Raw genomic sequence first — 142,574 nt, 5'->3', positions numbered from 1 at the left:
GCCCCAGTGGCCTAAAAAACTGGCCTCCCATGCCAGGGATTGTGAGTTTAAGTCTTGTCAGGGGCGGCTGCAGAGTTTCCCAGCGGAAGCGTGCTGGGCCCCTAACCCAGAGGTCGATGGATGGAAACCATCCTCTGCTGTCCAGTTATATTTTTAGCAATGAAGTGCAAACATAAATGAAAAAAAGCATAATTTCATGGGCATTTCTCGTTGCCTTCCATTATATATTTTCCTTACTGCTTCTATCAGTTTGTATAGGTGAAGCTATCTTCACAGTGCCCCAGTGGCCTAATGGATAAGGCACTGGCCTCCTAAGCCAGGGATTGAGGGTTCGAGTCCCTTCTGGGGTGGGTTGAAGCAGTGCGGTGCTGTAGAAACGTGCTGGGCCCAGAGGTCGATGAACTGAAGCCATCCTCAGCTCGCAAATTTTTATTTTTACAAATTAATTGCAACCAGCGATCAAAAAAAGCAAAATATCATGGGCTTGTCTCAGTGCCCTACGTGATTCTTTTTTTTACTGTTTCTATAAGATCGTATAGGTCATGCTATAACACCATGCCCCAGATGCCTAAAAAAATGGCCTCCCATGCCAGGGATTGTGAGTTTAAGTCTTCTCAGGGGTGGCTGAAAACAGAGTGTCCCAGCGGAAGCGTGCTGGGCCCATAACCCAGAGGCCTATAGATCGAAACCATTCTCTGCGATCCATTTTAATTTTCAGAAATTAAACTGCAACCAGGGATTAAAAAAAGCATAATATAAATGGCATGTCTCAATGCCCTATGCGGGTTGAAGCAGAGTGGCGCTGCGTCAACGTGCTGGGCCCGTAACCCAGAGGTCTATGAATGAAACCATCCTCTGCTAAAAATCTTTATTTTTAGAAATTAATTGCAACCAGCGATCAAAAAAAGCTAAATATCATGGGCATGTCTCAGTGCCCTTCCTCATTCAAATGTTTTACTGTTTCTATCAGTTCGTATAGGTCATGCTGATTACACCATGCCCCAGTGGCCTAAGAAACTGGCCTCCTAATCCATGTATTGTGAGTTCAAGTATTATTTTGGGGTGCCTTAAAGTGGAGTGATGAAGTGGAAGTATGCTGGGCAGTTAACCCAGTGATTTATGGATTGAAACCATCCTCTTCTATCCAGTTTGTTTTCAGCAAACAGAAATATAAAAACTGCCATAACCCAGAGGTCGATGGATGCCTAAAAAACTGACCTACCAAGCCAGAGATTGTGAGTTTAAGTCTTCTCAGGGGTGGCTGAAAACAGAGTGTCCCAGCGGAAGCATGCTGGGCCCATAACCCAGAGGTCTATGGATGGAAACCATCCTCTGCTAACAATATTTATTTTTACATATTAATTGCAACCAGCAATCAAAAAAATCTAAATATCATGAGCATGTCTCAGTGCCCTTTGTCATTCAATTTTTTTTACTGTTTCTATCAGTTCGTATAGGTCATGCTGATTACACCATGCCCCAGTGGCCTAAAAAACTGGCCTCCCAAGCCAGGGATTGTGAGTGTAAGGCTTATCAGTGGCGGATGAAAGCAGAGTGTCCCAGCGGAAGCGTGCTGGGCCCCTAACCCAGAGGTCTATGGATCGAAACCATCCTCTGCAATCCATTTTTATTTTTAGAAATTAATTGCAAACATAAATGAAAAATAGCATAATTTCATGGGCATGTCTCAGTTCCCTCTGTGATTCTTTGTTTGACTGCTTCTGTCAGTTTGTATAGGTCACACCGATTACAGAGGCGCAGCGGAAGCGTGATGGCCCCGTAACCCAGATGTCGATGGATCGAAATCACTCTCTGCTATCAAGGTAGGTTTTGGCAAGTACCCCAGTGGCCTAATGGATAAGGCACTGGCCTTCTAAGCAAGGGATTGTGGGTTCGAGTCCCATCTGGGGTGGATGAAGGCAGTTTGGGAAAGAAGAAGAGAGTTCATGTAACAAAGATGTTGAAGCCATTGTATTTTTAGAAATGAAGTGCAAATAGGGATTAAAAAAAGGATACTTTCATGGGCATCTCTCTGTGCCCTTCGTGATTCTTTTTTTTTATCTGCTTCTATCAGTTCGTATAGGTCATGCTGATCACACAGTGCCACAGTGGCCTAAGAAACTGGCCTCCTAATCCATGTATTGTGAGTTCAAGTATTATTTTGGGGTGCCTTAAAGTGGAGTGATGAAGTGGAAGTATGCTGGGCAGTTAACCCAGTGATTTATGGATCGAAACCATCCTCTTCTATCCAGTTTGTTTTCAGCAAACAGAAAAATAAAAACTGCCATAACCCAGAGTTCGATGGATGCCTAAAAAACTGACCTCCCAAGCCAGAGATTGTGAGTTTAAGTCTTCTCAGGGGTGGCTGAAAACAGAGTGTCCCAGCGGAAGCATGCTGGGCCCATAACCTAGAGGTCTATGGATGGAAACCATCCTCTGCTAACAATCTTTGTTTTTAGAAATGAATTGCAACCAGCGATCAAAAAAAGCTAAATATCATGGGCATGTCTCAGTGTCCTTCGTCATTCTAATTTTTTACTGTTTCTATCAGTTCGTATAGGTCATGCTGATTACACCATGCCCCAGTGGCCTAAAAAACTGGCCTCCCAAGCCAGGGATTGTGAGTGTAAGTCTTATCAGTGGCGGATGAAAGCACAGTGTCCCAGCGGAAGCGTGCTGGGCCCGTAACCCAGAGGTCTATGCATCGAAACCATCCTCTGCAATCCATTTTTATTTTTAGAAATGAATTGCAACCATAAATAAAAAATAGCATAATTTCATGGGCATGTCTCAGTTCCCTCTGTGATTCTTTGTTTGACTGCTTCTGTCAGTTTGTTTAGGTCACACTGATTACAGAGGCGCAGCAGAAGCGTGATGGCCCCGTAACCCAGATGTCGATGGATCGAAATCACTCTCTGCTATCAAGGTAGGTTTTGGCAAGTACCCCAGTGGCCTAATGGATAAGGCACTGGCCTTCTAAGCCAGGGATTGTGGGTTCGAGTCCCATCTGGGGTGGATGAAGGCAGTTTGTGAAAGAAGAAGAGAGTTCATGTAACAAAGATGTTGAAGCTAATGTTTTTTTAGAAATGAAGTGCAAATAGGGATTAAAAAAAGGATACTTTCATGGGCATCTCTCTGGGCCCTTCGTGAATCTTTTTTTTTATCTGCTTCTATCAGTTCGTATAGGTCATGCTGATCACACAGTGCCACAGTGGCCTAAGAAACTGGCCTCCTAATCCATGTATTGTGAGTTCAAGTATTATTTTGGGGTGCCTTTAAGTGGAGTGATGAAGTGGAAGTATGCTGGGCAGTTAACCCAGTGATTTATGGATCGAAACCATCCTCTTCTATCCAGTTTGTTTTCAGCTAACAGAAATATAAAAACTGCCATAACCCAGAGGTCGATGGATGCCTAAAAAACTGACCTCCAAGCCAGAGATTGTGAGTTTAAGTCTTCTCAGGGGTGGCTGAAAACAGAGTGTCCCAGCCGAAGCATGCTGGGCCCATAACCTAGAGGTCTATGGATGGAAACCATCCTCTGCTAACAATTTTTATTTTTAGAAATTAATTGCAACCAGCGATCAAAAAAAGCTAAATATCATGGACGTGTCTCAGTGCCCTACGTGATTCTTTTTTTTACTGTTTCTATCAGTTCGTATAGGTCATGCTATAACACCATGCCCCAGATGCCTAAAAAACTGGCCTCCCATGCCAGGGATTGTGAGTGGAAGTCTTATCAGTGGCGGATGAAAGCAGAGTGTCCCAGCGGAAGCGTGCTGGGCCCATAACCCAGAGGTCTATGGATCGAAACCATCCTCTGCAATCCATTTTTATTTTCAGAAATTAACTGCAACCAGGGATAAAAAAAAGCATAATATCAATGGCATGTCTCAGTTCCCTCCGTGGGTTGAAGCAGAGTGGCGCTGCGGAAACGTGATGGGCCCAGAGGTTGATGGATGAAACCATCCTCTGCTAACAATCTTAATTTTTAGAAATGAATTGCAACCAGCGATCAAAAAAAGCTAAATATCATGGGCATGTCTCAGTGCCCTCCGTGGGTTGAAGCAGAGTGGCGCTGCGGAAACGTGATGGGCCCAGAGGTTGATGGATGAAACCATCCTCTGCTAACAATCTTTATTTTTAGAAATGAATTGCAACCAGCGATCAAAAAAAGCTAAATATCATGGGCATGTCTCAGTGCCCTACGTGATTCTTTTTTTTACTGTTTCTATCAGTTCGTATAGGTCATGCTATAACACCGTGCCCCAGATGCCTAAAAAACTGGCCTCCCATGCCAGGGATTGTGAGTTTAAGTCTTGTCAGGGGTGGCTGAAAACAGAGTTTCCCAGCGGAAGCGTGCTGGGCCCATAACCCAGAGGTCGATGGATGGAAACCATCCTCTGCTATCCAGATTTATTTTTAGCAATGAAGTGCAAACATAAATGAAAAAAAGCATAATTTCATGGGCATTTCTCATTGCCTTCCATTATATATTTTCCTTAGTGCTTCTATCAGTTTGTATAGGTCATGCTAACTTCACAGTGCCCCAGTGGCCTAATGGATAAGGCACTGGCCTCCTAAGCCAGGGATTGAGGGTTCGAGTCCCTTCTGGGGTGGGTTCAAGCAGAGTGGCGCTGTGGAAACGTGCTGGGCCCAGAGGTCGATGAACTGAAGCCATCCTCAGCTTGCAATTTTTATTTTTAGAAATTAATTGCAACCAGCGATCAAAAAAAGCTAAATATCATGGGCGTGTCTCAGTGCCCTACGTGATTCTTTTTTTTACTGTTTCTATCAGTTCGTATAGGTCATGCTATAACACCATGCCCCAGATGCCTAAAAAACTGGCCTCCCATGCCAGGGATTGTGAGTGGAAGTCTTATCAGTGGCGGATGAAAGCAGAGTGTCCCAGCGGAAGCGTGCTGGGCCCATAACCCAGAGGTCTATGGATCGAAACCATCCTCTGCAATCCATTTTTATTTTCAGAAATTAACTGCAACCAGGGATAAAAAAAAGCATAATATCAATGGCATGTCTCAGTTCCCTCCGTGGGTTGAAGCAGAGTGGCGCTGCGGAAACGTGATGGGCACAGAGGTTGATGGATGAAACCATCATCTGCTAACAATCTTAATTTTTAGAAATGAATTGCAACCAGCGATCAAAAAAATCTAAATATCATGGGCATGTCTCAGTGCCCTCCGTGGGTTGAAGCAGAGTGGCGCTGCGGAAACGTGATGGGCCCAGAGGTTGATGGATGAAACCATCCTCTGCTAACAATCTTTATTTTTAGAAATTAATTGCAACCAGCGATCAAAAAAAGCTAAATATCATGGGCATGTCTCAGTGCCCTACGTGATTCTTTTTTTTACTGTTTCTATCAGTTCGTATAGGTCATGCTATAACACCATGCCCCAGATGCCTAAAAAACTGGCCTCCCATGCCAGGGATTGTGAGTGGAAGTCTTATCTGTGGCGGATGAAAGCAGAGTGTCCCAGCGGAAGCGTGCTGGGCCCATAACCCAGAGGTCTATGGATTGAAACCATCCTCTGCAATCCATTTTTATTTTCAGAAATTAACTGCAACCAGGGATAAAAAAAAGCATAATATCAATGGCATGTCTCAGTGCCCTCCGTGGGTTGAAGCAGAGTGGCGCTGCGGAAACGTGATGGGCACAGAGGTTGATGGATGAAACCATCATCTGCTAACAATCTTAATTTTTAGAAATGAATTGCAACCAGCGATCAAAAAAATCTAAATATCATGGGCATGTCTCAGTGCCCTCCGTGGGTTGAAGCAGAGTGGCGCTGCGGAAACGTGATGGGCCCAGAGGTTGATGGATGAAACCATCCTCTGCTAACAATCTTTATTTTTAGAAATTAATTGCAACCAGCGATCAAAAAAAGCTAAATATCATGGGCATGTCTCAGTGCCCTACGTGATTCTTTTTTTTACTGTTTCTATCAGTTCGTATAGGTCATGCTATAACACCATGCCCCAGATGCCTAAAAAACTGGCCTCCCATGCCAGGGATTGTGAGTGGAAGTCTTATCTGTGGCGGATGAAAGCAGAGTGTCCCAGCGGAAGCGTGCTGGGCCCATAACCCAGAGGTCTATGGATTGAAACCATCCTCTGCAATCCATTTTTATTTTCAGAAATTAACTGCAACCAGGGATAAAAAAAAGCATAATATCAATGGCATGTCTCAGTGCCCTCCGTGGGTTGAAGCAGAGTGGCGCTGCGGAAACGTGATGGGCCCAGAGGTTGATGGATGAAACCATCCTCTGCTAACAATCTTTGTTTTTAGAAATGAATTGCAACCAGCGATCAAAAAAAGCTAAATATCATGGGCATGTCTCAGTGCCCTTCGTCATTCAAATTTTTTACTGTTTCTATCAGTTTGTATAGGTCATGCTGATTACATCATGCCCCAGTCACCTAAAAAACTGGCCTCCCAAGCCAGGGATTGTGAGTGCAAGTCTTATCAGTGGCGGATGAAAGCAGAGTGTCCCAGCTGAAGGGTGCTGGGCCCATAACCCAGAGGTCTATGGATCGAAACTATCCTCTGCAATCCATTTTTATTTTTAGAAATTAATTGCAAACATAAATAAAAAATACCATAATTTCATGGGCATGTCTCAGTTCCCTCTGTGATTCTTTGTTTGACTGCTTCTGTCAGTTTGTATAGGTCACACTGATTACAGAGGCGCAGCGGAAGCGTGATGGCCCCGTAACCCAGAGGTCGATGGATCGAAATCACTCTCTGCTATCAAGATCAGTTTTGGCAAGTACCCCAGTGGCCTAATGGATAAGGCACTGGCCTTCTAAGCCAGGGATTGTGGGTTCGAGTCCCATCTGGGGTGGATGAAGGCAATTTGGGAAAGAAGAAGAGAGTTCATGTAACAAAGATGTTGAAGCCATTGTATTTTTAGAAATGAAGTGCAAATAGGGATTAAAAAAAGGATACTTTCATGGGCATCTCTCTGTGCCCTTCGTGAATCTTTTTTTTATCTGCTTCTATCAGTTCGTATAGGTCATGCTGATCACACAGTGCCACAGTGGCCTAAGAAACTGGCCTCCTAATCCATGTATTGTGAGTTCAAGTATTATTTTGGGGTGCCTTAAAGTGGAGTGATGAAGTGGAAGTATGCTGGGCAGTTAACCCAGTGATTTATGGATCGAAACCATCCTCTTCTATCCAGTTTGTTTTCAGCAAACAGAAATATAAAAACTGCCATAACCCAGAGGTCGATGGATGCCTAAAAAACTGACCTCCCAAGCCAGAGATTGTGAGTTTAAGTCTTCTCAGGGGTGGCTGAAAACAGAGTGTCCCAGCGGAAGCATGCTGGGCCCATAACCCAAAGGTCTATGGATGGAAACCATCCTCTGCTAACAATCTTTATTTTTAGAAATTAATTGCAACCAGCGATCAAAAAAAGCTAAATATCATGGGCATGTCTCAGTGTCCTTCGTCATTCAATTTTTTTTACTGTTTCTATCAGTTCGTATAGGTCATGCTGATTACACCATGCCCCAGTGGCCTAAAAAACTGGCCTCCCAAGCCAGGGATTGTGAGTGTAAGTCTTATCAGTGGCGGATGAAAGCAGAGTGTCCCAGCGGAAGCGTGCTGGGCCCCTAACCCAGAGGTCTATGGATCGAAATCATCCTCTGCAATCCATTTTTATTTTTAGAAATTAATTGCAAACATAAATAAAAAATAGCATAATTTCATGGGCATGTCTCAGTTCCCTCTGTGATTCTTTGTTTGACTGCTTCTGTCAGTTTGTATAGGTCACACTGATTACAGAGGCGCAGCGGAAGCGTGATGGCCCCGTAACCCAGAGGTCGATGGATCGAAATCACTCTCTGCTATCATGATCAGTTTTAGCAAGTACCCCAGTGGCCTAATGGATAAGGCACTGGCCTTCTAAGCCAGGGATTGTGGGCTCGAGTCCCATCTGGGGTGGATGAAGGCAGTTTGGGAAAGAAGAAGAGAGTTCATGTAACAAAGATGTTGAAGCCATTGTATTTTTAGAAATGAAGTGCAAATAGGGATTAAAAAAAGGATACTTTCATGGGCATCTCTCTGTGCCCTTCGTGATTGTTTTTTTTATCTGCTTCTATCAGTTCGTATAGGTCATGCTGATCACACAGTGCCACAGTGGCCTAAGAAACTGGCCTCCTAATACATGTATTGTGAGTTCAAGTATTATTTTGGGGTGCCTTAAAGTGGAGTGATGAAGTGGAAGTATGCTGGGCAGTTAACCCAGTGATTTATGGATCGAAACCATCCTCTTCTATCCAGTTTGTTTTCAGCAAACAGAAATATAAAAACTGCCATAACCCAGAGGTCGATGGATGCCGAAAAAACTGACCTCCCAAGCCAGAGATTGTGAGTTTAAGTCTTCTCAGGGGTGGCTGAAAACAGAGTGTCCCAGCGGAAGCATGCTGGGCCCATAACCCAGAGGTCTATGGATGGAAACCATCCTCTGCTAACAATCTTTATTTTTAGAAATTAATTGCAACCAGCGATCAAAAAAAGCTAAATATCATGGGCATGTCTCAGTGTCCTTCGTCATTCTAATTTTTTACTGTTTCTATCAGTTCGTATAGGTCATGCTGATTACACCATGCCCCAGTGGCCTAAAAAACTGGCCTCCCAAGCCAGGGATTGTGAGTGTAAGTCTTATCAGTGGCGGATGAAAGCAGAGTGTCCCAGCGGAAGCTTGCTGGGCCCATATCCCAGAGGTCTATGGATCGAAACCATCCTCTGCAATCCATTTTCATTTTTAGAAATGAATTGCAAACATAAATAAAAAATAGCATAATTTCATGGGCATGTCTCAGTTCCCTCTGTGATTCTTTGTTTGACTGCTTCTGTCAGTTTGTATAGGTCACACTGATTACAGAGGCGCAGCGGAAGCGTGATGGCCCCGTAACCCAGAGGTCGATGGATCGAAATCACTCTCTGCTATCAAGGTAAGTTTTGGCAAGTACCCCAGTGGCCTAATGGATAAGGCACTGGCCTTCTAAGCCAGGGATTGTGGGTTCGAGTCCCATCTGGGGTGGATAAAGGCAGTTTGGGAAAGAAGAAGAGAGTTCATGTAACAAAGATGTTGAAGCCATTGTATTTTTAGAAATGAAGTGCAAATAGGGATTAAAAAAAGGAAACTTTCATGGGCATCTCTCTGTGCCCTTCGTGATTCTTTTTTTTTATCTGCTTCTATCAGTTCGTATAGGTCATGCTGATCACACAGTGCCACAGTGGCCTAAGAAACTGGCCTCCTAATCCATGTATTGTGAGTTCAAGTATTATTTTGGGGTGCCTTAAAGTGGAGTGATGAAGTGGAAGTATGCTGGGCAGTTAACCCAGTGATTTATGGATCGAAACCATCCTCTTCTATCCAGTTTGTTTTCAGCAAACAGAAATATAAAAACTGCCATAACCAAGAGGTCGATGGATGCCTAAAAAACTGACCTCCCAAGCCAGAGATTGTGAGTTTAAGTCTTCTCAGGGGTGGCTGAAAACAGAGTGTCCCAGCGGAAGCATGCTGGGCCCATAACCCAGAGGTCTATGGATGGAAACCATCCTCTGCTAAAAATCTTTATTTTTAGAAATTAATTGCAACCAGCGATCAAAAAAAGCTAAATATCATGGGCATGTCTCAGTGCCCTTCGTCATTCTAATTTTTTACTGTTTCTATCAGCTCGTATAGGTCATGCTGATTACACCATGCCCCAGTGGCCTAAAAAACTGGCCTCCCAAGCCAGGGATTGTGAGTGTAAGTCTTATCAGTGGCGGATGAAAGCAGAGTGTCCCAGCGGAAGCGTGCTGGGCCCATAACCCAGAGGTCTATGGATCGAAACCATCCTCTGCAATCCATTTTTATTTTTAGAAATGAATGGCAAACATAAATAAAAAATAGCATAATTTCATGGGCATGTCTCAGTGCCCTCTGTGATTCTTTGTTTGACTGCTTCTGTCAATTTGTATAGGTCACACTGATTACAGAGGCGCAGCGGAATCGTGATGGCCCCGTAACCCAGAGGTCTATGGATCGAAACCATCCTCTGCAATCCATTTTTATTTTTAGAAATGAATTGCAACCATAAATAAAAAATAGCATAATTTCATGGGCATGTCTCAGTTCCCTCTGTGATTCTTTGTTTGACTGCTTCTGTCAGTTTGTATAGGTCACACTGATTACAGAGGCGCAGCGGAAGCGTGATGGCCCCGTAACCCAGAGGTCGATGGATCGAAATCACTCTCTGCTATCATGATCAGTTTTGGCAAGTACCCCAGTGGCCTAATGGATAAGGCACTGGCCTTCTAAGCCAGGGATTGTGGGTTCGAGTCCCATCTGGGGTGGATGAAGGCAGTTTGCGAAAGAAGAAGAGAGTTCATGTAACAAATATGTTGAAGCCATTGTACTTTTAGAAATGAAGTGCAAATAGGGATTAAAAAAAGGATACTTTCATGGGCATCTCTCTGTGCCCTTCGTGATTCTTTTTTTTATCTGCTTCTATCAGTTCGTATAGGTCATGCTGATCACACAGTGCCACAGTGGCCTAAGAAACTGGCCTCCTAATCCATGTATTGTGAGTTCAAGTATTATTTTGGGGTGCCTTAAAGTGGAGTGATGAAGTGGAAGTATGCTGGGCAGTTAACCCAGTGATTTATGGATTGAAACCATCCTCTTCTATCCATTTTTTTTCAGCAAACAGAAATATAAAAACTGCCATAACCCAGAGGTCGATGGATGCCTAAAAAACTGACCTCCTAAGCCAGAGATTGTGAGTTTAAGTCTTCTCAGGGGTGGCTGAAAACCGAGTGTCCCAGCGGAAGCATGCTGGGCCCATAACCCAGAGGTCTATGGATGGAAAACATCCTCTGCTAACAATCTTTATTTTTAGAAATGAATTGCAACCAGCGATCAAAAAAAGCTAAATATCATGGGCATGTGTCAGTGCCCTTCGTCATTCTAATTTTTTACTGTTTCTATCAGTTCGTATAGGTCATGCTGATTACATCATGCCCCAGTGGCCTAAAAAACTGGCCTCCCAAGCCAGGGATTGTGAGTTTAAGTCTTGTCAGGGGCGGCTGCAGAGTTTCCCAGCGGAAGCGTGCTGGGCCCCTAACCCAGAGGTCGATGGATGGAAACCATCCTCTGCTGTCCAGTTATATTTTTAGCAATGAAGTGCAAACATAAATGAAAAAAAGCATAATTTCATGGGCATTTCTCGTTGCCTTCCATTATATATTTTCCTTACTGCTTCTATCAGTTTGTATAGGTGAAGCTATCTTCACAGTGCCCCAGTGGCCTAATGGATAAGGCACTGGCCTCCTAAGCCAGGGATTGAGGGTTCGAGTCCCTTCTGGGGTGGGTTGAAGCAGTGCGGTGCTGTAGAAACGTGCTGGGCCCAGAGGTCGATGAACTGAAGCCATCCTCAGCTCGCAAATTTTTATTTTTACAAATTAATTGCAACCAGCGATCAAAAAAAGCAAAATATCATGGGCTTGTCTCAGTGCCCTACGTGATTCTTTTTTTTACTGTTTCTATAAGATCGTATAGGTCATGCTATAACACCATGCCCCAGATGCCTAAAAAAATGGCCTCCCATGCCAGGGATTGTGAGTTTAAGTCTTCTCAGGGGTGGCTGAAAACAGAGTGTCCCAGCGGAAGCGTGCTGGGCCCATAACCCAGAGGCCTATAGATCGAAACCATTCTCTGCGATCCATTTTAATTTTCAGAAATTAAACTGCAACCAGGGATTAAAAAAAGCATAATATAAATGGCATGTCTCAATGCCCTATGCGGGTTGAAGCAGAGTGGCGCTGCGTCAACGTGCTGGGCCCGTAACCCAGAGGTCTATGAATGAAACCATCCTCTGCTAAAAATCTTTATTTTTAGAAATTAATTGCAACCAGCGATCAAAAAAAGCTAAATATCATGGGCATGTCTCAGTGCCCTTCCTCATTCAAATGTTTTACTGTTTCTATCAGTTCGTATAGGTCATGCTGATTACACCATGCCCCAGTGGCCTAAGAAACTGGCCTCCTAATCCATGTATTGTGAGTTCAAGTATTATTTTGGGGTGCCTTAAAGTGGAGTGATGAAGTGGAAGTATGCTGGGCAGTTAACCCAGTGATTTATGGATCGAAACCATCCTCTTCTATCCAGTTTGTTTTCAGCAAACAGAAATATAAAAACTGCCATAACCCAGAGGTCGATGGATGCCTAAAAAACTGACCTACCAAGCCAGAGATTGTGAGTTTAAGTCTTCTCAGGGGTGGCTGAAAACAGAGTGTCCCAGCGGAAGCATGCTGGGCCCATAACCCAGAGGTCTATGGATGGAAACCATCCTCTGCTAACAATATTTATTTTTACATATTAATTGCAACCAGCAATCAAAAAAATCTAAATATCATGAGCATGTCTCAGTGCCCTTTGTCATTCAATTTTTTTTACTGTTTCTATCAGTTCGTATAGGTCATGCTGATTACACCATGCCCCAGTGGCCTAAAAAACTGGCCTCCCAAGCCAGGGATTGTGAGTGTAAGGCTTATCAGTGGCGGATGAAAGCAGAGTGTCCCAGCGGAAGCGTGCTGGGCCCCTAACCCAGAGGTCTATGGATCGAAACCATCCTCTGCAATCCATTTTTATTTTTAGAAATTAATTGCAAACATAAATGAAAAATAGCATAATTTCATGGGCATGTCTCAGTTCCCTCTGTGATTCTTTGTTTGACTGCTTCTGTCAGTTTGTATAGGTCACACCGATTACAGAGGCGCAGCGGAAGCGTGATGGCCCCGTAACCCAGATGTCGATGGATCGAAATCACTCTCTGCTATCAAGGTAGGTTTTGGCAAGTACACCAGTGGCCTAATGGATAAGGCACTGGCCTTCTAAGCAAGGGATTGTGGGTTCGAGTCCCATCTGGGGTGGATGAAGGCAGTTTGGGAAAGAAGAAGAGAGTTCATGTAACAAAGATGTTGAAGCCATTGTATTTTTAGAAATGAAGTGCAAATAGGGATTAAAAAAAGGATACTTTCATGGGCATCTCTCTGTGCCCTTCGTGATTCTTTTTTTTTATCTGCTTCTATCAGTTCGTATAGGTCATGCTGATCACACAGTGCCACAGTGGCCTAAGAAACTGGCCTCCTAATCCATGTATTGTGAGTTCAAGTATTATTTTGGGGTGCCTTAAAGTGGAGTGATGAAGTGGAAGTATGCTGGGCAGTTAACCCAGTGATTTATGGATTGAAACCATCCTCTTCTATCCAGTTTGTTTTCAGCAAACAGAAATATAAAAACTGCCATAACCCAGAGTTCGATGGATGCCTAAAAAACTGACCTCCCAAGCCAGAGATTGTGAGTTTAAGTCTTCTCAGGGGTGGCTGAAAACAGAGTGTCCCAGCGGAAGCATGCTGGGCCCATAACCTAGAGGTCTATGGATGGAAACCATCCTCTGCTAACAATCTTTGTTTTTAGAAATGAATTGCAACCAGCGATCAAAAAAAGCTAAATATCATGGGCATGTCTCAGTGTCCTTCGTCATTCTAATTTTTTACTGTTTCTATCAGTTCGTATAGGTCATGCTGATTACACCATGCCCCAGTGGCCTAAAAAACTGGCCTCCCAAGCCAGGGATTGTGAGTGTAAGTCTTATCAGTGGCGGATGAAAGCACAGTGTCCCAGCGGAAGCGTGCTGGGCCCGTAACCCAGAGGTCTATGCATCGAAACCATCCTCTGCAATCCATTTTTATTTTTAGAAATGAATTGCAACCATAAATAAAAAATAGCATAATTTCATGGGCATGTCTCAGTTCCCTCTGTGATTCTTTGTTTGACTGCTTCTGTCAGTTTGTTTAGGTCACACTGATTACAGAGGCGCAGCAGAAGCGTGATGGCCCCGTAACCCAGATGTCGATGGATCGAAATCACTCTCTGCTATCAAGGTAGGTTTTGGCAAGTACCCCAGTGGCCTAATGGATAAGGCACTGGCCTTCTAAGCCAGGGATTGTGGGTTCGAGTCCCATCTGGGGTGGATGAAGGCAGTTTGTGAAAGAAGAAGAGAGTTCATGTAACAAAGATGTTGAAGCTAATGTTTTTTTAGAAATGAAGTGCAAATAGGGATTAAAAAAAGGATACTTTCATGGGCATCTCTCTGGGCCCTTCGTGAATCTTTTTTTTTATCTGCTTCTATCAGTTCGTATAGGTCATGCTGATCACACAGTGCCACAGTGGCCTAAGAAACTGGCCTCCTAATCCATGTATTGTGAGTTCAAGTATTATTTTGGGGTGCCTTTAAGTGGAGTGATGAAGTGGAAGTATGCTGGGCAGTTAACCCAGTGATTTATGGATCGAAACCATCCTCTTCTATCCAGTTTGTTTTCAGCTAACAGAAATATAAAAACTGCCATAACCCAGAGGTCGATGGATGCCTAAAAAACTGACCTCCAAGCCAGAGATTGTGAGTTTAAGTCTTCTCAGGGGTGGCTGAAAACAGAGTGTCCCAGCCGAAGCATGCTGGGCCCATAACCTAGAGGTCTATGGATGGAAACCATCCTCTGCTAACAATTTTTATTTTTAGAAATTAATTGCAACCAGCGATCAAAAAAAGCTAAATATCATGGACGTGTCTCAGTGCCCTACGTGATTCTTTTTTTTACTGTTTCTATCAGTTCGTATAGGTCATGCTATAACACCATGCCCCAGATGCCTAAAAAACTGGCCTCCCATGCCAGGGATTGTGAGTGGAAGTCTTATCAGTGGCGGATGAAAGCAGAGTGTCCCAGCGGAAGCGTGCTGGGCCCATAACCCAGAGGTCTATGGATCGAAACCATCCTCTGCAATCCATTTTTATTTTCAGAAATTAACTGCAACCAGGGATAAAAAAAAGCATAATATCAATGGCATGTCTCAGTTCCCTCCGTGGGTTGAAGCAGAGTGGCGCTGCGGAAACGTGATGGGCCCAGAGGTTGATGGATGAAACCATCCTCTGCTAACAATCTTAATTTTTAGAAATGAATTGCAACCAGCGATCAAAAAAAGCTAAATATCATGGGCATGTCTCAGTGCCCTCCGTGGGTTGAAGCAGAGTGGCGCTGCGGAAACGTGATGGGCCCAGAGGTTGATGGATGAAACCATCCTCTGCTAACAATCTTTATTTTTAGAAATGAATTGCAACCAGCGATCAAAAAAAGCTAAATATCATGGGCATGTCTCAGTGCCCTACGTGATTCTTTTTTTTACTGTTTCTATCAGTTCGTATAGGTCATGCTATAACACCGTGCCCCAGATGCCTAAAAAACTGGCCTCCCATGCCAGGGATTGTGAGTTTAAGTCTTGTCAGGGGTGGCTGAAAACAGAGTTTCCCAGCGGAAGCGTGCTGGGCCCATAACCCAGAGGTCGATGGATGGAAACCATCCTCTGCTATCCAGATTTATTTTTAGCAATGAAGTGCAAACATAAATGAAAAAAAGCATAATTTCATGGGCATTTCTCATTGCCTTCCATTATATATTTTCCTTAGTGCTTCTATCAGTTTGTATAGGTCATGCTAACTTCACAGTGCCCCAGTGGCCTAATGGATAAGGCACTGGCCTCCTAAGCCAGGGATTGAGGGTTCGAGTCCCTTCTGGGGTGGGTTCAAGCAGAGTGGCGCTGTGGAAACGTGCTGGGCCCAGAGGTCGATGAACTGAAGCCATCCTCAGCTTGCAATTTTTATTTTTAGAAATTAATTGCAACCAGCGATCAAAAAAAGCTAAATATCATGGGCGTGTCTCAGTGCCCTACGTGATTCTTTTTTTTACTGTTTCTATCAGTTCGTATAGGTCATGCTATAACACCATGCCCCAGATGCCTAAAAAACTGGCCTCCCATGCCAGGGATTGTGAGTGGAAGTCTTATCAGTGGCGGATGAAAGCAGAGTGTCCCAGCGGAAGCGTGCTGGGCCCATAACCCAGAGGTCTATGGATCGAAACCATCCTCTGCAATCCATTTTTATTTTCAGAAATTAACTGCAACCAGGGATAAAAAAAAGCATAATATCAATGGCATGTCTCAGTTCCCTCCGTGGGTTGAAGCAGAGTGGCGCTGCGGAAACGTGATGGGCACAGAGGTTGATGGATGAAACCATCATCTGCTAACAATCTTAATTTTTAGAAATGAATTGCAACCAGCGATCAAAAAAATCTAAATATCATGGGCATGTCTCAGTGCCCTCCGTGGGTTGAAGCAGAGTGGCGCTGCGGAAACGTGATGGGCCCAGAGGTTGATGGATGAAACCATCCTCTGCTAACAATCTTTATTTTTAGAAATTAATTGCAACCAGCGATCAAAAAAAGCTAAATATCATGGGCATGTCTCAGTGCCCTACGTGATTCTTTTTTTTACTGTTTCTATCAGTTCGTATAGGTCATGCTATAACACCATGCCCCAGATGCCTAAAAAACTGGCCTCCCATGCCAGGGATTGTGAGTGGAAGTCTTATCTGTGGCGGATGAAAGCAGAGTGTCCCAGCGGAAGCGTGCTGGGCCCATAACCCAGAGGTCTATGGATTGAAACCATCCTCTGCAATCCATTTTTATTTTCAGAAATTAACTGCAACCAGGGATAAAAAAAAGCATAATATCAATGGCATGTCTCAGTGCCCTCCGTGGGTTGAAGCAGAGTGGCGCTGCGGAAACGTGATGGGCACAGAGGTTGATGGATGAAACCATCATCTGCTAACAATCTTAATTTTTAGAAATGAATTGCAACCAGCGATCAAAAAAATCTAAATATCATGGGCATGTCTCAGTGCCCTCCGTGGGTTGAAGCAGAGTGGCGCTGCGGAAACGTGATGGGCCCAGAGGTTGATGGATGAAACCATCCTCTGCTAACAATCTTTATTTTTAGAAATTAATTGCAACCAGCGATCAAAAAAAGCTAAATATCATGGGCATGTCTCAGTGCCCTACGTGATTCTTTTTTTTACTGTTTCTATCAGTTCGTATAGGTCATGCTATAACACCATGCCCCAGATGCCTAAAAAACTGGCCTCCCATGCCAGGGATTGTGAGTGGAAGTCTTATCTGTGGCGGATGAAAGCAGAGTGTCCCAGCGGAAGCGTGCTGGGCCCATAACCCAGAGGTCTATGGATTGAAACCATCCTCTGCAATCCATTTTTATTTTCAGAAATTAACTGCAACCAGGGATAAAAAAAAGCATAATATCAATGGCATGTCTCAGTGCCCTCCGTGGGTTGAAGCAGAGTGGCGCTGCGGAAACGTGATGGGCCCAGAGGTTGATGGATGAAACCATCCTCTGCTAACAATCTTTGTTTTTAGAAATGAATTGCAACCAGCGATCAAAAAAAGCTAAATATCATGGGCATGTCTCAGTGCCCTTCGTCATTCAAATTTTTTACTGTTTCTATCAGTTTGTATAGGTCATGCTGATTACATCATGCCCCAGTCACCTAAAAAACTGGCCTCCCAAGCCAGGGATTCTGAGTGCAAGTCTTATCAGTGGCGGATGAAAGCAGAGTGTCCCAGCTGAAGGGTGCTGGGCCCATAACCCAGAGGTCTATGGATCGAAACTATCCTCTGCAATCCATTTTTATTTTTAGAAATTAATTGCAAACATAAATAAAAAATACCATAATTTCATGGGCATGTCTCAGTTCCCTCTGTGATTCTTTGTTTGACTGCTTCTGTCAGTTTGTATAGGTCACACTGATTACAGAGGCGCAGCGGAAGCGTGATGGCCCCGTAACCCAGAGGTCGATGGATCGAAATCACTCTCTGCTATCAAGATCAGTTTTGGCAAGTACCCCAGTGGCCTAATGGATAAGGCACTGGCCTTCTAAGCCAGGGATTGTGGGTTCGAGTCCCATCTGGGGTGGATGAAGGCAATTTGGGAAAGAAGAAGAGAGTTCATGTAACAAAGATGTTGAAGCCATTGTATTTTTAGAAATGAAGTGCAAATAGGGATTAAAAAAAGGATACTTTCATGGGCATCTCTCTGTGCCCTTCGTGAATCTTTTTTTTATCTGCTTCTATCAGTTCGTATAGGTCATGCTGATCACACAGTGCCACAGTGGCCTAAGAAACTGGCCTCCTAATCCATGTATTGTGAGTTCAAGTATTATTTTGGGGTGCCTTAAAGTGGAGTGATGAAGTGGAAGTATGCTGGGCAGTTAACCCAGTGATTTATGGATTGAAACCATCCTCTTCTATCCAGTTTGTTTTCAGCAAACAGAAATATAAAAACTGCCATAACCCAGAGGTCGATGAAATGCCTAAAAAACTGACCTCCCAAGCCAGAGATTGTGAGTTTAAGTCTTCTCAGGGGTGGCTGAAAACAGAGTGTCCCAGCGGAAACATGCTGGGCCCATAACCCAGAGGTCTATGGATGGAAACCATCCTCTGCTAACAATATTTATTTTTACATATTAATTGCAACCAGCGATCAAAAAAAGCTAAATATCATGGGCATGTCTCAGTGCCCTTCGTCATTCAATTTTTTTTACTGTTTCTATCAGTTCGTATAGGTCATGCTGATTACACCATGCCCCAGTGGCCTAAAAAACTGGCCTCCCAAGCCAGGGATTGTGAGTGTAAGTCTTATCAGTGGCGGATGAAAGCAGAGTGTCCCAGCGGAAGCGTGCTGGGCCCATATCCCAGAGGTCTATGGATCGAAACCATCCTCTGCAATCCATTTTTATTTTTAGAAATGAATTGCAAACATAAATAAAAAATAGCATAATTTCATGGGCATGTCTCAGTTCCCTCTGTGATTCTTTGTTTGACTGCTTCTGTCAGTTTGTATAGGTCACACTGATTACAGAGGCGCAGCGGAAGCGTGATGGCCCCGTAACCCAGAGGTCGATGGATCGAAATCACTCTCTGCTATCATGATCAGTTTTGGCAAGTACCCCAGTGGCCTAATGGATAAGGCACTGGCCTTCTAAGCCAGGGATTGTGGGCTCGAGTCCCATCTGGGGTGGATGAAGGCAGTTTGGGAAAGAAGAAGAGAGTTCATGTAACAAAGATGTTGAAGCCATTGTATTTTTAGAAATGAAGTGCAAATAGGGATTAAAAAAAGGAAACTTTCATGGGCATCTCTCTGTGCCCTTCGTGATTGTTTTTTTTATCTGCTTCTATCAGTTCGTATAGGTCATGCTGATCACACAGTGCCTCAGTGGCCTAAGAAACTGGCCTCCTAATCCATGTATTGTGAGTTCAAGTATTATTTTGGGGTGCCTTAAAGTGGAGTGATGAAGTGGAAGTATGCTGGGCAGTTAACCCAGTGATTTATGGATCGAAACCATCCTCTTCTATCCAGTTTGTTTTCAGCAAACAGAAATATAAAAACTGCCATAACCCAGAGGTCGATGGATGCCTAAAAAACTGACCTCCCAAGCCAGAGATTGTGAGTTTAAGTCTTCTCAGGGGTGGCTGAAAACAGAGTGTCCCAGCGGAAGCATGCTGGGCCCATAACCCAGAGGTCTATGGATGGAAACCATCCTCTGCTAACAACATTTATTTTTAGATATTAATTTCAACCAGCGATCAAAAAAAGCTAAATATCATGGGCATGTCTCAGTGCCCTTCGTCATTCCATTTTTTTTACTGTTTCTATCAGTTCGTATAGGTCATGCTGATTACACCATGCCCCAGTGGCCTAAAAAACTGGCCTCCCAAGCCAGGGATTGTGAGTGTAAGTCTTATCAGTGGCGGATGAAAGCAGAGTGTCCCAGCGGAAGCGTGCTGGGCCCATAACCCAGAGGCCTATAGATCGAAACCATTCTCTGCGATCCATTTTTATTTTCAGAAATTAACTGCAGCCAGGGATTAAAAAAAGCATAATATCAATGGCATGTCTCAATGCCCTATGTGGGTTGAAAGCAGAGTGGCGCTGCATCAACGTGCTGGGCCCATAACCCAGAGATCTATGAATGAAACCATCCTCTGCTAAGTGAGTGTAAGTCTTATCTGTTGGGGAGGTTCATGACCCCCATAAATACCTTTCCCCTTTTTCCTCTCTCTACTCTAACGATGTAACTATTGAAAATCCCTTTGTTATCATAGAGTCTGGTAACATCAAAAGGTGGGAAACTGATCCAAATTTCGGTACTCCAACCAGTTGAAAAATAGTTTTGGTAGTTAATGAATTTGTTGTCAGATCAGTTGGCGTCTGAGACATTATTACTGATGATAGGATGACATAAACTGTATCTTGGAAAGTCTACACATTCTAGTTATCAGATTCACAAGGAATTGTTGCGCAATTTAAATGTTTAAATTCATTCAGCTTTTTCCCGGGTTCTGAGAGCCTATGGGAGCCGTAGGAAGTGTCACGTTACAGCAAAGATCCTAAATTTTCAATAAAGAAAGTCAAGAAGCCCAAGGAATGGTCAGAGAGGGCACTTCCTGTACAGAATCTTCTCAGGTTTTTCCCTGCCATATGAGTTATGTTATACTCACAGACACCATTCAAACAGTTTTAGAAACTTTAGGGTGTTTTCTACCCAAAGCCAATAATTATATGCATATTCTTGTTTCTGGGCAGTAGTAATAACCAGATTAAATCAGGTACGTTTTCTATCCGGCCGTGTAAATACTGCCCCCTAGCCCTAACAGGTTAAAGTCATAAAACTTCCTCTCTGGTGGGAGAGAGGGTGTGCTCTCTTTGATCCTCACCCAGGAGGGAAAGTCATGACAGCCCATTGAGGTATTTAAAACCTTATTATAACATCCCACCATAATAATAGAGTTGTGTATTGTTCGTAAGCTCAATAAATTATGATATATATTTTTGAAGAAGAATTTCTCATCATTATTTGGACTGTATAGATTAATAAGCCAAATCTGTTTAGGATCCAATAGCATATTTAAAAGGATCCACCTTCCTTGCGGATGTGTTTGGACAGTCTGCACATTAGGATCTAATTATTGTTCATTAATATCAACACCCTTTTGTTCCTTTTTCCACACAACTTCATCTAAAGATGTAGAATGATTTGCCTGTAAACAATAAATATTCCTTCTCTTTTAACCAGGTAAAATGCTGATCGTTTTTTAAAAATCTGCTAGGCCATTACAATTATAACTAGCTATACTTATTTCACCACTTACCATAATGAGATACAAGTTTCAATTATATTTACCATTATATACAGTAACAGTCAAAAGTTTGGACACACCTACTGTCGTGGAATATTGCCTCAAAAATATAACACTCTTACAAGAACTTTTGAATTCAATATAGGCTTTAATACAAAATAGCAAAGCCGAAGTGGTCCGCGGAACATCTACCTTCCCTGAGCATTGGCTCTGCTTTTATGCACATACAGCATATGGGTACATCCCCTTAGCCCTTTTGCCACCATTGTCTTCCAACCCGAATTTCTTGCTTGTTTACGCCTTATGACGCACACATCTGTTCCGGTTTGGATTACAATGGTGGCAGAACCCCCTAGCTTATACAACAAATAATACACTTATTGCATATGGTTCACATGTCAGTCAATTTGCCACCATTGTTCTCCTGTTTCCTCCTGACAATAGTATGTTAGAAGGCGGAAATGTTATTATGTTCTCAGCGAATGCAATCTCTGTCATGACATCCTACTCAGAGATGGTATTTACATTACATGCCCCCACCTTTCTATCCTAGTAGCCCCCTAGCTCTCTATCCGGTCAATGTACTCATTGTCCTTGCTACTTCCTGCTATTCAATTATGTTTCTTCAGCATAGCAGCTGCATCTAGCTTCTTTACATTAACTCCCACACTACTCATTGCACAGTTTTTCTTTATTTCTACTATTTTCTACATTGTAGAATAATAGTGAAGACTTTGAAATAACACATATGGAATCACGTAGTAACCAACAAAGTGTTAAAGAAATCAAATTATATTTTATATTTGAGATTCTTCAAAGTAGCCACCCTTTGCCTTGATGACAGCTTTGCACACTCTTGGCATTCTCTCAACCAGCTTCATGAGGTAGTCAACTGGAATGCATTTCAATTAACAGGTGTGCCTTGTTAAAAGTTAATTTGTGGAATTTCTTTACTTCTTAATGCGTTTGAGCCAGTCAGTTGTGTTGTGACAAGGTAGGGGTGGTATACAGAAGATAGCCCTATTTAGTAAAAAACCAAGTCCATATTATGACAAGAACAGCTGAAATAAGCAAAGAGAAACGACACTCCATCATTACTTTAAGAAAGTTTCTTCAAGTGCAGAAACTTGATCTCATGAGGACCGCCACAGGAAACAGGAAACGAAGACCCAGAGTTACGTCTGCTGCAGAGGATAAGTTCATTAGAGTTAACTGCACTTCAGATTGCAGCCTAAATAAATGCTTCCCAGAGTTCCAGTAACAGACACCTCTCAACATCTACTGTTCAGAGGAGACCGCGTGAATCAAGCCTTCATGGTCGAATTGCTAAATGACAACAATAAGAATAAGATACTTGCTTGGGCCAAGAAACATGAGCAATGGACATTAGACCGGTGGAATTCGTCCTTTGGTCTGATAAGTCCAAATTTGAGATTTTTGGTTCCAACCGCCGTGTCTTTGTGAGACGCAGAGCAGGTGAATGGATGTTCTCCGCATGTGTGGTTCCCACCGTGAAGCATGGAGGAGTGAGGGTGTGGGGGTGCTTTGCTGGAGACACCGTCTATGATATATTTAGAATTCAAGGTACTCTTAACCAGCATGGCTACCACAGCATTCTGCAGAGATACGCCATCCCATCTGGTTTGCGCTTAGTGGGACTATCATTTGTTTTCAACAGTACAACTACCCAAAACACACCTCCTGGCTGTGTAAGGGCTATTTGACCAAGGAGAATGATGGAGTGCTGCATTAGATGACCTGGCCTCCAAAATCACCCAACCTGGGATGGGATGAGTTGGACCGCAGAGTGAAGGAAAGGCAGCCAACAAGTGCTCAGCATATGTGGGAACTCTTTCAAGAATGTTGGAAAAGCATTCCTCATGAAGCTGGTTGAGAGTATGCCAAGAGTGTGCAATTCTGTCATCAAGGCAAAGGGTGGCTACTTTGAATAATATTAAATATATTTGATTTGTTTAACACTTTTATGGCTACTACATGATTCCATATGTGTTATTTCATAGTTTTGATGTCTTGACTATTATTCTACAATGTAGAAATTAGTACAAATAATGAAAAACCCTTGAATGAGTAGGTGTGTCCAAACCTTTGACGGGTACTATATGTGTTTGTATGTGTACCATTAAAAAGTACCATGATGACTGAGTGTCCATATGCAGTAGCTGTATTTGCAACTGAGTAAATCTCCAATTGTCCTCCAATATTCCACCTGCTAAAACCTCTCCCCACCCCACGTTGGGTTGTCGTCCCAGTGACTGATAGACCACCCCTGTAGTCTACTGATCCTAGGTCCTTTAAGAGAATGAGACCCTTTTGAAAAGAGCACATAGTGCCACCTACAGAACAGAAACAGATTAGCAACCTACAGCATGTTTTACTCTTTCGCCTCGGTTGTATTGTATATAGCTATGCCCCCCCCCCCCCCCCACCCACCCACCCACCCACACACACACACACACACACACACACACACACACACACACACACACACACACACACACACACACACACACACACACACACACACACACACACAGTCTTAAAAATCTACCCGGGGACACGAAAAAAAGCCTGTCATTTTCCAATAACAATGACATAATTAAATTGTATTCATCAGAAAGTATTCATTGTTACCACATACGTAGTTAACCCCCTAAAAACAATTAGCATAACAAAAACCTGCATCAACATCCTCTGTATATAGCCTCGTTATTGTTACTTTGTGTTACTTTTTATTTTATTTTTTACTTTAGTTTATATAGTAAATATTTTCTTAACTCTATATCTTGAACTGCATTGCTGGTTAAGGGCTTGTAAGTAAGTATTTCACGGTAAGGTGTATTCTGCACATGTGACAATTAAATTTTAATTGATTTGAAGCTAGAGACACTATCGCTCAGATATAGGACACTTCAGAACAAACTTCCTTTCAATTTTTGTTATTCATTGTGTTTGTATGGACTTTTTTTTCAGCATCAAATATACAGTACCAGTCAAAGTTTGGACACACCTACTCATTCAAGGATTTTTATATATTTTTACTATTTTCTATATTGTAGAATAATAGTGAAGACGTCAAAACTATGAAATAACACATATGGAATTATGTAGAAACCAAAAAAGTGTTAAACAAATCAAAATATATTTTATATTTGAGATTCTTCAAAGTAGCCACCCTTTGCCTTGACGACAGCTTTGCACACTCTTGGCATTCTCTCAACCAGCTTCATGAGGTAGTCACCTGGAAGGCATTTCAATTAACAGATGTGCCTTGTTGAAAGTTAATTTGTGGAATGTCTATCCTTCTTAACGCTTTTGAGTCAATTAGTTGTTTTGTGACACGGTAGGGGTGGTATGTAGAAGATGGCCCTATTTGGTAAAAGACAAGGTCCGTATTATGTCAAGAACAGCTCAAATAAGCAAAGAAACGACACTCCATCATTTCTTTAAGACATGCAGGTCAGTCAATATGGAAAATGTAAAGAACTTTGAAAGCTTCTTCAAGAGCAGTCGCAAAAACCATCAAGTTCTATGATGAAACTGGCTCTCATGAGGACCGCCACAGGAAAGGAAGACCCAGAATTACCTCTGTTGGAGAGGATAAGTTCATTTGAGTTACCAGCCTCAGAAATTGCAGCCCAAATAAATGCTTCACAGAGTTCAAGTAACAGACACAACTCAACATCAACTGTTCAGAGGAGACTGCGTGAATCAAGCCTTCATGGTCGAATTGCTGCAAATAAACCCCTACTAAAAGACACCAATAAGAGACTTGCTTGGGCCAAGAAACATGAGCAACGGGCATTAGACCGGTGGAAATCTGTTCTATGGTCTGAGATTTTTGGTTCCAACCACCGTGTCTTTGTGAGACGCGGAGTAGGTGAACGCATGATTTCCGCATGTGTGGTTCCCAGCGTGAAGCATGGATGACGTGTGATGGTGCTTTTCTGGTAACACTGTGATTTATTAAGAATTCAAGGCACACTTAACCAGCATGGCTACCACAGCATTCTGCAGGGATACACCAAACCATCTGGTTTGCACTTAGTGAGACTATCATTTCATCTTCAATAGGACAATGACCCAACATACCTCCAGGCTGTGTAGGGGCTATATGTCCAAGGAGTGATGGAGTACTGCATCAGATGACCTGGCAGCCAACAAGTGCTCAGCATAAGTAAGAACTCCTTCAAAACATTTGGAAAAGCATTCCAGGTGAAGCTGGTTGAGAGAATGCCAAGAGTGTGCAAAGCTGCCATCAAGGCAAAGAAAGGGTAGGTACTTTGAAGAATATAAAATCTATTTGGATTTAACACTTTTTTTGGCTACTACATAATTCCATCTGTATTATTTCATAGTGTTGATGTCTTCACTATTATTCGACAATGTATAAAAAAGTACAAATAAAGAAAAACCCTAGAATGAGTAGGTGTCCGAACTTTTGACTGGTACTGTATCAAAAAGCTAAATTATCCTTCATATAACCTTAAAACAATTCCATATAGCTTAGTAGAACCCCCCCCAGACTCTTATGGGCTAAAGTGACCTCAAATCGCTTTGTTAAAATTGGTTACCACAAAATGTAGAATCATGCAGTAACTTGATCAACTTCCTCAGTATTCCCTCCTGTGGATGCCAAGCCTGTGCTGCCACCTACTGGTTGACTTGGAGTTCAATACCATTGCTAGTAAGCGCTCTTCCTTCTGCATAGTGACTGTCAAGCTCTTAGCACGGTCAACATCAGTAGGCCATGAAGCACTTTGTTTTCAATGTTATAGGAAAGATAGTATAATCACCTGTCATAAAGACATGTTAATGTCACAAAAGAAATTGCATGAAAACTTTAATATTTAAAAAAATATAAAAAAGTCTGAAAGAAATGACCAAGCGAAATGTAATTTATTGAACCAATTCAACCAAAGATATTACAAAAAAACTTAATTTGAAGGTTACATTTTCACCATAGACAGCAAGGTTTACTGATCAGTACAAAATATTTGAGAAACAAAAAACATTTGAAATTACTACCCACTGGGCACAGATTTCAGTTACATGTCTAGTTTTGATTTACCAGATATTTCCGAAACGTGAAATCAACAAAAAACAAATCACCATGTCATTGAATTTAGAGTGGGAAAAAAAAATAAAAAAAATACAAAAATGCCCTTACTGTGATAACTGATTTTATTGGCATAAAGTTTTCTAAATTGATGCAAATTATTCCATTTATTTTTGGGGGTTGAAATTACATTGAAACTATGATGCAACCAGTTTTTGCCCTATGGGTAAAGATTGCGTCATATAGTTGGGCCATTTTGCACTGATATCACAAAACCGTCACTCTTTGTTAAAATGCTTAATTTGTTGAACTGACTTCCCTATTTTGCGTCAGGGAATCTGTCTGTTCCACACACTATATACCCGGATCATTCTGTAATGCGTCTTCCTAAATAAAACCGCAATTACAGGTTCACGAAAAAAATATAAAGTGTCAGGAATTGATTTGTACCAGTTAATGATTAACGCAGAATTACTTGACTTATTAGCTGTAACACGAACCCAACAGATGTTTATATGGACCAACGTTCATAATTAGCAGGCAACAGAGAATATAATGAGGCAAAGTCATGAGTGACATTTCTCCAATATGATCCATCATATGGGCTTTAGAAAGAGCTAACATTTGGTGTTGACAGGGTAGGGAAAAAGGTGCCGAACAAGATTAACTGTTCCAAAACACCTAAGTTCCTTGACCAATTTACATCTGAAAAATAAACCATAAAACAAAAACATTTTTGGCCTCTAAAAGCATTTTAGTCCCACTAGGAAATAGACTCAATCCAAAATGGTGTGCACTGTTTGGGAATCACCGCTTAAAAGCATAATATGAACCATCTAAAATCCTGAATGAGTTTGACTGTGGGCCAGTTGAAGTTGACGGGTTCACTGGCCTGAGGTCTTGCCCTTGTCAACGCCATTGTGTTCTGGGATGTGCCTGTAGGGGCAGTTTGGCCTCCTGTCGCAGCCCAGGTTCCTCCAGAAGAAGCACTCCTTTCTACAAAGGATATAAAAGTCACAAATATCATCAACTAATAACTGCCAATAAATGTATGCCAGCCCAAAGGAGGGTGTTGCCCAACCACATTGACCTTTTCTAGTCATTTTTTACTGTGCCAACAATTTATGATTTTCAATAGGCTACTCACTGCTAGAAGGAAGAAAATTTCAAGATCAAAAACCAGGGACAGTACTATATATTGCCCTTTTGCTATTTGTCCAATAGATCCTACATACGTGCTATTGGAAGGCAGGTCCTGAGCTTTCTGGGCATCCTTGGCTATGCCCAGGTGCGTTGGGTTCCTGTCGGGGTAGCGCACTAAGATCTTGGACCCATTGAGCTCCATCCCCTTTAAGATGGCAGACAGACAATTATTACCCAAGAGGTCAGAGGCTTGCATGAAACATCCAATTAAGACCAAGACTGCCTGAAAACTATACTAGCAGTCTCAAATCCTTGCCTTTCTCTGTCATCGTTTCCTCAAATCCTCTCTAAGTTCATTGGAGGTGGTCAGAGTCTGACTGACCTTATAGCCCATCCTCCAATAATCATCAAGAGGAATTGAAGTCTGAACACAATGACTTAAGAAACTTATGGGAACATAGTGTGTGAAACTAAACATGTTACTCAAACATACAGAATCAAGTAGAGCACAATGGGCAGACACTAGCGCATAAGACCATGGGCCTTAGTGCACGTCTACATATTGTAAAGACACTTACATGAAAAGTCAAAGCAATCTCACAACAGTCTGGGTCCAAGTAGTTAATAAAAGCACATCGTCTGGAACGCAGAAGTTTAATACTATGGATTTTCCCAGCTCTGCAATGAAAGAGACATTGATTAGAGAGGCAGAAGTCTTAACAAGCAGGGGACTGATTACACAACGATATTTTCAAGAGTGCCTAGTTCATAGCTTAGTTTTATACTCAAGCATAGTTGTCAAACAAAATCTGGAAACCTGGGTAAGGTGATTGGCTGTGGCAGAACACTGTATATATATAATAAATATATATAAAATACCAGGGAACAGTGGGTTAACTGCCTTGTTCAGGGGCAGAACAGATGTTTACCTTGTCAGCTCGAGGATTCGGTCCAGCAACCTTTCGGTTACCGGCCCAACGCTCTAACCACTAGGCTACCTTCCGCCACAATATCTAATGAATGGTGTGTAAAGAAAATCTTTCTTGCTGCCCCACTTCCCTGAGGGTTCAATTAAAATGTATGTGGTGCATTCACTTACCCCTCAAATCTCTCTAGAATCATAGCCTCCGTTGCTGAAGGGACCAAGTTTCCAACCCAAATAGGGTATAATTTACTGTAAGTAAAAGCAAATATTAAATTGCTACACCTACCAAACAACCAGTTGCAATTGACATAAAACAGACACCATCTCTAATACTTCATTTTCATGTCACTGGGAATGGAAAAACATTCAAGTTGATATCAAACTTACGTTTCTACAGGAAAGTTTTCCGGCATGGTCCTTGTGGGGGTGTTGGTCTTGGGTCTGTTCTGAAGGTTTTGTGAATGCTGGGCCTGATGAGGTTTTGGGGCTGAGGGGAACACTGACGTTGTAGAGGTGCTGTAGACACTGTTCACTTTGGCAGGATAGTCAACACTTGCAGTTGGATAACTGCCATTATAGAGGATTCCTAAAACAAGAACAAGTCCCTAAATGTCTGTGAGGTTTCTCAGTTCAAATAACTCTGGACTCCAACAGTATATAATATGTCAAGTAGCCTACGTACACAGAGGAGAAACCTTCAGTTGCTCTTACCAGATATTTTGGACAGTGCCTCAAGTGATTTCTCCACGTTCCCGTGAATTATTAAGGCATTTGAGCTCTGTTCCCGAGAAAAGCCAAACCCCTGCAACAAGACCACAAAACCCAGAATCATTGTATCAGAAATATGTAACAATGTTCAAATGGTATTTGACTACTATTGAGTCCAACCAGTTTTACATCCTTTCTATTACAGTAACCCATAAGAGACTAAATAGTCTCCTTCCATGTTTCTATTTTTTTTGTCCTAATGCAGTTGGTGTGTGATAAATGTTAACTCCGCATCCTCATGTTGCTGACCATTAGCTGTGTTATCTGGACCCTCATAAGTTCCTGGGCAGCATCTGCACAGGAACTGTCCAACTGCAGCACTTCCTTTAAGGCCTGGGCGGCTTCATCGTATCTCTGTGGGGAAATTATTGTAAATTCTCTACGCTAAAATGTAAAATTCTCAGTCTGAATAGTAAACAATAAGATAAAAACGCATTCGCAACATCTGTGCATGAGGCACAAGCTCATGTACCGATTCATGATTGGCGAAATGACAGGAAGTACACAACTTGGCATGGTTACCAAAAAAAAGGGATAGTTGACATTTCTTGTTCTCAATAGAAATTCTACAAAAACATGTAATGAAGTTTGAAAGGCATCCAGTGAGAAGATAATGGTCCAAAGCTCGATAACTGGCATCAGACATTACCTTCAACCCTGCCAGAGCTCTGCCTTTTCTGTAGAGGCCTTTGGCCCAACCAGGACTCATGTTGAGGGCTAACTCAGCATCAGCCAGAGCTTTCTCATAGTCCTGCATCTTCTCATAACAGAAGGACCGGTTGCCAAACAGCCTGAAACACAAAAGTAGTTTGTTTTAGTTGTAAAGCACATTGAAAACCTGAGAAAGTGGTGTCATTTAAACCAAATCAATTATCCCAGTTGATGGCACAGCCTAGGAACCTATCAATACTGCACGGGGGAAAAAAATCATTATGCAAATCATGAGGCCAGGAAACCATTTAAAATCACATTTATTCAAAATAATTGGTGAACAGTTTGACATTTCAAGATGATTGTAGTTTCTCACCTAAACTCTGCAGGGTTGTACTTAATTGCATCCGTAAAATACTTAACAGCCATGTCAAAATGTCCACCGCTGGCAAACTGATTACCAATTACTGTGGAGAAAAAAAAAAATAAGAAAGTTGCCAATTTCTAAATCAGTGTACTCCCTCTAGGTGTTCCTTTCAAGTAACTGGTGTAGAATACTCACTTTTGTAACATTTGGACAAAATGTTCTGAAATAACGAGGGAAGTTCTTTAATAATAATAATAATATTTTGTATAACCACTTCTGAAGAGAAACTTACCAGCCAGCTCTGTACTCCTTTTAACTATGTCATCTGTGTTGGGTACAGGAGAATTCTGTGCAAGGATAAACAAGACAGTTCACACATCCAGAATACTTAAAGTGGGCATGATAAATAGAACGATATTTCTACGATTTCACTCGTCGCAGATAATTTTTCTGGATCGTATTTAAATCTTGAGGCATACAGTGTCACGGGGGGGGGGGGGGGGGCAATGAAGTAGATAAAAAAATGTGTGGGGGGCCAACGATGAAAAGTCTCATATCCAAATGTTTTGTCGGAGCTCCTGCAGTGCGACAGGTGATGCGTTCTGATAGCCAATAGAAAATGCATGATGAGTGAATAAACTGGTTCGCTGTGAAATTGCTCAATCAGTAGAATACATCACACAACGTTTTTCAGTCAGCTCACACTGCACTCAATCCACTTCAACAACATACCCAAATGCCTCAACTAAATATTTTATGCACTGCCATTTCTCCCTGTCAATATTCATAACGGTTTACCCATCTCTCGTTGAAATCGTATGTGTCATTTGGGGTTAAAACATCTAAGTGAGGGGGCGTCCATCGTACACTCTACCGATAGCAACAGCAAGATTTAACAGCTGGTTTATCGTACAGTGTGCCATATATTACGGGGATGTTTAATATCGTACAGTGTATTCCTGGCTTTATGTATACCTTAAGCATTCAATAGGAAAGATTACCACACCTTTTGTATATCTTTCTTTTCTTTATTTGGTTTCTCTTTCTGCTGACTGGTTTTCTTTTTCTCCTTCCATTCTGGCCTAGGCTTCTGTTCAAGTTGACGCTTTGCTATATCAGCAGCCTTGGATACAAAACTGCTGGTCATATCCAGTTCCAGTTCCTGGTGGAAATAAGGGAAAAGAAAAGGGTCAAAATAGACCCCAGTCTATTTTCTCCAAAATAGAAACTTGATAGTGGTTTTTTTTTTGCTTCTGGAGTAGCAGTTAAAAACCAACAATGACAGGCTGCTTCTGTTACGCCAGTGTTACATTTAGTCAGCTATTTTAGATTTAGTTTCAGTCTTAAATGACAAAAATAACTTTTAGTCTTAGTGCCATTTTAGTAAATTTGTTCTTCTTAGTTTTAGTTATTAGTTGACTTCAACTCGGGACAAGGTGTTTAGTTTTAGTCAGTGCATTTCCCCTCCCAGGAAATAATGTGTTTTCCATCATGTGAACATTCAGATAGCCATGTCCAGCCATGTCCAACTGGGCCTACTATCTCTTCGTATAGCTGATACTACAGTATGTTATTTTTTAGTGCTACACTGATATTGATTAGTGCACTGTTGGGTTTTATAGCTTGCAAGAAAAGGCATTTCACTGTACTTGTGCGCATGACATTAAAAACTAGAAATATTGCTATTGTGGCAGATTGTAACCAATGCCAGCCATGATTAACTACAGCCTAGGCTACAGGTTAAACAATTTAGGGATACAGCTCTTTTCATCCCACCATGACCTGACAGTGGAAAAAAAGTGGAGAATCTGAGCTGTCCAACAATGCCAGAAATATTACTGTAATCCTAATACTCAGCAAATAGCATGAATATTTCCCAATCAGGGGGGGAAAAAAACTACACTGACATTTGTGGACAGATGAAAAATCAGTGCACATGGGGAAATAGAGCTTCTGATCAAAGCAAAGATATCTTACATGAAAGTAAGAGAGTAAACATTGTTTCTAGTTTAGGTTAGTTGCAATCGAAGTGTCCTGGCTGCGCTTCAGTGACTTAAGTAACCGTTCGGGAGTTATGTGGGAGAGCCGGTTAGACCTGCTCAATCAGACTGCGCAACTGAAAGATGTTAATACTGCCAATGAGAGGATTGCATTAAATATTCTGCAAAGTAATGCATGCTTATGATTAGACAACACAGATGAAAAGGAGCTTCATGTCAAATTAAAATGTTCTTTAGTCTAACGTGGAATTCTCGTCTCTTCACATTTTTTGTCAACTGAAATGAAAACTAATTTGTTCCAATCAACTTTTTTTTTTTTTTTTAACTGCATCTCATCTCGTTTTATTCATTCGTTTTCACCAAGGATAATACGGTGTACATTTTTTGGGGTATTGTTGATTAAATGAACACTGCATTACGCCAATGCAGGGTATGACACTAACTTCTAAACGACACTTGACCATCAGGCAAGTTATCCTGTTACCTACGATCACTTGCCCCGAAAATGTACCCTATGCATAGGGGAGGAGCCATATGTTTGCTGCCTTTTACCTATACATAAAGGGAGAAAGTAGAAAGATCCATACTGGAATTCTTTGCATTTTGGTTGATATCAAAACATTCTCAGAAAAGGCTCAACTTTCTTGACTGCCATATATTGTCTGTCTTTCACTTAAACAATGGGGAGGAATACGTATATACACACACTTTTTTTTTATCACAAATCCCTGCTAATGTTACGCTCCCAGTGTAGCAGCTCGATGATTCACATGTAACCAAAAATGTAAAGCCACCATTTTAGTTTGGTTACCTCTGAGTTGCTGTGTATGCTCTCCTCGTCACTCCCCTCATCGTCGCTGGACTCTCCGCTGCTGTCTCCGCTATCCGTAATAGACAAGTCCTGCATGCCCTGAGCGAGAGCCCCTTTCGTGCTGGTACTAGTCTTGTTACACATCTCATTTACTTTACTCTCTGCATCAAGCTGTGAACAGTCAACATTCATATGTCAAGAGAGAAAAATCATACATTAAACTATATTGACATACTTAAAACTGATATATAAACCCAGGTGTGCCTGCTTTAGCTTTTATTAAATATAATGAACATTGTTAAATCAGCTGAGTTGATATAGCACTCACCTTGACTTCTGTCACTGGGTTCTGTTTTTCTTTCTCCAATTTCTCAAGCAGTCTTCTTTCTTTTTGTTTCTGTAGGACAGAAATTGAGAAAGTAGAACTTTGTTTAAATTGTCTGAGCTTTCCTAAACCCACTAACCTCCTGACGAGTATGGGTAAGTTGGGGGGGGGGGACGACGACTTAGTTGACCTCAAACCTTTCACCCCCCCAAAAAAACTCACAATTTTCTTAATCCGCTTCTTCTCAGCCTTGACTATGCTTTTTCGGTTGTCTTTTAATAGCTCAAGAGCGCTCACGGCAGGCTGCAGAATGAAGACATATTTATTTAAATAGAATACAAGATTATTCAAAAGGTTTTGTAGCAATCAAAGCCAGACTTTATCCATTAGATTAGGAGATTGTAAAATACTGACATTATCTGGAGATGGTTTAGAGGCTGCTTTAGGTGGTTGATTGTAACGAAGAGAGGTGGGTTGGTACGAAGAGCTGGAGTTGGATAAGAAGTTTCTGGAAAATCCACAGTATGATTTTCTACTATGGTGATCTTCATAATCGCTGTCATAAAAGTCTTCACTCGAGTAATATTCATGGGTTACAAAATCCAAACCTTTGTGAAAAGAATGGGAATTGTTAGTAGCCAAATTCACAGTAAACAATAGAGCTAGACATTGGGAACAGCAAAGATTCAAACATTTTTCCGGAACATCTTGTTTAAATATGACTCATCTTTTCAGGTCCAGTGACATTTATAATTTTTTTTGAATCAAGGCGACTGACGTGATACAAACACGTTATTCATCTAATAGATATTCTGATAAGTCATCTTGGTATAGAAACGATAATAAACCTGTCATCCATGTTATTTGCATTCATACTGTGCTTAGCACTAGGCCAGCGTTTCCCCAACCTCCGTCCTCTGGACCCCCCCCAAGTGGTGCACGTTTAGGTTTTCGCCCTAACTCTACACAGCTGACTCAAATAATCAAAGCTAGATGATTAATTGATTATTTGAATCAGCTGTGTTGTGCTAGGACAAAAAAAAGTGCACCCCTTGGGGTTTGAGAAACCCTGCACTAGGCATTGCTTTTAAGACCAGTTCTTACCAAGATATCCAATGTTTAGCCCATGAGACTTTACTCTTACAAAATCCATTACGGCATGCTGAAAAAGAAAGGAGGCAGGAAAGTATGTACAGAGATGTATTTTATGCATGGTCTTAGGGTTGCACAATTATGGGAAATTTAAATCAATTCCCTGGTTTCCCTGCACTGAGCATATTTCAGGTTTGCTAAGGCAAAGTTCAACTTTGTGCAGCATCCAGCACACGTTTACTGGGAACACTGAGGCTGTACCCGCTTTAAATTAGTTTTATATGGCCAAGTAGGCTGTGATCATAATGTAGGCCTTCCATCAAACGGAGAACTTGCTTAAAAAAAAAAATTGTCATTATTTTGTGAAATTGTTGGAAAATGCATAACTATAAAATAGATATATACAGGTCCTAATCTTAGATCCAGGACATGTGAAAATGACATTTTGTTGTTGACTGTTTCGTGAGAATGACCCTTAGACCCACCCCTCCCCCTCACTTCACACTGGTCTCTCCCCCCACCTTTCCTCTAACAACGCCAGTACACAAATTCAAATGTAATCCCTACAACAGTTGCTAACTAAAACATTCAGCTTGGTACTTACCATCCTATGGATGTCTCCGGGGTCTAAGAATAGCAGGAAAAAATACAAAACGTCAGCAGGACACACACACACACTTGTTAGCTAACGTTACTAGCTAATAATTAGCAGCTAGCTTAGGTTCATAAAATAAGAGAAATCCAAGTTAATTCCTGAGACGGTTTAAAAAGTACTCGCAGCTATACAAAAAAAAAAAACTGAATAGCTAGACTAAATGTTAGCTAGTTAACTTACAGAAAGTCAGAAGCTAGCTAACATTTGATACCTAGCGAGTCAAACATAGGTGTTGTTCGGAGAAAAATAGTACTCTTACCCTGCTCCACTTCTGTAATCTTCGAAAGTCTTCTTTCAGACATGTCGAAGGAGAGATATATATATATTATTTAAAAATTAGCTAGCTTAATGACGCTGGCCTATCCATCGAAATGTTTTGCCTCGTTTTTTCCCCCCACCTTTGTGTCGAATGAACTCCACTTCCCCCCCACCCAAAAAAATAGCGGGTCTCTTCTTCTGTGGTTTTTATCTGCTGTTGGCCTCCAACGTTCAAGCGCATTACCGCCACCTACTGTACTGGAGCGTGGGCCAGAGACAAGGAGGAACTAAATCCTACCCGCCAGCCCCATTTGATAAAAACATATGAGACTGTATCTGATGAGGTTTTACTCAGTTTGCTCTTTAAACTCAATTGCTGTATCCCCGTCTCCCTCGTACTGGATCTCAGTCTCTCTTGCCCTCTCATACTGCCCACACTCGCACTGTATCAGTACATGCTCCACTGTCTCTGTTTCCAGACAGTAATCACACCTTCCTGTTGGATGCTTTCCTATCACATTAAATGTCTCAACCCGTTGTCTCCCACCCTTAGCCTTGTATAGATGACCTCCTCTCTTCTGTCTTTTTCTGCCATCCTCCCCTACATTACTTTGTGTGTGTCGCAGCGGTCGAAATCAAATTTTATTGGTCACATACACACGGTTAGCAGATGTTAATGCGAGTGTAGCGAAATGCTTTTGCTTCTAGTTCCGGCAATGCAGTAATATCTCACAAATTTACAACCACTACCTTATATACACAAATGTAAGGGATGAATAGGTACATATAAATATATGGTTGAGCGATGGCTGTGCGGCATAGGCAAGATGGAATAGAGCAGTATATACGAGATGCGTGATGTAGGATATGTAAACGTTATTTAAAATGACTAATGATAGGCATAGGCAAGATGCTAAGGCACTACATCTCAGTCACTACAGACACCCTGGTTCGAATCCAGGTTGTATCACAAACGGCCTTGATTGGGAGTCTCATAGGGCGGCTCACAATTGGCCCAGCATCATCTGAGTTTGGCCGGTGTAGGCCGTCATTGTAAATACAATTTGTTCTTAATAACTGACGTGCCTTAGTTAAAAAATAAAAATATGCTTGACCTTAGTGTCTGTGATCCACTGCTCCTGTCATCTCTGTACCACCACTGTTCTTATCATTCCCTTAGCCTCTGCCTTGCTCTTTGGCACATCCACCTCCACCTCCTCTCTCCTAAGGACCTGTTTAGCTAGCACATCTACAGGACTTCCACACAGGGACACACTCCTTTCACGCCGCTTTGATACAGCTACAATCGGAAGTGATTTTTGTAGCAGGTTACGGGAGCATTTTCCTAACCTTAACCTAATTCTCCTAACATGCTACGAAAAAGACCATTCAAGTCGTAGTGTGAAGTGTGTTTCTCATTCCACTCCCACATGGGCTGGGATCCAAGCAGAACTTATTTGCATTTGTCTCACCCGGGCATGAATTTGGAGGACCCATATAGAAGGTATTGTCTGCTCATAATCTTGATGTGATTGGCCTGACTGAAACATGGCTTAAGCCTGATGAATTTACTGTGTTAAATGAGGCCTCACCTTCTGGTTACACTAGTGACCAAATCCCCCGTGCATCCAGCAAAGGCGGAGGTGTTGCTAATATTTACGATAGCAAATTTCAATTTACAAAAACAAAATGACTGCGTTTTCGTCTTTTGAGCTACTAGTCATGAAATCTATGCAGCCTACTCAATCACTTTTTATAGCTACTGTTTACAGGCCTCCTGGGCCATATACAGCGTTCCTCACTGAGTTCCCAGAATTCCTATTGGACCTTGTAGTCATGGCAGATAACATTCAAATTTTTAGTGACTTTAATATTCATATGGAAAAGTCCACAGACCCACTCCAAAAGGCTTTCGGAGCCATCATCGACTTAGTGGGTTTTGTCCAACATGTCTCCGGACCTACTCACTGCCACACTCATACTCTGGACCTAGTTTTGTACCGTGGAATAAATATTGTGGATCTTAATGTTGTTCCTCATAATCCTGGACTATCGGACCACCATTTTATTACGTTTGCAATCGCAACAAATAATCTGCTCAGACCCCAACCAAGGATCATCAAAAGCTGTGCTATAGATTCTCGGGAAACCTAAAGATTCCTCGATGCCCTTCGACTCCCTCCACCTACCCAAGGACGTCAGAGTACAACAATCAGTTAACCACCTAACTGAGGAACTCAATTTAACCTTGTGTAATACCCTAGATGAGGTTGCACCCCTAAAAACATTTGTCATAGAAACGAGCTCCCTGGTATACAGAAAATACCCGAGCCCTGAAGCAAGCGTCCATAAAATTGGAACGGAAATGGCGCTACAACAAACTGGAAGTCTTCCGACTAGCTTGGAAAGACAATACCATGCAGTACTGAAGAGCCCTCACTGCTGTTCGATTATCCTATTTTTCCAACTTAATTGAGAAGAATAAGAACAATACATAATTTATTTGATGCTGTTGCAAAGCTAACTAAAAAGCAGCATTCACAAAGAGAGGATGGCTTTCACTTCAGCAGTGATAAATTTATGAACTTCTTTGACGAAAAGATCATGATCATTAGAAGGCAAATTACGGACTCCTCTTTAAACCTGCATATTTCTCCAAAGCTCAGTTATCCTGAATCTGCACAACACAGCCAGGACCTAGGATCAAGGGAGACACTCAAGTTTCTTAATAATATATCTCTTGACAACATTGATGAAAATGGTCATGGCTTCTAAACCTTCAAGCTGCATTCTGGACCCTATTCCAACTAAACTACTGAAAGAGCTGCTTCCTGTGCTTGACCCTCCTATGTTGAATATAATACACGGCTCCCTATGTGTACCAGACTCACTAAAAGTGGCAGTAATAAAGCCTCTCTTGAAAAAGCCAAACCTTGACCAAGAAAATATAAAAAAATATTGGCCTATATCGAATCTCCCATTCCTCTCAAAAATGTTAAGCTGTTGCGCAGCAACTCACTGCCTTCCTGAAGACAAACAACGTATACAAAACTCTTCAGTCTGGTTTCAAACCCAATCATAGCACTGAGACTGCACTCGGGAAGGTGGTAAATTACATTTTAATGGCGTCAGAGCAAGGCTCTGCATCTGTCCTCATGCTCCTAGACCTTTGTGCTGCTTTTGAAACCATCGATCACCACATTCTTTTGGAGAGATTGGAAACCCAAATTGGTCGACACGGACAAGTTCTGGCCTGGTTTAGATCTTATCTGTCGGAAAGATATCAGTTTGTCTCTGGATGGTTTGTCATCTGACAAATCAACTGTAAATGTCATTGTTCCTCAAGGTTCTGTTTTAGGACCACTATTGTTTTCACTATATTTGAAACATAATGTTAACTTTCACTGCTATGCGGATGATACACAGCTGTAAATTTTAATGAAACATGGTGAAGCCACAAAATTGCCATCCCTGGAAGCCTGTGTTTCAGACATAAGGAAGTGGATGGCGGCAAATGTTTTACTTTTAAACTCGGACAAAACAGAGATGCTAGTTGTAGGTCCCAAAAATTAGGAGATCTTCTGTTGGATCTGACAATCTTTATTTTTTTTATTTCACCTTTATTTAACCAGGTAGGCTAGTTGAGAACTAGTTCTCATTTGCAACTGCAACCTGGCCAAGATAAAGCAAAGCAGTTCGACACATACAACAGCACAGTGTTACACATGGAATAAACAAACACACAATCAATAATACAGTAGAAAAAGTCTATATACAGCATGTGCAAATGAGGTAGGATAAGGGAGGTAAAGCAATAAATAGGCTATGGTGGCGAAGTAATTACAATACAGCAATTAAACACTGGAATGTGCAGAAGATGAACGTGCAAGTAGAGATACTGGGGTGCAAAGGAGCAAGATGAATTAATAAATAGAGTATGGGGATTAGGTAGTTGGATGGGCTATTTACAGGTGCAGTGATCTGTGAGCTGCTCTGACAGCTGGTGCTTAAAGCTAGTGAGGGAGGTAAGTCTCCAGCTTTAGTGATTTTTGCAGTTCGTTCCAGTCATTGGCAGCAGAGAACTGGAAGGTGAGGCGGCCAAAGGAAGAATTGGCTTTGGGGGTGACTAGTGAGATATACCTGCTGGAGCGTGTGCTACAGGTGGGTGCTGCTATGGTGACCAGTGAGCTGAGATAAGGCGGAGCTTTACCAAGCAGAGACTTGTAGATGACCTGGAGCCAGTGGGTTTGGCGACGAGTATGAAGCGAGGGCCAGCCAACGATAGCGTGCAGGTCGCAGTGGTGGGTAGTATATGGGGCTTTGGTGACAAAATGGATGGCACTGTGATAGACTGCATCCAATTTGTTGAGTAGAGTGTTGGAGGCTATTTTGTAAATGACATCGTCGAGGATTGGTAGGATGGTCAGTTTTACGAGGGTATGTTTGGCAGCATGAGTGAAGGAAGCTTTGTTGCGAAATAGGAAGCCGATTCTAGATTTAATTTTGGATTGGAGATGTTTAATGTGAGTCTGGAAGGAGAGTTTACAGTCTAACCAGACACCTAGGTATTTGTAGTTGTCCACATATTCTAAGTCAGAAGCGTCCAGAGTAGTGATGCTGGACAGGAGGGCAGGTGCAGGCAGCAATCGGTTGAAGAGCATGCATTTAGTTTTACTTGCAGTTGGAGGCCACGGAAGGAGAGTTGTATGGCATTGAAGCTCATCTGGAGGTTAGTTAACACAGTGCCCAAAGAAGGGCCAGAGGTATACAGAATGGTTTCGTCTGCGTAGAGGTGGATCAAAGAATCACCAGCAGCAAGAGCGACATCATTGATGTATACAGAGAAGAGAGTCGTCCCGAGAATTGAACCCTGTGGCACCCCCATAGAGACTGCCAGAGGTCCGGACAACAGGCCCTCCGATTTGAAACACTGAACTCTATCAGAGAAGATGTTGGTGAACCAGGCGAGGCAATCATTTGAGAAGCCAAGGCTGTTGAGTCTGCCAATAAGAATGTTGTGATTGACAGAGTTGAAAGCCTTAGCCAGGTCGGCGAATACGGCTGCACAGTAATGTCTCTTATCGATGGCGGTTATGATATCAATTAGGACCTGAGGTGCACCCATGACCAGCTCTGAAACCAGATTGCATAGCTGAGAAGGTACGGTGGGATTCGAAATGGTGGGTGATCTGTTTGTTAACTTGGCTTTCGAAGACCTTAGAAAGGCAAGGTAGGATAGATATAGGTCTGTAGCAGTTTGGGTCTAGAGTGTCACCCCCTTTTGAAGAGATTGGAAAGCTGCTGCGGTCATCCCCCTATGGGAATTTCAGACGATACGAAAGAGAGGTTGAATAGGCTAGTAATAGGGGTTGCAACAATTTCGGCAGATCATTTTAGAAAGAGAGGGTCCAGATTGTCTAGCCCGGCTGATTTGTAGGGGTCCAAATTTTGCAGCTCGTTCAGAACATCAGCTATCTGGATTTGGGTGAAGGAGAAATGAGGAGGCTTGGGTGAGTTGCTGTGGGGGGTGGAGGGCTGTTGATCGGGGTAGCCAGATGGAAAGCATGGCCAGCTGTAGAAAAATGCTTATTGAAATTCTCAATTATAGTGGATTTATCGGTGGTGACAGTGTTTCCTAGCCTCAGTGTAGTGGGCAGCTGGGAGGAAGAGGACTTTATAGTGTCCCAGAACTTTTCTGAGTTTGTGCTACAGAATGCAAATTTCTGCTTGAAAAAGCTAGCTTTAGCTTTCCTAACTGCCTGTGTATATTTGTTCCTAACTTCCCTGAAAAGTTGCATATCACGGGGGCTATTTGATGCTAATGCAGAACGCCTCAGGATATTTTTGTGCTTGTCAAGGGCAGTCAGGTCTGGCGAGAACCTAGGGCTGTATCTGTTCCTGGTTCAATTTATTTTTTGAATGGGGCATGCTTATTTAAGATGGTGAGGAAGGCCTTTTTAAAGAATAACCGGCATGGTTGATGGTTGTACATTAATCTCAAATAAAACTGTGAAGGACCTCGGCGTTACTCTGGACGCTGATCTCTTTTGACGAACATATCAAGAATATTTCACGGACCGCTTCTTTCCATCTTCGTAACATTGCAAAAATCTGAAACATTCTGTCCAAAAATTATGCAAAAAATGCATCCATGCTTTTGTCACTTCTAGATTAGATTACTGCAATGCTCTACTTTCCGGCTACCCGGATAAAGTACTAAATAAACTTCAGTTAGTGCTAAACACGGCTGCTAGAATCTTGACTTGAACCCCCAAATTTGATCATATTACTCCAGTGCTAGCCTCTCTAAACTGGCTTCCTATTAAGGCTAGGGCTGTTTAAGGTTTTACTGATAACCTACAAACCATTACATGGGCTTGCTCCTACCTATCTTTCCGATTTGGTCCTGCCATACATACCTACACGTACGCTACGGTCACAAGACGCAGGCCCTCTTACTGTCCCTAGAATTTCTAAGCAAACAGCTGGAGGCAGGGCTTTCTCTAGAGCTCCATTTTTATGGAATGGTCTGCCTCTCCATGTGAGAGACGCAGACTCGTTCTCGACCTTCAAGTCTTTATTGAAGACTCATCTCTTCAGTAGGTCCTTTTGATTGTGTAGTCTGGCCCAAGGGTGTGAAGGTGAACGGAAAGGCACTGGAGAGACGAACCGCCCTTGCCGTCTCTGCCTGGCCGGTTCTCCTCTCCTCACTGGGATTCTCTGCCTCTAACCCTATTACGGGGGCTGAGTCACTGGCTTACTGATGCTCTTCCATGCCGTCCCTAGGAGGGGTGCGTCACTTGAGTGGGTTGGGTCACTGCCATGATCTTCCTGTCTGGGTTGGGGCCGCCCTCTGGTTCGTGCCATAGGGGAGGTCTTTGTGGGCAAAACTCAGCCTGGTCTCAGGATAGTAGGTTGGTGGTTGAAGATACCCCTCTAGTGGTGTGGGGTCTGTGCCTTGGCAAAGTGGGTGGGGTTATATCCTACCTGTTTGGCCCTGTCAGGGGGTATCGTCGGACGGGGCCACAGTGTGTCCCGACCCCCTCCTGTCTCAGCCTCCAGTATTTATGCTGCAGTAGTTTGTGTCGGGGGGCTAGGGTCAGTAAGTCTGCTATATCTGGAGTATTTATCATGTCCTATTCGGTGGCCTGTGTTCATTTTAAATTCTCTCTTTCAGAACCTGAGCCCTAGGACCAGGAGTACTTGGCCTGATGACTCCTTGCTGTCCCCAGTCCACCTGGTCATGCTGCTGCGCCAGTTTCAACTGTTCTGCCTGCGGCTATGGAACCCTGACCTGTTCACCGGACGTGCTACCTTGTCCCAGACCTGCTGTTTTGGACTCTCTACCGCACCTGCTGTCTCTAACTCTGAATGATCAGCTATGAAAAGCCAACTGACATTTACTCCTGAGGTGCTGACCTGTTGCACCCTCTACAACCACTGTGATTATTATTATTTGACCCTGCTGGTCATCTATGAACGTTTGAAGATCTTGGCCATGTTCTGTTATAATCTCCACCCGACACAGCCAGAAGAGGACAGGCCACCCCTCAGAGCCTGGTTCTTCCTAGATTCTGGCCTTTCTATGGAGATTTTCCTCCAAACATCTGCATTGCTTGCTGTTTGGGGTTTTATGCTGGGTTTCTGTACAGCACTTTGTGGCATCGGCTGATGTAAAAAAGGACTTAAATAAATTTGATTGTCTGCAGACTCATTAACACGGCACGAGTCAGAGCATATAACTGCTCTGTTTGGCTTGACCCCAGTGGGTCACTTACAGGTCATGGCTTTCTAATAGGAAATGTCAAAATGAAGGTCCTTATGTCATAATAGAAAAGCGTAAAAAAAAGAAGACATATTTAGCAATAAGGTTTCATATTTTCTCATATAGGGCAACCTGTGACTTGTCGATGCAGGGAGTATGGTTGGGAATTGTAGGTACGTGGGGGAGGGGTGGTCAGTGACTGACACCCAACAACTAAACCGTTACACCAAGAGATCCGATCCATTCATTCCTATGGCGGACTGCTCCTTCTGAGGATTCTGAGTACCAATACGGAAGGTGGTTCAAAGCCTCTCATTGGCCAGTGCATAACATCCGCAATTTAGTGTTTGTATACATCATTGAAGGTCGCTACACTACTCCCCTTCCTTCGGGAGAGTGTGTCCCCACCGTTCTTTATACTAACTCCCTCACACGCCTCTGATGGCCTCACAGGCATCATCCCACCCGGGACTCAAACCCGGGTCCATCGTGTGAATTTGAGTGGTTATATTTCTCCAGCTCAGTTCCTCTTTTTTTTTTATAAACAAAACCAAGTGGGGTAATCATAATTGTTTGAACCTCCAGATTGCCCCTTTAAGTGACATTTGTATTAAAATGTGGTTTTAAAAACATTTCCCATGGTCAAATAAAGAACACATACTGTATTAAAGCACAACATTTGGCTGTAAAGTGTCAAAAGAAAAGTTCCATCTATATATCCCTAGTATCCAAAATGACTGAACTGCTTCATTTGTTATGGTGCTCCAGTTTGACTGGTTAAATGATACAGAACAAAACAATTGATTTATAGAAATTATGTTAACTGTCAATATATACTGTATGTATTTTGAGGATAGAATCGTGAAAATTATACAGGCTGATGAAGACATACGATCATCTCCACGGGTGTCTGAGAAGAGGGAGGGGAAAGCAGCAGAGAAGCTACCAGAGCAAAATAGCACATGAAAGGACAATGTATTTTTTTTTTTTAAATCACAAACGATTTTGGACAAATCTGTCAAGACGCCAACCATGATAAAGGCTTAAACACAGATTTTAAATCAATTTGTGAATTTTGATCACCACCTTTATATCTTAATGTAATGACAATTTTTTTTTTTGCTGATTATTATCAATGACTTAACAGCTATAACAAGTTGTCCAGCTTAGGAAATCCTCACTGGTCCCCTAGTTTATAAAAAAAAGACCCCTGTGCACAAGACACTTTTTATTCGGCCATCGTGAAGAGGCATCCAGAGTCCGGTCACGCTGCCACTCAGAATAATAAATAATAGACCTTTCCTTTTTCAATCAATACAACAGGTCCAATTTGATATGTGACTGCATTTATTCTTATCACATAAAACATGGATTCTTACTGTGGGCATTATCAATGTATAGTAAAAATTACAATCTCATGACAGCAAATAATTATCAGGATGTAAGACTGCTTCAAAGAGCAACAAAGTCAGGATGTGGTAGAAATGTTCCAACCAGTCTGTGATAAAGAGGCAGGACTCTTGTTAGTATTACAAATAATGTTTCTAAATACTCTTTTTTATATTTTTATTATTCAACATTCATTAAGATTCACAAGCAAGAGTTGCACCTCTTCTTATAACATATTTCAATATAAACTCACCCAAAAAAAAAGAAACGTCCTCTCACTGTCAACTGCGTTTATTTTCAGCAAACTCAACGTGCAAATATTTGTATGAACATAAGATTCGGCAACTGAAACATAAACTGAACAAGTTCCACAGACATGTGACTAACAGAAATGGAATAATGTGTCCCTGAACAAAGGATGGTCAAAATCAAAAGTAACTGTCAGTATCTGGTGTGGCCACCAGCTGCATTAAGTACTGCAGTGCATCTCCTCCTCATGGACTGCACCAGATTTGCCAGTTCTTGCTGTGAGATGCTACCCCACTCTTCCATCAAGGCACCTGCAAGTTCCCGGACATTTCTGGGGGGGGAATGGCCCTAGCCCTCACCCTCTGATCCAACAGGTCCCAGACGTACTCAATGGGATTGAGATCTGGGCTCTTCGCTGGCCATGGCAGAACACTGACATTCCTGTCTTGCAGGAAATCACACACAGAAGGAGCAGTATGGCTGGTGGCATTGTCATGCTGGAGGGTCAGGTCAGGATGAGCCTGCAGGAAGGGTACCACATGAGGGAGGAGGATGTCATCCCTGTAATGCACAGCCATTGAGATTGCCTGCAATGACAACAAGCTCAGTCCGATGATGCTGTGACCCACCACCCCAGACCACGACGGACCCTCCACCTCCAAATTGATCCCGCTCCAGACTACAGGCCTCGGTGTTAGTGTCCTAAGTGTTAATAACTGTGACCTTAATTGCCTACCGTCTGTAAGCTGTTAGTGTCTTAACGACCGTTCCACAGGTGCATGCTCATTAATTGTTTATGATTCAATGAACAAGCATGGGAAACAGTTTAAACCCTTTACAATGAAGATCTGTGAAGTTATTTGGATTTTTACGAATTATCTTTGAAAGACAGGGTCCTGAAAAAGGGAAGTTTCTTTTATACCCACACATATCAGATAAAACAGGTTTTCCATTATTTCAATAACAAGTGACTCTGTTGGAATCAGTCACTTCAACTACATGCATGTACATATTTTTCAAAACTAAAAGTTACCATTATTCAAACCAGTTACAACATCAAATGTAACAAATTAACCGATGTTTAAATCAGTGGTCCCTTAAACAAGCCAAGTACACTTTCAAAAAAAGAGAGAGAGCACATTTTGAAATTGCTTTTCCATACAAAATCAGAGAAGTAGCAGTTACTGCAGTACGTTCAGTGGTAGAAGAAGTAGTTCCTTTTCAACTAGAGAAGTGACTCTGAACTCAGCTGAAAATAAATGGCCCTACCGTTTTGTTCTTGACCAAACATCTTCAATATCAAACCTGAGTGACAAACTATAAGGCATTGTGGAACTGTCACCACATCCCCGGCAGCAACTTCATTAGTGAAAGCTTCTCATTTTAGGATGAAAGTCGACAAAAAGTCCCCCCCCCCAGTCTATATTTGTTACTCCAGGATCCTGCCGTGACGCACGGCGAAGGAGATGAGTTTGTGGTAGAGGGCCCCCAGGAGAAGTATGGCCCCCAGCACCATGCTACAGATGAGGCTGAAAGCCCAACGTGGACCCAGGATTGTGTACACCTGGGAGACGAACACGGGCCCCAGGGTCCGGGCCCCGCTACCAGAGGCTGTCAACCACCCCATGTACACACCCTGGGGGACAGGGAAAAAAAAGAGACCCACATGCTGTTTATTCCATTCTGCGCACTTTTACACACACTGTGCCAGTCTAGTCTTTTACACACACTGTACCAGTCCAGTCAGCTGAGAACTTTTTTTTTTTTTAAACGTTACACCTGGCATAGTAGAATAATATGATATACACACTTGAGAATACCGGTGCTGCGTTGAAATAATATGAAGGAATGAGAGACCTGTGGTTGACCTGATGAACATTTCTGGGAAGTCTAAACCAGACCTGGGTTCAAATATTCAATAACTTTACATACAGTAAGTACTAGGATATATATTTTCTTTGAATATTTGGACATTTTATTTGTAAATACTCAAATACAAGTGTATTTTCCAAATACAAATATTTAAACACTCCCACGCATTTGAAGCCAGAGCCCGTCTCCACAAAGCATCTCATAAAAAGGTCCTAAGAATCCTGTTAAAACCTGTTTTTAAGACTAACAAAAACTCCCAGCTCACAGTAGGTTTTAGGATGTTAAGACACTGACCAGACAAACTGAGCTAGGAGTAACATCAACTCCTAAAAAGGTTATCTCAGCTGGTCATCACGACAGTTCGAGGTACCGATGGTGATGACACTCATTGTTGTAAATTATGGGAAATAACCAATCACGAAGAGGCATGGCCAGCTGTGAACTGTATAGCACGTTTCAGACACCCAGATGAATGTGACTGTACATCAAATGTTGTAATGGTAAAAGACTTGATATAATTTGTCTACTCTTAATTATTACCTAATATGTTGGCATGCATAACCTTTTTTTTTTTTAATCAATTCTGATGTTTGTTAAAAAAATAAAATGTTGACAATATTACCGTTATATCAACACACTCATCACTCCTGTTGAACAAATAAATCGCTTTGGCAGTACACAGTAGGCATCAAGTCATTTGCCGACAATGTTGCTGTTGCAAAGGCTCATGGTAGAAACCAGGTTTTTCCCTCTACACTGGCCACGCCCCTCCCTTGCAACTTTCCTGTCTCCACTCTGCTCATTAGCACGACTATTTAAGCAGCAGTTTTTCCCTCCAGTCTTCCTTATTCCTGTTGGTGAATGCATGGGGTGGCCAACTTATGTTTTCTTTTCCTGTGTTGTGCGTGTGACAAAGCACACAACATTATCCTGCAGCCTTTCTACATGCGCAGTAATGCGCAGTAAATCCCCTCTATTTGGATTGTCCTCTGCAGCCTTTCCCCATGTGCAGTAAATCCCCTCTATTTGGATTGTCCTCTAATCATCTGGATTCTTATAAACACGAAATGGTGGCACTGAACTCTGAACCAGTCAAAAACCCTCCTGCAAGAGTCCACCGTTTCTATAGTTGTATACCATGTTGCATACAAATGTTTGAAAGATCTATCATTTTCATTGAACACAGTCAGAGTTAAAGCTAGACTGACATTCCCACCACGAGCAGCACCGGAGAGGATATTGAGATAAGCGAGACGCAACACTTCGCTCTCCCACAGTATGCGCACGGGTTAGCTTCACGCTGTGTACAGCATGGAAGCCACAGGACCAAAAACAGCAGTGAAGTAGAGCCTCTCGCTGAGTCTACCTTTTTACATAAGCCCTAGATGCTTTCCATTTCCCAACTTATAAGCATGACCAAAGGGATAACCTAATATGATCTCTCAGGGGCCTCTAACAGGTCGATTGCGAACTACCAGTAGCTCACAGCCCACCTATGATTAGCTCGCCAAACAATTCTGAAAGAATCAGGACAACGCAAGCTCCCAGTTACTATCTAAATCAACGCAATATCAACGCAACCAATGTGCCCTCTAATTACACCTCTGCTGTTTTCAACCAAGATCTCAGCGATCACTGCCTCATTGCCTGCACCCGTAATGGGTCAGCGGTCAAACGACCTCCACTCATCACTGTCAAACGCTCCCTGAAACATTTCAACGAGCAAGCCTTTCTAATCGACCTGGCCCTGGTATCCTGGAAGGATATTGACCTCATCCCGTCAGTAGAGGATGCCTGGTTATATTTTAAAAATGCCTTCCTCTCCATCTTAAATAAGCATGCCCCTTTCAAGAAATGTAGAACCAGGAACAGATATAGCCCTTGGTTCTCCCCAGACCTGACTGCCCTTAATCAACACAAAAATATCCTGTGGCGTTCTGCATTAGCATCGAACTGCCCCCGCGATATGCAACTTTTTAGGGAAGTTAGAAACCAATACACACAGGCAGTTAGAAACGCCAAGGCTAGCTTTTTCAAACAAAAATTTGCTTCGTGCAACTCCAACTCTAAAAAGTTCTGGGACATTGTAAAGTCCATGGAGAATAAGAACACCTCCTCCCAACTGCCCACTGCACTGAGGATAGGAAACTCTGTCACCACCGATAAGCCCACTATAATTGAGAATTTCAATAAGCATTTTTCTACGGCTGGCCATGCTTTCCACCTAACTACCCCTACTGCATTCAACAGCACTGCACCCCCCACAGCTACTCGCCCAAACCTCCCCCATTTCTCCTTCTCCCAAATCCATTCAGCTGATGTTCTGAAAGAGCTGCAAAATCTGGACCCCTACAAATCAGCTGGGCTTGACAATCTGGACCCTTTCTTTCTAAAATTATCTGCCGAAATTATTCCAACCCCTATTACTAACCTGTTCAACCTCTCTTTCGTGTCGTCTGAGATTCCCATAGATTGGAAAGCAGCTGCTGTCATCCCCCTCTTCAAAGGAGGTGACACTCTTGACCCAAATTGCTACAGACCTATATCCATCCTACCCTGCCTTTCTAAGGTCTTCGAAAGCCAAGACCGCACCCTCTCCGCTATGCAATCTGGTTTCAGAGCTGGTCATGGGTGCACCTCAGCCACGCTCAAGGTCCTAAACGACATCGTAACCGCCATCGATAAGAAACAATACTGTGCTGCCGTATTCATTGACCTGGCCAAAGCTTTTGACTCTGTTAATCACCACATCCTCATCGGCAGACTTAGTAGCCTTGGTTTCTCAAACGATTGCGTCGCCTGGTTCACCAACTACTTCTCTGACAGAGTTCAGTGTGTCAAATCGGAGGGCCTACTGTCTGGACCTCTGGCAGTCTCTATGGGGGTACCACAGGGTTCAATTCTTGGGCCAACTCTTTTCTCTGTATACATAAATGATGTCGCTCTTGCTGCTGGTGAATCTCTGATCCACCTCTACGCAGACGACACCATTCTGTATACTTCTGGCCCTTCTTTGGACACTGTGTTAACAACCCTCCAGACGAGCTTCAATGCCATTCAACTCTCCTTCCGTGGCCTCCAACTGCTCCTAAACACAAGTAAAACTAAATGCATGCTCTTCAACCGATCGCTGCCTGCACCTGCCCGCCCATCCAGCATATCTTCTCTGGACGGTTCAAACTTAGAATTTGTGGACAACTACAAATACCTAGGTGTCTGGTTAGACTGTAAACTCTCCTTCCAGACTCACATCAATCATCTCCAATCCAAAGTGAAATCTAGAATTGGCTTCCTATTTCGCAACAAAGCATCCTTCACTCATGCTGCCAAACATACCCTCGTAAAACTGACCATCCTACCAATCCTCGACTTCGGCGATGTCATTTACAAAATAGCCTCCAATACCCTACTCAACAAGCTGGATGCAGTCTATCACAGTGCCATCCGTTTTGTCACCAAAGCCCCATATACAACCCACCACTGCGATCTGTATGCTCTCGTTGGCTGGCCTTCACTTCATAATCGTCGCCAAACACATTAGCTCCAGGTCATCTACAAGACCCTGCTAGGTAAAGTCCCCCCTTATCTCCGCTCACTGGTCACCATAGCAGCACCCACCTGTAGCACGCGCTCCAGCAGGTATATCTCTCTGGTCACCCCTAAAGCCAACTCCTCCTTTGGTCGTCTCTCCTTCCAGTTCTCTGCTGCCAACGACTGGAACGAACTACAAAAATCTCTGAAATTGGAAACACTTATCTCCCTCACTAGCTTTAAGCACCAGCTGTCAGAGAAGCTCACAGATCACTGCACCTGTACATAGCCCATCTATAATTTAGCCCAAACTACTACCTCTTCCCCTACTGTATTTATTTATTTTATTTATTTTGCTCCTTTGCACCATATTATTTATATTTGAACTTTGAACTTTCTTCAAACTACAAATCTACCATTCCAGTGTTTTTCTTGCTATACTTTATTTACTTTGCCACCATGGCATTTTTTTGCTTTTACCTCCCTTATCTCACATCATTTGCTCACATTGTATATAGTCTTATTTTTTTTTCTACTGTATTATTGACTGTATGTTGTTTACTCCATGTGTAACTCTGTGTTGTTGTATGTTGTCGAACTGCTTTGCTTTATCTTGGCCAGGTCGCAATTGTAAATGAGAACTTGTTCTCAACTTGCCTACCTGGTTAAATAAAGGTGAAAAAAAATAAAAAATAAAAAATATTGACATTATCCCACCCCTGGTTAGCCACTATTGGTTTAAAAAGACAAAACCTAACAATATCTGCCAATACATTTCCAGATATATTGCCCATGTCTGTGTGGTGTGTGCGCATTCATTTATCACTCTGTGTGTAGCCAGATGACGTCTTGTGGGTTGACAGAACCTTTCCCCAAAACCCTCTCAGTTAAATTGCTAGAGGACCAGATGGGCAATTAAAGGGGAATTCGAATTACACTTTTCTTATGATGTGATTTATGCATTGATATGGACTCAAAACATCAACTTTAGTTATTGTTTATGAACCATTATTTTCTATCAGCTTTATTGACAAAAAAAAACACAGTGCACTACTTTCGCTTGCACACTAAGGACCCGGGGAATAGTTTGAGAGGAGAAGAATGTGCCTATTTGAAAGCGAGAAAATAAAAAATAAAGTACCTCTCAACATGTTACATTTTTTAAGGCGTTGTGAGAAATCATTGTCAAAAGAGCAATAGATACTGTTCCATGTAGGTCTGGATTATTTATGGATTGATCATATAGAAATATAAAAATAAATCTTTTAACAACTCCTAAACAAATTCCATGTGGCGCAGGAACCACTGAATCATTGTATTTTTCTATTATCAAGACACCTGCTGGTAACTCTTAACTGGTGAGGACAGCTCATGAGGTCTCCTAAACATCTGTCAACTAGGTTAGGACTCTTATGACTAAAGAGGTTTAAAGCCTAGCTTATTTTTTATCCCTTAACATAAATATTTATATTCTCAGCACTTACGAGCAATTTCCTACTCTGAGACGCTTTGTGGATACGGGTCTGACTGGTCCTAGGGGTATTTTAAATGTATTTGGAAACAAGTATTTAAAAAAAATATATATCTGAAAAAAAAAAAGTATTTATAGGCCATTTTTGAAGACACAGTACTTTCAAAGCTTTTCAAGCATTTATTTGAATCCAGGTCTAAACTTTGCCTACTTATGTTGCATGAATAAAGCTCTCGGCAGCAGCAATATTCTGTGTGCCAGCCTCTCATTCCTTTATGAAAACCTGGCATAGAATATTAAAGCACAAAGCAATAGGAGTCCAGAGAGTCACAATGGAGGTACGGGTACATACAAGCAATAAGATAATAAAAAAATCCGCTCTCATTCCAATGAAAATATAGCCTATGAGAGCCCCATTCATGACAATGGACGTACTATCATTCGGGACACACGGCCACAGTGGATGAATGAGTTGGAATGCTAAAAATGCTAACAGAGGCGTCTTGGATCTCTCAATGCCCCTTTAATTGGTTCAGTATGATAGCGTTAGAATTAGATATGTGTCAACGGTGAAGCTGTGTTCTGAACACGTGAACATACCTGAGGCTTGGACCCTAGGATTTTGGAGTAGAGCGTGTAGGATATCACGTTGCAGGCCGGGTAGCCCGCTCCAATGAGGACGTCGGCGGTAAGGAACTGTGCCAGGTGAATGGCGGGGGTATACTGGCACCATGTCTGTTCAGCAGGGCAGCCTGTCGGCTCGAAGGAGCTGTTGGAGACCGGGGTTGGGGCAAACGTCTCGTGGATGACAGTGTTATTCTTGAGGTCTGTGTTTTTTTGAGAGATAGTGCATTCAGAAAGTATTCACACCCCTTGATTTTTTCCCACATTTTGTTGTGTTACAGCCTGAATTTAAAATGGATTACATTGAGATTGTGTGTGTCTGGCTTACATACAATATCCCATAATGGAATCATGTTTTTATACAAATTCATTAAATATTAAAACGCGGAAATGTCTTGAGTCAATAAGTATTCAACCCCTTTGTTACGGCAAGTCTACATCATTTAGGTGTAAAAATCTGCTTAACAAGTCACATAATAAGTTGCATTGACTCACCCTGTGTGAAATAGTGTTTAACATTCTTTTTTAATGACTACCTCATCTCTGTACCCCACACATACAATTATCTGTAAGGTCCCTCAGTCGAGCAGTGAATTTCAAACACAGATTCAACCACAAAGACCAGGGAGGTTTTCCAATGCCTCGCAATGAAGGGCACCTATTGGTAGATGGGTAAACATTTTAAAAAGACATTGAATATCCCTTTAAGCATGATGAAATTATTAAATTACACTTTGGATGGTGTATTAATATACCAAGTCACTACAAAGATACAGGTGTCCTTCCTAACTCAGTTGCCGGAGAGGAAGGAAACTGCGCAGGGATTTCACTGAGGCCAATGGTGATTTTAAAACAGTCGGAGTACCACTCTTCATATTTTCAAGCATGGTGGTGGCTGCATCATGTTATGGGTATGCTTGTCATCAGCAAGGACTAGGGAGTTTTTTTATGATCAAAAGAAATAGACTAGAGCTAAGCACAAGCAAAATCATAGAGGAAAACCTGGTTCACTCTGCTTTCCAACGGACACTGGGAGACAAATTCACCTTTCAAATATACACTGGAGTTGCTTACCAAGGCGGCATTGAATGTTCCTGAGTGGCCTCTACAGCAAGACTTGAAAATTGCTTTCTATCAATGATCAAACACCAACTTGACAACATTTGGATAATTATTTTAATAATAATGTGCAAATATTGTACAATCCAGGTGTGCAAAGCTCTTAGACTTACCTAGAAAGACTCACAGCTGTAATCGCTGCCAAAGGCAATTCTAACATGTATTGACTCAGGGGTGTGAATACTTATGTAAATGAGATATTTTTGTATTTCATTTTTCAATAAATTAGCAAACATTTCTAAAAACATGTTTTTACTTTGTCATTATGGGGTACTGTGTGTATAGATGTGAGAAAAACAAAACAATTTAATCCACTTTGAATTCAGGCTGTAACAACAAAATGTGGGGGTATGAATACAACAAAAAGTCAAGGGGTATGAGTACTTTCTGAAGGCACTGTAAGTATAACGCAAACTGTCTCAGTACCGGTATCTTCATTCCTGCAGTCCTATAGCTCAGTCTATGGTGCTAAGATACTGTATTTATGTTAGCAGCACCCCCCCCCCCCCCTAAAAAAAACTATAAGAATTGTGAAGATGGCTAAAATGTCACATCACTGACGTTAAACAACCTCTCAGGTAAGGTGACGGGTCAAAAACACATCGATTCCATACCTGCCCACTGGATCGCAGGGTAATGGTTCCCCCATGGGAGCAGGACAAAGAAGCCACAGAATATGATGGCCAAGCCTCCAAGGAGCACAGGACGATCACCAATCCTGGAAGGCAACAGTGCCTTTCATACATTCATTCAATTTCCCCCCCCCGCATCATGAATCCAAGATGGCGTAGCAGTCAGACGTCTGTCTTTGTCCTGTCGTGTCCCGTATATATATATATTTTTCTTCACATATCACTCACTGTATATAGACTTTTTGTTTTCTTTTGTTCTACTGTATTATTGACTGTATGTTTTGTTTATTCCATGTGTAACTCTGTGTTATTGTATGTGACGAATTGCTATGCTTTATCTTGGCCAGGTCGCAGTTGCAAATGAGAACTTGTTCTCAACTAGCCTACCTGGTTAAATAAAGGTGAAATAATAACTAAATAATACTCAATGCACAGTCAATTCAACTCTCAATACTATATCCTGACAGTGGCATTCACAATTAACATTGTTTTTTCCCCCCTCACAGTCAGTACCTGTGTTCATTGTTTTCATTATTATGAAATTAACAGTGAAGTGTTCTACTGTATCTTAGTCTATGCTGCTCCGACATTGCTCGTTCAAATATTTATATATTCTTAATTCCATTATTTTACTTTGGATTTGTGTGTATTGTGGTGAAATTGGTATATAATATATAAATTACTTGTTAGATATTACTGCACTGTTGGAGCTAGAAACACAAGCATTTCGCTACACCCGCAATAACATCTGCTAAACACTTGTGTGACCAATAAAATTTGATTTGAACGGCTTACCTTTGAGAGAGAACCTTCACAAGTAGAAACACCAGGATGGACTCAAAGCCGACGCAGGACAGTATGATACCGTTGTACAGCACTGCATCCTTCCTAGTCCAAGAGAACATGTCCATAGATAGGGGTGTGGCTATGCTGAAAATCAACCATTAAAGCATAAGTGTAGAAACCCTCCACAGATGACACGTGTGAAAAACAAATGGGATGAAATTAGCAAATACAACTTGCACTGGTTTTACTCGTGACTTCCGACAGTCGTGTGTTTCTAAATGAGCTTCAAGTATTCAACAAATACTGATATTATTCTTATGCATTGCCGATGATACTACATTATTGGCACGCGACTATAAACAGTACATACGTCTCAAAGACCGCAAAAATGAACATGATGATGAAAAATAGAACATTGGAGGTCAAAACAGCAACTTGATCAATATCCCCTTCTGTTTCCTGACTGATATCCATTCTTTCTGTAAGAGAAGAGAGAAGATATGGCACTCAACAACTTACAAGCCAAAGCAAACATATCACTTTATCTTGTTTCAGCTACAGAAACAAAAGATGCTTAATCTATCCACAACCATTCAATGTCCAAAACTTGTTTAAAAAGGTATGTCCTATAGGTCTTCATGCAAGCCGTTACTGGTTAAATACAAGGCAATATCAACTACATAACAGACAAAGCTCCAATTTATTCAACCAGTCTTTTGGAAAAGTATTTACCTTCAGACACATAATTGATGGCTCTGATATGTCTTCCATAGTCGTCAACTTGGTGTTCCCTGTTGAACAGAAATTGGTGAGTTTTTATTTGTTTTAAATTATTTATTTAACCTTTATTTAACTAGGCAAGTCAGTTAAGAACAAATTCTTATTTACAATGGCGGCCTGCCAGGGAACAGTGGGTTTAACTGCCTTGTTTAGGAGCAGAACGACAGAATCTTTACCTTGTCAGCTCGGGGATTCAATCTAGCAACCTTTCGGTTACTAGTCCAATGCTCTAACCACTAGGCTACCCTACCGCCCCCAAATCATGAATCATGCCTGCTCCCAGCATGGCAGTAAAGAGACCAGTGGTACTACTCACGTCAACATCATCAGATGAACATAAACTTGAACAGATGGTACATTTACTTGGTGAAATCCCAAGATGTTATTTGGATAAAATCCAAGATGTCAGTAAAAGTTCAAAATGTAACCTCTCACCTTAGTACTATTACCACGAGAAGGATATTGATGAGGCCAAATAGCGCAGCCAGTAGAGCTGGGGCGGTGTACATATTCAGCTGTAGGTCAATGACCTTCACGCTAACACCTTGTTCACCAATAAATGACAAACCGGCCTGGAGAGCTGAAAAAAACAAATTCAAATATATTACACTTTAGCTGCTGTCTAAATGAGCTTTTTCCACTATGACGCCACATTGTAAACAATGATCTGTTTTGGGGGGGGGGAAGCAATACAGTTACATATCAGAATATTGTTTTTAATTATTTATCATATCGACAACGTCGCAATATTATTTTTGTGCTAGTCGGCTTTAGCTGCACCAAAACTCCAGTATTTCTTCTTCATAGCTTGTTCTCCATCTTCTTTTTAAAAAACAGGGAGCTAATTTATTATCAGCACTTTATTTCCCCTGCTTGATCAAAAACGCATTCTCATGGCTCTCTCTCATCTCTCTGCAGCAGATCAAAATCTCAATAAAAAAAAAATCACAGTATCAAATCACAGTACATAGAGTAGAATCGTGAGAATAGCTATACATATCGTATCGGCACCGAAGTATGGTGATAATATCGTATCGTGAGGTCCCTGGCATATTCCCAGCCCTAGTAAACACTGCTGCTAGTACAAAGATTAGCGTTGTCAAAACTGAACAAATTGGTTCCGTTTTTTGTTGTTGTTCCGATTGTTGTATTCTCACTTATGTCATAGTTCAGTTTAACCGTAGATCGTCACACTCGCTAATCAACTGCTGAATCCTTATCTGTTGACTAGTCTTCACACCGCTCTCAACTGACGTAGCCTTTATCTCGAAATAGGCTCATTGTGACTGAACATACTTGTATAGTTAATACCTAATGCTGACAATGTGCACTTGCGCAGCGTACCATGTCAGCATACAGTGCTCCAATGTAGAAAGACGGCCAACGCTCACTATGAGACTGAGTAATGGGGAAAAGGGAGAACAACCATACCTGGACCCAGAATGAACCCCAGAGCCTGACAGGCACTTGTGTTAGCCATAGCACTGTTCCTCTCCTTCAGTGAGGTGGCTCCAGCAACATAGGACCTCACAACAGCTACGTTCCCTATCAAAGCAAAAAAAAACAGGACCAACAACCAAATATTAGACAGGCACGTCCAAATTAGATTTGTTCAACAATACAGGTGGGAGATAAAGGGCAATGTTCCTGGAGTGTCGCAGGTACTGCATGGTCCCGTGGGGCTCAGTTGACAGACCATGGCATTTGCAACGCCAGGGTTGTGGGCTTGATTACCACAGGGGACCAGTTCAGAGAAGAAGAAAAAAGTATGAAAATGTATCCAGTCACTACTGTAAGTTGCTCTGGATAAGAGCGTCTGCTAAATGACTAAAATGTAAATGTAATAATTTTGTTACAACTAGGCACCACACCTGACCAACTGAGCTAATTGATAAGTTCAATGATTGCCAAAATTCAACACACCTTGGTCTTCCACGTCGGTTAAATCAAAAATGTGAAGTGCCTGTGGTACTCTGGGATCAGGGTTGCCTACCCCTGATTTAGCAAATCAACAAAACAAAAGGAAATCTGCAAGCACAGATGTGCAGTGAAAGAGCCCCTTGACTTCAACTGGTGATACTGTATTACATCTGACTAAACCAGAGACATAGCCTACCTGCTCCAAAACCTACTAAAGCTCGAGACATGAGCAAGTGGTATTTGTTCTGTGATGTGGGTAGGTAGATGTAGGAGTAGTAGATGTTGGCTGTGACGTTGATGAAAATAGAGCAGGCCAGCGGTTCTCTCCTGGGTCTGTGATTGGACCAGAGCCCAAAGAGGGGGGATGCCAGCATCTGGCCCAAGCTGTAGGCCGCCACCACCCAGCCCAAGAAGCTAGCATTGGCACTGTCATCAATCTAGACGGGCAGATAGAGTAGATTTGAGATTTGACAGGCGATAACGGTATCAAAACCGCATGACAATGTCTTTGTGGTCAACCACCGTGTCAGTCATGCTGTAGATTGTGGTTTGGACGTGAGCTATGTGCGACATTATCTCTTATTTAACCATTATAATTTCTGTTTTTTTTGTTGTTGTTGCATGCACTATGATATTGTCACAGTTTTGAGGATTATTTCAAGAGCTACACATTTATATTTCAAAAGGGAGAGGGTATAATAGCATACGAACAACTTCAACAAAAACATGGCTTATACAGTCTTCTGACATTTCTAAGAAATAAAAGCAGGGAGGTTCTTCTTTGCTATTTTTTTCTTTCTCACTTCTCCTTTTCAGCTCTAAAATTGGACTTAGGTGAAATTAAAAGTATTGAGTATGAACAAGTTAGTTGGTTCTTATATTCAACCAAAAAGTTATAAGACAAGAGCAGGAAAACAACATCAACCTCACCTTTTGCAGATAAGGCCATACTGACGTGATGACAATAGTGAAACCTAGAGGAAGTCACAAATAATTAAGCCTAGGCTATATATCCATCATTAAACATGTTGCACAGCATAAACACAGACTAATCAATGTCACATACCATTAATAGTTTTGGGCTATGGTTGAAGCTATCACTCACACATTCACGAATAACAACTTTCCCAGGGGCAGATACTGGTAACCTTTCAGTCTGTCCATTTTAAAAAGGTAACGTTAGGCCATGTGACTAGGATAAAATAAATGGTATCAAATTTGCTTACCAACACTGCTTAGAAACATTGTGAAGTACATTACACGAATTGACCGCCATCTACTCTTGTATTCATCATTTTGGGAGTCATCACTAGACGGAAAGGACAAACTACATAAGTTAGACAATGATAGAACAACACGATCGAGGCAAGTGACAAAATGTGAACTTTGGGAGCATAAACAGTAAAGCTTTATGGGGAATAATAACTTAACGTTAGTCTGTGCTTTAACCCACCTGCCAGAATCATCTTTGAGCAGTGGAGTATTCTCCTCGGAATCCATTAGTTGAGACATCGCTGATTTTACGTTGTGCTGTCACCGAATTTGAAGGTGTCCAGACGTGTGGTGGGTCATTTTAAGTCGCCATGTCTCCGGGAGATAACGTTAGATAGCTAGCTAGCTAGTCCTACTTGGATGACAGCTACTGTAGCTAGACGGCTAGATTCACTAATTAAACGACATCACATAATTGAACAATTTGTACGATTAAATAATGATGTTCAATTAAAAGATGAGTCTGACAAATTATGCTATGGTAAAAAATAAATAAATAAAAAGACTACAGTATCATTGATTGCAAACAAGATTTATATTCGCTCTCCGTTGACGTGAAACTGTATTATTTGTCAACACTTCCCACGGCTCTTCTTCTTCTTTTTCCTTCCGGTGGGGTTTATCGGCAGTTGGCCTCCAACGTTATGGTGCATTACCGCCACCTACTGTACTGGAGTGTGAGCTAGAGACAGGGATAAACAAAATCCTACCTGCCATCCCTGTTGCTCTTAAAAAAGATAACAAACTATTTGAGACTATATCTAATGACATACTACTCAATATACTCCTTAAACTAATTTCCTGTATCCCCTTCTCGCTCATACTCGATCTCTGCCTCTCTCTTTCCCTCTGATACTGCCCACACTGTAGCAATACATGCTCCAAGGTCTCTGTTTCCTGGAAATAATCACACTTTCTGTCGGATGCTTTCCTATCACATGTAAGGTCTTATTCAACTGGCTGTGTCCCACCCTTAATCTTGTAAATATAGCCTCCTCTCTTCTGTCCCTTCCTGCCGTCCTCCCCTCCCCGACTTTCCTCTGTACTTGAAATAAATGCCTGCCCATAGTATTTCTATTCCACTGCTCCTGCCATCTCTGCACCATCACTGTCCATATTAGACCTTTTGCCTTTCTCATTAAAACTACAACATCAACATACCCACTACTAAGTGCTTGTTTAGCCAGTACATCAACTGCCTCGTTCCCCTCCACCCCCACATGGGCTAAGACCCAAGTAAATCTTATCTGTATATCCATCTGTCTAACCCTGCCATGGGTTTGTAGCACCTCATAAAGCAGGTACCTACATGTACAAATTACCTCAACTAACCTGTAGCCCCGCACACTAACTTGGTACCGGTACCCCCTGTATGTAGCCTCTTTATTGTTATTTTATTGTGTTACTTTTTAATTATTTTTTACTTTAGTTTATTTGGTAAATATTTTCTTAACTCTTCTTGAACTGCACTGTTGGTGAAGGGCTTGTAAGTAAGCATTTCACGGTAAGGTCTACACTTGTTGTATTCGGCGCAAGTGACAAATAAAGTTTGATTTGTCTGCTACCTGAGCTAAAGCTGGAGACTCATCAACACTGCACATGAATCAGAGCAAATGACTACTCTGTCTGGCTTGACTTCCTCCACCCACTGCAAGGCCAAGAGTATGGCCATCAGCTCCACTATATATTCAACCAAATGAGCTGTTTATTTGTATTTTTTTATTTAACCTTTATTTAACTAGGCAGGTCAGTTAAGAACAAATTCTTATTTACAGTGACGGCCTACCAAAACGCAAAAGGCCTCCTGCAGGGACGGGGGCTGGGATTAAAAATAAAAAAAAAAATAATAATATAGGACAAAACACACATCACGACAAGAGAGACACCACAACACTACATAAAGAGAGACCTAAGACAACAACATAGCATGGTAGCAACACAATGTGACACCAAAATTGTAGCAACACAACATGGCAGCAGCCCGACATGGTAGCAGCACAAACATGGTACAAACATTATTGGGCACAGACAACAGCACAAAGGGCAAGAAGGTAGAGAAAACAATACATCACGCGAAGCAGGTGCAACTGTAAGTAAGAGTATCCATGATTTTTAAATGAAGAGATGGAGATAAAACTGTCCAGTTTGAGTGTTTGTTGAAGCTCGTTCCAGTCGCTAGCAGCAGCAAACTGAAAAGAGGAGCGACCCAGGGATGTGTGTGCTTTTGGGAATTTTAACATTTACATTTTAGTCATTTAGCAGACACTCTTATCCAGAGCAACTTACAGTATTGAATACATACATTTCATTTCATGCATTTTTTTTTGCTGTTGTTTTTTTTGTACTGGGCCCCCCGTGGGAATCAAACCCACAACCCTGGCGTTGCACACACCATGCTGGCGTTGCAAACACCATGCTCTACCAACTGAGACACAGGGAAGACTTTAACAGAATTTTATACAAAAATATCTCATTTACATAAGTATTCACACCCCTAAGCAAATACATGTTAGAATCGCCTTTGGCAGCGATTACAGCTATGAGTCTTTCTAGGTAAGTCTAAGAGCATTGCACACCTGGATTATACAATATTTGCACATTATTATTAAAATATTTATTCAAACGTTGTCAAGTTGGTGTTTGATCATTGATAGAAAGCAATTTTCAAGTCTTGCCATAGAGGCCACTCAGGAACATTCAATGCCGCCTTGGTAAGCAACTCCAGTGTATATTTGAAAGGTGAATTTTTGTTGTTGAGGGTTTTATAAATAAGCATCAATCAGTGGGTTTTGCGACAGGTATTCAGAGATGACCAGTTTACAGAGGAGTATAGAATGCAGTGATGTGTCCTACAAGGAGCATTGGTGGCAAATCTGATGGCCGAATGGTAAAGAACCTCTAGCCGCTCGAGAGCACCCTTACCTGCCGATCTATAAATGACGTCTCCGTAATCTAGCATGGGTAGGATGGTCATCTGAATCAGGGTTAGTTTGGCAGCTGGGGTGGAAGAGGAGTGATTACGATAGAGGAAACCAAGTCTGGATGTAACCTTAGCCAGCAGCTTTGATATGTGCTGAGAGAAGGACAGTGTACCGTCTAGCCATACTCCCAAGTACTTGAATGAGGTGACTACCTCAAGCTCTAAACCCTCAGAGGTAGTAATCACACCTGTGGGGAGAGGGGCATTCTTCTTACCAAACCTCATAACCTTTGTTTTGGAGGTTTTCAGAACAAGGTTAAGGGCAGAGAAGGCTTGTTGGACACTAAGAAAGCTTTGTTGTAGAGTGTTTAACACACATTTCGGGGAGGGGCCAGCTGAGTATAAGACTGTATCATCTGCATATAAATGGATGAGAGAGCTCCCTACTGCCTGAGCTATGTTGTTGATGTAAATTGAGAAGAGCGTGGGACCTAGGATCGAGCCTTGGGGTACTCCCTTGGTGACAGGCAGTGGCTGACACAGCAGATGTTCTGACTTTATACACTGCACTCTTTACCATATCAAAAGCTTTGACCAAGTCAATAAAATAGCAGCACAACATTGCTTAGAATCAAGGGCAATGGTGACATCATTGAGGACCTTTAAGGTTGCAGTGACACATCCATAACCTGAGTGGAAACCAGATTGCATACCAGAAAGAATACTATAGACATCAAGAAAGCCAGTCAGTTGATTATTGACAAGTTTTTCAAACACTTTGTAATACGTTTCCTGACTGCCACATCACATTCCTGCACTACAAATGCTGACCCAGTACGTCCTGTCCTTGGATCTTTTGAACCATCTGTGTAAATGGCAGCAAAATCCTGATACACAGTCGTATCCAGACGTCTCTTAAACAAATCAGCTGGATCAACACCCTCCCTATCTTTCTGTAGTCTGCTCTTCTTCTGTGAGGTTTAACTGCGGTTGGCATCCAATATGTTGCATTACTGCCGCCAACTGAACTATAGTATAAATCTATTACACTTTGTGATACAAAATGGGAACAAATCAATAAAACATACAAATATATGTTTTATTGCCCTACCAACTAACCTTACAACTCACTAAAACCCACCACCTTATTCCACTACTTTAACACGATCTGATCCTGCCCCAGGCCTAACAGCCTGAGAGGACGGAACACTACCACTCAACACACACTGTAACTCTTCTGAAGTCGAATCACGTACCCTCCTAGTACTTCTCTGTAGCTGCCACCACAGCATCTATTTTCTGTGACTTACGTTCCATCTCTGCGGTACAGTTGATAATCATTGCTATGAACGCTATGAAAACAAACCATACGGAAACATGCACTCGTTGGCCTATCCCTCTGTTCTGGCACAGATCTACTATTCACAGGGATCCTCTCAGAATCCCTCACCCTGGATCCACCCTCCTCTACTTTCTTCACTGCCTCAGCATACCACATCTTCTGTACTACTCTGACCCTGGCCACCTTAAAATGCCTCTCTCGCACTGGATACCTGCGATCCCCAGCAACATTGTCTCCCCCAAAGTTGACATACACAACTTCTTCCACTGAAACATTCCTCTGTCCCATGTCCTCATGCACACTTCCCACATCTTGGCTTCCTGACACCTAGAACACCTCAACGTATTCGGCACAAAAGCTCTAACAGTATAACTTATATATCCAAACATTACTTGGTCAGGTAATGACTCTGAATCAAAGCTTAAAAATAACACACTGTCACCTCTGTTTCACCATGCTCCCCACCGGGTCTGCGTCGCGCCAATCGGCAGGCATCACAAACACCAGGAATCTTCAACTTACATGGCTCCACCTTCACACTTAACACTACCCCAGAAATGACTGCTTTCAATGCTGCCCTGTACATAAGCGCAAAGCAAGATACAAGCAGTGGTGTAAAGTACTGAAGTAAAAATACTTGAAAGTACTACTTAAGTAGTTTTTTAGGCTATCTGTACTTTACTATTTATATTTTTGACAACTTTTACTTTTACTTCACTACATTACTAAAGAAAATGATGTACTTTTTACTCTATACATTTTTCCTGACACCTAAAAGTACTGGTTACATTTTGAATGTTTAGCAGGACAATAAAATGGTCTAATTCACACACTTATCAAGAGAACATCCCTGGTCATCCCTACTGCCTCTGATCTGGCGGACTCACTAAACACATGCTTCGTTTGTAAATTATATCTGAGGGTTTGAGCCGTAAGTAAAAAAGAAAAGAAAAAGAAAATGATGCCGCCTGGTTTGCTTAATAATATAAGGAATTTGAAATTATTTATATAGTTTTGCATTTGATACGTAAGCATATTTTAGCGACAACATTTACTTTTGATACTTAAGTATATTTAAAACTAAACACCTTTAGACTTTTACTCAAGTAGCATTTTACTGGGTGACTTTCCTTTTTACTTGAGTCATTTTCTAATCCAGTATCTTTACATTAACTCAAGTATGACAATCAGGTACTTTTTCAACCACTGTGTATCATGCGTTGAATTTCACTCTGATTTTTTTTTAAATAACTCAAATTGAAATAAAGGTGGTAATTCACACCAGAGTTTGTCTTTCAGCTTGATCCCTCCGACTGTAAAATAGAAGTTCTTCATTTAATACAAAGATAGAAATGGTCTATACCTCACCATTCAACTGTACAACAATATGTACACTGTGTTACAATAAAAAGTTTTTTGTTTTCAGATTATTTGAGTGAATGTGTTTTTTTTAAGATACCATCTATTATATTATTGCTATTCTTAACATAATGGCTTGGAAAGATGTTGGAGAAGTAGAAAGGTAAAAGGGGCAATCTGCAATTGTTAAAGATATATAAATTAAAGATCTATAGGTCACCCGTTGATTCTTGAAGAATATAACTTAACCCATTAGAACCGAAAATTAAAGCTAGTAATTGTAAACAAACACTGTATAGCCTCAACATAGTTAACATTTGTTATTATGGATTCATAGCTCTGTCTATGAATTTAAGAGTGGTTACATTTTTCCAGCCCAATCCCTCAGATGTTTACCAAAAACTGTCGAGATGTCCACATAATGTGAGGAAGGAGGTGGATTTTGTCCTACATTCTGTACATTTTCTCATCAATTGAACATTTGATCTCAATACAGTTTTTTGTTCCCAAAACTAGAATCTGTTATGAACCGTGGGCGAAGTTTTGTAGATTTTACCTTTTGCCAAAGTATAAAAAAATCTAGCTGTTTAGGAGTGCAAAGGCAAATTGAGTTATTGCAAACGCGCCATCATAGAGTAGTCGTTCCCTGAAGGAAATATGCAAATTAAATATATCATCTTTGTTGATACAGTATATTTGAACAAATTCTAAAGTAAAAGTTTACTGCGACAAATAGGCACAGCACATGTATTGTTCAACGGTCTTGTCGGAGGAAGATCATGTCTAGTTATTCACACAAGTGTGATTGAGATATTATATGATAAAGGATTATTAGCATTATTTTCTGAACTAATATTTCCTGACTTCATTTGGATGTCGTGATTTTTCAGATATTTTACGCACGACATGCCACCTTACGTTATTGAAAAAGACAGGTCGAGGGCCCTGTATACAGTAAGTAGACCTTCGCTTCTATAGGTACTTCATGACTTAATGTGCTTTTCTTTTGTCGAATTTGTAATAAGCTATTGCGGAAATACAGTATTTAAACAATTTTTGCGATGGTCGACCATAGCCCAATCAATATATTTTAGATTGCTATTTGAAGGTGAAAGTAATATGTGCCCACGAACGATAGGCAAGATTTCAATATAGTGAAATGAACAATTTTTCATTCTCTTCAGGTTATGTGGTTGTGCATATTGGCAGCTTGGTGTGTGTCTCTCTCCACTGCCACTTCAGGTGAGTAGCCAAGACTGGTAGTGGCGGTTTAAAATCTTTACTGAATTATAACAATGATTCAATAAAGAAACTGTAATAGACTAATTACTGTATTTGTATAGGCCTATTTGGAATCTTTTGCTGGCGCAATTCCTTCCCGTCACACCGACATGTTATTCAATTATTGCACCCACACTCGTGCCAACGAGGGTCTGCGTTGCCAAAGGATAAAATAGAAGTCAGTTCTATTTGTGACTGATCGAGCTGCATGTCCTGCTTTTCCCATCTCCTCATTGGTTTATAGAAGCAGATACCCATGTCCCATCTCCTCATTGGTTTATAGAAGCAGATACCAATCTCCCATCTCCTCATTGGTTTATAGAAGCAGATACCAATGTCCCATCTCCTCATTGGTTTATAGAAGCAGATACCCAATGTCCCATCTCCTCATTGGTTTATAGAACCAGATACCCATGTCCCATCTCCTCATTGGTTTATAGAAGCAGATACCAATGTCCCATCTCCTCATTGGTTTATAGAAGCAGATACCAATGTCCCATCTCCTCATTGGTTTATACCAATGAAAGATGTCAGTGGTGGTAATACACCTTTTATTAAAGTTAGTTGCCAATCGCTATCTAAGTCCAAAGAAGAAAAAGCCTGAAAGGAGGAGAGATGACTAGAAATGATTCTGTTGACCGTTTTATGTGTGGATTAATTGTCGGAGTAGAGGACCTTGTGCATTTCAGGTAAAATAACAACTCAATGTTTAATTTATATCCCAGGACAAATTAACTAGCAACAGCAAGCTAGCTAAATAAGAAAACATAGCTAGCAACTGCAAGCTAGCTAGCTAAATTGCCATAAATGTTTCATGCTTTTCGACCTGTCCCCAAATTAATATAATTGGATCAGAGTTTGTTTTGAAATTTTAACCTGCGTGTCTTGATCGCGTTTGGTGTGGGGGGACAAAATCTATTTGCTCACGATGGCAAGGCTACCAGTTTTCTATTGGTTGTTACAGAATTAAAGATTTTGAATCTTTGGATACCAGACCACAAATGCCTTGTAGGCTGTATTTTGGAGGTGCCTTGAGTTGTATTTTACAAAAAACAAACAACACATTTCTCAGGCTTATACCTTTAGTAAAAATAATAATAATTATACTATCTTTATATCACTTATGACATTTTAATCTCACCAAGTTAAAACAGTGTAATCAGAAGATGGTGATAATTTGAACACCTTCCTCTATCAGACGTTTTCACATGTTCGGTACCCGAGGATCCGGTCTCGGCGCGGTTGGAAATGTTGCCACCATGCCATGCTGGCTCACCCCTTCCATGAACGCAGAGGACCTGGAGGTGCGTTGGTACCGGCCCAAAGATTTCTACAACCCGGTCTTGCTCTACAGAGAGAGAAAGATCCATGAAGCCTCACAGCAGTCCCAATACGTGGGCCGCACCTCCCTAGGGCTCCGGGAGGTTACGTCAGAAGGGCTGAAGGGAGGGGATGTGACCTTGAAGCTGGTTAATGTTACTTTGAGAGATCAAGGGGAGTATGTGTGCTACGTCAGCAGTAACCAGGACTATGAGATTGCCAGTGTCTTTCTCAATGTAACTGGTGAGTTCATTCAAGTAAAACATATCCAGGAATGATGCTATAGAAATGAAATGATCTCCATCATTCTTTCTCCATCATTATTTCACAAATAGTTGAATTAGCCAAGGTAAAAAAAAATGTGTATTGTTTTTATTTGAGACTTTAATCCCCTCCTTCTTAATGTGCACGTAATCTCCTTCCCAGTGATGGGCAGCCCTCCTCTCCTCTCAGCAGTCAGAACAGATGCTGACTCTGTGAATGTGAGCTGTGTTTCCCATGGATGGAAGCCAAGGCCCAGGCTACAGTGGTCAGATGGGAGGCAGACTCTGAAACCTGAGAAGCTGGACTACAGCAGTGGTGCCCATGGTCTGGTGTCTGCCCACAGCTGGGTCCTCTCTTCCCCCTCCAATGCTCCCTGGGTATCCTGTTCTCTGGTTCTGTCTGAAGGGGAGGAGTTGGAGGGAAGAGTGGACCTACGGAACCTTGCGGCCGTACCAGGTAAATAAGGATAATAATCGTGTTTCTTTCTGCTATGAGAATGTGCTGATCTGGAATCTATCACAAGGTGTGTGTGTGTGTATGTATATGCTTGTGTGTATGGAAATGTGTGTGTCCAACGGTTTGTTGAATTAAATAAGGGATACCTTCTTTCCACTTCCAGAGACTTCATCAGGACTGCAAACAGCTGTCATCATTTTATCTCTGCTTCTTCTCCTGTCCGTTGTCTTCAACGGTGTGCTCTACAAAAAGAGAGGTCAGGGCTATGTTTTGGTTTTGATAGTTATACTATATATTGATAAGCATACAATGCCATGAAAATGTTAGACTGGGTCAAATTTGAACTAGAGCCTAAGAGGGTATGGAATCCTCTTTCCACCATATTTGGATTTGCTACAGGACAAAACAATAGGGGAGTCATCTCCTAAGCCCTCCTTTATCCCTCCTAAGATTCGATTGAAAACTCATGTGTGTTTTGCTTTTCAGGAAACAAATCAACACGTGTGCCTGAAGGAGGTAAGGAATCTATTTATCCACATCACACTTTTCAATGTCAGTGTTCATAATTGGATTGTCAATGCTTAACTTTATAACCATGTGTCATCAATGTTGTGATATATTTTACTTTAACTAGGCCTACAATGATGCTGTAAAAGAATATTATTAAAAATGTAAATTAGTACTAAATCAAGTCTAATGAACACTAAATTATAAACTACCTATGGACCATATTCTGTGCATTCAGTCACCACAATGTGAGATATTGCCTTTGTCATATGGCAAATATTGATACAAAATACTTACTGTACAGAATACATTTAACATTGTCCCACTGTCCCTGTTTTTGGGTAGGTACAGTGGATATCGAGACTAAGAGACAAGCTGAAGGTAATCTATTTTGACATTTTCCAGAGAGAATCTGAATTTATTCTGATATTGCCTTTCTTTATCATGCAAGATGCTACACTTCTAAGAGTGTATAGCAAATATTGATCCCTAATACAGAATAGTTACAGTACAAAATACATTTAACATTTACACATTGTTCCTGTTTTTGTGTAGATTTAGTGGATATAGAGACTATGAGACAAGCTGGAGGTAAAATATTTTGAAAAATGTCTGATACATTCTGATTATTATTATCATTATTGTTGTTATTACGGTTCATTGTCATCTCCTGATTCTGTGTTTGTCTTCAACAGTGGACGTCACATTGGATCTCAAGACAGCTCATCCTTATCTGACAGTTAGTTCAACTGGTAAAATTGTGAGAGACAGTGAAGAGAATGTATGTCCTCCGGGTGAGCGTGCTTATATACTTGGAACACATGGTTTTACCTCGGGCAACAGTGCTTACTGGGAGGTGGGACTGGATCAGGAGAAGGTAGGCGTTAAAGAATCCTGGTGGGTTGGACTGGCAAGTGGGTCTGTTAAAACACAAGGTGATGTACCAGCCACACCTTCCAATGGTTTCTGGTTCCTGTCCTCAGACAAAGAGAAAGGCTTACGGCTTAATATGACCCCCAACATCATACTTCCTGCCAATCCTAGACCTCAGACACTTGGTGTGTATTTGGACTATGACAAGGGAGTACTCTCTTTTATCAATGTAAAAGACAATATACTGATTGTCACTGTGAGAGCTATGTTCATAGAGGAGGTGTTTCCTCTTTTTAACCCAGGTAAAGGTGACAAAGCCCCTATGACGATATTAGATGTCAGCCACTATAAAATAGACACTGTAAAAGTGTCTGTTTCTGAAGGAGAGAGCAATGTCCCTCCACCTGCTGAAGAGGCTGAGACTGATGCCCTTCTAGCTTCTAACCAAAGTCGCAATCATCAGACTTCTGAATCCAAAGCGTTAAAAATCTGTGAATAAACTAGAGCACTATCTATTAACACATTGTTTTGTGTATCAAGTGCACTTCATATTAGGGTGTGTACAGTAGTATTCTGTACTGGTCCAATTCTTCATCATCTCTTTGCTCTTCTCCTTTGTCTGCAGTGCAATTTGATTTGATTTGACTACCATGGAAACATCATTGGTGAAAGCAGTGTAGTAGGTGGATGTAGTGGATGGATGGATGTAGTGGATGGATGGATGTAGATGGATTTAGGAGAGATGTGGATGATGGATGGATGGATGGATGTATGTAGTGGATGGATGGATGTAGTGGTTAGATGGATTTAGTAGAGAGATGTAGATGGATGATGGATGGATGGATGGATGGATGTAGTGGTTAGATGGATGTAGATGGATTTAGTAGAGAGATGTAGATGGATGGATGGATGTAGTGGTTAGATGGATGGATGGATGGATGGATGGATGGAGTGGTTAGATGGATGTAGATGGATTTAGTAGAGAGATGTGGATGGATGGATGGATGGATGTAGTGGTTAGATGGATGTAGTGGTTAGATGGATGGATGGAGATCTACTTGGTGTTTGGTTTGACCATCCCCTGTTTTTCACAGAAGTGCAGAGAACAGGAGACAGTTGAGAAGCTCCTTGCAATATAGCCGCTCTCTATAGTGTTCACTGATTGTTATTGATATTATTTTAATGGTTGAGCCATCTGGTGACATTTCATTTGAATCTGTAGATTTTTCCCTGTTACAGTTTGCAATATAGAGCAATATATTGATCACTAGAAAATATCAGATTATACTGACCGGTGCCAAGAGTATGTGCATTTAACATTTCACTGATAGTTATGTATACATAGAGAATCCGACCTTCTGTTGAAACTGTTTGTTGAGACAGGCAGGGTTTCACATGCTTGAGCTCTCCACTAGTACAAATAATATGATTTAAAGGCCCAGTGCAGTCCAAATTTATTTTCTTCATATTTCCACACTGAGGTCAAAATGATACTGTGAAGTGAAAACAATCTGAATACTTATGTAAATAAGGTATTTCTGTTTTTTATTTGTAATAAATATGCAAACATTTCTGAAAACCTGTTTTCGCTTTGTCATTATGGGGTATTGTGTGTAGATAACCATCAGACCAGGCTAAACATTTTGTGTGAAGTTGAGAGTCCATCTAGTATCATTTCCTGTACTGCATGTAAAATCTGTGGTTTAGCATTGTTTAGCTTGAGCTGAATATGCAATATGTATTATTTACAGTGGTGTAAAGTAGATAAGTAAAAATATGTTAAAGTACTACTTAAGTGTTTTTTTTTGAGTATCTGTTCTTCACTTTACTATTTATATTATTGACAACTTTTATTTTTACTTCACTATTTTTGTAAAGAAAATAATGTACTTTTTACTCCATACATTTTCCCTGACACCCAAAACTACTCGTTACACTTGAATGCTTAGCAGGAAAGGGAAATGGTTCACTCAGGCACTTATCAAGATGTCATCCCTACTGCCTCTGATCTGGCGGACTGACTAAATGCAAATGCTTTGTTTGTAAATTACGTCTGTGTCACACCCTGAGCTGTTTCACCTGTTCCTGTGATTGTCTCCAGTCCCTCCAGGTGTTGTTATTTTCCCCAGTGTATTTATCCCTGTGTTTCCTGTCTCTCTGTGCCAGTTTGTTTTGTATGTTTAGTCAAGTCAACCAAGTGTGTTTTTTCCTGTACTCTTTTGCAATTCTCCTTTTTCTTGTCCTCCCGGTTTTGACCTTTGCCTGTTGCCTCCTGTGTCTGAATCTGGGTCTCACCTTGTGCCTCGATTGTCTGAGTGTTGGAGTGTTCCCCTGGCTATATGTAAATAAAAAACAAGGCAATTGTGCAGTCTGGTTTGCTTAATTTAAGGAATTTGAATTGATTTTTACTTTATCTTTTGATACTTAAGTATATTTTATCAAGTACATTTACTTTTGATACGTAAATATATTTAAAACCAAATACTTTTAGACTTTTACTCAAATAATATTTTACTGGCTGACTTTTACTTTTGCTTGAGTCATTTTCTATTAAGGTGTAACGCGTGTCGTGTGTGTGGAGGACCAAGACGCAACAGGGAAGTGTATACTCATCTTCTCTTTTTAATATATAAGAAGGAGAAACAAAATAAACACGTATACAATTAACAGAAACGACACTAACAATTCAGTCATGTGACAAGCACAAAACAGAATACAACTACCCACAATACAAACACACCCCTAATTATAGGACCTTCAATCAGAGGCAACGATAGACAGCTGCCTCCAACTGAAGGCCCCAACACCAATTAACTAAACATAGAAATACAAATGACTAGACAGAACATAGAAATAAACTAACATAGAACAATAACCAAAACCCTGGACTAATAAATCAAATACCCCTCTCTACATGGACACATACACACAACCACCATGAACCACATCAAACAAATACCCCCTTCCACATCCTGACCAAACTAAACACGAACACATACCCCCTGCCACCTCCTGACCAAACTAAACACGAACACATACCCCCTGCCACATCCTGACCAAACTAAACACGAACACATAACACCTTTACAGGTCAGAACGTGACATAAGGTTTCTTTATTTTTACTCAAGTATGACAATTGAATACTTTTTTCACCACTGTGTATCATGAGTTGCATTTCACTCTGATTAAAAAAAACTAATTGAATTGAAGGTGATATTTCACACCAGAGTTAGTCTTTCTGCGTGATCCCTCCGACTGTAAAATAGATGTTCATCATTTAATACATACTGTAAATAGAAATGGTCTATACCTCACCATTCAACTGTACAACAATATGTACATAGTGTTACAATAAAATATATATTTTTTCCAGATTATTTGAATGTGCTTTTTTTAAACACATTAATTTGACGCGAGTATCTTTTTGACAGGCAACACCCAAACGGCGTTCCATACATTCTATAATAAAATGGTGTTATTTGAAATTAAAAGCTGATTTGACATGTCAAATAGTGTTATTTGACGTGTATATGTCTTTTGACACACAAAGACCCAAACGGCTTTCCTTATCTTATCTTGGTTTAGTTATAAAAGTCGACAGTACATTTGAACAAATTCGAAAGTGAAAGTGTTCTGCGACAAATAGGCACAGCACATTTATTGTTCAACGGTCTTGTCAGAGGAAGATCAAGTCTAGTTATTCGCACAAGTGTGATTGAGATATTATATGATAAAGGATTATTAGCATTATTTTCTGAACTAATATTTCCTGACTTCATTTGGATGTCGTGATTTTTCAGAGATTTTACGCACGACATGCCACCTTACGTTATTGCAAAAGACAGGTCGAGGGCCCTGTATACAGTAAGTAGACCTTCGCTTCTATAGGTACCTCATGACTTAATGTGCTTTACTTTTGTCTCATTTGTAATAAGCTATTGCGGAAATACAGTATTTAAACAATTTTTGCGATGGTCGACCATAGCCCAATCAATATATTTTAGATTGCTATTTGAAGGTGAAAGTAATATGTGCCCACGAACGATAGGCAAGATTTCCATATAGTGAAATTAACCATTTTTCATTCTCTTCAGGTTATGTGGTTGTGCATATTGGCAGCTTGGTGTGTGTCTCTCTCCACTGCCACTTCAGGTGAGTAGCCAAGACTGGTAGTGGCGGTTTAAAATCTTTACTGAATTATAACAATGATTCAATAAAGGAACTGTAATAGACTAATTACTGTATTTGTATAGGTCTATTTGGAATCTTTTGCCGGCGCAATTCCTTCCCGTCACACCGACATGTTATTCAATTATTGCACCTACACTGCTCGCACGCCAACGAGGCTCTGCGTTGCCAAAGGCACCAAACGCGATCACGACACGCAGGTTAAAATATCAAAACAAACTCTGAACCAATTATATTAATTTGGGGACAGTAAACATTTATGGCAATTTTGGGGTATTGTTCTAATTTGTCCTGGGATATAACATTAAACATTGAGTTGTTGTTTTACCTGAAATGGAGAACATCCTCTACCTCGCCAATTAAGCCACACATAAAACGGTCAACCGAATCGTTTCTAGTCATCTCTCCTCCTTCCAGGCTTTTTATTCTCTTGACTTTATATTGGATTGGCAACTTTCATAAATTAGGTGCATTACCGCTCACCCACGTGGGTATAACCAATGAGGAGGTGGCATGTGGGTATCTGCTTCTATAAACCAATGAGGAGATGGGACATTGGTATCTGCTTCTATAAACCAATGAGGAGATGGGACATTGGTATCTGCTTCTATAAACCAATGAGGAGATGGGACATTGGTATCTGCTTCTATAAACCAATGAGGAGATGGGACATTGGTATCTGCTTCTATAAACCAATGAGGAGATGGGACATTGGTATCTGCTTCTATAAACCAATGAGGAGATGGGACATTGGTATCTGCTTCTATAAACCAATGAGGAGATGGGACATTGGTATCTGCTTCTATAAACCAATGAGGAGATGGGAGAGGCAGGACTTGCAGCGCGATCTGCGTCACAAATTTTCTCGTAAAATAGCGATAATATTCCAACCGGACAACGTTGTATTCATTCAAATAGGGAAAGAAAAACATGGTGGTCTCTCGTGACCGTGCATTTCCAGGCTCTGAGCCACCAGACAGACCACTCACAAACAGAGCTCCTGAACCTTGCCCAGAGACAGCAGACGCCCCAATCCACTTTCTGGCGCCTTCAGAGAGCCAATGGAAGCCTTAGAACGTGTCACATAACCCCAAAGATACTGTAATGTCGATAGAGATGCAACAGTTGGACCACAAATTGTCAGACAGGCAACTTCCTGCTTGTAATCTTCTCAGGTTTTTGGCTGCCATATGAGTTCTGTTATACTCACAGACACCATTCAAACAGTTTTAGAAACTTTACTGTTTTCTATCCAAATGTCACGTCCTGGCCAGTATAAGGGTTAATTGTTATTGTAGTTTGGTCAGGACGTGGCAGAGGGTATTTGTTTTATGTAGTTCAGGGTGGTGTGTTTGTTAAAAGGGTGTTTGATTTAGTATTTCCGGGTTTTTGGTTTATGGTCTATGTTTGTGTTTCTATGTTGGGTTAATTGGGGTGGACTTCCAATTGAAGGCAGCTGTTTGGTGTTGCCTTTGATTGGAAGTCCTATATTAGTTGGGTGTGTTTGTCTGTGCATTTGTGGGAGATTGTTTCTTGTTTTGCTGAGTGAGCCTTTCAAGACGGTTTTGTTTTGTTATTTTTGTATGTTCATTTTGAGTAAATAAATGTCAAGATGAGCATACACATACCTGCTGCGTTTTGGTCCTCCATTACCGACGACAAGCGTGACACCAAATCTACTACTAATATACATATTCTCGTTTCTGGGCAAGAGTAGTAACCAGTTTAAATCGGGTACGTTTTTTATCCGGCCGTGAAAATACTGCCCCCTAGCCCCAACAGGTTAATATGGTCAAATCCGGAAACTATCATTTCGAAAACAAAACGTTGTCACGCTCGTCGTACGAACTGGAAGTATACTCGGACCAACGTGCAGCGTGATCTGGATTCCACATATTTTATTTAAGTGAAACGCACAAAACAAAGACACAACGAAACGTGACTAAGTGGTGCACAAAACACAAAATACAAAATAATATCCCACAAACGCAGGTGGGAAAAACAGCTACTTAAATCTGATCCCCAATTAGAGACAACGATTACCAGCTCCCTCTAATTGGGAATCATACAAATCACCAACATAGAAATAATAACCTAGAACCCTACATAGAAATAATAAACTAGAATACCCCCCAGTCACGCCCTGATCTGCTTCACCATAGAGAAACAATGGCTCTCTATGTTCAGGGCGTGACAAACGTTTATTCTTTCAGTGAAATACGGAACCGTTTCGTATTTTATCTAACGGGTGACATCCCTAAGTCTAAATGTTGCTGTTACATTGTACAACCTTCAATGTTATGTCATAATTATGTACAATTCCAGCAAATTAATTACGTTTTTTGTTAGGAATAAATGGTCTTCACACAGTTCGCAACGAGCCAGGCGGCCCAAACTGCTGCATATACCCTGCATATACCCTCATCACCCGTTTGGCGAAGTAGGCTGTGATTCGATGGGAAATTAACAGGCACTGCATCGATTATATGCAACGCAGGACACGCTAGATAAACTAGTAATATCATCAACCATGTGTAGTTAACTAGTGATTTTGTTAAGATTGATTGTTTTTATAAGAAGTTTAATGCTAGCTAGCAACTTACTTCGGCCGCAATCGGTGTCTAAAAATACCGATTACCGATTGTTAGGAAAACTTGAAATCGGCCCTAATTAATCGGCCATTCCGATTAATCGGTCGACCTCTAATATTAATAACTTTTTATATGACTTATGACATTTTAAACTCACCAAGTTAAAACAAAGTAAAACAGTGTAATCAGAAGATGGTGATAATTTGAAAATCTTCTTCCTCTATCAGACATTTTCACATGTTCGGTACCCGAGGATCCGGTCTCAGCGCGGTTTGGACATGTTGCCACCATGCCATGCTGGCTCACCCCTTCCATGAACGCAGAGGACCTGGAGGTGCGTTGGTACCGGCCCAAAGATTTCGACAACCCGGTCTTGCTCTACAGAGAGAGAAAGATCCATGAAGCCTCACAGCAGTCCCAATTTGAGGGCCGCACCTCCCTAGGGCTCCGGGAGGTTACGTCAGAAGGGCTGAAGGGAGGGGATGTGACCTTGAAGCTGGTTAATGTCACTCTGAGAGATCAAGGGGAGTATGTGTGCTACGTCAGCAGTAACCAGGGCTATGAGATTGCCAGTGTCTTTCTCAATATAACTGGTGAGTTAATTCAAGTAAAACATATCCAGGAATGATGCTATAGAAATGAAGAGATCTCCATCATTGTTTCACAAATAGTTGAATTAGCTGAGGTACAAAATGTAATACTGTTTTTTATTTGAGACTCTCGGAGATTTGACATTATTTAGTTTAATCCCCTCCTCCTTAATGTCCACTTAATCTCCTTCCCAGTGATGGGCAGCCCTCCTCTCCTCTCAGCAGTCAGAACAGATGCTGACTCTGTGAATGTGAGCTGTGTTTCCCATGGATGGAAGCCAAGGCCCAGGCTACAGTGGTCAGATGGGAGGAAGACTCTGAAACCTGAGAAGCTGGACTACAGCAGTGGTGCCAATGGTCTGGTGTCTGCCCACAGCTGGGTCCTCTCTTCCCCCTCCAGTGCTCCCTGGGTATCCTGTTCTCTGGTTCTGTCTGAAGGGGAGGAGTTGGAGGGAAGAGTGGACCTACGGAACCTTGCGGCTGTACCAGGTAAATAAGGATAATAACCGTGTTTCTTTCTGCTATGAGCATGTGCTTATCTGGAACCTATCACAAGGTGTGTGTGTGTGTGTGTGTGTATTTATATGCTTGTGTGTATGGAAATGTGTATGTCCAACAGTTTGTTGAATTAAATAAGGGATACCTTCTTTCCACTTCCAGAGACTTCATCAGGACTGCAAACAGCTGTAATCATTTTAGCTCTGCTTCTGCTCCTGTCCGTTGTCTTCATCGGTGTGCTCTACAAAAAGAGAGGTCAGGGCTATGTTTTGGTTTTGATAGTTTTACTATATATTGATAAGCATACAATGCCATGAAAATGTTAGACTGGGTCAAATTTGAACTTAAGCCTAAGAGGGTATGGAATCCTCTTTCCACCATATTTGGATTTCCTACAGGACAAAACAATAGGGGGGTCATCTCCTAAGCCCTCCTTTATCCCTCCTAAGATTTGATTGAAAACTCATGTGTGTTTTGCTTTTCAGGAAACAAATCAACACGTGTGCCTGAAGGAGGTAAGGAATCTATTTATCCACATCACACTTTTCAATGTCAGTGTTCATAATTGGATTGTCAATGCTTCACTTTATAAACATGTTCCATAAATGTTGTGATATATTTTACTTTAACTAGGCCTACATTGATCCTGTAAGAGAATACTATTAAAAATCTAAATTAGTACTAAATCAAGTCTAATGAACACAAAATTATAAACACTACCTATGGACCATATTCTGTGCATTCAGTCACCACATTGTAAGATATTGCCTTTCTTTGTCATATGGCAAATATTGATACAAAATACTTACTGTACAGAATACATTTAACATTGTCCCACTGTCCCTGTTTTTGTGTAGGTACAGTGGATATCGAGACTATGAGACAAGCTGAAGGTAATCTATTTTGACATTTTCTAAGAGAATCAGAATTTATTCTGATATTGCCTTTCTTTATCATGCAAGATGCTACACTTCTAAGAGTGTATAGCAAATATTGATCCCTAATACAGAATACTTACTGTACAAAATACATTTAACATTTACACATTGTTCCTGTTTTTGTGTAGATTTAGTGGATATAGAGACTATGAGACAAGCTGGAGGTAAAATATTTTGAAAAATGTCTGATACATTCTGATTATTATTATGATTATCGTTATCATGGTTCATTGTCATCTCCTGATTCTGTGTTTGTCTTCAACAGTGGACGTCACATTGGATCTCAAGACAGCTCATCCTTATCTGACAGTTGTTTCAACTGGTAAAATTGTGAGAGACAGTGAAGAGAATGTATGTCCTCCGGGTGAGCGTGCTTATATACTTGGAACACATGGTTTTACCTCGGGCAACAGTGCTTACTGGGAGGTTAGACTGGATCAGGATAATGTAGGCATTAAAGAATCCTGGTGGGTTGGACTTGCAAGTGGGTCTGTTAAAAGACAAGGTGATGTACCAGCCACACCTTCCAATGGTTTCTGGTTCCTGTCCTCAGACAAAGAGAAAGGCTTACGGCTTAATATCAACCCCAACATCATACTTCCTGCCAATCCTAGACCTCAGACACTTGGTGTGTATTTGGACTATGACAAGGGAGTACTCTCTTTTATCAATGTAAAAGACAATAAACTGATTGTCACTGTGAGAGCTATGTTCATAGAGGAGGTGTTTCCTCTTTTTAACCCAGGTAAAGGTGACAAAGCCCCTATGACGATATTAGATGTCAGCCACTATAAAACAGACACTGTAAAAGTGTCTGTTTCTGAAGGAGAGAGCAATGTCCCTCCACCTGCTGAAGAGGCTGAGACTGATGCCCTTCTAGCTTCTAACCAAAGTCGCAATCATCAGACTTCTGAATCCAAAGACTGTTAAATGTCTGTGAATAAACTAGAGTACTATCTATTAACACATTGTTTTGTGTATCAAGTGCACTTCATATTAGGGTGTGTACAGTAGTATTCTGTACTGGTCCAATTCATCATCTCCTTGCTCTTCTCCTTTGTCTGCAGTGCAATTTGATTTGATTTGACTACCATGGAAATATGATTGGTGAAAGCAGTGTAGTAGGTGGATGTAGTAGGTGGAAGTAGTAGGTAGATGGATGTAGTAGGTGGATGGATGTAGTAGAGAGATGTAGTAGATGGATGTAGTAGATGGATGGACGTAGTAGATGATGTAGTGCATGGATGGAGTGATATTGTGGATGGATGGATGGATGGATGAGGAAGAGAGATGTCTACTTGGTGTTTGGTTTGACCATCCCCTGTTTTTCACAGCAGTGCAGAGAACAGGAGACAGAAAGAGAAGCTCCTTGCAATGTAGCCACTCTCTATAGTGCTCACTATTATTATTTTAATGGTAGAGCCATCTGGTGACATTTCATTTGAAACCGTAGATTTTTCCCTTTTATAGAGCAATGTACTACTGCTTACTAGAAAATATCCGATTTATATTGACTAGAGTATGTGCATTTAAAAACAACAAAAATCCTACTTGGAAAAATAATTTTCAACATTCAATTTGAAAACTTGGGCATCTTTCTAGAGCTCCATCTTTCTGACCTGAAGTTCACCGACTTCATGATTTGACCTCGTTTTTTTCCAAGTTCACAGTTGTCTTGAAAGCAACATGTACCATCAGTTCTGTAAAATAAAAAAGCAAATTATTTATTTTTATGCTCAGCTGTGCGTCGCAAGTGCTACACCAACTGATCTATTTTGTAATCAAAGCTTGAGTTTTGAAATTTAATATGGTCTGAGAAGAACAATATTGTCAGTCTAGGCATATAGCCAATATGCTGTGATAATGTATTAGGCCTCCTGTAAAAACCTAATTCCTACAGAACTGTTTTTATTATTTGAATGTAAAAATCTCCAAATCATGTTGAATAGAAAAAATCAGAGCAGTTGATCTCGGCTTGCAATATGATTTCTGGTTGTGGGAGTCTCACCTGGCCCAATGGGCAAACAGAAATGCTTTACTGGACTTCTTAGCCTGCGTTTACACAGGCAGCCCAATTTTGATCTTTTTTTTCACTATTTGGTCTTTTGACCAATCAGACCAGGTCTGAAAAGATCTGATGAGAAAATATCTGATGTAATTGGTCAAAATACCAATTAGTGGGAAAAATATGAATTACTGAGGATAATAGCGGACGATATTGCCACTCCTATTTGCCATATCTTTATACCATCTATTGCATCTAGCCTATGCCGCTCGGTCATTGCTCATCCATATGTATATATTCTTATTCCATTCCTTTACTTAGATTTGTGTGTATTAGGTAGTTGTTGTGGAATTGTTAGATTACTTGTTAGATATTGCTGCACTGTCGGAACTAGAAGCATAAGCATTTCGCTACACTCACAATAACATCTGCTAACCATGTGTATGTGACCAATAAAATGTGATTTGTCCAATTTCAGCCACAGTCTTGGAAGTGAACAGAAAAGCATTCACTCAATTACATTGCTTTTCATAAAGCAATATAATTTAGAAAAAATGCGACTGATATCGATATAGATTTTCCATATCGCTGCCCATCAGTGCTTTTATCTCTGTCCATTTATCTATACAAACTCAACACTACCCTCTGTAGTGCCTTGCGGTCGGAGGGCGAGCAGTTGCCTTACCAGGCAGTGATGCAACCAGTCAGGATGCCTTTGATGGTGCAGCTGTAAAACATTTTGAGGATCTGAGGACCCATGCCAAAATCGTTTTAGTCTCCTGAGGGGGAATAGGTTTTGTCATGCCCTCTTCACGACTGTCTTGGTGTGCTTGGACCGTGTTAGTTTGTTGGTGATGTGGACACCAAGGAATTTGAAGCTCTCAACCTGCTCCACTACAGCCCCGTCCATGAGAATGGGGGCATGCTCAGTCCTCCTTTTCCTGTAGTCCACAATTATCTCTTTAGTCTTGATCACGTTGAGGGAGAGGTTGTTGTCCTGGCACCACACGGCCAGGTCTCTGACCTCCCTTTATGCAGATGTCTCGTCGTTGTTGGTGATCACTGTTGCGTCATCGGCAAACTTAATGTTGGAGTTGTGCCTGGCCGTGCAGTCATGAGTGAATAGGGAGTACAGGAGGGGACTGAGAACACAATCTGAACGTCTGGGAATATTTACACGACACCCATCACTAGTCAGGATGTTTCCAAATATATATTTAGTGATTTATTTTTTTTGTATTGACAGAATTTCTAATTCCATGTTTTAGCTACATTTATATAATGTCAAGACAATGTAACGTGTCAGTTAGGAATGTGTTTCTCGTTTAATTTTTTTATTTTGGTTTATTTTTCAGTAATGTTGCGGTAGTGCTAATGTTTTTCCTGCTGAATCTGTCACCATAATGTAGCCAATACTAAAGAAGTTCCCTTGAAAAAGGAGTGTATATATAAGCTGTCTCATTTTTTATTGTTGATTAGTAATTATGTACATTGTGCCAATATAATATTGTAAATGACAAAAAAATGAATAAAAAAACTGTCATCATAAACAAATTCAAGTAGGTATGCCTTGTTTCATACTAGTTTGACTGAGACAGCGGTAGAGGTATAGTGAGGTAATCAGGCACACATTGTGTCTGGATATCTTACAAGTGTAGATGGATCTGGACAGTGAAACCATTTTAAACCATATTAATTAGTGAGTGTGGATGAGATTAAAAAAGTATTGTTGTCTATCAACAATGACAAGCCACCGGGGTCTGACAATTTGGATGGAAAATTGCTGAGGATAACAGCGAACGATATTGCCGCTCCTATTTGCCATATCTTCAATTTAAACCTACTAGGAAGTCTGCCTTCAGGCCTGGAGGGAAGCAAAGTCATTCCGCTACCTAAGAATAGTAAAGCCCCTTTACTGGCTCAAATAGCCGACCAATCAGCCTGTTACCAAATCTTGGTAAAGTTTTGGAAAAAATGGTGTTTGACCAGATACAATGCTATTTTACAGTAAACAAATTGACAACAGACTTTCAGCACGCTTATTGGGATGGACATTCAACAAGCATATCCTGCTATATTGTGGATAAAGAATTACTTGTCTAACAGAACACAGGGTGTTCTTTAATGGAAGCCTCTCAAATATAATCCAGTTAGAATCAGGAATTCCCCAGGGTTGCTGTTTACTAACGACATGCCACTGACTTGAGTAAAACCAGAGTGTCTATGTATGCGGGTGACTCAACACCATACACATCAGCTACTACAGTGACTGAAATGACTGCAACACTCAAAGAGCTGCAGTTAGTTTCAGAGTGTGTGGCAAGGAATAAGTTAGTCCTAAATATTTAAAATCATTCACTAAACCTCAACTAAATCTTATAATAAATAATGTGGAATTTGAGCAAATTGAGTGACTAAACTGCTTGGAATAACCCTGGATTGTAAACTGTCATGGTCAAAACATATTGATACAACAGTAGCTAAGATGGGGAGAAGTCTGTCCATAATATAGTGCTTCTCTATGTTAACAGCACTATCAACAAGGCAGGTCCTACAGGCTCTAGTTTTGTCGCACCTGGACTAATGTTCAGTCGTGTGGTCAAGTGCCACAAAGAGGGAGTTAGGAAAATTGCAATTGGCTCAGAACAGGGCAGCACGGCAGGCCCTTCGATGTACACAGAGAGTCAACATTAATAATATGCATGTCAATCTCACCTGACTCAAAGTGGAGGAGAGATTGACTTCATCACTACTTGTATTTGTGAGAGGTATTGACATGTTGGAAGCACCGAGCTGTCTGATTAAACGACTAGCACACAGCTCAGACACCCATGCATACCCTACAAGACATGCCACCAGAGGTCTCTTCACAGTCCCCAAGTCCCGTTTAGACTATGGGAGGCACACAGTACTACATAACTAAATGGAACGCTATTCCACATCAGGTACAGTTGAAGTCGGAAGTTTTTTATTTATTATTTAAATAAACACCCTTGAAACTGAGATAATCCTACTTTGTCCATGTCTGATCTGTGTAAACGTCTTGACCAAACCCCCTGGTCTGCCATAATATATATATAATATAGAATACTGTATTGTATGTATATACATATATATATATATATACATATATGTATATATATATATATATTTATATGTATATATATATATATATTTATATGTATACATATATATATATATATATACATATAAATATATATATATATACATATATATATATATATACATATATATATATATATATACATATATGTATATATATATATATATATATTTATATACATATATGTATATATATATATATATATATATACATACAATACAGTATTCTATATTATATATATATATTATATATATATATATATATATACACACATTTGAAGTCGGAAGTTTACATACACCTTAGCCAAATATATTTAAACTCAGTTTTTCACAATTCCTAACATTTAATCCCAGTAAAAATTCCGTTTTAGGTCAGCTAGGATCACAACTTTATTTTAAGAATGTGAAATGTCAGAATAATAGTAGAGAGAATTATTTATTTCAGCTTTTATTTCTTTCATCACATTCCCAGTGGGTCAGAAGTGTACATACACTCAATTAGTATTTGGCAGCATTGCCTTTATATTGTTTAACTTGGTTCAAACGTTTCGGGTAACCTTACACAAGCTTCCTACAATAAGTTGGGTGAATTTTGGCCCATTCCTCCTGACAGAGCTGGTGTAACTGAGTCAGGTTTGTAGGCCTCCTTGCTCGCACACGCTTTTTGTGATGGCCACTCCAATACCTTGACTTTGTTGTGCTTAAGCCATTTTGCCACAACTTTGGAAGTATGCTTGGGGTGCCATCAATTTTGTGAAGTACACCAGTCCCTCCTGCAGCAAAGCACCCCCACAACATGATGCTGCCACCCCCGTGCTTCACGGTTGGAATGGTGTTCTTCGGCATTGCAAGCCTCCCCCTTTTTCCTCCAAACATAACGATGGTCATTATGGCCCAACAGTTCTATTTTTGTTTCATCAGACCAGAGGACATTTCTCCAAAAAGTACGATCTTTGTCCCCATGTGCAATTGCAAACCTTAGTCTGGCTTTTGTTATGGCGGTTTTGGAGCAGTGGCTTCTTCCTTTCTGAGCGACCTATCAGGTTATGTCGATATAGGACTCGTTTTACTGTGGATATAGATACTTTTATACCTGTTTCCACCAGCATCTTCACAAGGTCCTTTGCTGTTGTTCTGGGATTGATTTTCACTTTTCGCACCAAAGTATGTTCATCTCTAGGGGAACGAACACTAGACAAAATAAACAAAATGACAGCCAACAGTTCTGTCAGGTAACTACAACGAAACAGAAAACAACTACCCACGAAAACAAAGGGAAAAACAGGCTGCCTAAGTATGGCTTCCAATCAGAGACAACGATAGACACCTGCCTCTGATTGGAAACCATACCAGGCCAAAACATAGAAAAACAAAACATAGAATGCCCACCCACCTATCACACCCTGACCTAAATAAACAGAGAAAACACAGCTCTCCTAGGTCAGAGCGTGGCAGTATGTAAACTTCTGACCCACTGGAATTGTGATACAGTGAATAATAAGTGAAATAATCTGTCTGTAAACAATTGTTGGAAAAATTACTTGTGTCATGCACAAAGTAGATGACCTAACTGACTTGCCAAAACTATGGTTTGTCAACAAACAATTTGTGGAGTGGTTGACCTAAGTGTATGTAAATTTTCGACTTCAACTGTATGTATATATATATATATATATTATATATAATATATATATTATATATTTATATATTTATTTATTTTTATTCGCTAATCACACCTTTTTCTTATCTTAGGCTATAATCACTTCCTGAGTATTGAAGTGTGTAATACCAATCCAAAGTGTCCATTCTGTGTAAATAGTCTTCCAGACTAGAGTCACTGCTAACATGGTAAAACGTTAAAAAAAAAGGTTCTCAGTCTCAGAAGAAAAAGTCAATTTCTCAGCTGCCTCACATTCATTTTGTTTTAATTGTAACATATTTTTTTGACATCCAAATCAATAACATATGTAGGGTTGTGTTCTCTAAAAACATTGGTCTGAAAATGAGCTGGCTACACAACAACATACAGTCACTAGTTTGCAAATTGATTTATTGATTGGTTGCTTAATGGATTCATCAGTTATTCATCGTGTTTGATTATGGAGTAAATCCAGAGTAAAAAGGGCATCCAGTCGGAGTTCTTCTGTTGAATGAAAGAAAAACACAAATAAAAAGATTCAGTCATGCGTTTATCACATCACTTAATATGGGTTCATATGTAGACCAGCAGTAGAGTAGACAGGACTCACCGATTGAGGCAGACAGGAAGTGGCAGCAGCCGAGCCAGGCCATCATTACACTGTAGGGGCTAAGGTAGGTTACAGTCAGAGAGTGTGTCTCCATAGTCTAGAGTGGCTTCCTGTCTACTATCTCCATAGTCTATAGTGTCTTCCTGTCTACTATCTCCATAGTCTACAGTGTCTTCCTCTCTATTATCTCCATAGTCTACAGTGGCTTCCTGTCTACTATCTCCATAGTCTATACTGTCTTCCTGTCTACTATCTCCATAGTCTACAGTGGCTTCCTCTCTATTATCTCCATAGTCTACAGTGGCTTCCTCTCTATTATCTCAATAGGCTAAAGTGGCTTCATCACCTCTCCTACATTTCAATCGTCTACAAAGATTTCCTCCTCTCCACGCCTCCTCTCTTTCATCTCCCCTATCCTCTTCTTCCCCTCCTCTCCTCCTTCATCTTCTCTGCATCATGTTAACAGTACAGTAGCTTCCTCTCCTCTCTATCATCTCAATAGTCTATAGTAGCTTCCTCATTTCCTCATCTTCTCTCCTTCCTCTTCTTGTTTCATCTCATCTCCTCTCCTTCCTATTCTTGTTTCCTCATCTCCTCATCTCTCCTCTCCTTCCTTTTCTTGTTTAATCTACTCATCTCCCTCTCCTCATCTCCTCTTCTTTCTCACCTGGTCTCCTTTCTTTACTCACCTTCCCCTCCTTATCTCCTCATCTCCTTCCTCATCTCCTCTTCTTCCTCTCCTGTTCTCCTCTCTTTCCTCACCTTCCCCTCCTTATCTCCTCCCCTCATCTCCTTCCTCTCCTCTTTCCTCCCCTCTTCTCTTTCCTCATCTAATCCCCTTCCACATCTCCTCTCCTTCCCTCATCTCCTCTCCTCTCCTTCTTCTGCACTTAGCTGATAGCTGTTTTGTACTCACTGCCTCCCAGACAGGTGTAGGAAACCTCCAGGTATTTGTAGGTTCCGTAGCAGGGGTCCCCGAAGACCGGATCAAGCCCCACAGTGCATTGACTCTTTCCCTCACACCTGCAGAGTTACACATTTATAACACAGTTATAACACACATGCACACTCAGGGGGGATATTTGTATACCACCTTTCAACACCACTGACATCCCCAAACTAGAGAGGAGAGATGGGGAGATGGATAGAGAGGGAGAGTGTACCATTGTTTGACAATGTCCAGAGTTTTGGGTTGCAGACAGTTCTGGTTGCTGAGCTCATGGCGTCCAGCAGAACAGGTAGAGCCGTCTCTACGGCCGTAGTTAGCATGAAACACCTTCATCACACCCTTACCTACACACACACACACACACACACACACACACACACACACACACACACAATATTTGAATTGTACCCTTAGCTACACAGGGGGAGGGCTGAGGGGGATGGGTGAGGGTGTTTGTGGGTGTAATCGTGTGCTCACCACAGTCCAGGGAGCTGGTTGAGCCCTCGCAGGTGATACTGGTCTCTGAAAACACAACGCACACACACAACATCAGCCCTGCTGCTGAGACACAACATCAGCCCTGCTGCTGAGACACAACATCAGCCCTGCTGCTGAGACACATCATCAGCCCTGCTGTTGAGACACAACATCAGCCCTGCTGCTGAGACACAACATCAGCCCTGCTGCTGAGACACAACATCAGCCCTGCTGCTGAGAAACAACATCAGCCCTGCTGCTGAGAAACAACATCAGCCCTGCTGCTGAGACACAACATCAGCCCTGCTGCTGAGACACAACATCAGCCCTGCTGCTGAGACACAACATCAGCCCTGCTGCTGAGACACAACATCAGCCCTGCTGCTGAGAAACAACATCAGCCCTGCTGCTGAGACACAACATCAGCCCTGCTGCTGAGACACAACATCAGCCCTGCTACTGAGAAACAACATCAGCAATGCTGCTGAGATAATGGGGGATAAGGAAAAGGATGAAGAGCAAGAAAGTGTGGGAGGAGCAATCAAAGAAAGGTGGGAAGAGCAATCAAAGAAAGGTGGGAGGAGCAATCAAAGAGAGGTGGGGGGAGTATTCAAAGAGAGGTGGGAGGAGTATTTAAAGAGAGGTGGGAGGCGCAATCAAAGAGGTGGGAGGAGTAATGTACTCAAAGAGAGGTGGGAGGAGCAATCAAAGAAAGGTGGGAGGAGTAATCAAAGAGGTGGGAGGAGTAATAAAAGAGAGGTGGGAGGAGTAATGTAATCAAAGAGAGGTGGGAGGAGCAATCAAAGAGGTGGGAGGAGTAATGTACTCAAAGAGAGGTGGGAGGAGCAATCAAAGAAAGGTGGGAGGAGTAATCAAAGAGGTGGGAGGAGTAATAAAAGAGAGGTGGGAGGAGTAATGTAATCAAAGACAGGTGGGAGGAGCAATCAAAGAGAGGTGGGAGGAGTAATCAGAGGTGGGAGGAGTAATCAAAGAGAGGTGGGAGGAGTAATAAAAGAGAGGTGGGAGGAGTAATCAAAGAGGTGGGAGGAGTAATGTAATCAAAGAGAGGTGGGAGGAGCAATCAAAGAGAGGTGGGAGGGAAGGAGAGATTGTGACAACACAGTATGGGGCTCCATTCATGAAAAAGTGTTGACTACTTTGTATCATGCACAAGCACATTTCAATTGACTAGTTGTTCACTTGACACCACGAGCAGGTTGTTGTCCACTGTACAAGTACAATATAGGTGTCAGAAGTGGAATGGCAGTGAACAACAACCTGTGCGTGGTATCAAGTGAACGACAAGCCCATTGGACAGGAGAGGGAGAGCGCCTGAGGGAGAATACTGACGAGCAGGCAGGCAGATGTAGGTGACGTCCAGGTATTTGTAGGTTCCGTAACAAGGGTCAGAGATTTGATTCACTCTCATGTTCACCTCACACATCTGCTTCCCGTCACACCTGGAACAACCACAGAGCAACACCATTAGAACCATAACAAAGCCACAACATAACTCCAACATAACCTGTAAAAACGGATATCTGGAGCTTGTCTGAGTGGTTGGCCTCTGAGCCCTCTGAGCCCCTGTACTTGATGCTGATTTGATCAACAAGCTCACATAGTCTCACTGCAAAATTAGACGTTTGTCCACATTTCTCACACGTCAAATTTTGAAGTTGTTTTAAATGGAAGCATACTTGATGGTAATAGCGTTGCCCCTAGTGGCGATGTGGGTTAAGTTAAGGGTTTAGGCATACCAGGGTTTAGGGACACAAACAACTCTAAAATTAACTTCAGGCATTCATTCTGATTGGTTACATTAAGGTTGAAAACAGAAAAACGACTACACTGTTAAGTTTCGAGATGTATTAAGACTTGCCTTGATAACTAAATGTGGATTGATGGTGCTGTAGTCTGAATAGCAGCAGTCTGTCATATAGACCTGGGTTCTAGCTCCAGGTACTTGTTTTGTTTGCACCCTAGTGGACGGTTTTGACGGAGCCTCCTGACCTGGATTTAACTTGGATCTGGAGTGATTTGACTTGGACCTGCACACTAGTTTGTTTGTGTGTGTGTGTGTGTGTGTGTGTGTGTGTGTGTGTGTGTGTGTGTGTGTGTGTGTGTGTGTGTGTGTGTGTGTGTGTGTGTGTGTGTTTACCTCTGTGACCAGAGTGCCAGAGTTCCTTCCTGGGAACACTTTGTGTTAGTCAGTTGACTCTGAGGTCGTCCCTGACTGCAGGTCTGGCTGTCTGTGCGTCCATACAGTGCTTTCTGAAGAAAGACCACCCCATTTCCTATGAGAGAGAGTGAGAGAAGAGGGAGCATGAGAGACTCACGAGTCAACTGAACTAAGTAACCGATTGACACACAGAGTGTTGTTTCTTACCACATTCCAAATGCACCACACCGGCACCCTCACAGGTAGTCACCTTCTCTGTGGACGACAAAAATCTGATTGATACAAACACATCACACATACATCATATAGAGAAAAAGATTCAACATATTTCTGTGTGTGTGTGTGTGTGTGTGTGTGTGTGTGTGTGTGTGTGTGAGAATGTGTGTGAGCACGTATGTACAGTTGAAGTCGGAAGTTTACATACACTTAGGTTGGAGTCATTAAAACTCGTTTTTCAACCACTCCACTAATTTCTTGTTAACAAACCATAGTTTTGGCAAGTTGGTTAGGACATCTACTTTGTGCATGACACAAGTAATTTTTCCAACAATTGTTTACAGACAGATTATTTCACTGTATCACAACTCCAGTGGGTCAGAGGTTTACATACACTAAGTTGACTGTGCCTTTAACCAGCTTGGAAAATTCCAGAAAATGATGTCATGGCTTTAGAAGCTTCTGATAGGCTAATTGACATCATTTGAGTCAATTGGAGGTGTACCTGTGGATGTATTTTAAGGCCTACCTTCAAACTCATTGCCTCTTTGCTTGACATCATGGGAAAATCCAAAGAAATCAGCCAAGACCACATAATTATTTTTTTAGACCTCCACAAGTCTGGTTCATCCTTGGGAGTAATTTCCAAATGCCTGAAGATACCGCATTCATCTGTACAAACAATAGTACGCAAGTATAAGCACCATGGGACCACGCAGCCGTCATACCGCTCAGGAAGGAGACACATTTTGTCTCCTAGAGATGAACGTACTTTGGTGCGAAAAGTGCAAATCAATCCCAAAACAACAGTAAAGGACCTTGTGAAGATGCTGGAGGAAACAGGTACAAAAGTATGTATATCCACAGTAAAACGAGTCCTATATCGACATAATCTGAAAGGCCGCTAAGCAAGGAAGAAGCCGCTGATCCAAAACCCCCATAAAAAAGCCAGACTACGGTTTGCAACTGCACATGGGGACAAAGATCGTCCTTTTTGGAGAAATGTCCTCTGGTCTGATGAAACAAAAATAGAACTGTTCAGACATAATGACCATCGTTACGTTTGGAGGAAAACGGGGGAGGCTTGCAAGCTGAAGAACACCATCCCAACCGTGAAGCACGGGGGTGGCAGCAACATGTTGTGGGGGTGCTTTGCTGCAGGAGGGACTGGTGCACTTCACAAAATAGATGGCATCATGAGGGAGGAAAATTATGTGGATATTGTGAAGCAACATCTCAAGACAGTCAGGAAGTTAAAGCTTGGTTGCAAATTGGTCTTCCAAATGGACAATGACCCCAAGCATACTTCCAAAGTTGTGGCAAAATGACTAAAGGACAACAACGTCAAGGTATTGGAGTGGCCATCACAAAGCCCTGACCTCAAACCTATAGAACATTTGTTGGCAGAACTGAAAAAGTGTGTGCGAGCAAGAAGGCCTACAAACCTGACTCAGTTGCACCAGCTCTGTCAGGAGGAATGTGCCAAAAATTCACCCAACTTATTGTGGGAAGCTTGTGGTAGGCTACCTGAAACGTTTCACCCAAGTTAAACAATTTAAAGGCAATGCTACCAAATACTAATTGAGTGTATGTAAACTTCTGACCCACTGGGAATGTGACGAAAGAAACAAAAGCTGAAATAAATCACTCTCTACTATTATTCTGACATTTCACATTCTTAAAATAAAGTGGCGATCCTAACTGACCTAAGACAGGGAATTTTTTACAAGGATTAAATGTCAGGAATTGTGAAAAACTGAGTTTAAATGTATTTGGCTCTGGTGTATGTAAACTTCCAACTTCAACTGTATGTGTGAGTGTGTATGTCTGTGTGTGTCTATGTGTATGTGTGTGTGTGTGTGCGTGTGTGTAGGTTACTCACTGCTCTCCAGGCAGCCATAGGTAACGTCCAGGAAGATATCAGACAGGTGTGCAGAGTTACAGAGGTCACACACACTGCCGGAGGTCGCCACCTCACACTTCCCATTTCCATCACACCTGGATGAGCAGTAGTAATGTCACACACCTAAAACACCTCGGACACTGTCCTTACTCAGGTTCTAGAAAGCATGATGTTATTTCTCTCCATTTCCCCTCTCTGTGCTATCAGTTTTAGGACCACTTTCTTCTTCAGTGGAGTTTAGTTTTTCTGTGAAGCTGTTCTTGATAAGATTCCCATCTGGCTGAACTAATACAGGGACTGGTTACATATAGGGCATTCGGAGGGTATTCAGACCCCTTGACTTTTTCCACATGTTGTTACGTTACAGCCTTATTCTAAAATGGATTCAATTGTATTTTTTCCTCATTAATCTACACACAATACCTCATAATGACAAAGCAAAACAGATTTTTCATATTTTCACATTTATAAGGAGAAAAACCCAGAAATATCACATTTACATAAGTATTCAGACCCTTTACTCAGTACTTTGTTGAAGCACCTTTGGCAGTGATTACAGCCTCGTATTCTTGGGTACGACGCTACAAGCTTGGCACATCTGTATTTGGGGAGTTTCTCACATTCTTCCCTGCAGACCTTCTCAAGCTCTGTCAGGTTGGATGGGGAGTGTCGCTGCACAGATATTTTCAGGTCTCTCCAGAGTTGTTCGATCGGGTTCAAGTCCGGGCTCTTGCTGAGCCACCCAAGGACATTCAGAGACTTGTCCCAAAGTCACTCCTGCATTGTCTTGGCTTTGTGCTTAGAATCGTTGTCCTGTTGGAAGGTGAACCTTCGCCCCAGCTCTGGAGCAGGTTTTCATCAAGGATCTCTCTGTACTTTGCTACATTCATCTTTCCCTCGATCCTGGCTAGTCTCTCAGTGCCTGCCTCTGAAAAACATCCCCACAGCATGATGCTGCCACCACCATGCTTCCCCGTAGGGATGGTGCCAAGTTTCAACCAGACATGATGCTTGGCATTCAGGCCAAAGAGTTCAATGTAGGTTTCATCAGACCAGATAATCTTGTTTCTCATGGTCTGAGAGTATCTAAACATTATTTTAATATCTCCAAAGCAATTGCCTCTCTATGAACCACTGGCTACTTTTTCTATATCAACACACCTGCTGGTAACTCTGAACTGGTTAGGACAGCTCATGTGGTCTCCTAAATATCTGTCAACTAGGTTAGGACTCTTATGACTAAAGAGGTTTAATATCTAGCTTTTATTTCTACCAATAAGAGTAGGAGTAAATTGTATCTATTCTCAGTGCTTACGACACATTTTCTACTCTGAGACGCTTTGTGGATATGGCCCAATTACTGTAAAATTGCTGGAAACATGCCAACAGGACACTGAAGTTGGGAAATAAACGATGTTGTAAGCAGAACATTGCAAACATTATACACTCAGTGAGCTTGCTATTGACTGAAGTTGTGTACTTTCCGTGTGTGTGTGTGTGTGCGCGCATGCGTGTGTATACAGACCTATTAGACACACCGTTGAAGGCCTCTGTATCGGAACAGGCTTTAGGGCTCTCGTTTGATGACAACTTCTCAATAGTGCTGAATTTGACCCCATACACCATGATCACACCGTAATCTACACACACACACATAAGAGTTGGTTTAACACTTGCTATTCCATATGAGGCCAGTTTCCTCAACTAAAAAGAACAGAATCTCCATTGAAAGTGCTTTTTAGTCCAGGACTTTTGTGTCCGGGAAACTGCCCTGTAAAAAAAAACTCAGTCCACAGGTGTAGATATACTAGGAGCTTAAGGTTCTGATGGAAAACTGGAGTTACTTTACCACACTGGAGTTACTTTACCGCACTGGAGTTACTTTACCGCACTGGAGTTACTTTACCGCACTGGAGTTACTTTACCGCACTGGAGTTACTTTACCACACTGGAGTTACTTTACCGCACTGGAGTTACTTTACCACACTGGAGTTACTTTACCGCACTGGAGTTACTTTACCGCACTGGAGTTACTTTACCGCACTGGAGTTACTTTACTGCACTGGAGTTACTTTACCACACTGGAGTTACTTTACCACACTGGAGATACTTTACCGCACTGGAGGCTGGGATCAGCACACGTCAGGAACCTGCGTTCAATCTCTGACATTCCATAACCTGGAACAGGAAAACAAAAATCTTCTTTCGCCTTTTATTCTCTGTCACCTTCGATGAGGGTTTCCAGCCTTGAGCTACACATACCATCCGTAATCACTGTAAGATGATTAGACTTACCCAGAAAGAGGCTGGCCTGCAACACTGGAAGAACACACAAGAGAATATACTCTTTATAAATGTGAAGCCCCTGGAGCACGTTAGAGGTTGAGAGGAGAAGAGAGGAAAAGGATAAAAAAACGAAGAGAAATTAGAAGAGTGGAGACTTACCGGCGAATAAAATTGATTGTCCAAGGAGCATTCTGTCTACTTTATCAGGGATCTCTATAGGAGAAACAGCTTCTGAGTGTCTGACTGTATTGAATGGTTTTGCCCACGTAGTGAGAAATGAATAACAGTTGAACGCATGAGCAGTTACTGGAACATATTCCCTCTTTACTCTGTTGACCAATCCCCCCCCCAAACACACATAAACACACACACACACACACACACACACACACACACACACACACACACACACACACACACACACACACACACACACACCTTCAGTCAATATAGCATGAGGATGAAAGAAAGTACAAATGATTATAAAACGGGCGGGTCTAATCCTGGATGCCGATTGGTTGAAAGAGTATGTCAGACGTTATCTATTTCACAACTACCCACGGCTGTAACAAAATCAAAATGTCTATTTACTTCCTAGCGTAAGCTAGGCTAGGGGTGAGGGGTTAAGGTTAGGTGAAGGTTTAGCTAAAAGAGTTAAGGTTATGAATAGGGGAAGGATTAGCTAATATGCTAAGTAACTGCAAAATAACAAAAAAGTAGTAAGTAGTTGAAAAGTTGCAAATTAGAAAAATGTTGCTAGATGTTATACACCTACCTGTCCACCCCGAATGACTACCCTCCTTTCGTTTTTGACCTAAGTAACCATGTCTTATGTACAAAACGTAACATATCATACTACATGGAGTGTCCCCGATTTACACACAGAATAATAATCCTCCCTCAGGGGAGGAGTCAATATTCACTCAGGGGAGGAGTCAATAGTCCCTCAGGGGAGGAGTCAACAGTCCCTCAGGGGAGGAGTCAACAGTCCCTCAGGGGAGGAGTCAACAGTCCCTCAGGGGAGGAGTCAACAGTCCCTCAGGGGAGGAGTCAACAGTCCCTCAGGGGAGGAGTCAATATTCACTCAGGGGAGGAGTCAACAGTCCCTCAGGGGAGGAGTCAATATTCACTCAGGGGAGGAGTCAACAGTCCCTCAGGGGAGGAGCAATGTTCCAGACAATATTTGGGGATTTTGGTTGAAAACTCTGTCTCATCTAAACTGTCAAAATATAAACTCTGATGGTGAGGTTTTGCACTGTAGTGGTTGGTCTGTAACTGATCAGATCTGAACAGCAGAAAGAGAGGACTTGGTGTATTTTAATACATTTGAATACACATATAGGACTACATACACACAACTAAGGACACCAAGACTCTTACCTGTCCCCCCTTCCACCAACAAGACTCTTACCTGTTCCCGCTCCACCACCTGTCCCCCCTCCACCACCTGTCCCCCCTCCACCAACTGTTCCCCCTCCACCACCTGTCCCCCCTCCACCACCTGTTCCCCCTCCACTACCTGTTCCCCCTCCACCACCAGTCCCCCCTCCACCACCTGTTCCCCCTCCACCACCTGTTCCCCCTCCACCACCAGTCCCCCCTCCACTACCTGTTCCCCCTCCACCACCAGTCCCCCCTCCACCACCTCTCCCCTCCACTACCTGTTCCCCCTCCACCACCAGTCCCCCCTCCACCACCTGTCCCCCCTCCACCACCAGTCCCCCCTCCACCACCTGTCCCCCCTCCACCACCTGTTCCCCCTCCACCACCAGTCCCCCCTCCACCACCTGTCCCCCCTCCACCACCACCTGTTCCCCCTCCACCACCTGTCCCCCCTCCACCACCTGTCCCCCCTCCACCACCTGTTCCCCCTCCACCACCAGTCCCCCCTCCACCACCTGTTCCCCCTCCACTACCTGTTCCCCCTCCACCACCAGTCCCCCCTCCACCACCTGTTCCCCCTCCACCACCAGTCCCCCCTCCACTACCTGTTCCCCCTCCACCACCAGTCCCCCCTCCACCACCTGTCCCCCCTCCACCACCTGTCCCCCCTCCACCACCTGTTCCCCCTCCACCACCAGTCCCCCCTCCACCACCAGTCCCCCCTCCACCACCTGTCCCCCCTCCACCACCTGTTCCCCCTCCACCACCAGTCCCCCCTCCACCACCTGTCCCCCCTCCACCACCTGTTCCCCCTCCACCACCAGTCCCCCCTCCACCACCTGTCCCCCCCTCCACCACCTGTTCCCCCTCCACCACCAGTCCCCCCTCCACTACCTGTCCCCCCTCCACCACCTGTCCCCCCTCCACCTCCTGTTCCCCCTCCACCACCTGTTCCCCCTCCACCACCAGTCCCCCCTCCACCACCTGTCCCCCCTCCACCTCCTGTTCCCCCTCCACTACCTGTTCCCCCTCCACCACCAGTCCCCCCTCCACCACCTGTCCCCCCTCCACCACCTGTCCCCCCTCCACCACCTGTTCCCCCTCCACCACCAGTCCCCCCTCCACCACCTGTCCCCCCTCCACCAACTATCCCCGCTCCACCACCTGTCCCCCCTCCACCACCTGTTCCCCCTCCACCACCAGTCCCCCCTCCACCACCTGTCCCCCCTCCACCACCAGTCCCCCCTCCAGCACCTGTCCCCCCTCCACCACCTGTTCCCCCTCCACCACCAGTCCCCCCTCCACCACCTGTCCCCCCTCCACCACCTGTCCCCCCGCTCCACCACCTGTCCCCCCTCCACCACCTGTTCCCCCTCCACCACCAGTCCCCCCTCCACCACCTGTCCCCCCTCCACCACCTGTCCCCCCTCCACCACCTGTTCCCCCTCCACCACCAGTCCCCCCTCCAACACCTGTCCCCCCTCCACCACCTGTTCCCCCTCCACCACCAGTCCCCCCTCCACTATCTGTCCCCCCTCCACCACCAGTCCCCCCTCCACTACCTGTTCCCCCTCCACTACCTGTTCCCCCTCCACCACCAGTCCCCCCTCCACCACCAGTCCCCCCTCCACTACCTGTTCCCCCTCCACTACCTGTTCCCCCTCCACCACCAGTCCCCCCCTCCACCACCAGTCCCCCCTCCACCACCAGTCCCCCCTCCACTACCTGTCCCCCCTCCACCACCAGTCCCCCCTCCACCACCAGTCCCCCCTCCACTACCTGTCCCCCCTCCACCACCAGTCCCCCCTCCACCACCAGTCCCCCCTCCACCACCAGTCCCCCCTCCACTATCTGTCCCCCCTCCACCAACTATCCCTGCTCCACCTGTCTCCCCCTTCCACCACAAAGACTCTTACCTGTCCCCCCTCCACTACCTGTCCCCCCTCCACCACCTGTCCCCCCTCCACCACCTGTTCCCCCTCCACCACCAGTCCCCCCTCCACCACCTGTCCCCCCTCCACCAACTATCCCCGCTCCACCACCTGTCCCCCCTCCACCACCTGTTCCCCCTCCACCACCAGTCCCCCCTCCACCACCTGTTCCCCCTCCACCACCAGTCCCCCCTCCACCACCTGTCCCCCCTCCACCACCTGTTCCCCCTCCACCACCAGTCCCCCCTCCACCACCTGTCCCCCCTCCACCACCTGTTCCCCCTCCACCACCAGTCCCCCCTCCACCACCTGTCCCCCCTCCACCAACTATCCCCGCTCCACCACCTGTCCCCCCTCCACCACCTGTTCCCCCTCCACCACCAGTCCCCCCTCCACCACCTGTCCCCCCTCCACCACCTGTTCCCCCTCCACCACCAGTCCCCCCTCCACCACCTGTTCCCCCTCCACCACCAGTCCCCCCCTCCACTACCTGTTCCCCCTCCACTACCTGTTCCCCCTCCACCACCAGTCCCCCCTCCACCACCAGTCCCCCCTCCACTACCTGTTCCCCCTCCACTACCTGTTCCCCCTCCACCACCAGTCCCCCCTCCACCACCAGTCCCCCCTCCACCACCAGTCCCCCCTCCACTACCTGTCCCCCCTCCACCACCAGTCCCCCCTCCACCACCAGTCCCCCCTCCACCACCAGTCCCCCCTCCACCACCTGTCTCCCCCTTCCACCACAAAGACTCTTACCTGTCCCCACAAAGGCTCTTACCTGTCCCCCCTCCACTACCTGTCCCCCCTCCACCACCTGTCCCCCCTCCACCACCTGTTCCCCCTCCACCACCAGTCCCCCCTCCACCACCTGTCCCCCCTCCACCAACTATCCCCGCTCCACCACCTGTCCCCCCTCCACCACCTGTTCCCCCTCCACCACCAGTCCCCCCTCCACCACCTGTCCCCCCCTCCACCACCTGTTCCCCCTCCACCACCAGTCCCCCCTCCACCACCTGTCCCCCCTCCACCACCTGTTCCCCCTCCACCACCAGTCCCCCCTCCACCACCTGTCCCCCCTCCACCAACTATCCCCGCTCCACCACCTGTCCCCCCTCCACCACCTGTTCCCCCTCCACCACCAGTCCCCCCTCCACCACCTGTCCCCCCTCCACCACCTGTTCCCCCTCCACCACCAGTCCCCCCTCCACCACCTGTCCCCCCTCCACCACCTGTTCCCCCTCCACCACCAGTCCCCCCCTCCACTATCTGTCCCCCCTCCACCACCAGTCCCCCCTCCACTACCTGTTCCCCCTCCACCACCAGTCCCCCCCTCCACCACCAGTCCCCCCTCCACTACCTGTTCCCCCTCCACCACCAGTCCCCCCTCCACCACCAGTCCCCCCTCCACTACCTGTCCCCCCTCCACCACCAGTCCCCCCTCCACTACCTGTCCCCCCTCCACCAACTGTCCCTCCTCCACCACCTGCCCCCCCCCTCCACCACCTGCCCCCCCCCTCCACCACCTGTCCCTCCTCCACCACCTGCCCCCCCTCCACCACCTGTCTACCTGTCCCCCACCTGGTGTCTCAGATGTGAGTTGTCGTAGGCTTATGCTGGGTGCGTGGCTTATTACTGGAGTTTTTAGACATGACTCAGTATCTGGTCTGTCTCCCTCAAGTGGTCAAAGTCAGTAACTACAGTGTGTGTGTGGCTTTGTGGGATGCTGCTAACCCTCCAGACCAGGTGATGGGCAACTGGCGTCCCCTTTTTTAGGCCCACGGATCAATTTCTGTTGAGAGGTAGAATAGTAGAATACACAAGGTGACATTTCGAAATGTGGTTGTGAATCAGCTGTTTTTCTCTTGTGATGTCAGTCACTGACAGTCACTCAACTAGCCCCATTTTTTTTTTATTGTTAAGTTAGTCTAGCCAGCTGTCTAAACTTGCTAGTAATCATGGTCGAATTAGCGACCGGGGGGGGGGGGGGGGGGGGCTCCCATTGATTTTGTAAGTCACTCTCACTCAGATATCCTATAAAAACTGCAAACATTTCTCTCCACCCCATGGCAATGTGTAGAATTGCAGGAAATGAACTCAAACTTTCAATTAGGACCTCCAAAAGGCTATGGCCAGCTCCGTCTAAACTTGTGTCGGTATCTATGTGGGTACGCAGACCCGACAGCCACTCATGATGACTTCAGGTTTTTTTGTGGCCACTACCCCATTAAAGTTGCCCCTCACTGCTCCTGACTCAACAATCAGTGCCTGTATTCATAATGGCTGCATTAACACAGGCAGCCCAATTTTGATTCTTTTGCCCCATTATTGGCAAAAGATCTGATCTGATTGGTCAAAAGACCAGTTAGTGGCAAAATATCAAAATTGTGTGTTTCAGAATATTAGTGCTAATTTGGGATCAGTTTTGCCTTTCAGATGATAATGCATGAGATTACATGGACGGGGGGGGGGGGGGGGGGGGGCCTGATCCTAGGTATGTACTCCTACTCTGAAACACTTAAATGAACACAGGCTGTGGGGGTTTGTGTTCACCTTGCTCACAAGGGATGTGGGTAGTGAAAAATGTCCTTTTTCTAATTCATAGTTGGAGCTATGGATGCAGGGACCTACAGTTCACAAGATTATAATGTATAGCTTCAAAATAAGACCTAATTTTCAGCAGTAGAGTGATATAATCTTCTGCAACGAGTTTCTAGCGAGAGGGTATTTTCCTGTTGTATCTGTAGTAGTGACTGTATTCTGTATCCCCTCTATCTGTAGTAGTGACTGTATCCCCTCTATCTGTAGTAGTGACTGTATCCCCTCTATCTGTAGTAGTGACTGTATACTGTATCACCTGTTCAACCATTAGACCCTTTACTAGAGCCCCAAATTGAGATGTTTAAGGTATTCTTAATATGACAGACACCTTGTGTGACTTTAGGTATTCTAATAACAGTATTAGATATAGCTACATTTGTTTCAAGAAAACACGTTTAGAATATTGTTCTGACACATGTTCTTTATCATTAGACTATTCAGATTTTTTAAAATTTTTGTTTTGCAGTACTGCAGATAACCTTTTCTGTTACTTCTGTTACCATAGTGCAAAATATCACGTTACAATTTGTGGTTCAGAAAACACTTCAAAATGTGGTATTTACAATATGTACACCTTAGCACAATACGACCAACTTTATAACCACTACTACGTCAAATTTCATTCTTGATTAGCACGTATTTACATTTGTTACTAACAAGACCATATTATATTGTCGAGTAAAATGACTACAAAATATTTAAAAAAAACAGACATGATAAACAATTTAAAGTATGCGTGCCTCGTTTCATATCAGTTTAACTGAAACCGTGGTAGAGTTGTGTGTGAACAAGTTCACTGGTGCATCATGGTCCAATATTTTGATCGATACCGTTAAAAACACAGCTGGCCGTGATAGCAATGGTTAAGAGTTCACGCCAGTCAGTTATCCATATCAAACAGCTCATCCCAGTCCATATGACATGGATGCTCATTCTAGGGGGGGGGGAGCGGGATCTTATTGGTTCAAACCATATGTTTCTTCCTCCATCTTTGTAAAGACAACCTAATATTCACATTTGGTCTTCAGCTTTCAGTGGAGGTGGACCCACTCCTCTGAACTCCCTCACTTTCCCGGTCATTTCCCAACAGATTGAAATAAAGGGTTTTAAACCGGGGATTCTCCAGTAACTTCTAGGACCATTGTTCTGTAATCCAGGGCCCGTATTCACAAAGCGTCTCAGGGTAGAAAATGTGTCGTAAGCGCTGAGCATAGAGACATTTTACTCCTACTCTTACGGGTAAAAATAAAAGCTACGCATGAAACCTCTTTAGTAATAAGAGTCCTAACCTAGTTGACAGATACTGAGGAGACCTCATGAGCTGTCCTAACCAGTTAAGAGTTACCAGCAGGTGTCTTTGATCATTTAAAAAAAGGCCTGCAACATTGTTAAATAATATGTCTAAGTAATATTGGGACACTGAAGGTATTTAGGGCCTATGTTAACTTTGATTTGGTGATGAAAATGATAAAACTTTTTATGCAACATTATCAGTAAGAGACTTGATGCCTACAGTACTGTACAAAATACATTTAGAGTAGTTATCCAGGAGTTCAGAGTGTTAGCGACAATATTATAAAACTTACGCTTTTAACAAACATCACAATTGGTAAAAAAAAAAAAAGAAGGTTATGCACGCCAACATATTAGGAGTAGACAAAGTGATCATGTCAGACAAATTATATCAAGTGTTTTAACATTACAACATTTGATGTACAGTCACATTTATCTGGGTGTCTGAAACGTGCTATACAGTTCACAGCTGGCCATGCCTCTTCGTGATTGGTTATTTCCCATAATTTACAACAATGAGTGTCATCACCATCGGTACCTCAAACTGTCGTGATGACCAGCTGAGATAACCTTTTTAGGAGTTGATTTTACTCCTAGCTCAGTTTGTCTGGTCAGTGTCTTAACATCCTAAAACCTACTCTGAGTTGGGAGTTTTTTTTTTGTCTTAAAAAACAGTTTTAACAGGATTCCTAGAACCTTTTGAGACACTATGTGGATATGTCCCCTGGTCAGAGGAGACATTTCAACTAATCCCAGTTAATTCTCTCCTTGACTCTTGATGAAGACAACACTGCATTACTGGGCTACACGGCTAGGACTGATACTGCACATCTAGTCCCAGGAACGACCTCTAAGGTCAGGTCAGAGGTCAGGTAAATTCGGTCGAAAAACAAGCAGACTGCACTTCTCCAGGACTAGAATAAGGTCACTCCAGATGGTAGAAGTCAGAGATGGGAGAGAGCGAGAGAACTATCTAACAGAGTGTCCTGCCCTCTCCCTCCTGCCCTGCTTCTTCAGTAGCTGGATGCGGTTGTGGCAGTAGAACTTGATGGCTCTCCAGTCACGCTGGTTGCTGACCAGCAGGGGACAGAGCTGCAGGCAGCGCTCGCAGTCCGCCTTGGCTGGCACGCGCTGCTCCATGATGTTCCTCTTCAGGTGCGTCTCCACGGCGATGCGCTCCGCCTCCGACCAGGGCCGTTTCAGCACCCCACGCTTCCCTGGGAACACAGGACAGAGTCATGAACATCAATTTCCCAATTCCAAATACATACCCACCGAGTACCTAACCCCTAAACACTTGTGTATATATATATATATATACACAGTATACACAAGTGTTTAGGGGTTAGGTACTCGGTGGGTATGTACTCGGTGGGTATATATATATATATATATATATATATACACTGCTCAAAAAAGAAACAAATACAACTGTACATACCTGACTTGGGCTGTATGATCCTCCTCTTGTGGGCACCAGGGAGCGAGGGGTTGACGGAGGAGGGAGCGGGGGCTTTAATCTTGCTGGGGGGTTGACCTGGTTGCTTCTTCACCTCCTCCACCTTCTCCTTAACCTTCTCCTCCACCTTCTCCTTAACCTTCTCTTTAACCTTCTCCTTAACCTTCTCTGCCTCCACTTCCGAGTCGTCTGAGAAGGAGTCAGCAGAGTTCCCCGACATCACTGTTGGGTAGGGATAGAAGACGGAGAGAGCGCGTTAGGTAGACATAGAAGACGGAGAGAGCGCGTTGGAGAGGGATAGAAGACGGAGAGAGCGCGTTGGAGAGGGATAGAAGACGGAGAGAGCGCGTTGGGTAGGGATAGAAGACGGAGAGAGCGCGTTGGAGAGGGATAGAAGACGGAGAGAGCGCGTTGGAGAGGGATAGAAGACGGAGAGAGCGCGTTGGAGAGGGATAGAAGACGGAGAGAGCGCGTTGGAGAGGGATAGAAGACGGAGAGAGCGCGTTGGGTAGGGATAGAAGACGGAGAGAGCGCGTTGGGTAGGGATAGAAGACGGAGAGAGCGCGTTGGGTAGGGATAGAAGACGGAGAGAGCGCGTTGGGTAGGGATAGAAGACGGAGAGAGCGCGTTGGGTAGGGATAGAAGACGGAGAGAGCGCGTTGGGTAGGGATAGAAGACGGAGAGAGCGCGTTGGGTAGGGATAGAAGACAGAGAGCGCGTTAGGTAGGGATAGAAGACGGAAAGTGAATGAACAAAGCATGAACAACATGTTTTGTTCATTCACTATAACCTGCCTGATACAATGTAAAAGGCTTGGAGACTCAGGGCAAGGTTTTCCTCTTTCATTTATGTAATAAGCAAACCATAACATATAACACCAAGACAAGATGTCCGTTAACAATGTCTGTGAGAAGGACAGATCGTTGTACGGCAGGCAATGCAATTACAAGGTACCCTGTTCAGAGTTCCCATCTATTTAAAATGTTCTGGTAAGTTTGCTCCCAGCTGGCCTCCCAAGTGGCGCAGTGGTCTAAGGCACTGCATCGCAGTTCTAGCTGTTCCACTACAGATCCTGGTTCAAGTCCAGGCTCTGTCGCAGCTGGCCTCCCAAAATAAAAAAATACAAATTTTACAAATAAGTTTGTTCCCAGCTGTGTCCGAGTGAGAGGAGAATCACCCTTCATGTGTAAAGCTCTAAACATGCAATCCCTTACTACTGCTTTATTACCAACTTACAACTAGTAAACATATCCCTACTGAGCATGACCAGCATACTTGTTAGTAAACATAGCCCTACTGAGCATGACAGCATACTTGCTAGTAAATATATCGCTACTGAGCATGACCAGCATACTTGCTAGTAAATATATCGCTACTGAGCATGACCAGCATACTTGCTAGTAAACATATACCTAGTGAGCATGACCAGCATACTTGCCATGCCTCCCTTGGTAACAAAGCAATCATTCCTCTAGTGCCGTTTCCTCCTCTCTTCCATCCCAATGAGATGGGGAGATTACTAATTCACATGTAAATGCAATGCAACTATTCTCCTTTATTCCCTTCAGAATGTATCAGGTGCAAACCCTTCATGAACAGAACGCGCCCCCCCCCCCCCACACACACACACACACAAGGGATGGAGCTGTGCCATGGATTTGCAGTGTGTGGTAGTTTGGTCATACCAGAGCCCAGTTCCCTGTAGTTTACCCTTACCATCCAGCTCCAGACAGATGTGCTGCAGACTCATCCCTCTGAAGAGGACCCCCTCCTTTTCCCCATAGATCACCACCCTGCCCACACGGCCCATCAGCGCCGGGTCTCGGCCTATCGTGGCACAGCTCTGGGTCACGTGGTACTCCCTCTGCAGGAAGTCTTCTAGGCGCTTGGCGGCAGCCCCGCCCGGCTGGCCCTGCCCTTCGCCTTCCTCCAGGAGCAGTAGCTGGGTGAGAATGGCCACCTGCTGGCGCGCCCGTGTCTGGGTCAACGCCCTGGGGTTCTTGGCGCCGCTGGCCCGTGCCAGGTTGCGCAGTAGGTCGGTGCCCCGGAGAGGCGTTGCGGGCGAGTGGAAGGGCCGGGAGAAGACGTAGGGGCTGTGGGGGTCGACGCCCACGTTGGAGGAGGTCTGAAGGAGCAGTTCCAGGCAGGACTCGCAGTGCGGGGGCAGGATGAGGGGCTGGATACGCCCCCTCTTACCCAGCACACCTGCCCGGGGGAGGTGGCAGAGGACCTGATGCTCGAAGGGGGAGAGGATGGCCTCCATGCCTGTGGGGGGGGTGTTGGCCGAGTTAGCCTGGGTCAGGGTAGGGCTTGGGGGGGTGGTGCGGTTGTGGTAGTCCTGGGTGGTGAGCTTGGCCACCTCACACTCTCGGTGGCGGTTGTAGAGGATGAGCAGCGCCAGGCTGGAATGGCAGAGGAGGCGCCAGGCCTCAGCTGAACTGGGGGAGCGAGTGAGAGACAAGAAGGAAGAGTGCTGCTGCCGGCTAAGGTAGAGCACCAGGCAGGATAGGGAAGAGAGGAGAGGGGGCATGTGGTGTCTGTGGGAGCTACAAAAAAGAGAGAAAGAGATAGCGGGAGAGATAGAGCGACACAGAAGGAGAGAGAGCGACAGAGGGAGAGAGAGAACGACACAGAGGGAGAGAGAGCGACACAGAGGGAAAGAGAACGACACAGAGGGAAAGAGAGCGACACAGAGGGAAAGAGAGCGACACAGAGGGAAAGAGGGAGAGAGTTTCAAAAAATACAATGTAAAAATGTAATATTTGAAAGCAATTTTTTTTCTTCTTTTCCTGTTGAAAATCAATATCCCACATATACACTTAAGGACCAAAAAATGTTTTGAGCAGAATCCAAAAATATTTGACAACTGCAAACTTCATTGAGTAGGCCATTCAAGGATGTCATCGCCCCCCCCCCCCGGGTTGATAACAATAGAGGAGAAGTAGAGTACATAAGAGGAAGCCACACCCACTTGTGCCATGTCATGAGGATACCTGGACCACCTATTGACATGTTCCTTTTGTTAATAAATCAGGTGATGAAGGAGCTGAAAAGAAGACTGGAGAAATTTACATCTCCATTATAATATTGATAGAATAATAATATTGATAGAATGGTAAAATATGCATTTCTCAAGCAATTTCAATTCAGAACTTCATATGTAACATTTAATTTAGGCCCAACTTCTCTTTCCAATGTAGCTTAACCATATTATCCATCATACCTAGCCATCTGTGTACTCCAGTCCCCAGGACTCTCTACTGTCCCCGCTCCACTCAGCTCCTCATCCTGCTCTTCTTCCTCCGGCTTGGGGGTAGGCGGTGGAGGCATCTCTTCCTCTTTGCTCCTGATGGACTCCCCCGCTTTCTGCTGCTCCTCCTTCTCTCTCTTCGGCTTGCGGCCCCTCCTGGGTGGCGTGGATGTGGGAGGACTTTTCACCGGTGCCACTGCAGGGGCTGAGCCTGGCTTGGGCGTCTGAACCGATAAGTTGGAGGCTTTTTTGGCCGCGGCCGACTGAGAAGCCGAGGGTGGGGAGAGTGAGAGTGAAAAGGAGACCGCCCCCGAGGAACTTCGAGCGGCCACCGCATCCCTCTCTCTCTCCCCGGAGAAAAGAGGGGGAGGGGCGGGAGCAGAGGAAGAGGAGGGCTGGGGGGAGGCGAAGATGTGGCCGTGCGAGGAGGAGGTAGAGGAGGAAGGGTGTGTGTGGAGTGCGGATAGCTCCATGGCAGCCCTGACCTCTGGCTGGTTGGCATGGTGTTTCTCCAGGTGGCGTGCCAGAGAGCGGTAGTGGCGGCCGCAGTAGGGGCAGTGCAGCCGCCGGCTGACAGTGGCCCCGCTGGAGCTGCCGATGTTTATGTTGATGTTGTTGTTGATGTTGGTGGTGGGGGGCGCCAGTGGGGTGGCGGGCTGAGACGGGGTCTGGGCCGGGGTCGAGGAGGCAGCCAGCCGGGAGAAGGAGGATGAGCAGGGGCGCCCGGGTCCGGCCCTGGGGTTGGCGACACTCTTCTTCTTGGTTGTGGTGACGGGGGTGGCTATTTTGCGCTTCTTTCGGCGGCGGAGCATGCGGCCCCTCAGCTCCTCCATCTCTTCTTCTTCGTCGTCATCGTCGTCTTCCTCCTCCTCCTCTCGGTCCGAATCGCTGGGCTCAGTGTGAGTTAGCGGGGAGGAGGAGGGGGAGAGGGACCAGGAGGGGGTGAGGTAGTCGGAGAGAGACAGCGGGTGGGGGCCAGGCTCTTCATCCTGTTCGGAGACAAAATCCAAAAACATAACAAATGAGCATCTTTATAAATCCGCACAGTAACCAATAGAAAAAAATTAAGTTGAGGTCACGATCTTCTGATTACCTTCTTTTTGTTATTGTCTGGGTTAAAGCTGCAGTCAAACCCTCAGAGACACAGAGCTATGGAATCCCTAGGATATTCATAAAGCAACCAACAGGCTTCAAATATGGAGCCCAACCAATCACACTGGGCAATGTTCTTTACTTGGACAGAACAAGGAAACAACACAACAAGCAACTAGTAATGCCAGAACTGCGAATTTTGATGTGTATGAGGTTTCTGTTGGTCAGACGTCATGACCTCTGACCACACTCATTCAAGGAGTACATTTAAGAATAGCCGAAATGGGTTTGCAACGAGGCAAGCTGGCGATGTTATCAGAGTCATTAGTCACCATGGCGTTCTCTCCCCAGTCCATCAGGCTGTAGTCCACTGTGATCTCCTCCCCTTTGGCGATGTCGCGAATCGCTATGACGACCAGCCGCACCTGACTCCCGCAGTGCACCTCTCGGATCCTACAGTTGGGCGGGGGGTGGAAGAGCACTGGCCCCCGGACCCCACTCGCCCCCTCCTCGCCCAGCTCCGACACACTGGACGGAGAGACAAAGTAACGTTACACACCATCCACTGGAGACACAGACTTATGCTCTTGCCTAGCAACCACACCTGATTTCACTGACCAAGGTCTTGGTGAGGTGTGTTAGAACTGGGCTTGAACAAAAGCCTGCACACCCTTCCAAGACTTGGTGACCACTGCAATAGGTAAGGTTGACCCATACACTGCAGTCTCAATGCAACTACAGACATTTGATTGATTTCTCAGACATGTCTGTCATTGGTTGTCTATTCCATGATCCTACTGTCTCTCTCACCAGAGCTGGGAGGGGTCGGCGAGGTAGTAAGGGCTTCCGGTTGGAGGTAGTCTGTCCTCCGCTCCGTCTGGGTACTGTCCATCACCTGGGAGAGTTAGAAACAAGTAAGAACAGCAGAACACATGATAGGGCTGGAGGACTGAATAGATAAACACAATGATCTGCATGTCATTTTTGGCAGTGAGGGGAAAACACTATAGAGAGAGAGATTTATTTAACAAAGCTTAGGCTTCCATTAAGGCCTATATGAATTCTACCTTAGATACACATCATGAGTAGCAGACCCTTTTTCCTTTCTTCCTGTGCCAATGCCATTCCAAATGTGTTCCTATATAGTCCGCCACAGTCGGACGCTTCATAATACCCATAAAACCTTGTAGTCAAACACGTTAATGGTTCCAATCGTTTCCCCACCAAGTATGTGTCCGGTGTAGGCTTGGCGTGATGTTTTGATAACCGTGTAAAATCTCTCTCCTCTGACAATTTGAGTCATCAATATATTTGCCTCAATTTACACAAAAAAAAAATGTAATGCTGATTAGCAAAACGGAGAACACCTCAGCAAGACTACGAATTCCTGCAGGAAGCTCCTGCACGTCACATCTAGCCGACACGGTCAGCTACTCTTCACCTGCGCGATCAGAGATGTGTGCCCAATCCATGATGAATCCATGTGCTGTATTGAAATGAATTGAATAAAGTGTTGAACTTCTTCTGTCCCATTTCTCGGTCTTAAACTAGCCACTGACAAAACTTTAGCTAGCTAGTTACACATATTTTGGATTACTTAGCCTTGATAATTGTTTGTACAGTATGTCGACTTTGGTGTCTATTTCACACATTATGGCTTTTTCCAAGGATGACCACTCGAAGTCTGGCCATGTGGAGGAGACCACTATCAGTCTGGCCATGTGGAGGAGACCACTATCAGTCTGGCCATGTGGAGGAGACCACTATCAGTCTGGCCATGTGGAGGAGACCACTATCAGTCTGGCCATGTGGAGGAGACCACTATCAGTCTGGCCATGTGGAGAAGACCGCTGATGGAGATTCCCTGATCCACCTCTACGCAGACGACACCATTCTGTATACTTCTGGCACTTCTTTTTACACTGTGTTAACTAACCTCCAAAACGGGCTTCAATGCCATACTACACTCCTTCTGTGGCCTCCAAATACTCTTAAACCCTAGTAAAACCAAATGCATGCTTTTCAACCGTTCGCTGCCCGCACCTGCCTGCCCGACTAGCATCACTACTCTGGACAGTTCTGACCTAGGATTCGTAGACAACTACAAATACCTAGGGGTCTGGCTAGACTGTAAACTCTCCATCCAGACTCATATTAAACATCTCCAATCCAAAATCAAATCTAGAATCAGCATTCTATTTCACAACAAAGCCTCCTTCACTCACGCCGCCAAACTTACCCTAGTAAAACTGACTATCCTACCAATCCTCGACGGTGTCATCTACAAAATAGCTTCCAATACTCTACTAAAGTTCATCCTGTGTCGGTGACTGTAGCTATTAAGTTAAGTTTGTGCATCTTAGCAATACACTGTGATCTATCCAGCTTTCAACATACTCCAAGGAAAGAGCCACTTAATCATTAACCAGATTAACCCAGATACCAAACTTAGATAAGTGATAACTCAGTTCTAGAATGTTGTCATTGATGAGAATGAATCTAAAAACATAAGACATTCAGAATGTACTTAGTTTAGACATTCAGTCTGTATTGTAGTTTCATGACCATTGACACATCTTCAATAGGCACAGTATTTATTAATTCAGAGTGGTACATGCATTCTCTGTCTGGATTTATAGAATCCTTCACACTGTATGGTTGATATTGTCAAGTGATAAAATCCCAAGTTATCAATTAAAAAATGTTAATGGAATTCTATAAAATATTCTAAAGCTGTAATGTCATCAATCAAACTTTATTTATATTGCACATTTTTTACAACAAAGGCATTTCAAGGTGCATTTATCCTCCTTCCTGTTGGCAGGTCTCTATAGGTGACCACTTCCTGTTGGCAGGTTTCTCGAGGTGACCAGGGGATTCTCTCTACAACATGTGAATGCCTCCGTGGAGCTCATCAGTGTTGCCTGCAGCCTATTTTGACGGTTCACAAAATGGGCCGTACGGGTGTGGAATGCGAGTGGAGGAACCCACCCGTGCCCAACCAGGTGCAGTCAGTTGGAGGACCTGTACCCGGCTGAAGACTACAACCCTCTGTCCTGAGAGCCCCCACGGGAGGATCTTCAGTGTCTAAAGAACCATCTCCAGGGCAGGTTCAGTGGAATGGCATGTCTCCTTAAACAACCGCTACCCTCCCCGTCATCCCTGTCTGAACATTGTAAAAAAAAAAAAAACAAGGGCATCTGAGGCATGCAGGCATCCTGGCTGGCATGGCGCAGTCGTTGGAGCAGCAGGAGGCTATACGGCAGTGCACCAACCCCAACTGGCACACATTGAGGAGAGGGAGGTTGACAGACAGCAATGATGGAGCAGTGGTTAGGGCCAAGCTCGTTACTCCATCGCTGCTAAAAATGGTCCTCAGATCAGTCGTTGGATAGGGTGTTGTCTGTAAAGTGGGGCAGAGATAAAGAGGAGGGAATCAAGGCATTCAAAATGGGGGTGTGAAGGAGATAGGGCTTTGAGTCACATGGTCCTGGATACTGGGTGCCTCATTGGACAGTCTGGAAGTCAAGTGTCCCTATGGTGCCAGGGACCTTATCATTGAAGAGGCAGTGAAGCTAAAGGATTTTTGTTATATCAAGGATGGAGGTTCTTACCGCCCTCCGTGAAGACCATCCTTACTGGCACCAGGTCCACGGTCAGCTTCACATTACTGGAAGGGACACCTGCTTCTTCATTGTGTGAACCACCAAAGCCTCCATCCCCAGCCAGCGTGACGACCTCTGACAGACTCATATCGCTCCTCCTGTCAGTACCCGTTTTCAGGGAAGCCACTGCTCCAAAAATATTCCACAGTGTACACACACACACTTGGCTGCCAAAATAGGTTATATAACATACAAGTTTAGCTCAAAGCAGCTAACTAAAGTAATCACAAAGGCACAGTCTCATTCAGTAGTACAACAGTTCACGTTGCATTTTATCATGGACACAGCGGGAATTTATATCTGTGATGTTTAAATTACTTCTTACCCCCAGAGTGAGAGAGAGAGAGAGAGCAAGTACATCACTTCGAGCAGATGTGAGAGAGAGCGAGTACACGTGTGCCTATCGGAGTAGTGGTTACAGTCCGGTACATAGCACAGAACCATCCTTGCTTCTTCTCGATGGAGAGACCTAAGGTTAGCTAGTTGGCTACAAAAGCCAGGGTAAATTCAATTCTAGTAATACAAAAAAAAATGCTAAGGTAGCTAGCTAGGTAACTTTAAAATGCATAAACAAGATTACACACGAGAAATATACAATATCAATTATTTACACAAGAAACTAAAAAAAGGCTGATATCTACTTGCTAGGTTAGTTGCTATTGTCGATGAGAGTTTGCATGGAGAAATGTGGAAGTTTCTCCCAACCCTGCAACTTACGTCAAAGCTCGAGACAAGATGTGTAGTTCTGTATGATAGCCACATTGGCGGCTAATTAGCATAGATTTTTAGGGGGGGCAATTACATGCGAATATATTGATAAAAAAAATAAAATAAAAAAAAAATAATCACCTTGTCCTAGAGAGATTTATATGGTTCTCAAAACGTCACCTTTTATGACATAGTTCGAAAATCCCCAACGGAAAAAATGAATGGTGGAAAAATGATTGGAACCACTTCAGGGTTTTACAGCTAGGTTTTGTGGGTATTATGACTCATACTGGGGTACTCAATAGGCAAGACCTACTGGTGAACTAACCGGGTTATTAGCTTGATGGGTAACATGACAGAACACCGTTGTTTGTTATCAAACAAATAATTAGCAGCCCGGGATTCATTTAAAATTGACTGCGATTTGGTTTATAAAATGTGTGCTAATCCACAAGATAAATATATCCATCTATCGATTTATTTATTTTTTCCTCTTAAGGGGTTGATCAGCTTTAATATTGCGGATAGATTGTTGCTTTCATCAATGTAATTGTCGGCATCATTTCCAATCCCCCCATATATTTTTGGGGTAAATGCACACTTGTTTTTGAATATTCCTTTATTATTCCCTGCAAAACCTAACACCCCTCCCCCAATTGGAGTAAACTAATAAACAATAACACTTCGGCTTCTACCTTCAGTTTATACATACTGTACACATTTTACAGACACAATCTATTTTACAATAGTTATATTTTGTTTGTTTTTAGTCCTGGCCTCTATTTCTGATGTCCATCCAGTTTGATTTCTATTTGTTATCTTGACTATGGGAAGATTGTTTGTTTATTTATTTATTTATATTAGGGGATACACACACACACACACACACACACACACCAATTCCAGTGGGTCAGAAGTTTACATACACTAAGTTGACTGTGCCTTTAAACAGCTTGGAAAATTCCAGAAAATGTCATGGCTTTAGAAGCTTCTGATAGGCTAATTGACATTTCTGCCAATTGGAGGTGTACCTGTGGATGTATTTCAAGTCCTACCTTCAAACTCAGTGCCTCTTTGCTTGACATCAAGGGAATATCAAAAGAAGTCAGCCAAGACCTCAGAACATGTTTTTTTTTTTTTTTTAGACCTCTACAAGTCTGGTTCATCCTTGGGAGCAATTTCCAAAACGCCTGAAGGTACCATGTTCATCTGTACAAACAATAGTATGCAAGTATAAACACCATGGGACCACGCAGCCATCATACCGCTCAGGAAGGAGATGCATTTGGTCTCCTAGAAATGAACATACTTTGGTGCGAAAAGTGCAAATCAATCCCAGAACAGCAGCAAAGGACCTTGTGAAGATGCTGGAGGAAACCGGTACAAAAGTATCTTTATCCACAGTAAAACGAGTCCTATATCGACATAACCTGAAAGGCCGCTCAGCAAGGAAGAAACCACTGATCTAAAACCACCATAAAAAAGCCAGACTACGGTTTGCAACTGCACATGGGGACAAAGATCGTACTTTTTGGAGAAATGTCCTCTGGTCTGATGAAACACAAAAATAGAACTGTTCGGACATAATGACCATCGTTATGTTTGGAGGAAAAAGGGGGAGGCTTGCAAGCCGAAGAACATCATCCCAACCGTGAAGCACGGGGGTGGCAGCATCATGCGGTGGGGGTGCTTTGCTGCAGGAGGGCTTGGTGCACTTCACAAAATAGATTGCATCATGAGGAAAGGAAAATCATGTTCCTCCCTCATGAAGCTTATAAGTGAAATAATCTGTCTGTAAACAATTGTTGGAAAAATTACTTGTGTCATGCACAAAGTAGATGTCCTAACCGACTTGCCAAAACTATAGTTTGTTAACAAGAAATTTGTGGAGTTGTTGAAAAAGTGCATGTAAACTTCCAACTTCAACTGTATGTAAATGTGATATTTCAGTTTGAATAAATTAGCAACAACTTCTAAAAACCAGTTTTAGCTTTGTCATTATGGGATATTGTGTGTCGATTGATGAGAAAGAAGAGAAAATCAATTTTAGAATAAGGCTGTAATGTAACAAAATGTGGAAAAGGTCAAGGGGTCTGAATATTTTCCAAATGCACTGTAATGTAACTGCCTTAACCTGTTTGGTATAGGGGGCAGTATTGAGAATTTTGGAAAAAATATGTTCCCATTTTTAACGGCCTCCTACACCAACTCAGAAGCTAGAATATGCATATTATTGTTCAGGTTTGGATAGAAAACACTCTGAATTTTCTAAAACTGTTTGAATGGTGTCTGTGAGTATAACAGAACTCCTATGGCAGGCAAAAACCTGACAAGGTTTCAAGCAGGAAGTACCCTGTCTGACAAGGAGTCGTGCGTCTTACCTCTTTTTATTGAAAAGTAAGGATCTTAGCTGTAACGTGACAATTCCCAGGGCTCCAATAGGCTCTCAGAGCCCGCGAAATAACTGAAGGTTTACGAGGGAACCTCAGGTTGAAATATATTATCGCCTTTTGTAAGTGGATGCTCGGAGGACCTTTCAATGATGCGCGTGCATGAGTCGCTTCTGAGGAGAAATTTTATTCGGCTGTTTAGGCTCAATGCATACTCCCGGTCGGAATATTAACACTTCTCTATGACATAAATGGCATAAAAATTGGTTTTAAACAGCGGTTGACATGCTTCGAAGTACGGTAATGGAATATTTAGACATTTTTGACACGCCAATGCGCCATGCGCGACACCGCGAAAAAGCATTCTAGAACTCACGAACAAAACGTCGCTGTTTGGATATAACGATGGATTATTTGGGACCAAACCAACATTTGTTATTGAAGTAGAAGTCCTGGCAGTGTATTCTGATGAAGAACAAGCAAGGTAAGAACATCTTTCTTATAGGAAATGTGATTTTGGTGGAGGCTGACCTGGGTGGGTGTCTAAATAGCTAGCCCTGTAATGCCGGGCTATGTACTTAGATTATTGCAAAATGTGCTTCATCCGAAAAGCTATTTTAAAATCGGACATATCGAGTGCATAGAGGGGTAATGTATCTATAATTCTTAAAATAATTGTTATGCTTTTTGTGAACGTTTATCGTGAGTAATTTAGCAAACTGTTAGTAAATTCACCGGAAGTTTGCGGTGGTTATGCTTTTTCTGAACGTCACATGCTAATGTAAAAAGCTGGTTTTTGATATAAATATGAACTTGATTGAACAGACATGCATGTATTGTATAACACAATGTCCTAGGTGTGTCATCTGATGAAGATTATAAAAGGTTAGTGCTGCATTTAGCTGTGGTTTGGGTTTATGTGACATGATATGCTAGCTTGAAAAATGGCTGTGTGATTATTTCTGGCTGGGTACTCTGCTGACATAATCTAATGTTTTGCTTTTGTTGTAAAGCCTTTTTGAAATCGGACAGTGGGGTTAGATTAACGAGATTCTTGTCTTTAAATAGCTGTGAAATAGTCATATGTTTGAGAAATTGAAGTTATAGCATTTCTAACGATTCAAAAATCGCGCCACTGGATTTCAGTGGCTGTTACGTAGGTGGGACGAGTTCGTCCCACATGTACTAGAGAGGTTAATAACCAATGTGTATTATGTAACATTACTATTAAAAAAAAAAATTGTACACACTTACAGTAATGGATAATTGTTGCTAGCTATCCCATAAAGCCATCGCAGAAAAGCAAATTGTTTTCTTCTTCTGTAGTTTGGTAACTTCCTGTTCTTCGACTGACAAAGTTTGAAAAATGTCAAAGTATGCGGTGTCCGTCTCGTAACAGATTCCACTCCGTTGTGGACGTCCCCATTGAAATGCGTGACATCCGGCGCAAAGTAACGGAGTGCTTATGGGTAATGTGAACAAGGCTTCACACGTGATACATGACGAAGCACTCATTCTGATATGACATATCTGCCGCCTACGTAAGATCAACGGCAAAGTGGATAAAACGAGAATAAAATCACCTCTTACTTTAGCAGCCTTGAAAAAAGGTGTCAGGAAAGCAATGCTATTAATTATTCGTATGTTAAATAGGATTGAAAGAACAGAATCAAAGTTGATTGCTACAGACATTTTTTTTTATCCTACTTCCCCAATAACGGCAATTACTTTTTTGAGAAAACTCAAAAAAAAAAAAAAAAAAAAAAGCATATTCCTACAATAGACAAGAATTGAATGAGTTTTGCGAGGCAGAGCTTAAAATAGAGGAATTGTCTATAGCTGTAAAGAAACCAGCCTTAAATAAATTGCCTGGCTGTGATGGCCTAACATCAGATTTTCTTTTGGAATGATCTAAGATCTACCTTCATTGAATGTATTGAGAATAATATTTTCATGCCCACTTTTGAAACAAGGTATAATTATATTACTACCTATACCTGGGAAATTGGTAGTATTTGTTTAGTTAGGTACTTTGCATGTTGAATGCATAATCCAACTGCCATGTTTATACAACTTAGAAAGTTTAATAAAAAAATACAATTAAAACATTTACACACAAAAAAAAAAGACATCTGAACTCATATTCCATTTGTAGGATGCATTCTGTACTCAGTCATTAATTTCAAGAGAGAAGGTAGTGATCACACAGGGAGAAGATCAGCATCTCTTACAGCTCAATGGTGATACACCGTCTGTGCACACTCCCCAAAAAAGTATGTTTTTTTTATTCTACTACACAATTCACGTGGATGACCTAATGAAATCAAAATCGCTGAAAAGTGCCAGGTTTGCTTCCCTGATACAACGCATCAACTTTGCCTGCGCTGCCCCAATGTAAAAAGGTAACAGCAGAATAATTATTGGGGTCTGCACCGAGGGTGTGCGAATGAATGTGAAGTGGTCATTATTGGACCGACAAGAAACTAGCTGCTGTTGCAAAACAGGCACCAGCGGGTTCTTTAGATCGGCAGGGCCAGTACTACATATGCAACGGTTCTACGGTTTTCTAAAATGTTAGTCTCATAACATTTTGGTACCATTATCGTAGTACCGGTATACCATGCAACACGTGTGTGTGTGTGTGTGTTTACCTGGACTGTAGCTGTGTTCAGACAGACTCTCCTCTTCCTCCTCCTCTTCATCCTCTGTCACGTAGGCCCGGTCGCACACCTTCACAGGGGTACCCTTCCTTTTCCTGACACACACCCTCCTATAACACACCAGGGGTTCCTTCAGATTTAGAAAATTTCAGATTTTTTTTAAAATACATGTTTTACTGAATAGAGCTGACAGATTTATTTTGTACATGACAAGAATGACATTTCTAGATAAATTGTATTTACATCTGCCACATTATGAATAGGCAATTTTTCACCATGAAAACAACCCCAAGTAAGCCTACAGCTAAGGCTGTGACGGTAATTGGATAACTGTCATTGACAGTTTTGGATGTTGACCAAATAAAATAGCTGTCAACCATCTTTTTTTCATAAAATGTTTCATCAACTTTATTTTAACGTATAACACTTCTGCTATGGGTAAAGTAGATAACTATTGATTTGTATGGTATTGTTTTGCTAACTTAGTCCGTCTACTAAATTGTATTCGTCACCTCCTCTTTCCAACCATCTTTTAATGTGGCGCAATCAGCAAATCCGCTCTACCACGGATAGGAGAGAATCTTTGAAGGTCAAATCATCCAATTCAAAAAGGGGAGGGTTGGAGTGAAAAGTGTGGACTGAGGTCAACTATAGATCCTATAGCCTACAGGCTGGGGTGGGTAGCCTCTGCTCTTCACCTCTGGCCTTTTTCATTGTTACAGTAGATCGGAGGAGTGAGGTGAAAAAGATGTCTCGCCTAGCAAAAAAATAAATAAATAAAAAACAAATCATTATTTTTTGCACTAAAGTGTAAATATGACTCCTTACATGAGTCTGACAGTGCACTTCCGCTGTTTGAAAACAATTCCACACAACCGACACCCTGGCCGAAGCCCTGCGTTTGGGATAGCTTGACTGGCCCCTTGACGAAAATAAAGTGTACTGTATCACCACAGACAACGGGGCAAATATTGTGGCTGCAGTGAGGCAACTGAACTGGCCTTGGCTAAATTGCTTTGGCCACAATCTCTATCTTGCCGTCGCCATCGGAGTGAACAGCGAGAGCACACACACAGGCCAGGGTCTAGGTCTATGGACCTAGTGAATGCCCAGATGGAGCTGAATCTCCCAAATCACAGCCTCATTCTGGTGAGAAATACAAGTTTGAACAATAATAATTTATTTATAACCTATTTGATGTTAAAATAATAAGCTATAATAATGTTGTTATTCAGATGCAAATAAATTAAACAAAAATCTGCTAATTTCCTTGAATCATTCAATGTTGCATTTCCATAGATCCACTGTATTTTCACAATGAAATTAGCCTGTTTATTTTGTTTTATTGTCGTTAAACTACTGATAATTAAATTATAATAATCATATAAAACATATTCCCGAGTTTCTCCCATTCTTCTCTGCAGATCCTCTCAAGCTCTGTCAGGTTGGATGGGGAGCATTGCTGCACAGCTATTTTCAGGTCTCTCCAGAGATGTCAGATTGAGTTCAAGTACGGGCTCTGGCTGGGCCACTCAAGGACATTCAGAGACTTGTCCCGAAGCCACTGCTGCGTTGTCTTGGCTGTGTGGTTAGGGAAATTTTCCTGTTGGAAGGTGAACCTTCGCCCCAGTCTGAGGCCCCGAGCGCTCTGTAGCAGGTTTTCATCAAGGATCTCTCTGTACTTTGCTCTGTTTATCTTTGCCTCAATCCTGACTAGTCTCCCAGTACCTGCCGGTGAAAAACATCCCCCCAGCATGATGCTGCCACCACTATGATTCACCTTAGGGATGGTGCCAGGTTTCCTCCAGATGTGACGCTTGGCATTCAGGCAAAAGAGTTCAATCTTGGTTTCATCAGACCAGAGAATCTTGTTTCTCGTGGTTTGAGAGTCTTTGGAAGACTTTTGGCAAACTCCAAGCAGTCTGTCATGTGCCTTTTGCTGACGAGTGGATTCCGTCTGGCCTCTCGACCATAAAAGGCCTGATTGGGGGAGTGCTGCAGAGATGGTTGTCCTTCTGGTAGGTTCTCCCATCTCCACAGAGGAACTCTGTCAGAGTGACCATCAGATTTTTGGTCACCTCCCTGACCAAGGGCCTTCTCCCCAGATTTCTCAGTTTGGCCGGGTGGCCAGCTCTACGAAGAGTCTTGGTAGTTTCAAACTTCTTCTATTTAAGAAAGATGGAAGCGCACTTTTGTTCTTGGGGACCTTCAATGCTGCAGACATTTTTTGATACCATTCCTCAGATCTGTGCCTCGACACAATCCTGTCTCGGAGCTCTACAGACAATTCCATCGACCTCATGGTTTGGTTTTTGCTGTGACATGCACTGTCAACTGTGGGACCTTTTATAGACAGTTGTGTGCCTTTCCAAATCATGTGCAACCAATTGAATTTATCACAGGTGGACTCCTGCTCACAGCTCAATTTTGAGTCTCATAGCAAAGAGTCTGAATACATATGTAAATAAGTTATTTTCTTTTTTTTATACATTTGCTAAAATTTCTAAAAACATGTTTTCGCTTTGCCATTATGGGGTATTGTGTGTAGATTGCTGAGGAATTATTTTTGTTTAAATCCATTTTAGAATATGGCTGTAACCTAACAAATGTTAGAAAAAGTCAAGGGGTCTGAATACTTCCTGAAGGCACTGTAGATGGGGCTGTAATGGAGCAGGTCGAGAGATTCAAGTTCCTCGGTGTCCACATCACTAAGGACCTATCATGGTCCAAACGCACCAACACAGTCATGAAGAGAGCACGATAACGCCTCTTCCCCCTCAAGAGGCTGAAAAGATTTGGCATGGGCCCTCAGATCCTCAAAATGTTATACAGCTGCACCATTGAGAGTATCTTGACTAGCTCCAATACCGCTTGGTATGACAAATGCGTGGCGTCCGACCACAAGGCGCTACAGAGGATAGACCGTATGGCCCAGTACATCACTGGGGCCGAGCTCCCTGCCATCCAGGGCCTCTATACCAGGCGGTGTCAGAGGAAGGCCCTAACAATTGTCAAAGACTCCAGCCTCCCAAGTCATAGACTGTTCGCTCTGTTACCACACAGCAGGCGGTACCAGAGCACCACGTCTTGGCTCAAAAGATTCCTGAAAAGCTTATACCCCCAAGCCATAATACTGCTGAACAGCTAATCAAATGGCTACCTGGACAATTTGCATTGACCCCCTTTTTCTTTTGCATTGGCTCTATGCACACTCACTGGACTCTATCCACACATACTACACCGACACACACACACACACACACGGTACTCCTTGTATATAGTCTTGTTATTGTCATTTTATTGTGTTACTAAGTCCTTTTTTTGCTACATTTTCTTACTTTTTAACTCTGCATTGTTGGGAAAGGGCTCAAAACTAGCCATTTCACATTAAAGTCTACACCTGTTGTATTTCCAGGCTGTATCACAACCGACCATGATTGGGAGTCCTATAGGACAGCACACAGTTGGCCGTGTTGTCTGGGTTAGGCCGTCACTGTAAATAAGAATTTATTCTTAACTGACTTGCCTAGTTAAATAACGGTTAAATAAATAAGAAATAAAAAAATCTAGCGCATGTGAAAAATATCTGATTATTTGTTTTCAAGTGCAACTTTAATAATTATGGTTTTTGGAAACAACTTTGCGATTTAATAAATTATTCTAATGATGAACTTGGCCTCAAGATGCTCTTGGGAAACTGGGCCATTATATTTATTGAATACAATTATAAAAAACAAATTTTATCAAATCCATAAAGTATCAGACAATCAAATAATATATTGGGAACAAATGTACATATAGCTAGTGAAATATTTTACTTTTCAATAATTGTAGCTATTTGACAAACCCCAATAACCAGGCATATATAAAATGACTGACACACACACACACACACACACACACACACACACACACACACACACACACAGCCTTTGCAACCCTCATTCGTTCTCTTTATACAGTAAACCACAAGTCAGTCAGATCTACACAGTGAAAGTGATGCCTAATGTAACTGACGGATTTCCCCAACAACATCAGTTTGAATGAAGATTGTAGTAGCACATAGCTAACTACAGTACCAGAATATCTGGCAAACATGTGGTTTTAATGATTAAATGCCTAAATAACGAGCCATATCGCTTTCGAGTTAGCTAGCTATCAAAATCAAACAAGGCTAGCCTAAATGCAATTTAATCTGTTTAGCTAGCTAGCTATGACTACCGTGTGCAGATGTAACTGGCCAGCTTGCTAACTAACAGATGGCTAGTAGTTAGCTAGCTGGCTAATTAAATAACAGACAGGACATTACAGCTGGCTAGCTCTCAAACGAAAACTGAAAAGCATACGGATAATCAACGGTGAGAAGTGGGTGACAGGCTGTACAAAAAAAAAAAAAAATAACGAAACTAGGTAGCTATTGATCCTGAAGCGAGAAAAAAAACCCACTTTCGCCGTTACATTTTTTTCCTCAGAATCATCACAGGAATGGATGCCTCTAACTAAACAAACACACCCGTTCAGGCACGGCTTTGCATTCGACTTCACTTTTAAACAAGTAGCTAGCAAGTGATCAGATATTCCCCCAATAAGTTATTTATCTCACCCTCGGGGAGGCGGCGGTTTGCTCCCATCCCCGTCGCTGTCGAGGGTCGGTGGCTCCCGGTACTCAAAAGGCGACCGTACGTTCTCCGCCATTAGTACAGCTCCCCTATCTCGCGCTCCGGTAGATATGCGCAACGCGCATGTGCGAGTATGCAGAGATTTATATGGTAAAATGGGGGGTGGAAATAGCAGGACAAGGAGGCAAGAAAGCAATAGATCTGTCTCTTACAACCCTTCCTTTTCATTATTATTGCGTTGGAATTAGAATAAAGTAGTCTATAACATGTTTTTATTAAATTTATAAATGCACTGAATACTATTCATGAAAAACTACAACAAAACACTCTAGATACACTTCAGTTTAATATTCAGTGCAAATCCAAATAATTTACAGATAATGTTCGACAAAGTAGAAAAGCTCACAATAACAAAAAAAAAAAATCAAGGTTATATCCATTATCATAATATTCAGTCAGTGTTTGGAAGCTGTGTCGGACTGTGAAGGGGGGTGAGGAGGGTGTGACAGTTTTGGCTACACACATTCAGTTTGCTACTGAGCAGTATTAGCTAAAAAGGTCAACGTCAACAAGTTTATACAATTTAGCAGCATTTTCAAGTATGTAGAATATACAATTAGCCTACTGTAAGTGAATAGCCACATTGACAGTACAATAACATGCAGCGACGTAATCCATCACAGTTTATTTTCTAAACTTTCCTGACCAAAAAAAGATGAGCACAACATCGGTATGTGTTACATGATCATATCCTTATGTTTGTTGGAATTACTTTTCTCCTATGGTAAAGAAATGGAATCTGGAGTTATGTTGGCATCATGTGGTGCAAGTGAACCACCAGCTATCTTCATTGATCAGTAAGCTGCATTTTCACAGTAACAGTTTATCAGTAATTTTCGGTTACATTCTAATAGTTAGCGTTAGTGTTAGTTACGACATGATTCAAACTGTGTTAGAATGCTTCAACTAAGCCCCTTCAAATTCTACCTCAAACAAAAGTAGGAAGAATAATTTAAATTTCTCATCAGTAAGTTGTTCCGCTTCAATAAATAGACTACACAACAATAACAACAAAAACTATCCTTGGAACTTATCACGCCATGCATGGCATGACCATCCTTTCTGACAAAGAAATGCTACTGAAACAAGTCTTGCTGGTGGACCTCAACATAGTGAATACAATCATCTGATGAAAGTCATTTTTAGCATTTCATAAAAGGAGCTTAGTTGTGATTTTAGTAAAGCTTCCCAGCATTGGGGAGTCTGTCATAATACCGTAGGATTTTCATTAGTAACATGTCTGCTTTTGAAAGCTATCTGATCTTAGACTGAGACAGAACTAGATTTCTTCTCTCCCTTCCCTCTCGGAGTGGAGGACGTGAAGGGTCTGCGAGGCAGAGTCGGCCCAATGGATCAGCTCTAGCAGGACCCGATAGGTCCACATTTTCGCCCCAAAAGTACCCACAACTCCATCAACCTCCTAAAAGAGAAAGAAAAGTTGGTAGTTACAAAAACATCAAGGTTTTCTCACAAGCCCTCAACACAACAAGAAGTGAATTTTTGAAAACCTTTGTTTAACTAGGCAAGTCAGTTAAGAACAAATTCTTATTTACAATGACAGCCTAGGAACAGTGGGTTAACTGCCTTGTTCAGGGGCAGAATGACATATTTTTACCTTGTCAGCTCGGGGATTTGATCTAGGAGCCTTTCGGTTACTGGCACAACGCTCTAACCACTAGACTAACTGCCATTCCAACATATCAGTTTGTGCTTTAGACTGATTAGGACATTGTTTTTTTATTTTGGCCTCACTAAATGGAAGATAACCCATGATAATGGTCATTAAAAATGTTAATTTTTAACCTCATTGCACTGATGGTCTGGGGTGACGTCCTCCTCGGTCTCCAGTAGGACCTTGGTGCTGTGAAGCAGATGTCCCAGTCGATCCCGGACGCTCTTTCTCAATGTCTCGTACTCGCCCTCTAGCTCACCCATCTCCTCCTCCTCTCGTAGGATGAGACACTCCAGTAGTCCCAAACATTTGCGCAGGGCTGAGTGTAGCAGCTGAACCTGCTCGTCAGAGCTGAGGTCAGGCGAGGACAGAGAGAGAGACACGATGCGGTCCCCGGCTGGGGTGTGGTCTGACAAGAGGCTCTCCCTCTCCCTCTGAGAGGATATAGGAGGAGGAGAAAGGGTGGGTGGGGAGGGCCAGGGGGTGGAGAAAATGAAAGCAAGATAATATAAGCATGAAAATGAGTAACATATGCTGCTACAAATAAAGGTGTGCCCCAACAGTAAACCACCTGCTACTGATTTTTGAGAAATCTACTTTGTTTTCTGTGGGGGGGGGGGGGAAAAGTGTTGGCTATTCTGTGAAAAACATCAGCTTTATTCATACCCCAATAAAATATAATTTTTAAACAATCAAAACAATTGTATATTTATAATATCTATAAAATGAATTCACTCTATACAATTAATTTACATGTATTGGTTATTTTTGTAGATTTATTTTTTTTCTGTCTAATGGGAGCCAGCAGCCAAATTTGAGTGACTCAATCCATTAGAGTGGGCCTCCCCTGGGTCACAGTTTGATGGATTGGGTTGGGAACATGGAGGAGAGGGAGGGATGGTTTTTAAAAGGATGATTCAATTAGGAACTGCAGCAGCATTACATATTCTGCAAGGCAAGTGCACAGTTACAGTCCAGTAGACAGTTAATTATTTCTAACGACCAATGTTGGAATTTACCATCTGGCTACAGAGTTATCCTGAAACAAGATCTTAAAAATATAATTTTATCTAATGAGACTAATCTAGGGAAATGAAAATAAGAAAGTTACAAGTATCTTAAACGGTGCCTTACAGGTGCAGCGAAATAGGCCTGAGGTCTAACGGGACGTGAATGACGTGGTAGGTATGCTATGTGGTGTTGTTTATACCCAGCAAGTTGCCCTAAAAAAAAAAAATACAAATATCTACAAATTCGCTCAGTAACTACTCACATATAGCTCCAGAAGATGAGTGCAGTCCTGGTGCAGTAGCCGAGCCAGAGCCGCTGCTCTCCCCGTTCTAGATCGCCCCGGCGCAGGCATGTCTAGGAGCGTGTCTATCTCAATGTGCTCCTGATCAGCCATTTACTCGAGGTGGTTTGCGGTGAGTCGGTGGTAACCAATGGTGGTAACAGGCAGAAAGCAGCCGGAGTGTTTTTCTCCTACTACAGAAATGGAGACTTTGATAAATAAATTATCTAAAGCTACCAACCTCGATATTTTTGAAAACGTACAGATTGAGCTAGAGGTCCATTTCGTCGTTGCAGTAATTTGACAATTTGTTTTATTTAGTTGTTCACATGAACGCGACGTACAGGGGTAATGGAATGTAATTGGTTCCGTAAGCGACAGGGGCGTTTTTCAGGGACGCACAGATGTTTACACCCAAACCGGGAGAGGTACGGACACGCAGACGAACTGATTCGGTTCAGCTCAGTCCACAGTCTGAGGGCTTGTTCGACATTGCAGCCAATCATTTATATAAACCCTGTTTTGCTAATGCTATGTATTGACCATTGAGAGGCTTTGAAGCCACGGTCGGCCATATTGGCACTCAGGAGTAAGAGCCTCTAAAAATGATACTTTAGGGAATTTTTTAAAATATATTTAACATTTTTATTTGAATGTCTAGCTCACATAATAATAATAATAATAATAATAATAATAAAATGCATTCATATGTCTGTAATATAATAAACGTGTCAGAAAATGATGTAGACATTAATACATGTGGCGCAACGGTCAAAGGCACTGCATCTCAGTGCTAGAGGCGTCACTACAGACCCTGGTTCGAATCCAGGCTGTATCACAACTGGCTGTGATTGGGAGTCACATAGTGCCGCGCACAATTGGCCCAGCGTCGTCTGGGTTAGGGTTTGGCTTGGGTAGGCAGTCTTTGTAAATAAGAATTTGTTCTTAACTCACTGGCCTAGTTAAATAAAGGTTAAATCAAGTGTAAAAAATGTAAAAGCTTCTAAAATATTTTTTTACCATGGTAAGTTAATGCCAAGATGGAGGAGCGGTGGCTTCAACACAGTGCCTCGAATATGTCATCTAGTGAATATATAAATTATTGATTACTGCCGACAGTGTAGGCGACTGCCGACGTACTGATCGATAAATCACCTTCCATCATAAATAACGACTCATTACTATTTGTATTATTTGTAGATCAGTCATTCAGTCAGTCACAATTTACCCATAATACATAACGGTTTTGGTGCTCTCAAACACGGCCATTGGTTCAGTCCACTGAGGTATAGGTTCAGTCAGTCATCCTGATGAGCCCTTCTCAGCTGAGAAAGGGGTAGCTGCAGCACAATAGCGTGATGAGGCGGAGACCCTTCGTGTCAGGAAGTAATTTAACCATTCATTATAGTCATTGCGCTCTGTAGAGTTGCTATTTTCTCTATATTTTTTTGTGTAATTAACTCGTGACATTCCTGAATTACTCATTATATTAACAGTCAGATTTAATCAACAAGTATGATAGTCAGTTTAAAAAGGGTAAGGTTAAAACACTGTAAATAAAGTGCATTCGGAAAGTATTCAGACCCCTTGACTTTTCCACATTTTGTTACTTTACAGCCTTATTCAAAAATGTCTTACATTGTCCCCCCATCAATATACACACACTATGTATTAACAATAAAAAACTTAAATATCCCATTTACACAAGTAAATGGGCAGCAGGTAGCCTAGTGGTTAGAGCATTGGGCCAGTAACCGAAAGGTTGCTAGATTGATTCCCTGAGCTGACAAGGTAAAAATCTGTCGTTCTGCCCCAGAACAAGGCAGTTAACCCACTGTTCCTAAGCCGTCATTGTAAGTAAGAATTTGTTCTTAACTGACTTGCCTAGTTAAATAAAGGTTCAATGAAAAAAAGTATTCAGACCCTTTACTCAGTACTTTGTTGAAGCACCTTTGGCAGTGATTACAGCCTAGTGTCTTCTTGGGCATGACGCTACAAGCTTGGCACACCTGTATTTGGAGAGGCCAAATACAAGTGTGGTAGGCGTGATCACTGGCCATGAAGATTATCAAGGACAACAACCACCCGAGCCACTGCCTGTTCACCCCGCTATCATCCAGAAGGTGAGATCAGCACGGGTGCATCAAAGCTGCGACCGAGAGACTGAAAAACAGCTTCTATCTCAAGGCCATCAGACTGTTAAACAGCCATCACTAACATTGAGTGGCTGCTGCCAACAACTCAAATCTCTTGCCACTTTAATAATTAAAAATTGGATGTAATAAATGTATCACTAGTCACTTTAAACAATGGCACTTTATATAATGTTTACATACCCTACATTACTCATCTCATATGTATATACTGTACTGTACTCTATACCATCTACTGCATCCTGCCTATGCCATTCAGCCATCGCTCATCCATATATTTATATGTACATATTCTTATTCATTCCTTTACACTTATGTGTATAGGGTAGTTGTTGAGAAATTGTTAGATTACTTGTTAGATTTTACTGCACGGTCGGAACTAGAAGCACAAGCATTTCGCTACACTCGCATTAACATCTGCTAACCATGTGTATATAACCAATAAAATTTCATTTCATTTCTACTACTCCAATCACAGAACAGGGCAAACTGGCTCTAACCAGAATAGAAAGAGGAGTGGGAGGCCCCGGTGCACAACTGAGCAAGAGGACAAGTACATTAGAGTGTCTAGTGAAAAGAAGGAATCCTGTACACTAGGGGATTTGTTTTATGGGTATTATGACGCGTCCACTGTGGGACTCTATGGCGACCGGTGTATGGGCAAGTGAGTGTGTCGAAAGGCAAGTAGTAGATGTGTGGAAAGGATTGGGTGTGTCGAAAGCGCTCTGCTAGGTTAGAAGGTTTTGATTGAATTGTGTTTTTAGTTTCTTACCACGCAACTACACTTTTGAAGCCAGAGGAAGAGTCTGAGTCATATTTCATTGTTAGTTTTACACAAATACTTCATTTTCAGTTTAAAACTGATGACTGTTTATTTTAGACTGTACATGTATGTATCAAGCAAATCAAATGCGAGTGTAGTGTAATGCGAGTGTAGCGAAATGCTTGTGCTTCTAGTTCCAACAGTGCAGTAATATCTAACAAGTAATCTAACAATTCCCCAACAACTACCTAATACACACAAATCTAAAGGGGTGAATGAGAATATGTACATATAAGTATATGTATGAGCGATGGCCGAGCGGCATAGGCAAGGTGCAATAGATGGTATAAAAAAATACAGTATATACATGTGATATGAGTAGTGTAAAATATGAAAACATTATTAAAGTGCCATTATTTAGAGTGCATTGTATAAAGTGACATCCGGTGACACAACTGGTGGTGGGAAGCAGCTCAGTTCTGCACCATACAATATATACCTCAGGCACCTTGATACAACACCGGTGCACTGTTCGCCTGCTTATCATACACCAGATAATGGGATTTAACCAAAGAATAATCCACACCTCTTTATTTTTATGGAAATCCGAATAATAATAATACAAATCTACACAAATTAGCGGTGAGGATGTTTTTTTTCCCTAGTTATTGACAAAAGAAAACCGAATATCCAGTATAAAACTAATTTTATCTCGGTGCCGAACCAGCCGCCTACTCTGTAAAACGTCAGGTAAACAGTACTTTCCTGTGGATATTTTGTCTCAAATTTCAAGCAGCTGAAGAACAAACCGCACAGACAACCAGTAGACTCTATTTTACTACGCAAGTCAGTTAAGAACAAATTCTTATTTTCAATGACAGCCTAGGAACAGTGGGTTAGCTGCCTTGTTCAGGCGCAGAACAGATGTCCACTTTATCAGTTCAGGGATTTGATCTTGCAACCTTTCGGTTACTAGTCCAACGCTCTAACTACTAGACTATGTTTAAATGTAATTTTATTCAACTTTCTGGCTTGTAAGGAACATTTAGAAGATTTTGCAGACATTAGTTTCAGGCTGTATATACCAATTAATGATGTATTACAGCCTGATTAATCAGATTAACATTAGCCTGCCGCTAACCTCACCTAGCTCGACACAAAGACCTGCTACAAACCTTCTCAACAAATGCACGACCACACTACTGAACCACACCGGTTCACCACCATCCGGACTACAACCACAAATGCTAACATGTCTTAACATTTACGCCAGACATGTTCCTATGTTACGAAACCCATAACTAGCCTACTGATTTTGCTGTACTCATTATGTCTAGGGGTCTTAGGCCTAACTAACTGGTCTGGAACCTGACTCGTTATGTCCAGGGGTCTTAGGCTTAGCTAACTGGTCTGGAACCTGACTCGTTATGTCCAGGGGTCTTAGGCCTAGCTAACTGGTCTGGAACATGACTCGTTATGTCCAGGGGTCTTAGGCCTAGCTAACTGGTCTGGAACCTGACTCGTTATGTCCAGGGGTCTTAGGCCTAGCTAACTGGTCTGGAACCTGACTCGTTATGTCCAGGGGTCTTAGGCCTAGCTAACTGGTCTGGAACCTGACTCGTTATGTCCAGGGGTCTTAGGTCTTGCTAACTGGTCTGCAACCTGACTCGTTATGTCCAGGGGTCTTAGGACTAGCTAACTGGTCTGGTACCTGACTCGTTATGTCCAGGGGTCTTAGGCTTAGCTAACTGGTCTGGAACCTGACTCGTTATGTCCAGGGGTCTTAGGCCTAGCTAACTGGTCTGGAACATGACTCATTATGTCTAAGGGTCTTAGGCCTAGTTAACTGGTATGGAACCTGACTTGTTATGTCTAGGTGTCTTATGTTATGACATCTTAGGCCTAGTTAACTGGTCTGGAACTTGAATGAATGTGTGCATTTATATGAGAAATCAGCATATGCGCCTAGGTGTTGAATGAACATGTGCCCAGGGAGACGGCAACCTTAGCTATGTCCGGAGCCAGGTCTGTCTTGACTCCTTTGGGTCGGTGAGCCCAAACTGATCATTACGTTCAGATGGTGACGGAAACAAATATATACAAAAATGAAAACAACATGCCAGGGACACTGACTAATTAGCAGCACCTGATGTGCTTATCAACCAGGCTCAGCACCTGGACAAGGTTGTCATTCCTAGGGGAATGGAGTGTGGAAGTATGGCTTGGATAGTGTGTGTCTATGTCATAACACTAATCTTCCCCCTATATCATAACACTTGTCTACCAGAAGTTGAGTATGCTAACTGTTCGTCGTTTTTTTTAATGCCGTAGTTGCACATTTTCTGTGAAAATCACTCCAATAAATGTGCGTTTAGCTACAGTGCCGATCTTTTTGGGACAAACTAAAGAAATTACATTTTTTGATGCATGCCAGCAAAGCCACTACACAGCACAATACTAAACAATACATGAATTGCTCTATAATGGTGACAAACGGTGCCCACAAACTGTTAGGGCCTACATAAAACTGTCCCAACATAAGAGTTTTCTATTCAGCACCATGGAGTGAATCCTTACCACTGCTACACCTGACTATCAGCTGAGCCTTGTCTGTCAGCGAAACAGTTCATTCAGCCTCATTTACTGCCTTTTTAAAAACCATAGCTGATATGGCTGACTTGCTTAAACAAATGTGGTTTATACTGACAATTGAGATGTAAAAGATATGGCTTAAGGGAACGATAAGCGGAGAAGAGGCAATCCGTAATTTTGATTAAGATATTAACGAGCAAGCTAAGATGGACATAGTTAATAACAATTTGTTCAGCACTTTTGAAATGTACAGCGACAGAATTCAGAACATGGGCCATTCTTACAGTATTCTCCCTGTACACCAAGTCAGAACAGTAGGATAAATAAAGGGGGCATATAATTAGACAATGAGAGCTCTTACAATATTCAATGATTACATTTATCTTAAAACAGGTTATAGGCTACTGTACATGTGTGCCATCAAGTCAGAACAATAGGCTAAGTTATGAGAGGGAAATGGACTCAATTATTAGGGTGAGGCATATGACCTACTAACAGCTTACTCCACAACATACACTTATTGTTACTTTCTTAGCTACAGTATACAGATCTCCCCCGCACCAGTATACAATACATTTTCGGAATCACCGTTGTGCTAGCTCGGTGCTCACTTGAACAGGAAGGTTGCGGCTGTCCTTCTTTTGGGCAAATTCTGTTATTAAACATTGTAATCGAAGTCTGGCTTTCTCTGGATTTATGGTGCTTTCAAGACAACTGGGAACTCAGAAAAAAAACAAGGTTGAATCATGATGTCAGCTATCTTTAGGTTGGAGCTCTAGAAATAGGCCCGAGTTCCCGACTTGGAATTCTGAGTTGGATGACTGTTCAAAACGTATTTTCTTCTGAGTTCCCAGTTGCCTTGAACTCACTGAAGTTTGAGATTTCCCAGTTGCAAGTTCCTTTGAACATGGCAGAGGTCTGGATTGACAGCATGGCCAATGTATTCAACCTTTTCTTGCCCATGGTGTTGCATATGAATGATTATCCTTTTGAGCTTGGAGAGAGACCCTTAAACCTAGACTTGGACCACACACCCTCTCCACCGAATAGCAGGGGAAGCAAAATAGTGATTGCTCTGCAACACTTGCAGTTAGCCACTGATTCCTTCCAAACCACTCATTCTTGAATTTGCGATTTCCAACTTGTTGTGTAATGTTTATGTCTAATGGCCGATGAGCAACGATACATTTTATATATCATTTCTCTTCATATGACAAGGATTTAAGTGATGGCGCCGGAGGGGATGGCTGTTGTAAATAAATATCACCTGGGCGCATAAGTGCGTGCAGCGTTTTCCTTTCTGTTTTCCATTAGTTTGCCTACAACCTCTGCGGAAAGTACCTGGATGTGCGTATGTTCTTCAGCTTTTGTAATTAAGAACTAATGTGCTTAGCTCCATTATGTTTATTTTTTATCCTGGAAAACTCCTCAGTCCTTAATGATTACAAGCATACCCATAACATGATGCAGCCACCATCTATGCTTGACAATATGGAGAGTGGTACTCATCACTGTGTTGTATTGGATTTGCCCCAAACATAACACTTTGTATTCAGGGCAAAAAGTTAAATGCTTTGCCACATTTTTTGCAGTATTACTTTAGTGCCTTGTTACAAACCAGATGCATGTTTTGGACTATTTAAAAAAATTCTGTACAGGATTCCTTCTTTTTACTCTGTCAATTAGGTTAGTATTGTGGAGTAACTACAATATTGTTGACCCATCCTCAGTGTTCTCCTATCACAGCCATTAAACTGTTTTAAAGTCACCATTGGCCTCATGTTGAAATCCCTGAGCAGTTTCCTTTCTTTCCGGCAACTGAGTTAAGAAGGACGCCTGTATCTTTGTAGTGACTGGGTGTGTTGATACACCATCCACAGTGTAATTAATAACTTGCTCCTTGCACCATGCTCAAAGATATTCAATGTCTGCTTTTTACATTTTTACCCATCTACCAATAGGTGTCATTCTTTGCAAGGCATTGGAAAAACCTCCCTGGTCTTTGTGGTTGAATCTGTGTTTGAAATTCACTGCTCGACTGAGGGACCTTACAGATAATTGTATATGTGGGGTACAGAGATGAGGTAGTCATTTAAAAATCATGTTAAACACTATTATTGCACACAGTGAGTCCATGCAATTTAGGTGATTTCTTAAGCACATTTTTACTCCTGAAATTATTTAGGCTTGCCATAACAAAGGGGTTGAATATTTCTTGACAAAAGACATTGCAGCTTTTAGTTTTTTATTAATTTGTAAAATGTGAAAAAACAAGTCCTCTTTGATATTATGGGGTACTGTGTGTAGGCCAGTGACACAATCTTAATTTAATCGATTTTAAATTCAGCCTGGAACAGCAAAATGTGGAAAAAGTGAAGGGGTGTGAATATTTTCTGAAGGCCCTGTAAACCAACCAATTCTGATCACTCAATCTATATCAACCCACAGCTATCCCCATTTGACACCTTCACCTCTGCACTCTCTAACAGTATCCGACTGTCTCCCTCTCTCTCCCATACTATCCCCTCATCTGCCCTATCCTCCTCCCTCTCCCCCTCCCACACCATTGCCCCTTCATGTCCCATCCCCACCACCACCCTCTCCCACATCACCCTATCCCCTCTCCTCTGGGTCTCCTCCTCCCCCTCCCCACCACAACCTTCTCCCATGTCACCTTTTCCCCTCCCCTATGGGTCTCTCCCTCTGGCTCCCCAACCCACTCCACCGCCTAATGGGTCGTGACGGTACTGGTTTGACAGGCCAACAATGGACCTAAGGGTGAGGAAAATGGTGGTGAGGGGGCCGGAGGTGGTGGTTGTGGCTGGGTGGGCCGTCAGCTGGATGATGGGGGAGGCCCCCGAGAGGAGGTGGGCATTCAGCTGCAGCAGCGTGGTAGTCTCGTACTGGGGGACAAGCTGTAGTAGCTGGGTCTGGTAGGTGTCCATCTGGTGGTTCTGAGGGGGGAGGGGGAGCACCACCTTCTGCAGGGGGATGAGGCCCTGGTTTTCCTGGCTGACAGGGGGCCATGGCAGGGGGGCACAGCCCCAGGTAAAGTCTTTAAGATTGGGGCAGGGCTGGTGATGAGGGCCCCTGCTTTGGCCGCGATCCCGCGAGCGCACCGTTCCTTCTTTTTCTCCTGGAATGAATACGCTATTGTCCGGTTGGAATATTATCGATGTTTTATGGTTAAAATACCCTAAGGCTTGATTGTAAACAACGTTTGACATGTTTCTACGACCGGTAATGGAACATTTTGACTTTCGTGTCCTGATTTACGCTCGCGCGTTATGCCTTTGGATAGTGATCTGAACGCACGATCAAAACGGAGGTATTTGGACATGAATATGGAGTATTTCGAACAAAACGAACATTTCTTGTGGAAGTAGGAGTCCTCAGAGTGCATTCTGACGAAGATCAGCAAAGGTAAGAGAATATTTATAATACTAATTCAGAGTTTTGTTGATGCCAGAACTTGGCGGGTAGCTGTATAGCTTGCTTCGATGGCTGAGCTATGTACTCAGAATATTGAACAATGTGCTTTTTCCGTAAAGTTATTTTTGAAATCTGACAAAGCGGTTGCGTCAAGGAGTAGTGTATCTATAATTCTTTCGATAACTGTTGTAAATTTTATCAATGTTTATAATGAGTATTTTTGTAAATTGATGATGTGCACATTCACCGGAAGTTTTGGTGGGAATACATTTTCTGAACAGCACGCGCCAACGTAAAATGCTGTTTTTGGATATAAGTATGAACTTTATCGAGCAAAACATACATGTATTGTATAACATGAAGTCCTATTTTATTTATTTATTTTTTTTAATTTTTATTTCACCTTTATTTAACCAGGTAGGCAAGTTGAGAACAAGTTCTCATTTACAATTGCGACCTGGCCAAGATAAAGCAAAGCAGTTCGACAACATACAACAACACAGAGTTACACATGGAGTAAACAACATACAGTCAATAATACAGTAGAAAAAAAATAAAAAATAAGACTATATACAATGTGAGCAAATGATGTGAGATAAGGGAGGTAAGAGCAAAAAAAAAATGCCATGGTGGCAAAATAAATAAAGTATAGCAAGAAAAAACAATGGAATGGTAGATTTGTAGTTTAAAGAAAGTTCAAAGTTCAAATATAAATAATATGGTGCAAAGGAGCAAAATAAATAAAATAAATAAATACAGTAGGGGAAGAGGTAGTAGTTTGGGCTAAATTATAGATGGGCTATGTACAGGTGCAGTGATCTGTGAGCTGCTCTGACAGCTGGTGCTTAAAGCTAGTGAGGGAGATAAGTGTTTCCAATTTCAGAGATTTTTGTAGTTCGTTCCAGTCGTTGGCAGCAGAGAACTGGAAGGAGAGACGACCAAAGGAGGAGTTGGCTTTAGGGGTGACCAGAGAGATATACCTGCTGGAGCGCGTGCTACAGGTGGGTGCTGCTATGGTGACCAGTGAGCGGAGATAAGGGGGGACTTTACCTAGCAGGGTCTTGTAGATGACCTGGAGCCAATGTGTTTGGCGACGATTATGAAGTGAAGGCCAGCCAACGAGAGCATACAGATCGCAGTGGTGGGTTGTATATGGGGCTTTGGTGACAAAACGGATGGCACTGTGATAGACTGCATCCAGCTTGTTGAGTAGGGTATTGGAGGCTATTTTGTAAATGACATCGCCGAAGTCGAGGATTGGTAGGATGGTCAGTTTTACGAGGGTATGTTTGGCAGCATGAGTGAAGGATGCTTTGTTGCGAAATAGGAAGCCAATTTTAGATTTCACTTTGGATTGGAGATGATTGATGTGAGTCTGGAAGGAGAGTTTACAGTCTAACCAGACACCTAGGTATTTGTAGTTGTCCACAAATTCTAAGTTAGAACCGTCCAGAGAAGTTATGCTGGATGGGCGGGCAGGTGCAGGCAGCGATCGGTTGAAGAGCATGCATTTAGTTTTACTTGTGTTTAGGAGCAGTTGGAGGCCACGGAAGGAGAGTTGAATGGCATTGAAGCTCGTCTGGAGGGTTGTTAACACAGTGTCCAAAGAAGGGCCAGAAGTATACAGAATGGTGTCGTCTGCGTAGAGGTGGATCAGAGATTCACCAGCAGCAAGAGCGACATCATTTATGTATACAGAGAAAAGAGTTGGCCCAAGAATTGAACCCTGTGGTACCCCCATAGAGACTGCCAGAGGTCCAGACAGTAGGCCCTCCGATTTGACACACTGAACTCTGTCAGAGAAGTAGTTGGTGAACCAGGCGACGCAATCGTTTGAGAAACCAAGGCTACTAAGTCTGCCGATGAGGATGTGGTGATTAACAGAGTCAAAAGCTTTGGCCAGGTCAATGAATACGGCAGCACAGTATTGATTCTTATCGATGGCGGTTACGATGTCGTTTAGGACCTTGAGCGTGGCTGAGGTGCACCCATGACCAGCTCTGAAACCAGATTGCATAGCGGAGAGGGTGCGGTAGGATTCGAAATAGTCGGTAATCTGTTTGTTGACTTGGCTTTCGAAGACCTTAGAAAGGCAGGGTAGGATGGATATAGGTCTGTAGCAATTTGGGTCAAGAGTGTCACCTCCTTTGAAGAGGGGGATGACAGCAGCTGCTTTCCAATCTATGGGAATCTCAGACGACACGAAAGAGAGGTTGAACAGGCTAGTAATAGGGGTTGCAATAATTTCAGCAGATAATTTTAGAAAGAAAGGGTCCAGATTGTCAAGCCCAGCTGATTTGTAGGGGTCCAGATTTTGCAGCTCTTTCAGAACATCAGCTGAATGGATTTGGGAGAAGGAGAAATGGGGGAGGTTTGGGCGAGTAGCTGTGGGGGGGTGCAGTGCTGTTGAATGCAGTAGGGGTAGTTATGTGGAAAGCATGACCAGCCGTAGAAAAATGCTTATTGAAATTCTCAATTATAGTGGGCTTATCGGTGGTGACAGAGTTTCCTATCCTCAGTGCAGTGGGCAGTTGGGAGGAGGTGTTCTTATTCTCCATGGACTTTACAATGTCCCAGAACTTTTTAGAGTTGGAGTTGCACGAAGCAAATTTTTGTTTGAAAAAGCTAGCCTTGGCGTTTCTAACTGCCTGTGTGTATTGGTTTCTAACTTCCCTAAAAAGTTGCATATCGCGGGGGCAGTTCGATGCTAATGCAGAACGCCACAGGATATTTTTGTGTTGGTTAAGGGCAGTCAGGTCTGGGGAGAACCAAGGGCTATATCTGTTCCTGGTTCTAAATTTCTTGAATGGGGCATGCTTATTTAAGATCGAGAGGAAGGCATTTTTAAAATATAACCAGGCATCCTCTACTGACGGGATGAGGTCAATATCCTTCCAGGATACCAGGGCCAGGTCGATTAGAAAGGCTTGCTCGTTGAAATGTTTCAGGGAGCGTTTGACAGTGATGAGTGGAGGTCGTTTGACCGCTGACCCATTACGGGTGCAGGCAATGAGGCAGTGATCGCTGAGATCTTGGTTGAAAACAGCAGAGGTGTAATTAGAGGGCACATTGGTTAGGATGATATCTATGAGGGTGCCAGAGTTTGCGGCTTTGGGGTTGTACCTGGTGGGTTCATTAATAATTTGTGTGAGATTGAGGGCATCAAGCTTGGATTGTAGAATGGCTGGGGTGTTAAGCATGTCCCAGTTTAGGTCGCCTAGTAGCACGAGCTCTGAAGATAGACGGGGGGCAATCAGTTCACATATGGTGTCCAGAGCACAGCTAGGGGCCGAGGGGGGTCTATAGCAGGCGGCAACGGTGAGAGACTTGTTTTTGGAGAGATGGATTTTTAGAAGTAGAAGTTCAAATTGTTTGGGTACAGACCTATGAGTGCCATCTGATGAAGATCAAGGTTAGTGAATATTTTAGCTGTACTTTTGGTTTTTGTGATGCATGTCCTTGCTTGGAAAATGGCTGTGTGGATTTTCTTGTGAAGTTTATGTCCTAACATAATCTAATTTTATGCTTTCGCCGTAAAGCCTTTTTGAAATTGGACAATGTGGTTAGATTAATGAGAGTCTAATCTTTAAAATGGTGTAAAATAGTTGATTGTTTGAGAAAATGAAATTATGAGATTTTTGCTGTTTTGTATTTCGCGCCATGCTATTTCACTGGCTGTTGAATAGTGTGTCCCGCAGGTGGGACGGTCACGTCTCACCTAGCCCAGAGAGGTTACAAGATTTAGTTGAGGTTTAGTGAATGATTTGAAATATTTAGGACTAACTTACTCCTTGCCACCCACTCTGAAACTAGCTACAGCTCTTTGTTCAGTGTTGCAGTAATTTCAGTTACTGTAGTAGCTGACGTGTATAGTGTTGAGTCATCCGCATACATAGACACGCTGGTTTTACTCTAAGCCAGTGGCATGGCCTTAGTAAAGATTGAAAGAGGTAAGGGGCCTAGACAGCTGCCCTGGGGAATTCCTGATTCTACCTGGATTATGTTGGAGAAGCTTCCGTTAAAGAACACCCTCTGTGTTTTGTTGGACAGGTAACTCTTTATCCACAATATAGCAGGGGATGTAAAGCCATAACACATACGTTTATCCATCAGCAGACTATGATCGATAATGTCAAAAGCCGCATCATCAATTTCTCTCGGCCAATCATTAATTTGAGTAAGTGCTGTGCTTGTTGAATGTCCTTCCCAATAAGTGTGCTGAAAGTCTGTTGTCAATTTGTAAAATACTGTAAAATAGCATTGTATCTTGTCAAACACAATTTTTTCCAAAACTTTACCAAGATTTGATAACAGGCTGATTGGTCGGCTATTTGAGCCAATAAAGGGGCTTTACTATTCTTAGGTAGCGGAATGACCTTGCTTCCCTCCAGGCCTGAGGGCACACTTCCTAGTAGGTTTAAATTGAAGATATGGCAAATAAGAGCGGCAATATCGTTCACTATTATCCTCAGCAATTTTCCATCCAAATTGCCAGACCCCGGTGGCTTGTCATTGTTGATAGACAACAATCATTTTTTAATCTCATCCACACTCACTAATTATGGTTTAAAATGGTTTCACTGTCCAGATCCATCTACACTTGTAAGATATCCAGACACAATGTGTGCCTGATTACCTCACTATACCTTTACTGCTGTCTCAGTCAAACTAGTATGAAATAAGGCATACCTACTTGAATTTGTTTATGATGTCAGCTTTTATTCATTTTTTTGTCATTTACATTTACAACATCGTATTGGCACAATGTACATATGAACTAATCAATAATAAAATTAGACATAGTGGTGGTTATTAAGTTGGTCTTTTTGTGTAGAGGTGTTGCATTATATATACATTATGTACACATTCTGAAGTGTTTTCTACATTATGGTGACTGTATACAGCAGGAAAAACATTAGCACTACTGAAACATTACTGAAAAATAAACCATTGTAAAAAATGTAATAATATTAAAAAAAGAGAAACATTCTTACCTGATATTTGACATTTTCATGACATTATACAAACGTAGCAAATAAATGGAATTAGAAATGAATTGCAAAAATCACATTTGGAAACATCCTATCAAAAATTAAAACATCCTAACTAGTGTACAAATATTCCTAGCGCGAAAATGTTCCCAGGCGTTCAGATTGAGTTCTGATTGTGACATCATGTTGTAAAATTTCATCCATCTACTATATCTATCTACTACATCCATCTACTAAACTCAGCAAAAAAAGAAACGTCCCTTTTTCAGGACCCTGTCTTTTAAAGATCATTTGTAAAATTCCAAACAACTTCACAGATCTTCATTGTAAAGTGTTTAAACCTGTTTCCCATGCTTGTTCATTGAACCATAAACATTTAATGAACATGCACCAGTGGAACGGTCGTTAAGACATTAACAGCTTACAAACGGTAGGCAATTAAGAGTCTTTGTGGTGGAAGGGGGGGACAGGTAAGAGTCTTGGTGTTGGGGGGGACAGGTAAGAGTCTTGGTGGTGGGGGGGACAGGTAAGAGTGTTGGTGATGGAGGGGGAGGGACAGGTGAGTCTTGGTGATGGAAGGGGTGGGAGACAGGTAAGAGTCTTGGTGGTGGAAGGGGGGGACAGGTAAGCGTCTTGGTGGTGGTGGAGGGGGGGGACAGCTAGAGTCTTGGTGGTGAAAGGGGGGAACAGCTAGAGTCTTGGTGGTGGAAGGGGGGGACAGGTAGCAGTCTTGTTGGTGGAGGGTTGGGGGACAGGTGAGAGTCTTGGTGGTGGAAGGGGTGGGATACAGGTAAGAGTCTTGGTGGTGGAAGGTGTCGACAGCTAATTGTCTTGGTGGTGGAAGGGGGGGGGGGGCAGGTAAGAGGCTTGTTGGTGGAGGGGGGGCAGGTAAGAGTCTTGTTGGTGGAGGGTTTGGGCCAGGTAAGAGTCTTGGTGGTAGAAGGGGGGGCAGGTAAGAGACTTGTTGGTGGAGGGTTTGGGCCAGGTAAGAGTCTTGGTGGTAGAAGGGGGGCCAGGTAAGAGTCTTGGTGGTGGTGGAAGGGGGGCCAGGTAAGAGTCTTGGTGGTGGTGGAAGGGGGGACAGGTAAGAGTCTTGGTGGTGGTGGAAGGGGGGACAGGTAAGAGTCTTGGTGTCCTTAGTTGTGTGTATGTAGTCCTATATGTGTATTCAAATGTATTAAAATACACCAAGTCCTCTCTTTATGCTGTTCAGATCTGATCAGTTACAGACCAACCACTACAGTGCAAAACCTCACCATCAGAGTAAATATCATGTGACAGTATATATGAGACAGAGTTGTTTTGTTAAAGAAGAATTTCAATCAAAATCCCCAAATATTGTCTGGAACATTGCTCCTCCCCTGAGGGACTATTGACTCCTCCCCTGAATGTTTGATTTTGAAATTATTGTCCTTTCAAATGGCAAAACCTTCAGAACAAACAAAGACTTCTAAAGGGTTGTAATCGTCAAAGTGAAAGCCTGCAATGAACCTCAATGGTGTTGTAGGGGGAGTGGTTACTATGCTGTAACATCAACCGAGTCCACAGATTTTGACCAAGACTGTGTTTGACACATGGCAGAAATATCCACTGCAGGACTGATTGCTGTTGCTCTGCCATCCCAGCCATGGATCGCCTGCTTAGCAAGTGATGCTCCACCATCCCAGCCATGGTTCGCCTGCTTAACAGTTGATTATTATTTTTTCTACTTTCATTTTTGATGTTTATTGTATTTTAGTTAGTAATTTCAATTGTAATATAAAAATTTGATTTGGACTCACAATTCAGGATGTTGCTGTCACTTAAAACATTATTTCTTCTCTCTCTCTCAATTCAATTCAAGGGGCTTTATTGGCATGGGACACATATGTTTACACTGCCAAAACAAGTGAAATAGATCATAAACAATAAAAAATGTAAACATTACCCTCACAAAAGTAAAAAAAAATAAAGACATTACAAATGTCCTATTTTGTCTATATACAGTGTTGTAATGATGTGCAAATAGTTAAAGAACAAAATGGAAAATAAATAAACATACATATTGTGTTTTCTCTTCACTGGTTGCCCTTTTCTTGTGGCAACAGTTAACAAATATTGCTGCTGTGATTGCACACTGTGGTATTTCACCCAAGATATATGGGAGTTTATCAAAATTGGATTTGTTTATGCGTTTAGGCAGAGGTATGTTTAGTTTTTTGTGTGCTCTAATGGAATTTGTATTTCTGGTCCTGGCAACTGGACCTTTTTTGGGACACCATTATTTTTGTCTTACTGAGATTTACTGTCAGAACTCAGGTCTGACAGAATCTGTGCAGAAGATCTAGGTGTTGCTGTAGGCCCTCCTTGGTTGGGGACAGAAGCACCAGATCATCAACAAACAGTAGACATTTGACTTTTGAGTCCAGTAGGGTGAGCCCGGGTGTTGCAGATTGTTCTAGTGCCCTCGCCAATTCGTTGATATATATGTTGAAGAGGGTGGGGCTTAAGCTGCATCCCTGTCTCACCCCACGGCCCTGTGGAAAGAAATGTGTGTGTTTTTTGCCAATTTTAACAGCACATTTGTTTTTTGGGTACATGGATTTTATAATGTCATATGTTTTTCCCACAAAACCACTTTCCATTGAATTGTATAGCAGACACTCAGGCTCAATTGAGTCAAAAGCTTTTTTGTAAATCAACAAATCATGAGAAAAATTTGCCATTGTTTTGGATTGTTTGTCAATTAGGGTTTGCAGGGTGAATACGTGATCTGACATACAGAGACTTGGTAAAAAGCCAATTTGACATTAGCTCAGTACTATGTTTTCACTGAGGAAATGTACGAGTCTGCTGTTAATGATAAAGCAGAGGATTTTCCCAAGGTTGCTGTTGACGTATATCCCACGGTAGATATTGGGGTAAAATTTGTCTCCACTTTTGTGGATTAGGGTGATCAGTCCTTGGTCAATCTCTCTCTCTCTCTCTCTCTCTCTCTCTCCTCTCTTTCTGCCCTTCATATACAATCACAAAATAAGCCTCATCACCACTTTGTTTCCTCATAGTTTCATCTAAAAGCGAGTGGAAATAAGGTGTAGATGTTTTTTGTTTTTTTTACAGTGGAGATTATGTTTATGAATTGCCTGTCTGGGCTGATGGGAAAGTGGAGATTATATTTAAGAATCGCCTGGCTGATAGGACGGTGGAGATTTTATTTATGAATGGCTGGGCTGATGGGACGGTGGAGATTTTATTTATGAATGGCTGGACTGTTGGGACAGTGGATTCACAGTGATTCCTCAGATAGAACAGTAAATAGACATTTTGATTGGGTAGTTGTGAAATAGATAACATCTGACATACTCTTTCAACCAATCGGCATCCAGGATTAGACCCGCCCGTTTTATAATAATTTGTACTTTCTTTCATCCTCATGCTATATTGACTGAAGGTGTGTGTGTGTGTGTTTGGGGGGGATTGGTCAACAGAGTAAAGAGGGAATATGTTCCAGTAACTGCTCATGCGTTCAACTGTTATTCATATCTCACTACATGGCCAAAACCATTCAATACAGTCAGACACTCAGAAGCTGTTTCTCCTATAGAGATCCCTGATAAAATAGACAGAATGCTCCTTGGACAATCAATTTTAATCGCCGGTAAGTCTCCACTCTTCTAATTTCTCTTAGTTTTACTCTCTTCTCCTCTCAACCTCTAACGTGCTCCAGGGGGGGCTGTTCCAGGAGTGCTGCACCAGGGGCGCTGCTCCAGGGGGGCTGCTCCAGGGGAGCTGCTCCAGGGGGGCTGCTCCAGGGGGGCTGCACCAGGGGCGCTGCTCCAGGGGCGCTGCTCCAGGGGGGCTGCACCAGGGGGGCTGCTCCAGGGGGGCTGCACCAGGGGGGCTGCTCCAGGGGCGCTGCTCCAGGGGCGCTGCTCCAGGGGGGCTGCTCCAGGGGGGCTGCACCAGGGGGGCTGCTCCAGGGGGCTGCTCCAGGGGCGCTGCTCCAGGGGCGCTGCTCCAGGGTCGCTGCTTCAGGGGTGCTGCTCCTCCTATGTGTGTGTGTAGTTTTTTTATAAGCAAAAGGACACATTTATAAAGACTATATTCTCTTGTGTGTTCTTCCAGTGTTGCAGGCCAGCCTCTGTCTGGGTAAGTCTAATCATCTTACAGTGATTACGGATGGTATATGTAGCTCAAGGCTGAAAACACTCACTCAGGTGTCAGAGAATAAAAGGCGAAAGAAGATTTTTTTTTCCTGTTCCAAGTTATGGAATGTCAGATATTCAATGCAGGTTCCTGACGTGTGGGGATCCCAGCCTCCAGTGCGGTAAAGTATCTACAGTGCGGTAAAGTAACTACAGTGCGGTAAAGTAACTCCAGTGCGGTAAAGTAACTCCAGTGTGGTAAAGTAACTCCATTGTGGTAAAGTAACTCCAGTGCGGTAAAGTAACTCCAGTGCGGTAAAGTAACTCCAGTGCGGTAAAGTAACTCCAGTGTGGTAAAGTAACTCCAGTGTGGTAAAGTAACTCCAGTGCAGTAAAGTAACTCCAGTGTGGTAAAGTAACTCCAGTGCGGTAAAGTAACTCCAGTGTGGTAAAGTAACTCCATTGTGGTAAAGTAACTCCAGTGCGGTAAAGTAACTCCAGTGCGGTAAAGTAACTCCAGTGCGGTAAAGTAACTCCAGTGCAGTAAAGTAACTCCAGTGCGGTAAAGTAACTCCAGTGTGGTAAAGTAACTCCAGTGTGGTAAAGTAACTCCAGTGCGGTAAAGTAACTCCAGTGCGGTAAAGTAACTCCAGTGTGGTAAAGTAACTCCAGTGTGGTAAAGTAACTCCAGTGTGGTAAAGTAACTCCAGTGCGGTAAAGTAACTCCAGTGTGGTAAAGTAACTCCAGTGCGGTAAAGTAACTCCAGTGCGGTAAAGTAACTCCAATGCGGTAAAGTAACTCCAGTGTGGTAAATTAACTCCAGTTTTCCATCAGAACCTTAAGCTCCTAGTATATCTACACCTGTGCACCAAGTTTTTTTTTACAGGGCAGTTTCCCGGACACAAAAGTCCTGGACTAAAAAGCACTTTCAATGGAGATTCTGTTCTTTTTAGTTGTGGAAACTGGCCTCATATGGATTAGCAAGTGTTAAACCCACTGTTTTGTGTGCGTGTGCATGTGTCTGTGTAGATGACGGTGTGATCAGTGTGTATGGGGTTAAACTCAGCACTATTGAGAGCCCTAAAGCCTGCTCCGATACAGAGGCCTTCAACGGTGTGTCTAAGAGGTCTGTACACACACATACACACACACACAGACACACACACACACACAGACACAGACACAGACACAGACACAGACACACACACAGACACACACACAGACACACACACACACACACACACACACACACACACACACACACACAACTTCAGTCAATAGCAAGCTCACTGAGTGTATAATGTTTGCAATGTTCTGTTTACAACATTGTTTATTTCCTAA

The 142,574-nt window shown here is 42.7% G+C and overlaps 7 protein-coding genes and 13 non-coding genes across 21 annotated transcripts; 16 read left to right on the top strand and 4 right to left on the bottom strand.

Annotated features, from left to right (window-relative positions):
• Positions 1-277: 277 nt before the first annotated feature.
• trnar-ccu (transfer RNA arginine (anticodon CCU)) lies at positions 278-350 on the top strand. The gene has a single exon. It is a non-coding gene; the product is annotated as a tRNA-Arg (tRNA).
• Positions 351-1,839: 1,489 nt separating this feature from the next.
• On the top strand, positions 1,840-1,912 carry trnar-ucu (transfer RNA arginine (anticodon UCU)). The gene has a single exon. It is a non-coding gene; the product is annotated as a tRNA-Arg (tRNA).
• Positions 1,913-2,942: 1,030 nt separating this feature from the next.
• trnar-ucu (transfer RNA arginine (anticodon UCU)) lies at positions 2,943-3,015 on the top strand. Its single transcript has one exon. It is a non-coding gene; the product is annotated as a tRNA-Arg (tRNA).
• A 1,528-nt stretch (positions 3,016-4,543) lies between these two features.
• trnar-ccu (transfer RNA arginine (anticodon CCU)) lies at positions 4,544-4,616 on the top strand. Its single transcript has one exon. It is a non-coding gene; the product is annotated as a tRNA-Arg (tRNA).
• Positions 4,617-6,784: 2,168 nt separating this feature from the next.
• trnar-ucu (transfer RNA arginine (anticodon UCU)) lies at positions 6,785-6,857 on the top strand. Its single transcript has one exon. It is a non-coding gene; the product is annotated as a tRNA-Arg (tRNA).
• A 1,030-nt stretch (positions 6,858-7,887) lies between these two features.
• trnar-ucu (transfer RNA arginine (anticodon UCU)) lies at positions 7,888-7,960 on the top strand. Its single transcript has one exon. It is a non-coding gene; the product is annotated as a tRNA-Arg (tRNA).
• A 1,029-nt stretch (positions 7,961-8,989) lies between these two features.
• On the top strand, positions 8,990-9,062 carry trnar-ucu (transfer RNA arginine (anticodon UCU)). The gene has a single exon. It is a non-coding gene; the product is annotated as a tRNA-Arg (tRNA).
• Positions 9,063-10,290: 1,228 nt separating this feature from the next.
• Positions 10,291-10,363, top strand: trnar-ucu (transfer RNA arginine (anticodon UCU)). The gene has a single exon. It is a non-coding gene; the product is annotated as a tRNA-Arg (tRNA).
• A 942-nt stretch (positions 10,364-11,305) lies between these two features.
• trnar-ccu (transfer RNA arginine (anticodon CCU)) lies at positions 11,306-11,378 on the top strand. The gene has a single exon. It is a non-coding gene; the product is annotated as a tRNA-Arg (tRNA).
• Positions 11,379-13,970: 2,592 nt separating this feature from the next.
• Positions 13,971-14,043, top strand: trnar-ucu (transfer RNA arginine (anticodon UCU)). Its single transcript has one exon. It is a non-coding gene; the product is annotated as a tRNA-Arg (tRNA).
• Positions 14,044-15,571: 1,528 nt separating this feature from the next.
• Positions 15,572-15,644, top strand: trnar-ccu (transfer RNA arginine (anticodon CCU)). The gene has a single exon. It is a non-coding gene; the product is annotated as a tRNA-Arg (tRNA).
• A 2,168-nt stretch (positions 15,645-17,812) lies between these two features.
• trnar-ucu (transfer RNA arginine (anticodon UCU)) lies at positions 17,813-17,885 on the top strand. The gene has a single exon. It is a non-coding gene; the product is annotated as a tRNA-Arg (tRNA).
• A 1,031-nt stretch (positions 17,886-18,916) lies between these two features.
• Positions 18,917-18,989, top strand: trnar-ucu (transfer RNA arginine (anticodon UCU)). Its single transcript has one exon. It is a non-coding gene; the product is annotated as a tRNA-Arg (tRNA).
• A 7,018-nt stretch (positions 18,990-26,007) lies between these two features.
• Positions 26,008-35,347, bottom strand: LOC115198064 (tetratricopeptide repeat protein 31). The gene is made up of 18 exons (XM_029759735.1): positions 35,183-35,347; positions 34,873-34,895; positions 34,281-34,338; positions 33,591-33,784; positions 33,399-33,479; positions 33,180-33,248; positions 32,852-33,022; positions 31,047-31,202; positions 30,333-30,387; positions 30,050-30,140; positions 29,672-29,813; positions 29,272-29,376; positions 28,966-29,056; positions 28,642-28,840; positions 28,429-28,503; positions 27,908-28,007; positions 27,422-27,534; positions 26,008-27,182 (listed from the first exon to the last, which is right to left on the bottom strand). The coding sequence occupies exons 1-18, from the start codon at positions 35,223-35,225 to the stop codon at positions 27,071-27,073; spliced, it is 1,878 nt and encodes a 625-aa protein (XP_029615595.1). The 5' UTR covers positions 35,226-35,347; the 3' UTR covers positions 26,008-27,070.
• A 10,131-nt stretch (positions 35,348-45,478) lies between these two features.
• Positions 45,479-59,557, bottom strand: mfsd8 (major facilitator superfamily domain containing 8). Of its 2 annotated transcripts, none has more exons than XM_029759733.1 (12): positions 58,770-59,557; positions 58,546-58,628; positions 58,250-58,293; positions 57,516-57,756; positions 56,831-56,944; positions 55,835-55,979; positions 55,352-55,410; positions 54,990-55,098; positions 54,629-54,763; positions 53,816-53,919; positions 52,059-52,285; positions 45,479-46,220 (listed from the first exon to the last, which is right to left on the bottom strand). In XM_029759733.1, exons 1-12 carry the CDS (start codon positions 58,829-58,831, stop codon positions 46,014-46,016), a joined length of 1,530 nt encoding a protein of 509 aa, XP_029615593.1. In that variant the 5' UTR covers positions 58,832-59,557; the 3' UTR covers positions 45,479-46,013. The 2 variants fall into 2 exon arrangements, with proteins under 2 accessions (XP_029615593.1, XP_029615594.1); XM_029759734.1 differs by having other exon boundaries at positions 58,773-59,555.
• Positions 59,558-64,660: 5,103 nt separating this feature from the next.
• LOC115199201 (butyrophilin subfamily 1 member A1-like) lies at positions 64,661-69,412 on the top strand. Its single transcript, XM_029761829.1, has 9 exons — positions 64,661-65,166; positions 65,397-65,454; positions 66,692-67,056; positions 67,240-67,533; positions 67,697-67,789; positions 68,020-68,049; positions 68,386-68,421; positions 68,596-68,631; positions 68,736-69,412. The coding sequence occupies exons 3-9, from the start codon at positions 66,702-66,704 to the stop codon at positions 69,410-69,412; spliced, it is 1,521 nt and encodes a 506-aa protein (XP_029617689.1). The 5' UTR covers positions 64,661-65,166; positions 65,397-65,454; positions 66,692-66,701.
• A 3,100-nt stretch (positions 69,413-72,512) lies between these two features.
• On the top strand, positions 72,513-78,903 carry LOC115198062 (butyrophilin subfamily 1 member A1). Its single transcript, XM_029759732.1, has 9 exons — positions 72,513-72,778; positions 73,009-73,066; positions 75,921-76,286; positions 76,479-76,772; positions 76,944-77,036; positions 77,267-77,296; positions 77,639-77,674; positions 77,848-77,883; positions 77,985-78,903. Exons 1-9 carry the CDS (start codon positions 72,731-72,733, stop codon positions 78,647-78,649), a joined length of 1,626 nt encoding a protein of 541 aa, XP_029615592.1. The 5' UTR covers positions 72,513-72,730; the 3' UTR covers positions 78,650-78,903.
• A 5,852-nt stretch (positions 78,904-84,755) lies between these two features.
• Positions 84,756-93,425, bottom strand: LOC115198061 (L-rhamnose-binding lectin CSL1). The gene is made up of 13 exons (XM_029759731.1): positions 93,266-93,425; positions 93,116-93,139; positions 92,936-92,998; positions 92,346-92,460; positions 90,800-90,915; positions 88,909-88,956; positions 88,681-88,816; positions 87,873-87,982; positions 86,523-86,567; positions 86,260-86,389; positions 86,013-86,119; positions 85,097-85,155; positions 84,756-84,990 (listed from the first exon to the last, which is right to left on the bottom strand). The coding sequence occupies exons 1-12, from the start codon at positions 93,294-93,296 to the stop codon at positions 85,142-85,144; spliced, it is 939 nt and encodes a 312-aa protein (XP_029615591.1). The 5' UTR covers positions 93,297-93,425; the 3' UTR covers positions 84,756-84,990; positions 85,097-85,141.
• A 1,912-nt stretch (positions 93,426-95,337) lies between these two features.
• Positions 95,338-100,147, top strand: LOC115199200 (basic proline-rich protein-like; the record flags this gene model as incomplete). Its single annotated transcript, XM_029761828.1, is given in 7 exon segments — positions 95,338-95,817; positions 95,820-95,999; positions 96,163-96,323; positions 96,428-96,892; positions 97,005-97,145; positions 97,221-97,362; positions 100,109-100,147. Coding segments are annotated over 7 exon segments (1,608 nt in total), but the record flags the coding sequence as incomplete, so codon positions are not given.
• LOC115198060 (uncharacterized) lies at positions 99,422-120,348 on the bottom strand. The gene is made up of 8 exons (XM_029759730.1): positions 120,139-120,348; positions 115,527-115,645; positions 106,923-107,007; positions 106,445-106,640; positions 104,994-106,009; positions 103,487-104,316; positions 101,753-101,992; positions 99,422-101,528 (listed from the first exon to the last, which is right to left on the bottom strand). The coding sequence occupies exons 1-8, from the start codon at positions 120,228-120,230 to the stop codon at positions 101,281-101,283; spliced, it is 2,826 nt and encodes a 941-aa protein (XP_029615590.1). The 5' UTR covers positions 120,231-120,348; the 3' UTR covers positions 99,422-101,280.
• Between the last annotated feature and the right edge of the window lie 22,226 nt (positions 120,349-142,574).

The sequence above is a fragment of the Salmo trutta genome, chromosome 8, assembly GCF_901001165.1.
Source record: "Salmo trutta chromosome 8, fSalTru1.1, whole genome shotgun sequence".
Classification (NCBI taxonomy): Eukaryota; Metazoa; Chordata; class Actinopteri; order Salmoniformes; family Salmonidae; genus Salmo; species Salmo trutta.
Note: the sequence above shows the minus strand (reverse complement) of the source record. Positions and strands in the feature narration are given on the sequence as shown.

Bases quoted from the DNA above. Each gene is read 5' to 3' on its own strand.
- LOC115198064 (XM_029759735.1), bottom strand. From the start codon at position 35,225: ATGTCTGAAAGAAGACTTTCGAAGATTACAGAAGTGGAGCAGG. The intron at 33,023-33,179 runs GTGAGTGCTATA...GACTGTTCACAG, and splicing joins ACCCAGTGACAGAAGTCAAG to CTTGATGCAGAGAGTAAAGT. The intron at 27,535-27,907 runs GTAAGTGTCTTT...GCCATCTTAAAG, and splicing joins AGATTGCTTTGACTTTTCAT to GGGATGGAGCTCAATGGGTC.
- mfsd8 (XM_029759733.1), bottom strand. From the start codon at position 58,831: ATGTCTCAACTAATGGATTCCGAGGAGAATACTCCACTGCTCAAAGAT. The intron at 57,757-58,249 runs GTGAGGTTGATG...CTGCCCGTCTAG, and splicing joins TATGGCCTTATCTGCAAAAG to ATTGATGACAGTGCCAATGC. The intron at 53,920-54,628 runs GTAAGCCGTTCA...GTTGCCTTCCAG, and splicing joins GTGAAGGTTCTCTCTCAAAG to GATTGGTGATCGTCCTGTGC.
- LOC115199201 (XM_029761829.1), top strand. From the start codon at position 66,702: ATGTTCGGTACCCGAGGATCCGGTCTCGGCGCGGTTGGAAATGTTGCC. The intron at 67,534-67,696 runs GTAAATAAGGAT...TTCCACTTCCAG, and splicing joins GAACCTTGCGGCCGTACCAG to AGACTTCATCAGGACTGCAA. The intron at 68,050-68,385 runs GTAAGGAATCTA...GTTTTTGGGTAG, and splicing joins AACACGTGTGCCTGAAGGAG to GTACAGTGGATATCGAGACT.
- LOC115198062 (XM_029759732.1), top strand. From the start codon at position 72,731: ATGCCACCTTACGTTATTGCAAAAGACAGGTCGAGGGCCCTGTATACA. The intron at 72,779-73,008 runs GTAAGTAGACCT...CATTCTCTTCAG, and splicing joins GGTCGAGGGCCCTGTATACA to GTTATGTGGTTGTGCATATT. The intron at 77,037-77,266 runs GTCAGGGCTATG...TTTGCTTTTCAG, and splicing joins TGTGCTCTACAAAAAGAGAG to GAAACAAATCAACACGTGTG.
- LOC115198061 (XM_029759731.1), bottom strand. From the start codon at position 93,296: ATGCTCCTTGGACAATCAATTTTATTCGCCG. The intron at 87,983-88,680 runs GTAAACACACAC...TGGTTGTTCCAG, and splicing joins CTGGCACTCTGGTCACAGAG to GTGTGACGGGAAGCAGATGT. The intron at 86,568-87,872 runs GTCAGTATTCTC...TTGTGTTTTCAG, and splicing joins CTACATCTGCCTGCCTGCTC to AGACCAGTATCACCTGCGAG.
- LOC115198060 (XM_029759730.1), bottom strand. From the start codon at position 120,230: ATGGCGGAGAACGTACGGTCGCCTTTTGAGTACCGGGAGCCACCGACC. The intron at 107,008-115,526 runs GTAAACACACAC...TAACTCTCCCAG, and splicing joins TGAACACAGCTACAGTCCAG to GTGATGGACAGTACCCAGAC. The intron at 106,010-106,444 runs GTGACTAATGAC...GTCTCCGAACAG, and splicing joins ACTGGGGAGAGAACGCCATG to GATGAAGAGCCTGGCCCCCA.